General features: G+C 34.6%; 6 protein-coding genes and 1 long non-coding RNA gene across 7 annotated transcripts; 4 read left to right on the forward strand and 3 right to left on the reverse strand.

Annotated features, from left to right (window-relative positions):
* Positions 1–4,736: 4,736 nt before the first annotated feature.
* On the reverse strand, positions 4,737–25,844 carry LOC137403989 (coatomer subunit beta'-like). Its single transcript, XM_068090142.1, has 21 exons — positions 25,724–25,844; positions 25,275–25,412; positions 25,087–25,176; positions 24,751–24,877; positions 21,677–21,825; positions 20,577–20,723; positions 20,049–20,148; positions 19,389–19,531; positions 18,769–18,968; positions 18,121–18,320; positions 17,431–17,537; positions 15,469–15,612; positions 14,842–14,959; positions 12,609–12,769; positions 10,656–10,826; positions 9,920–10,057; positions 9,258–9,427; positions 6,441–6,621; positions 6,122–6,229; positions 5,649–5,855; positions 4,737–5,101 (listed from the first exon to the last, which is right to left on the reverse strand). Exons 1-21 carry the CDS (start codon positions 25,724–25,726, stop codon positions 5,066–5,068), a joined length of 2,838 nt encoding a protein of 945 aa, XP_067946243.1. The 5' UTR covers positions 25,727–25,844; the 3' UTR covers positions 4,737–5,065.
* A 71-nt stretch (positions 25,845–25,915) lies between these two features.
* On the forward strand, positions 25,916–33,659 carry LOC137404626 (signal peptidase complex subunit 1-like). Its single transcript, XM_068090853.1, has 4 exons — positions 25,916–26,033; positions 31,280–31,339; positions 31,560–31,646; positions 33,486–33,659. The coding sequence occupies exons 1-4, from the start codon at positions 25,917–25,919 to the stop codon at positions 33,600–33,602; spliced, it is 381 nt and encodes a 126-aa protein (XP_067946954.1). The 5' UTR covers position 25,916; the 3' UTR covers positions 33,603–33,659.
* Positions 33,660–34,490: 831 nt separating this feature from the next.
* On the forward strand, positions 34,491–61,015 carry LOC137405012 (uncharacterized). The gene is made up of 10 exons (XM_068091237.1): positions 34,491–34,531; positions 39,353–39,413; positions 49,278–49,415; positions 49,502–49,588; positions 50,668–50,794; positions 51,894–52,039; positions 54,065–54,211; positions 55,329–55,425; positions 57,424–57,594; positions 60,945–61,015. Exons 1-10 carry the CDS (start codon positions 34,491–34,493, stop codon positions 61,013–61,015), a joined length of 1,086 nt encoding a protein of 361 aa, XP_067947338.1.
* A 9,764-nt stretch (positions 61,016–70,779) lies between these two features.
* Positions 70,780–71,543, forward strand: LOC137403594 (uncharacterized). The gene is made up of 3 exons (XR_010979595.1): positions 70,780–70,859; positions 71,125–71,190; positions 71,484–71,543. It is a non-coding gene; the product is annotated as an uncharacterized lncRNA (long non-coding RNA).
* Positions 71,544–75,755: 4,212 nt separating this feature from the next.
* LOC137405013 (uncharacterized) lies at positions 75,756–92,973 on the reverse strand. Its single transcript, XM_068091238.1, has 9 exons — positions 92,877–92,973; positions 92,716–92,732; positions 81,757–81,894; positions 81,588–81,677; positions 80,754–80,880; positions 79,482–79,627; positions 77,568–77,714; positions 77,207–77,303; positions 75,756–75,949 (listed from the first exon to the last, which is right to left on the reverse strand). Exons 1-9 carry the CDS (start codon positions 92,971–92,973, stop codon positions 75,756–75,758), a joined length of 1,053 nt encoding a protein of 350 aa, XP_067947339.1.
* A 7,086-nt stretch (positions 92,974–100,059) lies between these two features.
* LOC137405014 (uncharacterized protein DDB_G0280315-like) lies at positions 100,060–100,698 on the forward strand. Its single transcript, XM_068091240.1, has one exon. It carries the CDS (start codon positions 100,060–100,062, stop codon positions 100,696–100,698), a length of 639 nt encoding a protein of 212 aa, XP_067947341.1.
* Positions 100,699–116,112: 15,414 nt separating this feature from the next.
* On the reverse strand, positions 116,113–118,895 carry LOC137404439 (uncharacterized). The gene is made up of 4 exons (XM_068090642.1): positions 118,700–118,895; positions 117,755–118,070; positions 117,256–117,360; positions 116,113–116,849 (listed from the first exon to the last, which is right to left on the reverse strand). Exons 1-4 carry the CDS (start codon positions 118,838–118,840, stop codon positions 116,461–116,463), a joined length of 951 nt encoding a protein of 316 aa, XP_067946743.1. The 5' UTR covers positions 118,841–118,895; the 3' UTR covers positions 116,113–116,460.
* Positions 118,896–125,421: the final 6,526 nt, after the last annotated feature.

Here is a 125,421-nt window from a genome sequence, read left to right on the forward strand (position 1 = left end):
TATGGTATGTATAATGTAATGCCAGACTGGATAATCTTTCTGGGAAAGAAACCCCAATCTTTTTGTCCCCAATCCTTATTTAACCCCAATCTGTTACAGGTTAGTAGCACTGAATCACAATATTATAAAGGGTTTAATCACTCATTACAAATGAGATCAGAGAGGAAAAATAAATATTCAAAAAAGAATGTTTCATCTGGCTTAATACTATCACCTGCTAATCTAAAGAAATGCAAACATGTTATTTAAAGTTAAAGGAAACAAGCGGAGAAGTGTTATTCTGATATCTCCTACTTTATCACGGGCGAGCACCTGAGCAGATTTTATGACCTGGTATAATGGACAGCGGTTTGTTGTTCTTTGATCTCTAATCTTTGAGCGGCTTAGAACGCCGCAAACTCACTGGTTGCTTCTAATGACAGCTTGGTTGGCTATTTATCCAGAGAGCTACGTGAAAGAATAAAGTGATCTGTTTCAAAATACTTCATAACTAATAATGGAATGTATCAATAATGTATCAATAATGTGTCAATAATGTATCAATAATGTATCAATAATGTATCTATAATGTATCAATAATGTATCTATAATGGAATTGCTCAAATTTTGGTTTGAGTATTTAGAGTTATTTATTTATTTATGTAGAATTTTGGTCTCTAAATACAGCTGAGACACACTAGATCACAACCTATCTCGTTTTATGTTTCACATGTTAGGACAGAGTCTTTACATTCTCGATATATAAATTACAACTCTGAAGCTTTTGTTCAAAACTATAAACAATTTATAAATTTGTATGACAAGCAATTATTGCTTACTGAACTGAATGAGATAGACTGATAGACCATAAAATTAAATTCATCTTATGGAGACGGCAGCCTCAGCTTCTGCATACACATAAAACTTCATCAAAACTTTTGTGGTCAGCAGCTGAACCAATCAAAGCTTCTGTAATCAGCAGCTGAATCAACCAAAGTTTGTAAATACTGGCTATTAAGGTCCGAGTCCAACGCAAAAAAATAACACCAATTCAGCTACTAATTGTTCATCGATTACAGGCTTTCATTTGCTTTGAAACATGATTAAACTGGTTGTTTAAAAGTAAATAAAGTAAATATTGAATTCGCTAATAGTGTCTTATCGAATCGAACGCGAGCTTTTGTCGCACCTGATCAAACAACAGTTCTCATGACTGAAACTATTTGGCTCTTAGTTTTTGGTCACTCGAGACTATCCTTTAAAAACGTTAGCAGGTCCTGTAACTTTCACCTTTTCCTAGCTCATTAAAGATGAGATAAGAAAGTGACCCATGCCAAGTCATCTGTCCATCAAGAGATGCAAGGTTTATCATGCTTTGGGATGTACAAACTTGAATAGGTTGAAAGGTAAGATAATGAAGTAATGAGAGGTGAGCGCCCAAACACGACCAGTGTCCGAGTAGAACGTAACAAAGATTAAAATTTGTTTGCTACAGAGATAAGACATTCTTGTGATACGTATAAACCTTAAGATAAACCCGCCAACACACTCCTGTTTGGTTTAATATGAACTTTGAGCCGATACTTAACTCCTGCATGAACTACGTTCTATTTTTCTTTCCAATCATGTCAGAGTTTTCCCTAAATTTTTATGAAGTTCCCTTTGAGAGTTGTGTCTATTGTTCCTTCTATTGTTGTGTCTATTGTTCCTTCTATTGTTGTGTCTATTGTTCCTTCTATTGTTGTGTCTATTGTTCCTTCTATTGTTGTGTTTATTGTTCCTTCTATTGTTGTGTCTATTGTTCCTTCTATTGTTGTGTCTATTGTTCCTTATACAGGAGTAAAAACTAACCACTATGTAAAAAATAAACTTACTTGTTTGAACCAAATACGCTGGCAGCATCTGCTTGAAGTGGCAGCATTCAGACAATGCGCTGCTACAGTGAATAATAATGTTGATAAAACACGGAAAATCATTTGCATTGGAAAGTTGGTAAAACTGTTGACAAAACTCCATTTTACTAACCTTAATGCTTTATTATTACAGAGTTTGCTGTGTTGATGGAAACATTCATGACTGCCACCCTACTTTAAACAACTACCACTTTAAACAAGAACTGATGGAAGCTAAGCTAGAGCATTTTACGGAACTCTTCTTACTGCTAGTTTAAGATAAACAAAAACTGTTACTTTGTTACAAAAACTTATTCTACTCTGAGGATAGTTACGGGTGTATTGTTACCGTACCCGATGATTTGGGAGCGTACTACTGAAGATTTTGAGCCGATCTTGTGCCTCTGCCCATCAGTGCAGACAATATTGTACTGCTATTACAGCTGAAAAGTCAGCAAAGTGGAATATTACTTAAATTACTGTTTTGTGTTCATCCAAATTCTTTATCCACTTTATCCAGTTCATAGGAAATCTCTCATTTTCATTTACTTCATAAATATGAAATCAGTGTATTACCATAATTAATATTTTGTAATATACACGTATACCCTTATCATATATCCAAATCCTTCATATTGACAGACATACATGTCTGTCAATATGAAGGATTGTATGAAGGATTGTATCGGTAGCACTAAAAATGTATCGCCAACAGAGTTTAAGCAAGTCATCTTTGAAAGGGCTGACCAAAGGAGAAAAATACCTGAAATTGGTTTGAACAGCAATTAAACATTTGGGAACTACTGCGGTCAACTTTTCATATTTCATCCCAAAATGCTTGAGTTTTATTTTTTAAATTATGATGTACAGTACATAACAATAGCGTTCATTTGTTTGTCCACTAGTTAATTCGCTAGTTCTTTTTTTGATTCACTCATTCGGAATAATTGAAATAAGTACATGACATCGCTATGCAGTAAAGTACAGTCTCTATGGGCGGAGCTGCCGTTGGGTATAGTACAAACGAAAGGCTCATGTGGGGCCATAGCTCCTCTAGCTCTTTTGGATTAAGATAGTAAACAGCTGATTGAGGACATTCCAGAGGAGATCTACAGTTGTTGAGCTATGATGTAATCTATAGCTGTAAAGGTACTTCTGTGTTATCGCTAGGTCATATCCTTGACCATTCTAAGCTATTGATTAACTAAATTCTAATCCTGGGCATTTCTCATTGAGGCCTCGAGTACTTCTACATTTACAGGTACTGATGCTTATTTTATATATTTTTAGATATTTGACTACTGTTATTTTTATGTAAAGTTTTAGTGTGAAAAAATTGGTATACCACCTTTTCATTTCTTTTGTCACAATCTCTTACATTTACATGTACATCACAAATGAATGCTGTAATTTCTGTTTATTATGATAGATTTTGATGACATCCATCATATGCTGTATGATTGAGATGCTCATTGTATTATTCGTAAGCTGGAGTCCTAGCTGGAAAGTTTTTTAAACTATGGAGTCAGTAAATTATAACTCCGATTACTGAGAATTACAATTTTCTTTTAGGTTCTCTAGATGATGAATGGCTGTGACTCAGGCAAAATGATAAATACTAGCTGCTGATTCTTACCTCATGATCTGGTTTAAAACCCTTTTGTTATTATCTCAATATTAGAGAGCTTACGGAAAGCTTTCTTACACAAGCTGTAAACCTTCAATGATTTGTTAGTGGACTTATGCCTTAACCTAGTAAACAGCCTAACTTTCATTCTGCTATTGGGAAGGAGGAAAGTAAGAGCTCCAGTTTTTATACAACAGACAAGGTTTGTGTAAATAATGCTATATCTGCATATTGAAAGGTAACGTGTGACCGCTGTCGTATGTTGGTTTTGATATAAGTTGATTGCTTTCTTTGTAGAATAGAAAGCAAATCTCTGGAATGGCAGATCAAATTTATATTATATGAAAGTGAAAATGTGAGGTTTATAGCACTTTGCTATATTTTGCAGAGCTGAAGTCAAGGAAAATGCTGTATTACAGAAGCATTGCTTTTTGTGAAAACCAAGAACCTTGAGCGAGAATAGTTTAAGAGATGAGAATGAGGAGCCAATCTGAGGAAAACCTTCCAAAAAAATGGAAACATTGCTCAGTTGTTGAGTTATAAATGGTGCTAGGCTACTGGGAATAGTGCATGCGATGAAAAGTGGTTTAAAAAACTGTCAAGGCAAAAAAGTAAATGAAGCTTGTGGAAACATGGTAAAAACTTTAAATAGGCTTATAGCCTTAGGTAAGAGCTTGGAAGTACAAATATGACTAGAAAGGAATAAAAAAGCACAAGAATGCCAAGCTGAGGGTCTGGGATACAGTTGGGCAGAGGTCATCCGTATCAGGTAAAGAAATATATGCAAGTGTGTGACCGGAAACTATGAAACATACAAGATGTGGTGGAAACCTGTTGACAGCAATATCAAGTGGCAAGTATTCCCTGGTATATTAACAAATTTATTCTCTGTACTGTAATTTTTTGACTTGGATCCAAAAGTAAAGAGCTGTTTAAACAGGTCTATTTTGACAGTTCTTTGTCACCATGCTGCTCCATGCAGCGTAGGCATTTTAGAATCAATAAATAAGTGAGGATCTTAGGATATCCAAGAACGCATTTTCTGGTTAATAATCGCTATCAAATCAGGAAGCGTGTGTAACAGAAATTGGAATGTTACAACAACGCATAAGCAGATTTTCTACCTATGTTTCAACAGGAGGCAAAAACCTGTTTTCGACTTACTTTGTTTATCTGGTAACAGCTCTGCAAATAATAAAGAATGGAGATCTACTCAATGACAACAAAAGACAGGAAAATTAAAATGCACATATATGCATGTATGATATATTAAATAGTAAGAGAAAATATTCAGTATACACATTTGCTGTAACAGAACAGCTTTAGCATTGTTGTAAAAGCATAAATAAACTACCAACAGAATCCGTATTCACATGAATGATGACTTGAGTGTTAGCGCTGCTGAGTATGTAAAGATGAAATGTGCTCCGCTTGAGCACATAATTCAAATACATATTGCATGAAGTCTTGTTGATAGGGAACTATCTGCTGATGTAATGAGAGAGGCACCTCGACGTGTTGCTTCTGTATGAAGACTCATTCGGATGATGCAAATAAATACACGCTGTTAATCCTCCTCCAGTAAGTCATCAAAATTCACATCCTACAAATCAGAGCAACTTTGACACGTCTGCTTGACAGATCTTCACAACAGCATGAAAGCTTCTACGGTGTACAAATAGAGATATTGAAATAGGTCAGTCAGAACTATATAGCGATTGACGAGAGTTCAGACATCAAACATGGAGAATAGTTTTTACGTTGTTGAACTTTCTTTGTAATGAGATATAGAATGTGGGAATTGCTCCATTGATATTCAACAAAAGCGTGTAACATGAAAACTAGCCAGTGGTTCGGTCTATGACAAATTTACAAAAGCAACTCTTGTGTAAGCTATTGAGCAAGCATTTCAGTCAGATGAACAACATAAGCGAAAGTTTTATATTGGACTACTGCCTGCCATCTATACACCATTTATTATGAGCTCGTGAACATACCTCTAGGGTCAAAACATGAAAATGCCAACAATAAAATACAAAATGAGAAGAGAGTTGGATCCATATAATGCACCGCTGTCGCTATACCCATATCAGCATCGCACACAGTGCTGGTCTCATATCTAGTCCACCCCATATCTAAGGCTAACCTACCGATGTGTCAATATTTTCATCGATTTTCATATTTTCTAAATCAAGTTCGAGCTCATCCTCAAGAAGCTGAGTGCTCGAGGGAGGCTTGGAAGGCTCTGGGGGTACTGGTGGTCTTGTTGGCTTGCTTACTTCTGGTAATTGTGCGGTTTCTGTGGCCGACTGAGTCTGATTATTCGGGGCAGCTGTGTTTAGCCCTGGCATATCATCCTGTCAACGATACATGGCAACGCATCAGTACTAAAATCTTAGAACTACCATCAATTATATAAACTATTACATAATATGCAAAAGAGATCTTGTCAATTCTGAGTGTTGGTTTTGAAACTATAAAACTTATGTGCAGAGGTTTCTCTGTAAAGTAAACTGTCCACCAGTACCTTGTAATCCTAACAACATTTACCCAACTTTCAAATCTAAAGGTACTACATAATTCAAACTAAAGATACTGTGAGTTTGGAGGACCAGTAACTAACCTTGGCAGCTGCAGAAAGCTGATCAGCCATAGCCTGTGAACTTGAGTCAAATCTACCGGCATCGATAGCAGCCCGCATTTCTTCCTGTACGTCGCGCTCAGGATTAGGCTATAAAATTGTACAACCAATCTAGAAGAACCAATAAGATTTTCTGAGAGCAAACTTCAATCACATATTGATTTGACATGAGACAGCAATCACAAACCTGCAGATACGTCCACTGCTAAACAGCTATCAGATTGACTAAATATTAAAAAGGTGACAATGTCTACGCTCCTGACTAGGGACTACAATGTAAGACATTTCTTATGAGACTTACAGTCAAGGTAGGATAACTCTTGGCTGGCAGTTTCCTTCGTCTCTCTTGCGTTAAATATCTTTCTGTTAACTCTGATTCTTTTAGTCCTGAGAACAGGTTGTCATACTCAGCAGGGTCAGCAAGACTCGCTGCCAACTTGGGGCGGTTCTCCACCAAACTCTCTTTCCACAGCTTTGATACTCTGTAATAGAAATGATACCGAGTTTGGTAATACCACAATATAGGTGGATATACATCGCAATTGTAGCCCTCCTAAACTTGCGACTACATGATATCATAACAGGGAACAACAATACAGCACTTTCTCTCTTTATCTAGATGAGTCACAAAACAGTTGCGCTGGATGCATGAGTCATTATCAAATGGGTGGATTTGCGTGGTGATATTTGAATATCCCATAATAAATTAATAGATAACAAACTGAAGCTTGATTCATTAGCCATTTCGACAGCCGATTTCTGTACCAGTTACCGGTTTGGTAAAAATAATTTATGAAAGCGCCCACACCAATGTTTCAATGATGGATTAATAGCCAAGCTAAAATCATTATATGTATATAGTTTTGTGCCTACATGCCTTTGTGCCTACATAGTTTTGTGAGTACATGTGGTGGAATTTTGAAATTACTGTTGAAGTACTGCAAGCAATTGAAGACTAATAGAGAATATCAAAAACTTAATTCACGTTCATCAACCTAAACAACCTCATATGCATCTATTCCAGCTCATTTTCAACAAGTTAAAATTGGAGAAAACCAGAGAAAGTTGATCAGAATAAAGCGATAACAGCAAAAACACGTCAAATGCACATTTCTATTCCATTAATTTAAACTTCATTATCCAGAGATAATTTAAAGCTTTTGATCCAGAAGGTGAACTTGGTTTATACCCCATAAAGCATCAGGTTTATACCCCATAGAGCATCAGGTTTATACCCCATAGAGCATCAGGTTTATACCCCATAGAGCATCAGGTTTATACCCCATAGAACGTCAGGTTTATACCCCATAGAGCGTCAGGTTTATACCCCATAGAGCGTCAGGTTTATACCCCATAGAGCGTCAGGTTTATACCCCATAGAGCGTCAGGTTTATACCCCATAGAGCGTCAGGTTTATACCCCATAGAGCGTCAGGTTTATACCCCATAGAGCGTCAGGTTTATACCCCATAGAGCGTCAGGTTTATACCCCATAGAGCGTCAGGTTTATACCCCATAGAGCGTCAGGTTTATACCCCATAGAGCGTCAGGTTTATACCCCATAGAGCGTCAGGTTTATACCCCATAGAGCGTCAGGTTTATACCCCATAGAGCGTCAGGTTTATACCCCATAGAGCGTCAGGTTTATACCCCATAAAGCATCAGGTTTATACCCCATAGAGCATCAGGTTTATACTCCATAGAGCATCAGGTTTATACCCCATAGAGCATCAGGTTTATACCCCATAGAGCATCAGGTTTATACCCCATAGAGCATCAGGTTTATACCCCATAGAGCGTCAGGTTTATACCCCATAGAGCATCAGGTTTATACCCCATAGAGTGTCAGGTTTATACCCCATAGAGCGTCAGATTATTTTCTTGAACAGCAAATGACTGATTCCCGTCATTAGTTCGTGACCTTGATGTGCTGGCTGATCATTTTGGCAGCAAGAGAGTTAACTGCTGTTTTCAAATCCTTGAAATGCTTATTTGAGTGTTATACTTGCTATGCCTGATAGGTATTCATATTTTAAACAGTAATGCAATGACAACTACTCCATTTATATCAACATTCGAATAGAAGTTGAAATAATTTTTTGTGACCATTTTAGTGGAGTAACACTTTTCAACTGTTTAAGGGGGCCTTTTCAGATAGCTGCTAACCAGATCTGCTTTCAAACACCTGAGAACATCTTTATACATGCTGTTAATATCTATATACATGTTGCTAACATCTATGTACTTGTTGTTAACATCTATATACATTGTGTTGTTAACATGTATATACATGTTGTTAACAACATGTATATAGATGTTGTTAACAACATGTATATACATGTCATTAACATCTATATGTGCTGCTAACATCTATATATGTGTTGTTAACATCTATATACATGTTGTTAACATGGTTCAAATGATATGCTGATAAAAATTGAATTTCTTTAGAGACGTCAGAGGGTAAACACATTAAATGTGATGGCGTGATTAAATAATTAATCCACTAAATTGCTACACAAGTTTAATGGCTAAATGGAAAAACCCTAAGATTATTTGTTATACTAGCCACATGACATGTTGTTGCAGGTGATAATACTAGCCACATGCCATGATCTTGCAGGTGATTATACTAGCCACATGCCATGTTCTTGCACTTGCAGGTAACTATACTAGCCATATGACATGGTCTTGCAGGTGAATAGACTAGCCATATGACATGGTCTTGCAGGTGAATAGACTAGCCATATGACTGGTCTTACAAGTGGTTATACAAGCCATATGCCATGGCCTTACAGGTGGTTATACAAGCCATACACCATGGTCTTACGGGTGGTTATACAAGCCATATACCAAGGTCTTACAGATGGTTATACTAGCCATATGCCACGGCCTTACAACAAGTCATGTTTCTTCCGAACACAGACAGCCACGGAGGCGCCAAAGGAGGGCAGCTCTACTGAGCACTCATAAGATTTTGTGTAATGCATGAAGATGACCACAATGCTTTTATCTAAACTATTCATAACTTTCAGCCTCGTTTCGATCAGCCTACCACAACGCTCAATTAGAAAAGAAAAATACGATATCAGCATAAAAAGGGGGGAGGTAAAGGGTACCTGGAGGTTTGACTAGGAAGGTATGTTCTAGCGAAGAACGCTGCCTCAGGTAGACGGCCTGTACTTATGAGCAACTCGAGGCATTTTTCAGTCTCTCCCAACATGAAATATGACAGGAATGATACATTGTTGTGTCCAGCGTCCTTAGACATGTCAGCCAGCTTTCCAACCTGAAAAGGAGATGATAACTCTGAGCAACAATGCAGCATTTTGATTATTACTGTGAGAACTATTTCCAAAGAGATTTGACATCGAAGAGTCCCCTTAAAAACACGTTTATATCTAGACGAAATTTCATGTAACAGCAATGCTGCTAATTCCACAATAGAAATGACGAAAGAAGTTAGTAGTGAAGTTATAAATTCTGAAACCTAAACCTAGTTTGAATGTAAACATTTAGTGTCAAATCTTTCACACAGCCTTCAATTAGCAAGAGGCTCATATTTGTACAATGCAATGAATTCTCACTAGTCATCTCCAATCCCCCCCCCCCCTCGTGCATTACAGAGGCTAGAGGTGGTACTGCCATATAAATTATCCATAATGGTAAAAGAAAAAGAAGGCCCAGCAGATAGTTTTGACATAGACAAATACATTTGCTAGTTGTAGCAGAGCGTAACAATTACTGTTTACTCAGACTAATGAAAGACAACTGTACCTACCATGTCGGTATTGCCTGAGGAAGTTGAGAGGAGGAGGAGCCCTCCAAAGTCTTTCGCTCTCTGCAGAGCTTCCTGTGCGAGCCCAAACTCCGACTTGGACAGCGCGAGGTCAGCTAGCTGCTTCCATTTGCCCTCCGTCTACATTGTAATTTACATCATAAGGCATCAATTACAACTCATTTGTCTTCTTTGTTAACAGATCAACTACTTTTTCCTACCCTATGGAGAGGTTTCACTGACGACTGTATTGTTTTGAAATTCATGTTTGCCGCTTTGGTGTAACAAATCATACAAACCTGTAAGAAAAGAACTACCTGGCTTCTTATCACATGCTAATGTTATTATTACAATAAGCAAGAAACGCATTGTTCTAAAGACATAACAAATCCACCCTGAAAGTGCACATATGGATAAACTATGCTGAACTAACAAATTATTAATCTATGTTGACTTTGAAAGCATGGTTCACAGGTTAAATTCAACTCTAAATTCAATTGCTGGATAACTTAAAATTTGCAATTTTTGTGCTATAGATAGGTTGAAATAGAATGGCTGCAGACAGTCAAACCCACTAGATCAAACATGACACCGCTTATTTGAACAGTAAGTAGAAGGCATTAAGTCCAAAAAGTTCTATTTTTTAGACTTACTTTACCACTAGCAACACACATGACTGAAATTGTACTCAGTTTAGCCTAGTGTATTCTTGATACCCTAGTAGTAGAATTTTACTCACATCCTGCTCTGAGGCTATTCCGTAGGCAATCTTCAAGTCAGCGAGTTGAAGTGCCAACTCAAACTTGTGCTCTGGATCACAGGTTACAGCGAGGGCTTGAGGCTTAAAACCCTGTTTTTCCAGAAAATGTGCAACTCTGTTTCTTTGATCTTTTGGTATAGTCGGTAGAACCTGTGGACAAGAGAGGTGGACACCTCTTATGTATACCTTATACCTAGTATGCATTTCTCAGTAATGTCTGATTTGTTCTGTGGACAAGAGAGGTGGACACCTCTTATGTATACCTTATACCTAGTATGCATTTCTCAGTAATGTCTGATTTGTTCTGTGGACAAGAGAGGTGGACACCTCTTATTTATACCTTATACCTAGTATGCATTTCTCAGTAATGTCTGATTTGTTCTGTGGACAAGAGAGGTGGACACCTCTTATTTATACCTTATACCTAGTATGCATTTCTCAGTAATGTCTGATTTGTTCTGTGGACAAGAGAGGTGGACACCTCTTATATACCTTATACCTAGTATGCATTTCTCAGTAATGTCTGATTTGTCATAATAAAATTAAGGAAAATGCTGAGATTACAGCGTATCCTTCGTAACAGCTATGATTCCTTCATGGAAATACTAGCAAGTATATTTTCAAAAACATACACGTAGGCATCTGGATTTAAGAATGATGGTTAGTGTTTGGAGGTCATTTTTGGAGGTTATTTATATTCGACCATTAAGTAATGATCAGGCAATGATTCAGCCAGTTGTAGCATCCTATTGCCTTAAAATTTCATCATATTAAACTGATATTGGTTTTGAATAGAAACTACCTACCCCGTGTACCAGTTGAAATCACAAAATATCACCAGTTCTATTTATCGAATGACCTTTAATCAAAACAGATTTTCACATAATAAAAATAGCAGGTGTGTCAATAAAGCGCAGAGAATAAGTAGCAGCACACTTATTCAGAAATACTTGAGGGGCAATCGATTGGTGCAAGTGTTAGTCTATCGAGCTGAATGTCACGAGTTGGAGCATCGTTGAAAGCTATCTTTTATCTTAACCTAAAACCCTGGTCACGAATAGATGGGTGGTCAGACATACGTCACTCTTATTACGTATAGTAAAGATAGATTCTTGCTCTACCTTATTTTAGACATAAGATATTTGCTATTATTTTTCCTTAGCAGAATAGACCTTGTTGTCTAGCAAAATGTAAATTGACATTGTAGGTGTGCACTCCCATTAACTTGTAAAATTACCGTAGACAAGGACCAGGGACCAAAATTTGTCGATACAAACCAATAATACCACAGTTACTGTAGTCATTAAACTTAAAAAGTTAAGTCTAATTATTTTCCTTTTTCAACGGTCAAAAGGGTGAGGTGAGGTTCCAAAAACGATTCCACACTACAGCGTTTTCGTGATGGCTGCGATTAACTGTTGGTTTTTGAGCTTTTAAGAGCTTGTAATCGCATTTCTACATATTTTGCACATACAACACAGCAGAGTAAGACATGGTGAATCTTTTGATACATAATAACTGTGATGTGAATTTTGTTGCAAGTCAACCTTTAATGAAAGCTGGAATTGTCAATGAACAGCCAAGCAACAGGAATGTGACTGGATCAGATGATGACGAAAGGGATCCAACCTTGTTTGATGCCGCCGTCATCAAACTATTAAATCCGACGCAAAGATGAAGAATTTGATTGATGGGTAAAAAATGATTGATTAAAAAGTGAGCACTGCTTTTGTAATATTAATAGTTACTATTAATGATTTGAATAAAGTCTAACCTCATCACCTATTTGATTTAATTTTAATGAAAATATATTTTTCTTACAATTGCTGCTCTTTATAGTCCACAAAATACAGTAATTCACTTTCAAATCATTGTTTGAACTCGAATATAGATGACAACCGGCATGTAAGTGGATAAAAACTATGTAATCACCTTGTCAGCGGTGTCAAAGTCCTTCCTCATAACTGCTGTCTGATATTCGAGCACAGAGAGTAGCAAGGAGTAGCTGACAACATTTAGTTCTTTATCACCGAGGTAGAGTCTGTTCTCTTTGGGTATATAACCCAGTACATACATTACTCTGTCCAAGTGTGCTGTAACACCCAACCAGTTCTACCGTATGAGCCTAGGTTAGCACAAAACAACTACAGATAATGGATCAACGTAAGCAGCCTTCACTACAACGCAATACCACAGACATGTGCAGTTTATTCCCTACACACAGGCTGGGAGTAGAGCCATTATTGAGAATTTTGAATTGCCATTAGATACTTTCTCTACTACCATATTGTAAGGAGACTTACAAAGTATCCCTACCTCATCCCTTTTACAGAGGTAGGGACAGAATGTGATTGCAGCTCGTATACATTATTTTAGATGGCTGCTCGTTTGAATCGTATTGGACAAACGGCAGTCTTATAAAATCATCACAGCCTAAACAGACTTCGTATTATGAGCCAATGGATAACAGATAGATTAGACTGCTATACTGTTTGAGAAAACCCATCTATTCTATGACATCTACGTTCTTCAAAACTTGACAAAGAAACTGCTTTGCCGCGTGTCTAAACAGGAATGAAGACTAATTACATTCCTTAGTTTGCTACTTTATTCATTCTTTGTTGCTATCGCTGGCACATACATATTAGACCTATTAGAGCTATCGGCCGTATTAATCGCTGGCACATGCCTATTAGAGCTCTCAATTGTATTAATAACCGTTTTAATATTATACTAGGACCAATTTATTGCTGCTTTCCATGGATGAAGTCTTTTGTAATTCTTTTCTTCACTTCAATAGAGTCTTGGTGAGATTGTACCGAATCAATCTTGAGCACTGCCTTCACTTCATTAGAGTCTTGGTGAGATTGTACCTAATCAACCTTGAACACTGCCTTCACTTCATTAAAGTCTTGGTGAGATTGTACCTAATCAACCTTGAACACTGCCTTCACTTCATTAGAGTCTTGTTGAGATTGTACCTAATCAACCTTGAGCACTGCCTTCACTTCATTAGAGTCTTGGTGAGATTGTACCTAATCATCCTTGAGCACTGCCTTCACTTCATTAGAGTCTTGGTGAGATTGTACCTAATCAACCTTGAGCACTGCCTTCACTTCATTAGAGTCTTGGTGAGATTGTACCTAATCATCCTTGAGCACTGCCTTCACTTCATTAGAGTCTTGGTGAGATTGTACCTAATCATCCTTGAGCACTGCCTTCACTTCATTAGAGTCTTGGTGAGATTGTACCTAATCAACCTTGAGCACTGCCTTCACTTCATTAGAGTCTTTGTGAGATTGTAAATAATCAACTTTGAGCACTGCCTGTTTTCTACTCCCCGTTTTCTATTGTTGACACATTTTAAGTGAGTTGACTTTTTATGTTGCTGAATGATCTTGAGCATCTCCAAAAAAAGAAAATTACCGAAACTAGACCACCTGATTTGAATTGGTCTAATAAGTGGTGACCTTGACCTATGGTGTTCCATTAGAATTTATTTGCATCTATGTGTGTGCCATCATACTAGTCAGCATATAATGGGAACACAGTTGAAAAAATGCAATGTGAATATCGACCTTCGTGACATGAATCAGAAACTACAGAAAAATTTGGCTTCAACAGATTTAATTACCTAAAAACAGTTCCAAATTACAGCAGTGGTATACACGGCCAGCGGTATACACGGCCAGCGGTATAAACGGCCAGCGGTATACACGCCCTGTATATAAATACTTCTTTACGAGAAGTCTTGTTTTCATCATTATTTGAGAGCAAATTTTAAACGAAACAAGCTTGTGCTAGAAATGAACAAAATTGATTCGAGAAGATATTTATAAGAATCGGTTATTTCAGCCCACCAGTTTTACCATCATGTCCCTCAGTTTTACCTCTAATGACAGACCCATTTGTCCATTTTTAGCTATACAAACAACGCATTTCACTGTTGCGCGTAGCTCTGCCTTTAAAATATTGAGATATTGATGCACCGAACCACTATTGTAAAGTTGGTACTCTCATCATAACAGATGATGTGCTTCCTCACCAACCGCGAGTGCTTCTTCACCAACCAAAACAAAGACAACTTAGACCTTCAGTTCAGCTGTAACCCCAGCTCGATGGATGACAGTGATATCTAGTGCATGATAAGGCACACGCTACTTACCTATTGTCACCAACTCTCCACCCACGTAATAGTTGAGTCTGTTCACAGAGTTGGTGTAAATGAAACAGTCACCAACCCAGCAGCCAGTTTTCACTATCTCCTCTACCTCTCCAACAACCTAAAACCAGCAGCTATATTCTACTCCCACTCTAGGCTCCTGATTAATGTCCACATAGAGTTCCAATACAAAAAGTAGTTAAAAAGTTTACTGATATCAGTTAGTAATACTTGAATGCTCTCCAACGCTAACAATTCAATATTAGGCCATGATTGCATATCCAGTGGCTTCAAATTTGCACATTGGAGGTGACAAACTTGTTTAATAAGAAACTTACAAGTTACATCTAGTGCTACATCTATGAAACAAGACAATGACAGACTACAGAGGCTTTAGACAAGACACTACACAGCAGAAGAGACAAGTTCTCGGAACAGGAAAATAATTTAATGCTATGAAATAATGAGCTAACACAAGACATTCGGACTGCGTACTCAGTTTGACTGAATAACTGTGGAGTCCCAGTACTGACAGGTCAGTACAAGCTCTTCACAAAGACAGTTATGTGGCCAGCAGATATGATTCCATTCTCAAAGATAATAAGGAGCAACATCATCAGCATCACTCACCTCAAACGCATCCTCGATACCATCTGGTGTGCTGAGTTCAGGATCTGCTTTGGCAGCGTCAACAGCTTGAGAGCTATAGCGTAGGATATAGAACGAATCGTCTGTAGCGATGCAAACATGCTCACCTGTCTCTGACCAAAGCACCTGGAGTGCATAACATATAAGATAGTTGTGAAGTGATGGCTTTGCATTGTCAATAAACATTTCTTGTGCCCACTAAACTATCTAATCTTTTAGTGCATGCATGTCATATATATTCCATTGATATTTTAGTATAGACATTCCCTGCCAATCTCTACAACACTGTAGAAAGGTGCCATATCAGAGCTATCTCTATAGCACTGCGAGTTCATGCCAGAATCCCTCCTTATGACACTGATTCTATCTCGACCTATGGCATACATACATGTATCATCCTCATCAGACATGAAACGTCATATAGAATATGAACTGCTAAATAGCAAAGCAACAAGAGCAACATTTACTTTAGCATGGATGTGAAGGTCTGGCTACATACACCGACAAAATGCATCCCCAAAGTGTAGTGTAGATATTTGCCGTGTTTACACACCTACGCTACTAAACGATGCACCGTGTTAGCAAATAGATTAAACAATGGAGATAGGCCTAAGCCAGGTGAAGACAATGATGTCCTCGTTGAATTTTTCAGTACCATTACAGAATTATTGTCAGAGTATTTATGTCCTAGACATGTATAATAAACCATGTGTGACAGCAATAGTGTTTTACAGTCACTTGCATTGCCATACTCTGATAAAAACACTGTAGCCTACATGCTAAAGAAGAAAATTTACAAAGTACAAATATTTCATTTGTATTTCATAGCCTAAATTAACTATAGATAAGAATGTCAACACAATTTATTAGAAAAACAAATTATCCGAAATGTTTAACAAGCGGTTCCAATTTATATTAGTGGCTTTCGAATATTGGTTTCAAGTGAGAATGTCTTAGCACAAATATAAATAGGTGTTTGTGTGAAGAGCTGTCATCATCATTCGAAAGCCACTGGTTACACTCTTAGTCGTGACTAGCATGAAGTTGGAAACAAATCAAATTGAATCGAGTTCGTAATCATAAACTATTTAAGCCAATCACGAATAATCTGTTTTATTTGTACGAATGTATATCAGGATGTTCATTTTGAAACAACGCAGCGCCAGACCTTTACTCAGCTTCATGTGAAGCACAGGTACTTGAAAGATACGACACGAGCGAGATCAAGACCACCTACTGAGAGGCCATGGGTTACGATATATTTGTAGATATTACTCATCTTCAACCAAGGAGGCGGGACTAAGTACCAAAGACATTACAAGTTATCTTCCTACAACCTCCCCATCAACTCAGCTAAATGCTAGCTATTTTAATGATACTAGGTGTCGAAGTAGTCGGCTTTAATTTAATACTTAACTGTAAATATATTTTGGTGGCACAACATAAAGCAATAAATGTATTGCGAATAATTATGTTGGAATGACAAAACTGTTATACAGGTTAATGCTTCAGTAAATCAGTCGTGAACACAAATTTGAGCATCATAAGGAGTCACAATATGGGTCTCGCAAGTCATACGACCCTCTCGGAGTCATACGACCCTCTCAAAGTCATACGACCCACTCAAAGTCATACGACCCTCTCAAAGTCATACGACCCTCTCAAAGTCATACGACCCTCTCAAAGTCATACGACCCACTCAAGGTCATACGACCAACTCAAAGCCATACGACACACTCAAGGCCATACGACACACTCAAGGCCATACGACACACTCAAGGCCATACGACACACTCAAGGTCACACAAACCACTCAAGGTCACACAAACCATTCAAGGTCATACGACCCACTCAAGGTCATACGACCAACGTTAAGTCCCTTGATCCACTCAGTCATATGACTCGCTACAAGGAGGAATGCAAATCATGGACAACACTACTTACAAGCTTTGGTGCAATTTCTATGCGCCTGACGAGATCTGTGCTCTCCCAATCATAGAAGGCCAGGCCTGAGGCAGACTTAACTCCAAGCATTGATCCTCCATAAATACCTATAGAACACGCGTCACACTGGCCTTTAAATCTATCTGACAGCTAGCTGATCTCAGCCAAATAGACCAAGCATTTACAAAACAGTTTAGAATTGTCCAGCAATGGAAACCATGTGAGTGGTTCAAATCGCAAATCAAACAATCGTCTGTTCTACTGAATCGTTAATTAACCAGTGCATACAACTATTAGATGTGGGTGTTTCTGATAGCTACTAGCTTCGCTGCTTGTGAGGTCTTCACACTGGAAAGCAATGAGAGCAGGAGGCTTGTACCAGTTCCTTTGAATTTTAACAGGCTTTGTACATGTCATGTTTATATTTTTCAACATGTCAAGCTAAAATAGGCGACTATATTTATGAAATAAACCTTCTCTACATTTGGATGGGATGAGTGCCTATAAAATGTATAAGATTGTAGGCATCCAATATAACAATACGACTCCGACGAATGGCTAAAAATACACAAACTTTACTAAAGATTTCCCCAACAATCACTCAGGCTTCATCTGACATTTGAGCCCCACAAGCAAGCATATTTAGCGGACCTAGAGACAAGGAAAGATAATTCACAAGGGTAAACTAACCCTCTGCTCCATAGTCTGGCTTGAATGACTTGATTTCTTTAAAATTTTTGAAGAGTTTTACGTTAGTAGTTCCTTCTCTGGTGGCATAAAGGGCTGAGTCGTTGCTCCAAATGAACTCGAGGGCGGATCCGAAGCTCTTGTTACGAAGAGCCATGGCTGTGTAAATGATGTACTCTCCGTCACCACACACCGTCACAAATCTGTTAGTGAGAGAGAAATAGTATATGTATAGTCATATGTATAGTATAATATTTGTATAGTCATACGCATAGTGATGTATTGTCATATGTATGGTTATATGTATAGTTACATGTATTATGGTTGTGATACAGGATGACAATAAATAAAACTTTTGTATTATTCATTTTCATCCTAATAAATATATATATATATATATATATACATCCTTTATAATAAATTGCAGCAAGACTATTTAATTTTTAATACAAACACTAATAATATTCTGAATGATGCTTTGGGTTATGTGACAAAACATAGCAGATGAGTTGTACATCCGTTAAATTACCATTACATTACAAATTGCCAGTAGTATGTCTAGAACTACAGTTTAGATGATAAAGAACATACCAGATGAAGGACACGTTATAGCGCTAGTAGTTGAGGGCTATACCATGGTGAACTACCCACCTGCCGTTAGGATTATGCGCAATGCTCTGGGGGTATATTTCACAGCTGCCCATGTCTTTAATAGCTAAGGGTAGACGTTCCCCGTCCTTGATATCGGCATCTGCCAAAGCCTTGATGTTTGCCTGTTGTATTTCGGCGTGCTTGGCCCAGATGATCTTTCCACCTGCATCCATAGAGATAGCGGGTTCCTCTCTTCCGAGCTAAACGAGTATCAACAATGAATAATAATACATTTACAAGCTTCTACAGAGGTTAAGTTAATCAGAGGTGCACAAGGCAATATACTTTACTAAATCATGTAAAACAAGTGACAATAAAAGAATTTGAAATCACTTCTAAAACATATGCAGAATGTTATCACAGATAACACAACAATGTGAGCAGGACTATTGACTTATTAATATTTTGAAGTAAAAATAATGTTAAATGGATTTTAATTACTAATAACACTTGACAAATGAATTTGCAAAAAGTGATGCAATGAACAGAACGAGACCGACAGCTTTATAGTCCCCATCATCAGACATACTGAACCAATTAAATACAAATCTATGAAAATATGGGCCTCATTTTTGATAAGAGTCGTGTGCTCCCGCTAAACACCCGCGTATCAAACTTACCGCTATGACAATGCTGCCTTCATCATAGCCAATGGCCACATTATTGCTGCCCCTCTGACATGCTATGTACCAAGCACGCTCAAGGCCATAATTTAGAGTTGACTCGAGTCTGTATGTGTTGGCGTGCCATATTCTGGTGGTTCCTAAAATGAAAGCGGAAAGCTTCCATGCTAGCCTCGGGTACGAGAAGTGCAATACAGATTGAAACTACCAACTCTTGTGCCATAAATCTGCTGAGTTGATGCAATATATCAAGGTTGCACCAATGGGGAAGAGCAAGGGCAACTGTCGAAGTCAGTGCTAGTAGCTGAGCCCACACTGGCAAAACCACTGCTATGCATATTTCTTTTCCTTTACGTGTTTTCCTACATTTGAACCTTGATATGATCGACTAGACTTGATGTTTGCTCACCATTTACTAATAATATAAAATATATTACTAAATAGTATATGGTATATACATATATATTTTTAGATTTCCGCACACATAATATCAGTGGTTGAAGTAATATAATGGTAACTGCAAACAGATACAATGAATTGTAAGCAGAATAACTTCTTAATTGATATGTACAATGTTATCCTTTCTAGCAATAGGAAGGACGGTTAATCAGATACCGAGCTCAGGTGCACGCATGTAAATATTGTACCAACACTCACCATCTTCTGCTCCGGAGAGAATGATGGGTAATTCTGGATGGAATGCAACGCATGTGACATTCTGAGCATGTCCTTCTAGAGTCTGCACACAAGTCTTGTTCTGGAGCAAACCACCCAATGTGTACAGTAGTACATAATAAACCACCCAATGTGTACAGACGTACATAACAAACCACCCAATGTGTACAGTCGTACATAACAAACCACCCAATGTGTACAGTAGTACATAACAAACCACCCAATGTGTACAGTAGTACATAACAAACCACCCAATGTGTACAGTAGTACATAACAAACCACCCAATGTGTACAGTCATACATAACAAACCAATTTAACACTATTCCTCTTAAGTTGATTACTCATCTGAACTCTATCTCTCCCCATTGACAATGTCTTTAATGAGTTGCCATCAAATGTTGATGTTTGAACTTACTGCAGGTTAGGTTTTAGATAATAACTGCTACCAAATACCAGCTGTTATATCAGTCAAACAGACACTGGCCACCGTATATAAAATTTAAACATACCTGATAATCCCATATTTTACAGGTTCTGTCATCAGCACCAGATATTAAATAGGGCTTATCTCCCCCGGAATAGTAATCAAGTGTGTTCACACCTTTCTCATGACCCTCGAGGGTAAAGTTGGCATTAGAAGAACCCAGTGACCAGACCTGCAAATGAAAAGGTTCCAATAAACTGACACACGCAAGCATGCACACACAGGGTAACAACAACAACGAAATGTGTCCAGTCACGGAGGTCCAACAGCCACTAGAAACAGTCTTGGAGCTATGATAAATACACAAGGAAACTTTAGAATGAAAATTCCACAATGCTACTGAGAAACAGCTAGCAATCTAGCAAGGTCAGAGGCCAAAGAATGGTTGCATGTGATCCACGAGAGACTCGGTCAAAACTCCCAGTGATGCTGAAACAAGGTTTTAACAGAATTGGATAAGCTCGGGCGACTGTATTGATGATGTAACAAAAGTTATGAAGAGTTAATCAACCACCTTCCTGTGACTATACAAACACATTGTTCAACAACTTATAATAGGAAATTCCATGTATCTTACTGAACTTACCATGATTTGAGTAAACTCTTTTCTGATTTACTAAAACAACGCAACATTCAGCCACTTACAAAACAACTTGTTAGAACTGACACATGTCACTACTTTATAACTTTGCAATGATTTGTAGCTGATATGAGTTTTGTATCCAAAGCTTGTATGTGATAATAATTAGTGATGTTTGCAACAATAGAATTGGAATAGTTATTTTTACCAACATACTGAAAACCAGCTCTAAAGTAAAACTTGAGAGTACAAATAAGTTGATTGAAGTTGGCTATGGCAAGCTAGGTAAACCCAACAGTCCTACTTCATCAAAACAAGGGCATGCGCTCCTTCAATAAGAGCAAACAACTATTGAGGGCTGCGAAAACCACCAACATTGAACAAATCTGGCTGTACAGTCAGACCTCCTCTGAACGAGTCAGGTAAAACTATAATTAGATAGAAATAATTTACCGTAAACTAGCCAGTAAACTCATAAAGTACTAAATCTGGAATGATTTTCCATCGAGACATCCTAGACTACAAGCTAAAGCTTTTCGACATACCTTGATTGTCTTGTCTAAAGAAGCACTGGCAAATGTGTTGTTGTCTTTTGGGTTAATTTTTATTTGCATCACATAGTGACCGTGGCCCTCAAAGACCTGTGTGCATGTCCACTTTTTCTCCCAGTCCCACAGCTTTATTGTGGAATCATCTGAAAGGCAGAACATTATATAGATATACACGCTAACAGTTCAGAATGCCTTCATAGACCACCCAGTTGGAAGGTAACATAAGCTTCTCAGGACACTTGAAACTTGAGAACAGTCCTTGCTGTGCACCGATATTCTGTTATTCTTCATATTTGGAGACTGAAGCTTTGGATCTTCTTATAAAACAGTGATAAAATTCTATGTGAGAAGAGAAGCATTGCTAGTATATTTAATGGCATACACACTGCATAGCATAAGAGAAAATGCGAACACACAGCGAAAAATCTTTTTTCTCAGTCTAAAACCAGTCTAGAAATTTAAATTAGACAACTGCATAGCAACAGACTAGACACTAACATTTGCTAGTTACGGAAATTCATTAAAAAACAGCTGCAAGTGTTAAAACATAAAAATGAAAATTTTCAACATTCATGTTTATGCTGCCAACTCGAAAATACTGAGGCTTAAAATTTGTGTTAGTGAAGATGCGAAAATTCTACTTTTACAAACCTAGGTCATGAATCGATTAATTTATGCAATTGCAAAAAAAAACATACAAAAAAACTCTTATTCGGCGGAAATCGAAAGGATAAAAGTATGCCAACATTATTGATCTATAGGTGTTCACTTTAAGCGATTATTGATCTATAGGTGTTCACGTTAAGCGATTATTGATCTATAGGTGTTCACGTTAAGCGATTTTGTGAATGATTTTCAATCCAAGATGTCAAGACGAGGAAGTGTGATAATCTTCCACACCTCACCTAATTCTTGAAACAACAACAATCCACCTTTCCACCTTTGCTGGAACCACAGCCAATTGACCTTTACAACAGATTGCTTTTTAGTGATAGTAAAAGCAAGTTTACTCAATATGGTACTTTTTATTCTTGTCTTATGCCGAGAAATTTTTGTGTGTTTGCCAGTTTACTTAGCACACATTTGAAAAAGGAACAGATACGCCGAGCAGTTGTTCATCAGTCCGATTGGAGAGTTTTATTGGGCAAAGCTGAAGGTTCAGAAATTGCTGGTATAACAAAGCCGTGTGTCATCAAAGTTGTGATTTTCTCAGAAAATTTCACTGAAAGTCGAAACTGACACGTGTAAATGCACCTAATCCGTATACTGCTCAATATTTTACTTAATCTAGAAATCTGTTTAACTAAACTATTAAAAGAAAAATATGCGAGTCCCTAAAATAATATCATTTCTGTAAAACTTATTAAATACATTTTGCTAAAATACCAAACCAAAAGTTTATAAATTTCTTTAGGCCTATTGCTCTGAGCTAAACAGAGGGAATATTTATATAGTAACGCTCAATCATGTTTATGCAAGTATTACTTTAGCCCTGCTATATTATGACTGTATTTGCAAATAATTAAACGCATGAGATGAAATTACTAATAAAATCTACCATGGCATGATTGTAATATTCTGTCTATAACTTTTCCCACGACCAAACACAAGCGAAGCGATTGTTTGAGAGCTTTATGATAAATGCATATGTGCACACAACTGACGGAAATTATTCATCAACGGCTGTCGCAAACCCTTGTACCGAAATCTCAGCAACAAATTTAACCATTTTTCAATGGCGTCATTTAAGTATAATAACGATACAAAACACATAACCCTATTTAAATGTTACTAAATCTTTGAAATTTGTAGACAATATCCTAAACCTTACCCATCTGATCAGATTATACATAAATAGACAGATTAATTTGGCCTAAAATCGCCATTGAAACTTTGACAAGCCTTTTTTAATCAAAATTTAGACTGGCCAACGAAACACCGATAAGGCCGTGTGACAGTGAGTCGAACCATATGTCGTGCGCATTTCACAAGAAAAACGTGCACATTTCATCAGTCTATGGCATTGTCCAATTGCCGAAGGTTTCTGTAACTAGCGTAGAAGTACTGAAGAGTAATCGTTTCTTTTTTGCCGATTTCAAAGTAACTGACTTTTTGGACACTTATAATGAGTACTTGGTATTCCAACTGATGTCCAAAGCAGTGAAAGTAAAGGAAATGACGATGATATTTTTCTAACGATTCTTATAAGATTATTACGATGTTTAATTATAAGAATAATTATTCGATTTTATAAGATTTAATTACAAGAATAATCATTCGAATTTACAAGATCGAAGTATATAGTGACCGATGTTGGGCAATATGTTACTGTTATTTTTTCTATATAATTTTGTAAAATAGATTATCTAAAAATCTAGATAAATATCACAACTTCTTGATATTGTTTGCTATGACGTTTTGAAATGTAAACAAAATTGTGCATTGGTTTTCTATTATTACTGTATTACTATATTAATAATATTGGTTATTCTAATAATATCAGTGCATTTTACTTCTAATATTGCATTTCTCCTATTGCAGGAGAGAGATACGAACATATAATCTTTTCCTTTCATTATTGCTATTTGTTGTACATAACAACAACCAGTACATTACAGCTACCATTGCAGCTACCATTGCAGTTATCCTATCGCACTGCAGTGCCATTTGACTGCTAATATTGCATTTCTCAACCATCAATACCCTTTCTTTTTTCCAATATCACTTTAGTCGTGGGCTGTATGACAGGGAACTTCTAGTACTTATGTAATTGATCTTCTGAATTTAGAGGATTACTAAAACTTTGAAACAATAAATTTTCAGAATGAATTATTGTTTCAGTATGTATATATTAAAATTATGTTTAATATATATTAATATGATGTTTAATAGACAATAAAAAATGACATCCTTTCAGTCACAAATAAAACAAAATCATATGGGAATTGTGAATTAACTCACACTGAATACGACAACTATCAACTAGGCATATTTATGACTAGCTATAAACTCGGCAAGAGACAATAGTTGTGCAGTGCGGAGACACAAAACATTGAATAAAAGCTTACCACTACTAGTTAATATATACGGCTGAGTTGGGTGAACGGCTATGCTCCTAAGATAGTCGCCATGGGCTTCAAATGTGTGCACCCTTTCCAATGTGTTGTAGTTGAAGACTTTAACATAGAAGTCATCCTACAGAAACACCATAAAGTCGACTTAAATACAAAAGCATAAAAATATTGAAAAGCATAAAAGGAATACTAATGATAATCAAAATCATATTTTCATCTGCACTATACAACTTGGAAAAAACCCAATTTCCATTGACAAATAGAAGTGCTACAGTAAGATATTAAGAGCCTTATTCAAACTGGATTGACTGCAACATGCATAATACTTACAGAACCAGTAATAACCCAGTTCTTCCTCGCGACAAACACAGCTGCTCTCACAGGGCTATCAGTTGCCACTTCAAAGGTTTTTATCAGCGTCTGGAAAGAACAGTAAAATACATCCAATAATCATCAAATGAAGAAAAACCGAAATTTAATGTTGTTTTTGTGATTTTTGTTAAATTGAAAGCACTAACCTGTGTTTCAATATTCCAAATGTGCACATTTCCGTTGTAAAGACTGACAAGCATCCATGGTTCTGTTGGATGCAAATCAGCACATTTTACTCGATCAGATCTTGCAGAAAGTTTCCTCCTGGCATCTAGTTTTAACGGCTAAAACAAATTGCTAGCCGTAACAAATATAACCAAATCATCGAAAAAGGGAAGGATACATGTAATAAACATGACTCTCAAATATATTAAAACTGCATTGAGTGCTGCTAAATACTATTTGCCAACATGCAAAACAAGGTACCGAAACTACTGAAAGTGTATCAGTAGAGCTGTAAGAATGGTGGTGAAAAGAGTAATCTGCCTTCATTATGGCAGCGTGACCAACGACCTTAACAAAATCGATACATACAATATAATATGAATGCAAAACATTATTCGAATTCGTAAAACCATGCATGCCTTGTAATTACCATTATAGATGCTGTTGATGTATGAGCTGACCCGCGGCACCACCTTAAAGTGTTAATATGTTCGCAAATCTCATTTAAATAATAGTTTTTCTTACACCGGTAGTGTACGTGGCCTGGGATAAGCGCGTGCGCAGTTTAATAGACCTGTACATAATACTGAGCAGCCTTTGATTACCACGCACAAATCGACAAAATGTGTATAGCTAACACTCGGACTACTTCAGTCTGCATAGTTTCCGGAATCATGGCTAGTTTGGGGTTTTTACAAAATTATTTACCAGAGCCTTTCAAATCTATTCCAACGCATATGGTATGATTCACTTTATACTATTGCAAGAATACTGCAAAATTATTTTAGTTTCGTATCTATTAGTAAACATATATTTGATTAGTCCGTTAGTAAATATGCGTTACGTGGAGAACTACGTGGAACAGAAAACGTCTTGCCATGCTACGTGGATTTTTCTGAAGCGCGTGTTCGGATTGCGATGACATGAGGCATGTTTGCCTCATGATGATGATGATTGTCGTAGGGAATGCTTGTAATGTTTGTTGTAGAGATGCGTCAAACATATGGTGCTGTCAGAAACTGCGGCTGTCTCACGTTTTAGGATACAAATAGCTGGTAGCAGTGATTTACTAGCTTAGCCTTGGTGAGAACCTTCATAGACGGTATATCATTAGGCATCAAAATGTTCAGGGGAAATATGCTCTAAGTTTTAAATGTACAGCAAATCACACCTAACTTCTGTCAATAGAATGTCTGCAACTCATTTTTTTGCAAATCACTATAATGCATCCTAGCTGCGAATGTGATTATTTAGTATAGATGTAGATGGATTGATAACTTAATTTTGTGTATGCATGGGCCTATTTGGCTGTTAACTGCGTAATTTTGTGTTAGTTTTGCAACACAATTTGAAAAAGAGCTTGAAAATAATTGGTGGTTTTGTAAAGGGCCGTTGGGATTGCCTGAAGTGCTATCAACATTTGTTGGCCAGTCTTTTTCTTGATGGCGGGTTGACAGTGTCTGACCGGACGTCGCAGTTCTTTAACATAATCTACTATTACGCACAAGTGGTCTTATCTATGGTGGTCTTTTCATTTGACGCAGCATAAATTCTGCCACAAATTTTTGTTAGGGCTCTAATTTTTTGCTTGACAGTATCTTGGTTTGGTCTGCCGTGCATGTGTATATTTGGTAGCAATCATCATTCCTTTGCAGAAAATAAGTCGAACAATTACCCCTGCTGCAATACGTCACCAAACCGTAGCGCTGATTGAGTGTTCAATAGTGGACAATATGCACTGAATTCTTTTAATCTTCGTCGGACACTATTCTCTCCCGCACGGTTATGACTTATGAACTTGCTTTCATTATTGAGCATGACCTGCTCTACCACCCATGTCACATGCTTATATGCCCTGTTCAATCGTGCCTTCTGCTTCTCATTAACTTTTGGTTTCTTTCTTGTCTTACATCCTTGTAACCCATTCTCCAGCAACCTTGTTTTGACTGGTGAAGGAGTCACACCAACATTATCGAACTCTTTAAAACTCTACAAAAGGCCTTTGAAAGAAAGTGATATCAGGGTGCAATTCTGGTGGTCAGTAATAGATTGTTGTCTTCTTTTTCCAGCTCTTTCATCCGATCCATTGGTTTTAAACCATTGTTAAACGGTCAAAATACCACATGTTTTTAAACAATCAATCGCTAACACAAGCTTTCACTGAAAAGTTGCAGTTTGATGTGAGGTTTTGCCGTATTTTGATGCATTTGACCTTGATAGTAACTTTCCGAGGCCAAAGCTGGTAAGCAGAATTAGTTCTGCTTGAATGTTCAACGAAATTGAGAACATTATGTTTTACCTTAACAAGATTTGTGATTGGACTCTAGTGAAATAGTTAGATGATATTAATTCTATCACCTCTGCTGTAGAAGGATAATTAAAGGCACTTCAAATTGTTAGAATAAAATACAATTTCTGCAGTGACTGATGCACAGCACATGGTAACGGGATGAATTAATTTGACTCTAGCAGGGTGCAAAAAAGAAAAAAGTAGAAGAAATGAATGAAGAAAAGTCTTAATTTTTGACAGCACTGTATTTTTTGTTAAAGGTTAACTTGCAACAAAATTCACATTACAGTTATTTGGTATCAAAAAATTCACCATGTCTTACTCTGTTGTAGGTGCCAAACACGTGGAAATGTGATTACAAGCTCGTAAACGTTCAAAAACGAAAAGCCGCCATAGATTGGAATCTCTTTATTTATTTGACGTATTCATTACAGTTTGGTTATCATCTTGTCACGTTATGTTCTCACGGGAATTGAAAGGCCAATAAAAAGCTCAATATAAAACTTATCGTAGCTCTAGTTTATGACAAACACTTCGGGTTTTACCAAAGACCCCGTATCAAATATAGATGCTCGCTACTTTACAGTTTTGTTTCGGCTTGGACTAATCGTCAAGTCTTAATCTGATCATGTGACCCAATACTTCGAAAATAATTTTTGCAGCACTTTTCGATTATCACAGGTAACCAACAGGCTCGTCATGATTATCAGACAATGATATGTACTCATTCGAGCTAAGGTTGAAAAGTCTAACGATTTTTTACGGTAAGTTATAAGATATCAGTACTAAAAGTGACAGCATTACAATGACGATAAAACAGATGCGTAAGAACAATAGACATGGTTTTATTGAATGCGTGAAGTATATTTGTGAAAATATTTTGACGAATGAGACTGCATGAAAGTGTAAACAGAAACCATCCTGTAACAAGTACGTCCCGTTTGAGCTGTTTTTGAAAGCGAATCCAAACTACGGCGGTCTCGTGTGGCTGCAATTAACTGTTCGTTTTTTTGGCTTTTAAGAGCTTGTAATCACATTCCCACATATTTTGCACCTACAACACAACAGAGTAAGACATGGTGAATTTTTCATATCAAATAACTGTAATGTGAATTTTATTGCAAGTCAACCTTTAAAGCACATAAATTATATAGTTTTTTTATCATATATTTCAACACATCAGAGTCTTGGCTTTCGAATGAGCCTGTATTCAATACACAAAGACTAATAGAAAAGTTCTATAAAAAACAGGGTGTCAAAAGTATGTCCTGCAATACAAAAACACTTGGTTGCGGTTCCCACAATGTAATGTCATAATTGTTGTTTAGCCTTAGTTCGTCGATCCCTTTCGATGTCATTGAGGCTGTGCTTTTCTGTGACAATCGGTGCTGTTAAACCCAGAGAACGCTAATAATAAACTAGGATTCTAGATAATCAACAATGCCCGGGGATCGTGCTAACGCCTGACCAATACAAACACATGTTCTGGGTTAATTAATTATGCTTCAATAAATATACTGTCGTTGATAAAGGTAATGAAATCACATCGATTAAACTGTGACCTGCAGTGGCGTCGCCCGAGGACTACATGTCAATCGCACTTTCGCGAGATCACACAATGCTTGAAATTAATTAGTCTTAGTCGTGCCCCTCAACATCACAATAAAAAGAGAGGGCTAGTGCATAATATCATCGGGAAAACATAGTATGGTGCTTGGAATCTGAGTTATTTATCATAGAAATAATCTGTACATGGAGAGCTAATGACGCTGATTCCTTTGTCATCTTCATTAATTCTCTGGAGTTGTCCTACTTTGCCTGCCACTAGTGTCATTATCGTAGTTGATAAATATAAGCGATAAGCAATAAAATTAACGGTGAGATCACACAACACTGAATATGAAAATTGTGATGTCACAATTTTCGAGCCTATGCTATTGAACATTTCTGCGGTAGAGCTCTGGGAAAATCCTATAAACACCAACCAATGTCTGTCTCACCATGTCAAACAATGGCTCATATGAAAGCCAAGATATTGAAAAACCTGAATAAGCTGAAACAGTACTTATGTAATTGATGTGCTTTAACAGTGCCATCAGTTATAAACTTACATGTACAGTGCACCCTTGCTGTACGATTTTAATTTGTTCCAAGGTTGGCATCGTATACCGAAAATGTCGTATAGAGGGATATAGAAACCCACAGTAATTATATAATGCAGACATCCCCTGGTAAAAATCATCACAATTTTCCATAATTACTGTACATATTGAAAGTTAGTAACAAAATAGTATGTTAGTCCTAGTAATTATAGTTACCTACAGTAACTTTATTGTATTTAGTGGTTATGATCTGCAATAAAATGTAACACTACAATGTGTATGTGCAATAGCAACAGTACGCACTTTAGGAAGTTCTTACCATCGAGACCGACGTATAACATAAAATTGAATTTAACTTAAATGAATTTAGCTTACTAACAGGGTTGGCTGATCAAAATCAAATGATTTAAATCATTGATTTGAATCATGATTTAAATCATCCTAAAAAATCATGTTTGATGATTTTTTTTATTGTTCTATGTCAAAGGCTGTGATTTAAATCATCTAAAATATCATGTTTGATTTATTTTCTTCAGAACTTTCCCATCTCAAAGGCTGACCCCAAAAAATTGGGACTTATAGAGGGTCACTGTGAATATGAACTGCACAACTTGGTCAAAATTAAAATAAAAACAACAATTGATGCAAAGTTGTTGTGTTATGTTGCTAATGTTTTCGTGTGACATACTTCAACAAAATAAAATAATCTTATGTTAGCAGTTATGAAAAAACCTGGTGATTGATGTTTTTAAAAAATTCAATTTTAATCAAAAAAGTCCAATTTTTTTAAAAGACATGGGTCAACGACCCGATCCTCGGCTCGGTAGGAGGCACGGTTGTAATTGAAAACTCGGCCGGCTGAGTAATAGCAGCCCAGGTTGACCGAAGATCGAGGTACCAATTGGGCGGAGCCAACAGAAGACATGATTTGTATATAAGGATGCGAGAAGAGACGGGAAAGGAGAGATCGCTGGCAGTCTCTTGCATGCTGCCCACTGAATTACATGTATATATATAATTCTCATTGTCTGTCCGTGATTCGGTCTGTCCAGCTATAGCTATTAAAATCTTGGAATGAAGGATCCGTGTCGCAGAAGATTTAATCTCAGAACCTCCCTTTCACCAGGCAATAAGCTAACCAATTGAGCTACGCGAAATGAATTGGATTCATTAGTTGATATGAGTGGTTATTTAGGTTAAAATACGCATAGCGACTCTGCATTACGCTACGGCGCAATGTCACTAAAGCTTGCTCTCACGACTCTTATTAGTAAGTTTAGCAATACGGATACTAGCTTGCTCAAATTAGCCATTGGCAATGTGCCAGGCTAATGGCAAGTGGCAGGCAACCACATTACCTGCCACTGTTTATTTAGCTGTTTTGTAATACCTGTGCAATGCCGGGCATTCCGCTAGTATATATATATTCTTGAAATATATAGCTATCTTATTGCCTTGCACTCGGTCGTTTTGATTTTTGTGGAACAGTAAAAGGGACCGGCAGTTTCCTTTACAGTATGCAAAACTACATCATAGGTGAAAATGGCTAGCACCCATTGATTGTTTAAGTAACCTCTGGTTCTTCATCTTGTAGGACTATTTGGGTCAACAGAAGGCTGAAAGAATTTTTCAAGTAATCATTACATTATGCGCGGTAGGTATGTTCTCTTATTAGTTTTTTATTTCCTTGTCACACTTATTACCCGTTTGTGCCCTCATCTAATGACTATTGGTTACCTATTTTTACATGTAAAATTTTACATGTACAAATAGGTACAATTTACATTTTATAATTCATTTTTCACTTCCAGTATGAAAGTATCGATGTATACAAGAAAAGCTTATCGAGCTTACATATTTAGTCCTCATTGCAGATTGTTGGCTTCATTTGGGGATATGTTGAGCAGAGGTTTTCCTACACTGTCTACATCACATTGGGTGGCTTCTTTGTCTCCTGTTTAGTGAGTGAACGCTTTATTACTATTATTGAGATCAAATCTGCATATGCTTGCCCTTGCATACATAGGCCTCTGTATGGTCACACATATCCCTTGCATACATAGGCCTCTGTATGGTCACACATATCCCTTGCATACATAGGCCTCTGTATGGTCACACATATCCCTTGCATACATAGGCCTCTGTATGGTCACACATATGCACATAAGTATTAGCTAAATCACATCATGGTATCAAATAATAATTTTGGGGAAGTAAAGAAGATGTAATTAATTCTATATTTAAAGAAAGCATTTTCTGGAACATCTTGAGGTAATTCTAACTTAAAATCATTTTTTCTTGTGAGTTTTCAATGCTCAATATTGCAGCAATCTTATGATAGCCATGTTAAGTAATAGCTCTAATGTTTGCATTATTTGATACTATGAGAGACTGATGTGCTGCATTCTCACACAGGGTTGGCATTATTCCCGGGAACAACTGTTTTTCCCAGGGCAGCGGGAAAAACTGGTATAAACCGGTAAAAACCAGGAACAACTGGTAAAAACCGGGAACAACTGGGAAATATTATAACGCCAGAATTTTTTATCCAAATATTTTGCTAAATAATGAAATTTAATAAAAATGGAAAATGGACTAAACAATTGGTTGTGTGACTCCATATTTAAATCAATCGATAGCAATGGAAATCAAAGTGTTTAAAAGTGGGAAAAATTAGAAAAAATCAACACTCAAGATACGGGCCAACGTTAAATAACGATGAGCCTTTTACAGTCCAATAATAGAACTGTTTTTAGGTGTATTGTTTAGCACTTTTTCCTTAGTGCAGACAAAGCTGCGCAACAGGCTTGGAGTGGAGAAAGCGTCCAAACTGGTAGCTTGATACCAAAACCTAAAAACAATTTCTTTTGGGTATGATTCGGCCGAATACGAGGATTAACTTTTCTTAGACAATCAATTCTCAATACTCTAATCTGTTTGTTCAGTTCACCGGTCTCGACTAATGTACTTGGCATTATCTTCATGTGTTTTTGTTTTTCAATTATTTTCTAATTGTTGTATTATGCTTACTTTCACGTTTCACACATCAATTTTGCTTTTCATTCAATATTGTTATTAAATATATATAAATAAACGAATATTATCTTGTGATCTGGTCTTTTCATTTTATGTTTAGTAAATAAACCAATTATAAAGGTTATGCACTTTTTTAGCCTGTGTCCTGTTAAAGAGCCATAAAGAGGCTCTATGACAGCTAATGGTATAAGTGTATTGTTATTCTTTGCTTAAGCATTAGTCAACTTGTCAAAAAAGAGGTTTTTTAGTTTTTCCCACTTTTTCCCACTTTTGGACAAAAATGAGTTTTTCCCGGGGCGGTATAAACCGGCAGTAATAACCGCCATGGGAAATTCTATGCCAACCCTGTTCTCACAAATGAGGTCTGACTGCTCCAATATATCTTAAAAATTCAGTTGATGCTTCACCCATTCGAATTACTTTGATAACATTACGAGTTTCTTAACATTGTAATATTTACTTTTTGTAAATTGTAAACTTATATGTAAACTATTCTCCAGCTCTTTTTGGGTTAGAATGTATACCATTTTCTGATTACAAAATAGACTGTTAACTGGTCCTTTTGGGTTATAAAATAGACGATCTATCAGTCTTTTTTTGATTAAAAAATAGACTGAAAACTATTCATTTTCAAGCTTTAAAATAGACTATTAACCAATCCTTTTGTGCTATAAAATAGATTTTCATTCTGTGTATTTTTGTGTGTATAACTGCTCCTTTCATCTGCGGTTCAGAAGAGTCAAAGGTCAGTGACATTGTTGTAGATTGTGCTGATTCCATGGCCAATGTTTAGAGTGAAGAAGGATCTTGTGTGGCAAAAGGTATTAGAGGAAAAGGAAGGAAAGGGTGACACATCTACTCAAAAAGAGAAAAAAAATTAATGTTATATTGTATTTTATATCTGCAGTGATATAATATATCTTGTTATTGTTGTCTTATTTCTGTGTTCTGTCTTCTCATTAGAGAGAAGGAAAGTCAAAATGTATGAAGATGTTCATTTTAAGTACAGAAACAGCGTAATCTATCATAATAACATACAGAGGCTCACCCTATAAATAATTATACTAAAAGCTGATTGAAATAACTCCTCTCGCAGTCTGAAATGCACCAGAAACCAAAACTCAGGACCAGAAATGTTTAAAACAGAAAATAGTTTCAGGCGTCATTTTCACATTCACTCATACAACTGTTGTCTGTGTACTTATGTCCTCAAAGGGATGGTTAATAACTTAATACACATAGTCCAAAACTACATGGGTATGCAAAATGCGTGAGAATCTGCTTTTATGCGTACGTTTGTGTGTGTATTTTGGATGTTAACAAGAAAAGCGTGTAAGAATGGTGCTAACATACTGATTAGTGTCAGAATCATTGCAAACTATTCGCATTAAGAGAAGAGTCAGTAATATACTCAGCTCTTGTACAAAGCATAAGAACTGATTGCTTGCCTGCTATTTCTTTGGCCGCTACCATAAAAGCAGCCACAAGCAATTTGGTTTATTTTTTGTAGCAAAACTATCCTGGAAGGATTGTATAAAATCTTATTTACTGACATTTTATCACAGCCACATGTTGCCTTTCGACAGCATACGAGTTGGGCCACATGCGCTTGAACTATATTGATCTCTTAAAATTGACAATGTTAAAGATGCTCAGAGCCGTCTAAACAGGGCCCCCACACAAAATACTTTCATCTGGCTTTGGTACAAGCAGATCTTCTTGCAGTCTCTCATTCAGGTTTGTTGAATGATCAGTGATATCAATAGAAGATGCTTGGTCTGTCAGGTACAGAAGTCTGTCAGGTACAAAGGTCTGTTCAGCTCATGAAGAGGCCAGTCTCCCTTTTACAGCGACTGATCAATTTCTAAAAGGATAATTAAAATTCCCCATAGCGCATGCTCACTCAAATCATGCTAGACGTTTTCTCATTTATGTTCTTTACATCAGCAGTATTGGTCGTTTTGGAACAAAAGAGTTTATTAATGAATAATACAAAACATTTTAACAGCTTCACCATAGTCTCTCACACCTACTCTCCAGTCTTTAGTGTGCACCTTCCATTGCAGGAACCTAACTGTATCTTTGTATTAAACAACACACAGACTTCACTTTCAAGCCAGTTTCCTCCTCTGACTGTAATCATTGCTTAATATTCAACACAGATCCATACTCTAACAGCTGAGATAGCAAAGTAACTTCAAGATTACACGACTTTAAGTCTTCATACTTGATGAGGGGTTTGTGAGTATTTTTAATAGAAATGAGTAATATTGACATAGGGAACAAGCAATACATTTGTTTTTTGTTGTAGCCACAAATTTTAAGATGGAACCGATTAAAATGAAACACTATATAGCTTTCATAAGACTCATTTATAGTTTATACAATTTTGAAGTTTATTTTGTTTTTATCAACACTGAAATGGTAACTGGTAGAACTAAGCTTGAAGGTATATGCCTTTTTGCCGTTTTTTAGAGTTTATAACAACATTATGACTAATAAGACTCATTTGGAGCCAGAAGTGTAGACAACTCCGATAGAAGATTTATTATAATGTAACTAATATTGAAACTGAATGAATCAGCTGTAGATCAGTGCTCACTTCACGTTTAGTCTTGCTATAGGAGCAGACAGCTCTGGTAGTGTAATGAGTATTTGGTGTTGCCAGTGGCTGTCCTGACACAAAAGGTTCTCATGGTTCAGCTGGTAATCATGCCGTTAATAATCTTTCAGCTCATCAGGTACTTAACGTGTGATTCACCCGAGGAGGTGTGATCACAGCCATTTTTAATATAGAAGTAGTTTCTCATTTGTAGCAATCTTGCTTCAGGTAGTATCTCCTTGCATCTATAGCTAAACAGTCACTTAGCTAACATTGATTCCGGAAGTGAAAGTTCTGCACCAGTCGGAAGGCCAATGTCAGAAGTCTTGTATTGTTGAAAAATTGTTTCACTGCTTGCAATGAGTTGTTCATAGATATAATAAACCCTATTATCATATCTATGAACTGTTACCTATATATATGGGTTTATTATATCTATGGAATTGTTTGCTCTATCATATGGCTGGGCATGTCTGGAAGAAAATCTTTTGTTGTCAAACTTCCATGACTTTGTAAATAAACTGAAATCTCCAGATAAAAATTTAAAAGAAAGCTAAAGCTTGTGAATATAGCTTCTTGGCTCATCAATAACCAAGTGTACCGTAGTTGATTACAAATCACTTGTATATAGGTGCTGTATGTATGATTAGCAGACGGCAGGTGATGTTCTGTTAGAGAATATATAGAAACCTGCTGACACCTTACTTTACTGAAAAGTGATTCAGGTTTTTGAACAGGTGACATCGTGTTCAAGACTTGGCTCGTTTCTCTGGTTGCTGCGGTAAGCCAGATGAATTTCACGTTTGAACAGATGCTCATTCAGGTTCACACTCAAAGAAGAACAGATGCGAATGGCTGTTCTTATGTTACCCTCTAAGCTTTTATCTGAGGAGTCATGTCAGACATCTTGGCAAACAAGCCTCTCATAAAGGTATACGAATATGTCTATGCAAAATTCATGTAAGCGTAATACAGATTTTTGAAGTTATCTTCCTTGTAGGTAAAATTCACAAAGGTATTTAGAAGTATTTGTATAAACTAGGATTTGCACTCATAAATCTAGTTGAAGATATTTAACTAAAATTTTAAAGTATGATTTTGCCCTTTTAATAAAGGTCAATAATATTGTGTTTTCAGTAAAGTTGAGTTGTGATTTTAAGAAAGCAACTAAACCTTTGAGGAAGCAACTCCAAATAATTTAAATGAAACTTTTTAGCTCCCAAAATTATATAATTACAAGACAAAACCTTTTGCAATATGCATCATGTCTCTTCAGCTCATGAAACATTGCAGCAGCACGGGTGGCTGAAACAACCTTCCTTTAACATAAAGCCTTTCCAATTTCTGGTTATTTCGGTAGATTATAACAGAGTTCAAATGTTTTTTATTCAAAACTATTTATTCAGAATTAATAACTTTTTTGATTAGAATCAATAACTATACTATTAACTATAGTAGAGTTAATAGGTCTATGGCATCAAATGATATCTGACAAATGTGCTGGTAATAACAATAAGAAATAATTGATGTGCACAATTAAAATCCCAAACACTCCATAATCGGTTGGAAATATCTGACAACTTATGGAATACAGAAACATCTAAGAAGCAAAGTAGATGTTGAACCAGATAGGAAGGTTACGATGAGTATCCTCTTTTTGTTCTGTCAGTTGATTGAACAATTATGTTACATAATGTATTTTATTTTATAAAAATAATTGTACTATTACCTCTAAGGAATCATTTAATTTCTGTTTCTTGCCCAAGTTTGCAACATTTTTCAGCAAAAGATTAAAATGAAAAGGATTAAACTCATTAGATTGAATTGAAGCTAATATTTCATCTCTACAAATATAAAGAGATGAAATATTAGCTTCAATACAAGCGATTATTAAATTTACAAATATTATAGACTATATTTATAGCATCTTTGCATCTGTCTGCCGTTCATGAGATTTTATTAGCTGATAGAGTGTAAATAAATTTTGTTCAAATAATATGATTTTTTACATTTAAAAACATCATTAAAAGCTTTCCAGAAACGTATCAGCACATGAATAAATATCCTGTGTAGTACTCAAATGAGTTTAGAGACATGAGTACAAGATAACTTTCACTAAAATTACAGTCATATAACTTATGTTCTGACTAGGGTAGAAATTAAGGTGCCACTAGGATGAACACAGTTCCAATGATTCCTTGTAAAGAACTGGATCCACTTCTGTGTTATTCAAGCGTTATGTCATGTTTCACTTCCAAATATTCTCTAATTAGCCATACTATTTAGAAAATATTAAAATTGTTTAAGGTGTTTCTCCAATCATTTCAGCTATTTATAGCGTGTGAGTATTAGCAGGCTTTATCTGTTAGTAGGGACAATTGTTGGAAAGCCTTAGGATTATAGACTCTTTACTAATGCAATTGAGCGAAGTTATATGAAACCAGTGCTATAGAGATTGTTGGACAATTTAGGCTGTCTTACCTCGAAAGTTTTCAAACGCTTGTATAACAAACTTTGTAAGTTATTTTAGTTCATTCTTTTGTTATATTTGTGAACGGTAAGTTTTATTTAGATGAAGAAGATGTAATGAAGAACTTATTAACTTACCCTCATGCTGACTACAAAAAGAGTCCAGATTTGTGGCAGCATTACAAGTTATATCATGTTTGTCATTGATATATACTTTATACAGCTTTGTATTACATTTAATATTGTTAATTATTCTTTTTGTTGTATTGAATAGTCTAATCCAGGGGTTTCCAACCAGGGTGGAATTTCCCCTAAGGGCCATTTTGAATATGTAAGGGGAAAACAGAGAGGTGTCTGATTTGTTAAATTTTTAATTTATGTCCTGCAGTGCCGTGTGGGTTTGGATTCCATCATTTAACATTTTGGTTTATATATAACACTAGTTGCTAATAATGAGCTACTAGTCAGAACCCAGATATATGTGAACACATCCATCTACATGTAGATTTTGATTGGATAGTAAGTAAACCTAGTCATAAACCAATTCACCGCCATGCTGAAAGTCTTGTATTATTGTGTGTTGTATGCGCGCTGTACAATAATTAATAATATGTTGTTATATGTTTAGATATGTACAATAAAATGAGATTATAGTTTGTATCAGCTGTTTTTGGTCATGTGAGTTAAAAGCGTGTAGGGAATCAAAATTATAAAAAGGCATAAAGGGGGAACTGAATGAAAAGGTTGGGAACCCTTGGTCTAATCGAAATAATTATTTAAACATCTTTAAATAATTATTTGAATTAGACCATCTTAAACAAGTGGTGCAACTTTTATTATCAGGTTTAGGAAATGTTCAAATTTCAAATACTGCTTTTCATCGAAGTTATCCTCTCGATAATGCCTATGTAAATTATGTATTTACATTTAGTATGTTTGTTCACTTGACTTCACAGTCGTTGATAGACAGTAGACTACATAGATATAATAAACCTTGTTATATCTATTATTATATCAATAGTAGACTAGCTGCTAAAGATCACATGTGTTTTTAAAATGGTAATTTTTATGGAGTGTACCATTAGAACGTCGGTTGTATCAGTTTGAATTTTCAATATAAGGAATTGAAAAACACAAAATTGTACATGATGAACCAATTTTTTTACAGATTTTTCATGTTTGTTCACATGACTCTTTAGTAATTGACCAAAAATAGACCAGCTGGTAAATCTAAAATGTTGTTTGGAATGTTGTGACACTTTAAAACGGGCTGATACAACCTTAAGGTAAAACTTGTATGTTTGACACTCATCTCTTTATAACTTTACAAGGAAGTGCACTTTAGGAACAACACATTTTGCAATACTTTGTCCTTGACACTTACACATGCTTGTTTTGAAATTGAGAAATTTTTTTAATTTTAGGTACAGCCATTTAGTTTAGTCTAAGTAGGCATTAGTTTATAAATGGTAACTATGGAACACAAAGGAATTATAACCTACTAGTGAATATACTCTATTGCGAGTTTATTTTTATAGCTGTGCTTAATGTTTCTTGCAGGTGCCTGAGCAAAGCCAGACAGTCAATCGGCATGGCAGCATCTGCTCGAACCGGCTGCACTGTAAGAATCACATAGCATTAGTATCATTTATACGACTCCTCCTACCTCCCATTCCCACCACCATAACACTGTGATTAGGAAACACAAATGGGCATCATTTAGCAGCAAAAAACTTTGAGCACAATCATAAAGAGTCAAGAGGAGACAAACTCAATAAACAGAATTTTCTGCGATATTAACTTGCTGCATAACTTTGATAGTTCTGCATAGTTCATAACCTTTGGCAATGATTTGCTGACGAAAAGAATACGGCAGAAACTAAATGTTTAAAAGAAGGTTCCGATATTTCAATTATACCTGTGTTATCTAATAGCATTACTACTTGATAATATTCAGTTATACCTGTGTTATCTAATAGCATTACTACTTGATAATATTCAGTGATACCTGTCTTATTTAATAGCATTACTACTTGATAATATTCAGTTATACCTGTGTTATCTAATAGCATTACTACTTGATAATATTCAGTTATACCTGTGTTATCTAATAGCATTACTACTTGATAATATTCAGTTATACCTGTGTTATCTAATAGCATTACCACTTGATAATATTCAGTTATACCTGTGTTATCTAATAGCATTACTACTTGATAATATTCAGTGATACCTGTGTTATCTAATAGCATTACTACTTGATAATATTCAGTGATACCTGTGTTATCTAATAGCATTACTACTTGATAATATTCAGTTATACCTGTGTTATCTAATAGCATTACTACTTGATAGTATTCAGTTATACCTGTGTTATCTAATAGCATTACTACTTGATAGTATTCAGTTATACCTGTGTTATCTAATAGCATTACTACTTGATAATATTCAGTTATACCTGTGTTATCTAATAGCATTACTACTTGATAGTATTCAGTTATACCTGTGTTATCTAATAGCATTGCTACTTGATAATATTCAGTGATACCTGCGTTATCTAATAGCATTACTACTTGATAATATTCAGTTATACCTGTGTTATCTAATAGCATTACTACTTGATAATATTGAGTTATACCTGTGTTATCTAATAGCATTACTACTTGATAATATTGAGTTATACCTGTGTTATCTAAAGCATTACTACTTGATAATATTGAGTGATACCTGTGTTATCTAAAGCATTAATACTTGATAATATTCAGTGACACCTGTGTTATCTAATAGCATTGCTACTTGATAATATTCAGTGATACCTGTGTTATCTAATAGCATTACTACTTGATAATATTCAGTTATACCTGTGTTATCTAATAGCATTACTACTTGATAGTATTCAGTTATACCTGTGTTATCTAAAGCATTACTACTTGATAATATTCAGTGATACCTGTGTTATCTAATAGCATTGCTACTTGATAATATTCAGTGATACCTGTGTTATCTAATAGCATTACTACTTGATAATATTCAGTTATACCTGTGTTATCTAATAGCATTACTACTTGATAATATTTAATTATACCTGTGTTATCTAATAGCATTACTACTTGATAGTATTCAGTTATACCTGTGTTATCTAAAGCATTACTACTTGATAATATTCAGTGATACCTGTGTTATCTAATAGCATTGCTACTTGATAATATTCAGTGATACCTGTGTTATCTAATAGCATTACTACCCGATAATATTCAGTTATACCTGTGTTATCTAATAGCATTACTACTTGATAATATTCAGTTATACCTGTGTTATCTAATAGCATTACTACTTGATAATATTCAGTTATACCTGTGTTATCTAAAGCATTACTACTTGATAATATTCAGTGATACCTGTGTTATCTAATAGCATTACTACTTGATAATATTGAGTTATACCTGTGTTATCTAAAGCATTAATACTTGATAATATTCAGTGACACCCGTGTTATCTAAAGCATTACTACTTGATAATATTGAGTGATACCTGTGTTATCTAAAGCATTAATACTTGATAATATTCAGTGACACCTGTGTTATCTAATAGCATTAATACTTGATAATATTCAGTGATACCTGTGTTATCTAATAGCATTACTACTTGATAATATTCAGTGACACCTGTGTTATCTAATAGCATTAATACTTGATAATATTCAGTTATACCTGTGTTATCTAATAGCATTACTACTTGTTAATATTCAGTTATACCTGTGTTATCTAATAGCATTACTACTTGATAATATTCAGTGACACCTGTGTTATCTAATAGCATTAATACTTGATAATATTCAGTTATACCTGTGTTATCTAATAGCATTACTACTTGATAATATTCAGTTATACCTGTGTTATCTAATAGCATTACTACTTGATAATATTCAGTTATACCTGTGTTATCTAAAGCATTACTACTTGATAATATTCAGTGACACCTGTGTTATCTAATAGCATTGCTGCTTGATAATATTCAGTGATACCTGTGTTATCTAATAGCATTACTACTTGATAATATTCAGTTATACCTGTGTTATCTAAAGCATTACTACTTGATAATATTCAGTGACACCTGTGTTATCTAATAGCATTACTACTTGATAATATTGAGTTATACCTGTGTTATCTAATAGCATTACTACTTGATAATATTGAGTTATACCTGTGTTATCTAAAGCATTACTACTTGATAATATTCAGTGACACCTGTGTTATCTAATAGCATTGCTACTTGATAGTATTCAGTTATACCTGTGTTATCTAATAGCATTGCTACTTGATAATATTCAGTGATACCTGTGTTATCTAATAGCATTACTACTTGATAATATTGAGTTATACCTGTGTTATCTAATAGCATTACTACTTGATAATATTGAGTTATACCTGTGTTATCTAAAGCATTACTACTTGATAATATTGAGTGATACCTGTGTTATCTAAAGCATTAATACTTGATAATATTCAGTGACACCTGTGTTATCTAATAGCATTGCTACTTGATAATATTCAGTGATACCTGTGTTATCTAATAGCATTACTACTTGATAATATTCAGTTATACCTGTGTTATCTAATAGCATTACTACTTGATAGTATTCAGTTATACCTGTGTTATCTAATAGCATTACTACTTGATAATATTCAGTTATACCTGTGTTATCTAATAGCATTACTACTTGATAATATTCAGTTATACCTGTGTTATCTAATAGCATTACTACTTGATAGTATTCAGTTATACCTGTGTTATCTAAAGCATTACTACTTGATAATATTCAGTTATACCTGTGTTATCTAATAGCATTACTACTTGATAATATTCAGTTATACCTGTGTTATCTAATAGCATTACTACTTGATAATATTCAGTTATACCTGTGTTATCTAATAGCATTACTACTTGATAATATTCAGTTATACCTGTGTTATCTAATAGCATTACTACTTGATAGTATTCAGTTATACCTGTGTTATCTAATAGCATTACTACTTGATAATATTCAGTTATACCTGTGTTATCTAATAGCATTACTACTTGATAATATTCAGTTATACCTGTGTTATCTAATAGCATTACTACTTGATAGTATTCAGTTATACCTGTGTTATCTAAAGCATTACTACTTGATAATATTCAGTGATACCTGTGTTATCTAATAGCATTACTACTTGATAATATTGAGTTATACCTGTGTTATCTAAAGCATTACTACTTGATAATATTGAGTGATACCTGTGTTATCTAAAGCATTAATACTTGATAATATTCAGTGACACCTGTGTTATCTAATAGCATTACTACTTGATAATATTCAGTGATACCTGTGTTATCTAATAGCATTACTACTTGATAATATTCAGTTATACCTGTGTTATCTAAAGCATTACTACTTGATAATATTCAGTGACACCTGTGTTATCTAATAGCATTGCTACTTGATAATATTCAGTGATACCTGTGTTATCTAAAGCATTACTACTTGATAATATTCAGTTATACCTGTGTTATATAATAGCATTACTACTTGATAATATTCAGTTATACCTGTGTTATCTAATAGCATTACTACTTGATAATATTCAGTTATACCTGTGTTATCTAAAGCATTACTACTTGATAATATTCAGTGACACCTGTGTTATCTAATAGCATTACTACTTGATAATATTGAGTTATACCTGTGTTATCTAATAGCATTACTACTTGATAATATTGAGTTATACCTGTGTTATCTAAAGCATTACTACTTGATAATATTCAGTGACACCTGTGTTATCTAATAGCATTGCTACTTGATAGTATTCAGTTATACCTGTGTTATCTAATAGCATTGCTACTTGATAATATTCAGTTATACCTGTGTTATCTAATAGCATTACTACTTGATAATATTGAGTTATACCTGTGTTATCTAAAGCATTACTACTTGATAATATTCAGTGACACCTGTGTTATCTAATAGCATTACTACTTGATAATATTGAGTTATACCTGTGTTATCTAATAGCATTACTACTTGATAATATTGAGTTATACCTGTGTTATCTAAAGCATTACTACTTGATAATATTCAGTGACACCTGTGTTATCTAATAGCATTGCTACTTGATAGTATTCAGTTATACCTGTGTTATCTAATAGCATTACTACTTGATAATATTGAGTGATACCTGTGTTATCTAAAGCATTAATACTTGATAATATTCAGTGATACCTGTGTTATCTAATAGCATTACTACTTGATAATATTCAGTTATACCTGTGTTATCTAATAGCATTACTACTTGATAATATTCAGTTATACCTGTGTTATCTAAAGCATTACTACTTGATAATATTGAGTGATACCTGTGTTATCTAAAGCATTAATACTTGATAATATTCAGTTATACCTGTGTTATCTAATAGCATTACTACTTGATGATATTCAGTTATACCTGTGTTATCTAATAGCATTACTACTTGATAATATTCAGTGATACCTGCGTTATCTAATAGCATTACTACTTGATAGTATTCAGTGACACCTGTGTTATCTAATAGCATTACTACTTGATAATATTGAGTTATACCTGTGTTATCTAAAGCATTAATACTTGATAATATTCAGTTATACCTGTGTTATCTAATAGCATTACTACTTGATAGTATTCAGTTATACCTGTGTTATCTAATAGCATTACCACTTGATAATATTGAGTTATACCTGTGTTATCTAATAGCATTACTACTTGATAATATTCAGTGATACCTGTGTTATCTAATAGCATTACTACTTGATAATATTCAGTTATACCTGTGTTATCTAATAGCATTACTACTTGATAATATTCAGTTATACCTGTGTTATCTAATAGCATTACTACTTGATAATATTCAGTGATACCTGCGTTATCTAATAGCATTACTACTTGATAGTATTCAGTTATACCTGTGTTATCTAATAGCATTACTACTTGATAATATTGAGTGATACCTGTGTTATCTAATAGCATTACTACTTGATAGTATTCAGTTATACCTGTGTTATCTAATAGCATTACTACTTGATAGTATTCAGTTATACCTGTGTTATCTAATAGCATTACTACTTGATAATATTCAGTGATACCTGCGTTATCTAATAGCATTACTACTTGATAGTATTCAGTTATACCTGTGTTATCTAATAGCATTACTACTTGATAGTATTCAGTTATACCTGTGTTATCTAATAGCATTACTACTTGATAATATTCAGTGATACCTGTGTTATCTAATAGCATTACTACTTGATAATATTCAGTTATACCTGTGTTATCTAATAGCATTGCTACTTGATAATATTCAGTGATACCTGTGTTATCTAAAGCATTACTACTTGATAATATTCAGTTATACCTGTGTTATCTAATAGCATTACTACTTGATAATATTCAGTGATACCTGCGTTATCTAATAGCATTACTACTTGATAGTATTCAGTTATACCTGTGTTATCTAATAGCATTACTACTTGATAGTATTCAGTTATACCTGTGTTATCTAATAGCATTACTACTTGATAATATTCAGTGATACCTGCGTTATCTAATAGCATTACTACTTGATAGTATTCAGTTATACCTGTGTTATCTAATAGCATTACTACTTGATAGTATTCAGTTATACCTGTGTTATCTAATAGCATTACTACTTGATAATATTCAGTGATACCTGTGTTATCTAATAGCATTACTACTTGATAATATTCAGTTATACCTGTGTTATCTAAAGCATTACTACTTGATAATATTCAGTGACACCTGTGTTATCTAATAGCATTGCTACTTGATAATATTCAGTGATACCTGTGTTATCTAAAGCATTACTACTTGATAATATTCAGTTATACCTGTGTTATATAATAGCATTACTACTTGATAATATTCAGTTATACCTGTGTTATCTAATAGCATTACTACTTGATAATATTCAGTTATACCTGTGTTATCTAAAGCATTACTACTTGATAATATTCAGTGACACCTGTGTTATCTAATAGCATTACTACTTGATAATATTGAGTTATACCTGTGTTATCTAATAGCATTACTACTTGATAATATTGAGTTATACCTGTGTTATCTAAAGCATTACTACTTGATAATATTCAGTGACACCTGTGTTATCTAATAGCATTGCTACTTGATAGTATTCAGTTATACCTGTGTTATCTAATAGCATTGCTACTTGATAATATTCAGTTATACCTGTGTTATCTAATAGCATTACTACTTGATAATATTGAGTTATACCTGTGTTATCTAAAGCATTACTACTTGATAATATTCAGTGACACCTGTGTTATCTAATAGCATTACTACTTGATAATATTGAGTTATACCTGTGTTATCTAATAGCATTACTACTTGATAATATTGAGTTATACCTGTGTTATCTAAAGCATTACTACTTGATAATATTCAGTGACACCTGTGTTATCTAATAGCATTGCTACTTGATAGTATTCAGTTATACCTGTGTTATCTAATAGCATTACTACTTGATAATATTGAGTGATACCTGTGTTATCTAAAGCATTAATACTTGATAATATTCAGTGATACCTGTGTTATCTAATAGCATTACTACTTGATAATATTCAGTTATACCTGTGTTATCTAATAGCATTACTACTTGATAATATTCAGTTATACCTGTGTTATCTAAAGCATTACTACTTGATAATATTGAGTGATACCTGTGTTATCTAAAGCATTAATACTTGATAATATTCAGTTATACCTGTGTTATCTAATAGCATTACTACTTGATGATATTCAGTTATACCTGTGTTATCTAATAGCATTACTACTTGATAATATTCAGTGATACCTGCGTTATCTAATAGCATTACTACTTGATAGTATTCAGTGACACCTGTGTTATCTAATAGCATTACTACTTGATAATATTGAGTTATACCTGTGTTATCTAAAGCATTAATACTTGATAATATTCAGTTATACCTGTGTTATCTAATAGCATTACTACTTGATAGTATTCAGTTATACCTGTGTTATCTAATAGCATTACCACTTGATAATATTGAGTTATACCTGTGTTATCTAATAGCATTACTACTTGATAATATTCAGTGATACCTGTGTTATCTAATAGCATTACTACTTGATAATATTCAGTTATACCTGTGTTATCTAATAGCATTACTACTTGATAATATTCAGTTATACCTGTGTTATCTAATAGCATTACTACTTGATAATATTCAGTGATACCTGCGTTATCTAATAGCATTACTACTTGATAGTATTCAGTTATACCTGTGTTATCTAATAGCATTACTACTTGATAATATTGATTGATACCTGTGTTATCTAATAGCATTACTACTTGATAGTATTCAGTTATACCTGTGTTATCTAATAGCATTACTACTTGATAGTATTCAGTTATACCTGTGTTATCTAATAGCATTACTACTTGATAATATTCAGTGATACCTGCGTTATCTAATAGCATTACTACTTGATAGTATTCAGTTATACCTGTGTTATCTAATAGCATTACTACTTGATAGTATTCAGTTATACCTGTGTTATCTAATAGCATTACTACTTGATAATATTCAGTGATACCTGTGTTATCTAATAGCATTACTACTTGATAATATTCAGTTATACCTGTGTTATCTAATAGCATTGCTACTTGATAATATTCAGTGATACCTGTGTTATCTAAAGCATTACTACTTGATAATATTCAGTTATACCTGTGTTATCTAATAGCATTACTACTTGATAATATTCAGTGATACCTGCGTTATCTAATAGCATTACTACTTGATAGTATTCAGTTATACCTGTGTTATCTAATAGCATTACTACTTGATAGTATTCAGTTATACCTGTGTTATCTAATAGCATTACTACTTGATAATATTCAGTGATACCTGCGTTATCTAATAGCATTACTACTTGATAGTATTCAGTTATACCTGTGTTATCTAATAGCATTACTACTTGATAGTATTCAGTTATACCTGTGTTATCTAATAGCATTACTACTTGATAATATTCAGTGATACCTGTGTTATCTAATAGCATTACTACTTGATAATATTCAGTTATACCTGTGTTATCTAATAGCATTGCTACTTGATAATATTCAGTGATACCTGTGTTATCTAAAGCATTACTACTTGATAATATTCAGTTATACCTGTGTTATCTAATAGCATTACCACTTGATAATATTCAGTTATACCTGTGTTATCTAATAGCATTGCTACTTGATAATATTCAGTTATACCTGTGTTATCTAAAGCATTAATACTTGATAATTTTGAGTTATACCTGTGTTATCTAATGGCATTTTTACTTGACAATTTTTACGCCGCAAGGAGTTGATTCAAAGGTGAAGACCTGAAAGCTCAAAATTCAATTTTTGCTGTACTACACGATTTACCATAATTACACTAGTAATGGCTGTTTTAACATACAACTAGGCATATCAGACCTACTCAGTATATCTCAAGGTCAGTCTATTCACAAATCACTACACCATTACTAGATCTGCATAACCTTATGAATTACTAGTGAGATTCCTGCAATTATAATACGCTTCAAGCTCAGTTGAAAATAACCAAATTCAGCACTTTGTTTGCTGAAAACAAAACTATCAAAGCACTAGCAGAAAACCAGAAAATTAATCTCAAACTAGTAAGTCAGCTTCACTTCCAGTGCTGACAGCACACACAACACAGTACAGCATACAATATGTCAACACAAGCTGAGTCTTGTCTTGACATGTTTGAACTTGATAGCAAGTTCACATTCTAAGGATTGTATTCAAATGTAACTTATATTAATAAATCAGCATCCGTAGACCTAGCTGATGTGCTAAAAGCAGCAAATGGAAGGTGACTAAGAGGTTCTGTTGATAGTCTGAACATGTAAATTTACCTGCTGACTACATAGAAATGTAAAACAAGTTAAACTTAACCTGAAAGATCTCTCACCAAGTAGTTGTATTATGAAACAAATTCCCTGCCATCAAAAGTTTTTGACTAGTTAATACTAAGATTCAGTAAAAGCACTCACTAATGTAGCCTACTAACTATACAGTATTAAGAAGCATTTGATGCGCTTTCCAACATTTGCTATTGCATTAGAAGGTACAGGCTATAAGATTCAATAGAACTCCTACTATTCATAAAAAGGTCGCAAAACTCTGTCTAAACTTAACCTAGCAGTAAAATAAACCACAATAGAGTACAGATAGGTTGAATATATGATTAATTTTGAGGATTATGATGTTAACTTCAAGCAAATTTAGTGAAAAAATTAGCAAAATTGTCGCAGTAAAATAATTTTCAAAGGTTATATCATCAGTAAGTTTCAGTACGTACCTAATTACTTACTGTAAGATGTACTTCACTAAAGCCATTTTGTTTTAGTTGTTTAAAGTAGAAGTTAGAAGATTCTTTTATCGACGTTCATATATAGTTGCTTGTGCTGATCTGCACCCCACAAAACCCTTGCTGTTGACTAGCCACGCTGACGGGGTTGTTCGAATCTGGGACATCAAAACCCAGGTTAGTAAATTGGTTGCTAACTTGCACCAATAGAAAACTTTAAATGTAACTCAGTATTTTGTTCTGCTGTACTCTTTCAACTGCAGGAATTGGTGAAAGCGGTCAGAGCAGGAGATATGGCGGTGAGAGCAGCATTTTTTGTAGCAAGGACTGACTGGGTAGTGACAGGTGATGTAAGTATGGGTTATACTGTCTAGAGCTTTATTAATCATACGTGTGTATCTCATGAGTGAGATGACTCTAAACTATATTTCATAAACATCTGTAGGAGTTTACAAAATTCAAGCCAGCCATAAAATGATCTAATTAATTTTCAATTGTAGTATAGCAAATATAATTAGGCAGTTTTAAATCAATTTCAAAAAACTAAAGCCTGAAGTATGGTAAATATTCCTAAAATATACATTCAAAGCAACTTATTACAAAATGTTTTTGCTAAAGAAGAAAGAGATAATTTTACACCTCTGTGTTTGTAAGGATATGTTTGTAATATGTTTTGGCTAAAGGTATAACCAAATTAATTTGTAACAACAACATCTAAGAGAGCGAGGGACAAAGTGCACATTCTCATTGCAATACTTGGGGTACATGTGAAGGGGGAGGGTAATGGGGAGAAGAATTCAATCTAATCACAATATAATGGGTACATGTATCTAATTGGTGAAAAAGCAAGAAGCAAGGAGAGGGAAAGGGAGCGAGAAAAGGAGGAGAGAGAAAAGGAGAAAGAGAGAGAGGGAGGGAAAGAGGGAGGGGGAGAGAGAGAAAGGTAAAGAGGGGAGGGAGAAAGGGGGAAGGGGAGAGGGAAAAGGAGGAGGGAAAAGGAGGAGGGAGAAGGGGGAGGGAGAAGGGGGAGGGAGAAGGGGGAGGGAGAAGGGGGAGGGAGATGGGGGAGGGAGATGGGGGAGGGAGAAGGGGGAGAGCGAAGGAAGAGGGAGAAGGGCATCAAGAGACATAAAGCACTCAATCCTACATACTCGTTGCTAATCTCATCAGAATGGAACAACATTGAAGAAGGTTTCATTTAATCAGGTTTAGAACTAGCTCAAGAGCTTCAAATAACTGAAAAAAAACAGTTGTTTTTGATATAGTAAAACCTTCTAGAATCATCTTAATTCTTTTCAAAATCAGTTGATTGTACAATAGTAATAATATTAATGATAACAGATATGGACACAGTCTAAGTATACTCATGTCTCCCTTAGTGATAATGTCCTAGTTATATCACTATTCTTCATACCAATACTACTTGAAGAATAATGGAATTCTCCGAACCCGAGAATACAGCACTCTGAAGAAAATACAGGAATTTTCAGCTCACCGAAACCCTGTGGCAAGCATAGCAGTTCACCCTAGACACCCCTATTTGTTAACTGCTGGTGGTAAGCTATGTTCATGCTTGTCATATTGTATTCTTATAAGATACTCCAATCTCTTATCTAGAATATAACTGTATTATCATTAAGTGTTTTGGTTGCTAGGCAACCAACATAAACAACTAACTGTTATATCCTTTGTGTATCGCTTGTCATGGACACATATTAAATAATACAAGTATATTTGACCATTTTAAGCCACGGTTTACAGAAGCCATCAAAGTGTGTTAACATAACAAGACTGCAGCCACTCTTTCTATAAATATTCATCTAGTTTACAGCTTTGAAGTTACATTCAGCTTTTGTTTCATCTTTTTATAAGCTGAAGTAAAGAAGGAATTTTTACATAGCAATCCTATGGCTGCTGTTGTTACATAGCAATCCTATGGCTGCTGTTTTTACATAGCAGTCCAATGGCTGTTGTTTTTACATAGGTATCCTATGGCTGTTGTTTTTACATAGCAATCCTATGGCTGCTGTTTTTACATAGCAATCCTATGGCTGCTGTTTTTACATAGCAGTCCAATGGCTGTTGTTTTTACATAGCAATCCTATGGCTGCTGTTTTTACATAGCAATCCTATGGCTGCTGTTTTTACATAGCAGTCCAATGGCTGTTGTTTTTACATAGCAATCCTATGGCTGCTGTTTTTACATAGCAGTCCTATGGCTGCTGTTTTTACATAGCAATCCTATGGCTGCTGTTTTTACATAGCAATGCTATGGCTGTTGTTTTTACATAGCAATCTTATGGCTGCTGTTTTCACATAGCAGTCCTATGGCTGTTGTTTTTACATAGCAATCCTATGGCTGTTGTTCTTACATAGCAATCCTATGGCTGTTGTTTTTACATAGCAATCCTATGGCTGTTGTTTTTACATAGCAGTCCTATGGCTGCTGTTTTTACATAGGAATCCTATGGCTGCTGTTTTTACATAGCAATCCTATGGCTGCTGTTTCTAAATAACAATCCTATGGCTGTTGTTTTTCAAAGACCTTTTGACAAAATGCACGTCTATATTCCATGTCAATATTTAGTCCCAACAAATCTAATTGCTGTAGTAATATGAATTTCATTTCATATGACTTGAATCCTTGGCTTGCAGGTAAGGAGATCAAACTGTGGAACTGGGAGCTAGGATGGGAATGTACTCAGGTGTTTAAAGAACACAGTGGTGATATTGAAAAGATAAGAATGAATCCTCCAGACAGAAGCACCTTTGCTAGTGCCTCGCGAGACAAGAAAATCAAGGTTTGTCAATTTCTTTCTTCTGTCACATGGAGCTGTTTTCCTTTATATTTAAGGATTTGGAGAACTTTAAAAACAAGATTCCATTAAGCTACTTAAAAACTGAGTTACATGTCTTTGTAACCAATAGCAACAATGAATGGTGAAAACAACTAACAAAACTAACCAATAAGGGAGAGCAGAATTTGAGAAATGAAAACTCGGAGCCAATCACACGAAGATAGAAATAGATACTGTAGAACAAACAATTTGAACTTCATCGCAGACACGCCACTAAAACAAATTTAAATATGTGACAGGACTCGGCAAGTGTGAAAACAATCATTTCTTAGGTGGGTTGCCATGTCTGAAGAACAAGATGCAAGTTGAACAGAAATCTAGTTTCAATAACATCTGATCAGTATACCAAACTATATATTTCACTGGTTGTTGGTTTGAAAGACTGTAATATATCCATTTGCTTGAGTGAATAACTTTAGGTGTGTCCTAGTTGCTGACATAAAACATCTGCTTATATTTGCATGCAATAAACCAAATTCATATCATCATAGTATAGTAAAACATGATTACATCTGAATGTTAACTGAACTAAAAGCAACCATTAGTCTTCCATGGCAAATTCATCCAACACCTTGAATATACAATCTTCCTTTTGTATAAGGCTACTGTACACTCACTCATGTCATATACACAGTCCAATGTTCAGTGTAATCTTTATCAGTTAATAAAGAAGCTTAATTAACAGCTCTAGGGTTAAAGACTGTTGGCAGACCTTGACACATTTCATGTGTCAAGGTCAATGAGATTTCACCAAAGATCTAGTGTGACATGATTGGGTGCCGAGCGTTGTTAGTAGCTCCTTATGGTTATGTACCAACCTGGTGGCAGTCTCTCAGACAATCCTAAATGATATACAGGTATTTCATCTGCAAAGATTATAGTATTGGCCTTTCTTAGTTATACATTTAAATGCTATCTCAAGTTTCCACTCATCAATCTAGCACAGACTAGGAATCTCAAAGTAAGCATTTTGAGTCTGGTCCTGTTGTCAAATATGGGAATAAAATCGTCATGTTTTGCTAATTTATGAAAAAATTGTTATTCACTCTTTTCTTTGTAAATAGTGTTTACTAGCATAAGTCTAACAAAAACTAGACAAATATTATACACATTCACAAAGCCTCTCAGCAACCGCTGTCACCGCCAATAGACAATGAAATGGAACACATTCAAAAAAGGTTAACACAGTTAATTAAAATAATTCGTTCTATGATAATTGAGGTTCCATTAAATATATCGATGCACACAAATTCACTGACTATCTGTAGAAGTACAATGTTAATCAAATTAAAAAAGTGGTGATGCTATGTTATATCAATGTTAAGCTGTTTTATTTTATATAATGTAAGAAAGTGGCAAAATTGAAAATAACCATTTAATTACCCTATAACAAAAAGTTTAATTTAAAATAAAAAGTGTACTACTATATTATTATATAGAAAGACAATGTGATTAAAGGCACTGTTATTCAAATAAAAAGTGAAAAACTATAGCTCATCTAAGTTTTTGGAACAACCTTGCTTTTTAGATTAGTGAACTATCGTCATGTGGTGTCTGAGAATACTTTACAATTTTATTAAATTGCTGACTATACTAGCAGTTTGAGCAAGTTAATCAAGTTACGTCTACACCTGTTGCTAGTATAGAGTTCATGACTGTCATGTATTTGTAATTTACCAAATTTGATCATCATTCTTCATCAGTAAGGGTAGAGGGAGATAACTCTGACTCACTCTGCTTGCTCTCAACAAAGGTACAGTAAAATAGGAATGCTCTAGTGGACAGGACAATAAGGATCCACATTCTATCAGATGCCTTAGTTGAACAGCAGAGTTGAAACTGATGGTTAAGCTGTTTTACAAGCATGGTCTGTCTCATATAGTTAGATATTGGCACAAGTTGCCATGAATTGTTGACTATCCTATACTAGTTAGTTGTGTAGTTAAACAGATTACTATCTTTTTACAGTTATGGCTGCCAAATTCTCCCACATCTCGTTACACCTTGGAGGGCCATCAGAAGGCAGTGACTGCAATAGACTTTTACGATAAAGTTGGTAGATTTTTCTTAGTATCTGGTTCTGAAGATAAAACTTGCAAAGTTTGGGACTATGAGGTAGGCTCCCTTTACTTGTCATTCTCGCATGTATCTTGTATCGCATGTAGCAAACGAGTGATCTTCTTATTAGAATCTTAAGAACGATTTGGCCCAAAGTTATATAAAATAGACTTCGCCATACAATGTTGGTCAAATTTGATAATCAGACTTTACAGTTTTAAATATCCAAGAGCAGTTTGTGCAATCCTCAAATCATCAATCATCAAAATCGATCGCAGATGAGAGGAAAATGCCGATACTTTTTGATAGACTATACAAGAGTTTTGTGTGATTTCATATAGCTTGATTTATACTGATCTGTTTGCCGCACTGATAGTATTTGTAGATGTGTAGCTTTCAATTCTATTCCCATCTTAGCCTGAAAACTGATTTGTCTGTTGGTGATTTTATGAATAGCTTTAACCAGTGTAGTATTGTGTTTGTTTAAAGTTTTTTTTATCATGCTTTTTAGTTCTTGTACATTTACATTTCTATAAATACGTATAGTAGTTTTAGAGTTCTTTGTGAGTTATCCTCCTTTTTCTATATGTAAAATGTCTTCCCTATTCCAGAATGGGAGTAGACTTACCTTTTTAATAACTATGATTAATGTTTTCTGGCATGCTGAAATGATTTATTTTGGTGTTTGTTCTACGGAGTTATCTACTCGTTGCTAGGTATCACAAGATTTTTTTTGTTCGGTATTAAATTGCATCAGAGTTAGCGGCTAGCCAACTGATTGGTTAGTTAATACACAATTACTGAGGAGGCAACTCTATATATTCTCTACAAGGATGTCAATTAATTCTGTCTGCAGGCTAACAATTGTAGCTGATATTTTTGTCACTTGAAATTGAAAACAGATATACAATTGTTCCTTGCGAACTTGCTGTAACTGGTAGGATGAAAATCTATTCATATGACGCAGCATTTCTTTACACAATACTAATTATTAGCAGCATTTTTAAGAAAGCAGGAGACCATTCGACAGTTTTTACTCACTGCATTAAATATTTCAGCTATTAGCATGTTCTTATTTTCTGTTCTGCATCGTCTCTGTTTTTGTCTATTATAAGTGCTGACAGTAATAAAATAGAAGCAGTCGTAACACTATAGATATTAACCACTGTTCTAGACCCAGACATGTATCAAAACACTGGAACATACCCATAAGATCATGAGCGTTGCATGCCATCCGGTAGCAAACATCTTTCTCACTGGAACTGCAGATGGTGAGTACAATATGAAGATATATGACTGTTTATATTCAATTGTCTCTTCTTGTTCTAAAACAATTCCATTTTATATCTTTGTCACATTCACATCTAGACCACTTGAACACTTTAATTCAACTTTCAGTGCTATCTAAATACATGTGTGTGTTGTGCAGCATCTCATTAGTTTGTCTCAAATTTGATAAACTTTGATAAACTTCTGTCAGTAATACATATGTCAGCAATACGTATGATAACATGAAGAGTAACACCTGTTAGTCGCTGCCTACACTGGGTGCAACATGCTAGTTTGTCTTGCTGCCAGCACTGTAAGGACAATGATCCTATGCCAATATTTTAATCTAAAATGCATAGTTTTTTTCTTAAAGCACATAAATTTTTTATTATATATTTCAATACATCAGAGTCTTGGCTTTCGAATGAGCCTATATTCAATACACAAAGAATAATAGAACTATGAAAAACGGAGTGTCAAAAGTACGTCCTGAAAAAACACTTGGTTCAGGTACTCAAAATGTGGAGTCATAGTTCTCATTTAGACTTAGGTTGTCGATCCCTTTCGTTGCCATTGAGGCTGCGTTTTTCTGTGACATTCGGTGCTGTTAAACCCGGAGAGTGCTAATAATAAACTAAAATTCTAGATAATCAACAATGCCCATTGTTTATTGTTTGTATTGGCCATGCTAACGCCCGACCAATACAAACGCATGTTCTGGGCTAATTAATTATGCTTCAATAAATGTACTGTCGTTGATAAAGGTAATGAAATCACATCAATTAAATTATGACCTGCGGTTGCGTGGCCCTTGGACTAAATGTCAATCGCACTTTTGCGAGATCACGCAATGCTTGAAATTAATTAGTCTCAGTCGTCACCCTTAACATCGCATTAAAAATAAAAAGCTAGTGCATAATATCATCGGGAAAATATAGTATGGTTCTTAGAGTCTGAGGTACTTATCATAGAAATAATATGTACATGGAGAACTAATGACACTGATTCCTTTGTCATCTTCATTCGTTCTCTGGAGTTGTCCTATCTTCGCCTGCCACTAGCGTCATTATCGTCACTTTCGTAGTTGATAAATAAGCGGTAAGAGCACACAACAACGAATATGAGAATTGTGATGTCACAATTTTTGAGACTATGCTAATAAACTTTTTCACGGTAGAGCTCTAGGGAAATACTATAAACGCCAACCAATGTCTGTCTCACCATGGCAAACAATAGCTCATTCGAAAACCAAGACTCTGATGTATTGAAATATACAATAAAAAAATTATGTAATTTCTGTGCTTTAACCTTGAATATGAAATCTATTATTATTTTACACTTTCATGATATATTTGTTTATATTTATTGTTTTGTTTGTTTAGCTAGTGACAAGACAAGTTCTTGTTTTTTCATTTGCAACAAGAATATGGCCAGTGGTATACAATGTGAGCCCTTTACTATCTAGTAACATAATATATAATTTAGTATTATTTGCAACAAGAATATGGCCAGTGGTATACAATGTGAGCCCTTTACTATCTAGTAACATAATATATAATTTAGTATTATTTGCAACAAGAATATGGCCAGTGGTATACAATGTGAGCCCTTTACTATCTAGTAACATAATATATAATTTAGTATCATTTGCAACAAGAATATAGCCAGTGGTATACAATGTGAGCTCTTTACTATCTAGTAACATAATATATAATTTAGTATCATTTGCAACAAGAATATGGCCAGTGGTATACAATGTGAGCCCTTTACTATCTAGTAACATAATATATAATTTAGTATTATTCTATTTCACTCATAAACCTACTCTACAGTAACTGTTGTCTGTCATAAACCTATCTCCAAGGATCTCTAAATGAAGCCATAAAACTGCATGTGAAATACGTCAGTCTAACGACAGCTCTAGGTATTACGATTATTAACATGTGTACTTGAGGAGCTCTGGTTGACTGCATCTCTGACACCAATAGGTTGTATTGCAGGCACCATCAACATGTGGGAGACTGAAAGACTTACCTTTACGTCAGACCTGAATGACCATTTAGGTAAACCATGGTATATTGCCTGTCTGAAGGACAGTGACTACGTAGCTGTCGGCTATGATGATGGCAGCATGATTATGGCAGTAAAATTGAAACTTAATTTAGGCGTTGGTGATAGTATTTTACATATGTAGTAGTTTGAAGTTTTAGTTCCAATGCTTCTTGTTAGTCTTTGAAATATCAATGATCAATGCATACCGCATGCTGTTGATCAGGTTATAGTTTACAGGTATAGTTTTAATAAATTGGGTTGGTACTTCTTCAATACCATCAATAAAATATTTCAACAAAACAAATTATGATTACAAAGTTTTTAGCCTATGAAGTTTGAAAATACAGGTGAAGAATTATGTTTACTGTGTGTTATGTTGGCACGACAACAGAAACGGTTTGCAACCTAGATGCCTTTGCATCACTATTTGTCTGCTAAAGAGAGAGCAGACAACTTTTTCTAATGTGAAATCTTATTATTGCTATCCGCTAACTTTACTAGTAAGAAGTACTTGTCCAAACTAGAAATTTTGAAGCTTGAAGCTAAGGCTTGAACTTCAGGCAAATAAGCACTATAGTTTAATATTAACTCTTTAACTTGTGGAGTTCAACGCTACTTCTTCAAGTAAAACATTGTTATATTAAAAACTCATTCATATCTGTCTCTGCAAGCTAATATTTGCTACTAATAAACCTAGCAACTGCCATGATAGTTCTAATCAATCTTACACGAAACTGATTTGTAGGTCTATTCATTGTAAAAAGGAGATATCGGAATGTCTTTGTCTAATACTTTGTCTGACCGAACGGAGATAGAATGTAAAGGCTATTCCAGCTCAAGATAATAAAATTGTCCACGTGACAAAATTTAGCCTTTACTGATCTGGCAGACAAGCGTTAGAAAAAACTGAAAATAGGATTGTAACTGCACACTTGAAAATAAAAAATTTAAAAATTTTTTAAAAATTATAAATTAAAAAAATAGGTAATGGCAGCAAAAAATTAATTTTTAAAAAATTTCGAAAAATAATAAATGCAAAAGATAATATTAATTAATAATGGAAAGTGCACATTTAGCGTGTGCAATCGCAAAAAGGGTACGGAGTACACATATAATAAGAGCTATAGAATCGTAAGAGCCTTCGTAAGCTTGCGGTTAGAGAATTAGTTTACAAATATTCGGTTGCAATCTTCATGAGTTCGAAACCAGCATGGTATGGATATTCCATTCCTAGATTTTAACAGCTATAGCAGGGCACACCGAAGTTTAGAATCACGGAAGAACAGACACACAAACGTTGAATATTATATATATAAATTAGGATTATTATTTGATAGCATCTTTGTTATTATATAAACTCAGCTATTGATGGATCGACTCTCATAACTCATCTTCTATTGGTTGAAAATTAGCCAATAGAAACAGCTTTCGGAAGAAGTGTCAGTCTTATGGAACAGCAAACCAATTAGTGATTTAATCATGTAAAATTTATGTTGCATTCTTGTATCTTGTCGAACAATTCAATAAAATTTATTATTATGAAAGTAAACAACACATTAAAGATTTGGTTAAAAACCTTATTTTATCTTTATGAGTATTTTATAAAAAGCGCCTAAGATGAAAGGATTTCTTACCTTTACTAACTTCAAAAACTGTTATTAAAACTCCTTTTACCCTAACTGTCAACCATATGACAGCTCTTTAAACACATCTGCGTTGTAACGGCAGCACTCTGATCAAATCTGAGATTCAGAAAGACAACCGCTAGCGACATGCTATTAGCTTATGGTAAAACTGATGACTTTTTGGATGATATAAATTGCTGATGGACATGCACAGATGTTAAACTAAACGGTAAAGCTGATTCATTGCATCACATCCTCTAGCATTTATGCTCTAGCCTACTTCAGTTGTTTGTAAGTTTGGAGAATGTTTACTATCTATCCATGTTCACTGCAACTACAACTCTCACTAGACCTTTTATTATCCAGGATTAAGCAACTAGAGAAAGAAGGTAAAAAGTAATATTAACATGATTTGAACACCATAAACCTGAACAATGTGAAGGGTGCTGTGTACATGTGTACCAATTTACAATGTTTATTCTGGCTTTTTTGTCACTTATTAGAAATTACTATGAATGTGCAGATGAATGTTTGCCCAAATTTGGCAAAAAAGATTTATATGTTGTGGTGATAAGAAGTTATGGTACGACTTGAACATTCTTGAATGAACTTTCCAAAGTTTCTTATGAAAGCATGTGAACCTGTCTGTGATTGTCATCTATAGTTGACAGCTTTAACGTTTACTGAAAAAATCAACTGATTTAGTGAAAACGCAGTCTATCTTAAAATTCCTGTGCATCTGTGGTGTTAAAATAGGCCATGAAAATATAAAATCGATGATCAAAACTATCCACGACATAATTGATTAACACAATGGACAAAAAGACCTTACTATACATCAAAGACCAACAGAGATTCGTGAATAGGTTCATATTTTTCTCAAAACAAACCACCAGCTAAAAATGAATATTTATTAGGTAGCTAGGTAGGCTATGGTGGCTGGGACTACACATGAGTGTTGGTGGTGTACAGATGAGCTGGTCACGTACAAGTGAGAGGTGAACTGGTCGTGTACAGGTGAAAGGTAAACTGGTCGCGTACAGGGGAGAGGTGAACTGGTTGCGTACAGGTGAAAGCTAAACTGGTCACGTACAGGGGAGAGGTAAACTGGTCACACACAGGTAAGAGGTAAACTGGTCATGTACAGGTGTGAGGTGGACTGATCGCATACAGGTAAGAGGTGAACTGGTCTTGTACAAGTGCAAGGTGGGCTGATCGTGTACAGGTGAGAGCTGAACTGGTCGTGTACAGATGAGAGATAAACTGGTCACAAAACAAAACACTAGCATGCCTTGGCACACAAATGGAAAATCACTGAAGGTGACAACATTTAATACAAGTCTTCAGACCGTGTATATATAGTTCTAACAAGTTTTTGTTATTTTACTTTTATGTAAAATATCAAATGTTTAGAGCTTTAGCATTGAACATTTCACTAAACTTCCCTATTAGTTTGTTTAGTACATTAAACATGTTAGTCACCACTTAAAGCAGTAATATTATAAACATGTCGACACAAGCCTACTGATAGTCTAACTTCTGGTGGTTGATGGTAAAAGAACTGGTGCAGTTAGGTGAATCCACGTAAAGAAACCTGAGACTAGTATATCATACTCATTACTGATTGCTGACAGCATGTAGAGTAGTCTAATACCTACATGTGTCAGCAGAGCCATGTGGTTATTCTCTATCAAGATATCAAAGCTTTTTGTCAAGGTTGTTTTCTTTAGCGCTACATGAATGAGATGTTAAAACTGGAAGTTACTATCATTCAATGGTCATGCAAGTAAAATGTTTCAAATGAACAATAAATTTTGTAACATTGTTTCTGGTTTCCTTTGCAGATGGACAAATAAATGACACTGTGGCACCCTCATCTAAGCTAAATGAGATCGTACCAAAGTCATATGTTTGAGCAAACCTGCCTTTTAAATTTTTCCTCTTTTGGTTTAGTACAGCATAGTAAATCTACCCTGTTGCAACAAACGGAGTTGCAACATTTCAAAAACTGCTATAGAATGCAAGTGTCTTGCCACAAATCCTGTTTGTTTTGAAGTATTACCAACTTCTTTATACAAAAATGTTTGCAAAAATTAAAGAAATACTACATTTGCACGTGAAACATACTTTGAGCATGAAAATATTTGGGATTAACAACATACATTTTGAAGTTATCTTCTCCGATCAAACTTTTATTTGGTTCCGAGTTGAAACAGTCTAGCAAGCCAGAAGAACTCTAGATACTGTTGTAGACAAAGCAGACACAATCTTTTCTGATGATACATTCACCAGCATGGCTCTCACGGCAGCTTACATGGCTGATGATGACAGACTTAGAAGAGTTTACCGAATGTGCTGCTGACACATTGGTTAGACTGAACAACTCTTTATTTAATAGTTTCTACTACCCATTTTCAGCATTGGGGAACAACTCCTACAAAACAAGAAAGTGTTAATAGACAATAGAAGGAGACTTATGTAGAACTTTTTAAAATTTAATCTGACGAGATAATACATAGTCTATGCGATTACAGAGTAAAGAGAAACAGCAGGTCAAAGGTCAAATAGAGTTCTGTGAAAGAGTATCAAAGTAAATTTAGGTCAAAGTGTACTGTGGTAATGTGTCTTTTAAAATTTCGCCTCAAGTATGACCCTTTGCTTGGATTGATGAAATCTACTTACCTGAAAACACAGAGCTTTCCCCTTCATGGTTCATCACTGTCTGTGTCATAGACTATCTATTTTCAGGTAGTAATGCTTGAAGATGAAATTATAATATTGATTATCACGATAGCAATATAATAATAATGAGATAATGATGTGTTTGAAGTGTTATACAGTAAAAATTTGAAAGACAGCTTCACACACTTATCTGAATATTCTAGAATGAGTTTTGAATAATTTTTTTGAATATAAAAGTGATTAACGATGAACTGTAGCTTCTGTATTCAGGACAAAATTATATTTATCAAAACATAACAACATTTTATGACTTATTAAACAAAAGCATAACCATAAAACAAAGATAAATGAATTTTTGACAATTTTTCAAATGATAGGAAACACACACACATCTCATCAACTGAGATGCAAAGAATAAAAGTTTTATGGAAAATTTGTGCAAGTTAAATTGATAAACTTCAGAGAGACTTTACTTCAGTTTTTTAAATGCCCCTTACTTATATTTTGTAAAAAACCTATTTGGAAAAGTATACAAAGATGTGAAAGAGCAATTTTGTTGTATGGAATGAGTAGTTTCCATTTTTTTAAAATAACTGATGATATTATAGTTCAATATATTGCTATTGTCTGTCAATAGATATATTGCTTTCGTCTGTCAATAGATATATTGCTATCGTCTGTCAGTATATATATATTGCTATCGTCTGTCAACATATATATTGTTATCGTCTGTCAATATATATGTTGCTATCATCTGTCAATATATATATATATTGCTATCGTCTGTTAATAGATATATTTCTATCGTCTGTCAATAGATTTATTCTTATCATCTGTCAATAGATATATTTGTTTGCTATAAATGGGTCTAAAATTCAGTTTTCATTCTAGTGCAACTTATGTTTTGCCTATTTAATTTGCGAAACATAAAAAAGCAATACCTTTATGAGATTTTATGTTATAGCTATTTTATAGAATATATTTTACAAATATGAATACACATACAAACGCCAAAGCACAAAGGTTGGAAATAAAATAAACATGCGCAAAAATAAGAACTGCTTCAAGCACACACATCTTTACAATTACAAGCGTCGACACGAGCGTCGAAATGAGCGTCGGAACGAGCGTAGACACGAGCGTAGACACGAGCGTAGTCACGAGCGTTGACACGAGCGTTGAAACGAGCGTAGACACGAGCGTAGACACGAGCGTAGACACGAGCGTAGACACGAGCGTAGACACGAGCGTAGACACGAGCGTAGACACGAGCGTAGACACGAGCGTAGACACGAGCGTAGACACGAGCGTAGACACGAGCGTAGACACGAGCGTAGACACGAGCGTAGACACGAGCGTAGACACGAGCGTAGACACGAGCACAAATATATATATTTATTTCTCAAAGTTTGTGTTTCTGTGTGTATGTTCAGCTATAGCTATTAAAATCTTGGAATAAAAAATCTGTATCGCAGATGATTTGATCTCAGACCTTCCCCTCACTAGTACAATGCCTTACCAATTAAGCCACACAAGCTTGACGGATTCGTTGAGCGATATACATGTATGTTGTTATATCGGTGCAACTTGCGCTCTTCGTTACGACGCAACGTGGTGGCCCAATGCCATGGAGGGCAGTTGCATAATTTTACGTGCGCTCATTCATGAGAGCAAGTAGTTAGCTCTTATTCGTGAGCTTACTCAAATTATCAATTGGCAATGTGCCAGGCTTATAGCAAGTGATTTTTAATACTCCGGCAACGCCATTTAGTACGAGTACAAATACATGTACAAGTACGAGTACGGATACAAGTACAAATACAAGTACAAATACAAGCACAAGTACAAGTAACAACCAGTACGAATACAAGTATGAGCACATGTATAATTTTGAGATGCAAATACAAACACAAGGATCTGTATGTGAAACACACACATGCACAATTACAAGTACGAATACAAAATATTAAATTTCCAGCTTTAAGTACAAAAAATACAATTACAAACACAAATGAAAAAACTTGTACAACACCATTAGTAATACAAATATGATTCCTGAATTATCTGCACAGACAAATACAAGTACATATTGAAATACAAATACAGTTACAAATACAAATGCAAAAACAAAGACACATTCCAATACAAACACTCATGCAAACTCAAAATAGACGTGAGAGAAAACTTAACAGAACTTAACCATTCAGAAAATCAAGCACTTCGATACCTCAAAATCGATGTATTTTAAAGGTTTTGTGCGCTGCCCTTTACTACCCGACCAACATGAGACTCAGTGTAAGGGTATAGATATGTATTTCTGCTTTAATCATAAGTGGTTACAATGAATATCATGCGTATATAAAAATATCCTTATAATATACTGTACAAAACTACATGCATTGTGACATATTAGGCTTATCTAAAAGTACACTATTACTGCATTATATATAGCCTAGACATGCATCATGAGTCATAGTTCATGGCATCATGCACGTGTAGCTTTTCCGATGTAATAATGTCTGTTGCTGACCTAATGAGGACAAAATTAGAATGCTCTAGAAATGTTCATCAGGAAGTCATTTCATCATGATTTCATAATGCTGGCAGTAGTATAGTGAGAGCAGATCTACACACACTAGGCGGAGCTTAGGGAGCAGGAAGTGACATCACATCAGGATCTGTTTGATTGACAGTTGGGGGGCGGAGCTAGGCGGTGTTGAGTCATGGTGTGAGTCATGGCGAGCAGTGTGATTCGTGGTGCGAGTAATGGTGTGAGTTGGTTGGTGACGTCGCGGTGGTGGTGTCGGTGGCCGAGTGGTGAGTCGGGCCGCGAGACGATTCGCGGTTGTATTTGGGATTATCGGATTTCGTTGGCGTCCGGTAGAGGTCGCTCTTCCGTGCCGTTTCGGGGATTGACGGAGAGCTCGGTGGCGACGGGTTGACGGACGGTGGCGGATGGATTTCGAGATCGTCGGAGCTTGTATGTATTTTCTTTTTTCCGATCCCGAATGAGAATGATGTGTCTGCGAACGAATATTCATTTTGATTGTAAACTTCATAAATTCTGAAATTATCCATCGCCTCTAAGTCTTCATCAGGATTAAAACTTTTCAGAATTGACGGAGCATGCAATCTGAAGGAATTCAGAGAGAAATTACAACAAAGATTATAAACTCTGTATATCAAGACAGTAATGAGTTAAGGAAATGATATTATGATTAAATTTTATATAGTTTATTTGATGATATATCATAGGGATTTAAACTTACTATCAATGGATATGTTATTGAATAAAAGTTTTGTATATAAAAATGCTAAAACATAATATAAAAAAGACTATTGAATTTCATTCAATCCCAATTTTCTTCTTCTTCTTTCATTGTCGAATGAAAATGAACTGTCTACAATCAAAACATACATTATTTTTAGTGAGATATAGTAAAAGTAAGACATACAATCAGATTAGATCATTCATTCAAACTAAAAATCAAATATAATGTAATACTTACTGAAGAAGAAGAAGATCCATCCTTTTTCTGAATGGAATCTTCCTGTTGAGATACGGGAGCCTGCAATTGCAATGATTACAGTCAGGATGGTTTACTATAACCTTGCTGAGATAGTAGACTCTACATTCACAATGGACTCCAACTTAAATTGTAAATTTCAATTGCATTAGTCATCGAATCATAGAATGATATGCAAGATGTAATGCAGACAGAATAGGATATGCAATCAGCTAGAGTAGGACATACAGACAATAAGAAAAACAAATATGTTACATCACATAGTCAGACTAGGACACACAGACAGAGGAGGATATTCAGTTAAAATAATCTGTTTTAATCTGAGTAGGGATATAACATACACTTTGCTAAGATATTGGAGTTTGCAATTGCAATGAATACAATCAGCCTAGAACAGAACTACTCAGAAGAGAAGATTCATTGTATCATTCCTACATAACATCTAGATTGAATTTGTAGTACTTACTGTAAACCGTAATCTTTCGTTGAGATCTTGATAGAACTTTTCACGTAAGAGAAATCGACAAGCTTTTCGCTTCCGATCGCTTATTTCCATTCCATGAGAGCAGTAACCCCATCGCTTCACACATTTATCTACACATTGTAATCGTTCTTGAAATTTCCTTTTTCTGTTGTCTCTGGTACTCATTGTGAAGTTATGAACTGAATTGAAAAGGCATATTCGCTCGAAGGTTTTATAACAAGTAGAAGTGTTGTCGCGGTTCAATAATTTTGTGATCTAATGATATATATAAACAGTTTTCGCGAAATTCAATTTCGCGAAATTCACTTTCGCGAAATTCAATTTCGCGAAAATTGACTATATAATATATATAATGTGTAATTTTGCGAAATTCACTTTCGCGAAATTCAATTTCGCGAAAGTTGACTATATAATATATAATGTGTAATTTCGCGAAATTCACTTTCGCGAAATTCAATTTCGCGAAAGTAGACTATATAATATATATGTGTAATTTCGCGAAATTGAATTTCGCGAAATTCAATTTCGCGAAAGTTGACTATATAATATATATCATGTGTAATTTCGCGAAATTCAATTTTGCGAAAGTTGACTATATAATATATATAATGTGTAATTTCGCGAAAGTTGACTATATAATATATATAATGTGTAATTTCGCGAAATTGAATTTCGCGAAATTCACTTTCGCGAAAGTTGACTATATAATATATATAATGTGTAATTTCGCGAAATTCAATTTCGCGAAATTCACTTTCGCGAAATTCAATTTCGCGAAAATCTGTTTACTATTTTCGCTTCATTAATTCCTTTGGACACACCCATCATTCTTCAATTCACTATATAAGCGTTGCATAATCTGATGGAATATTCTGCCTCATTAACCATCTCTTGATGCCTACTTATATTTGAGAATTTGGGTCGATCGAGTGTTGATACCATAAGGCTTGTATGCTTCAGCTAGAATTCTGTTAGCCGGCTACTCGCGATTAAGTTCGTTGAGTGTCGCTGTTTTCAGGGGCTGTTGTGTGGACAAGCGCCTTGGCATTCGACCTGATTGTTTTCCTAGGTTTACCTATGGAATTCTCCTGTTTGGTTTGGCTTAACCATTCCATAACAGTTTCTCGACCAGTAAATAGATGAAGATGATGAACTAGTAAAGGGGCATACATGGATTAATATGTGGATTATTTTGAGGATAGCTCCAACTCAGTGTGAGTATATCAATATATAAAACTTATATCAAAAAGTAAATAATATTCGGTTGTATTTGTTACCAACTTTATTTCGATATAAAGTATATATGTATATTCAATTGTAAAATATAGAAAAAAAAATTTATGTCAGATCTTCTAGTAATTTAACAATTTGGGAAGTTCCTTGAATATGTACATTGTCAACACCTTCATTTTCTTCGTTATTAAGACTTTTACTAATTTTTTTTCATTCCAATCATATCTATCTAGTATAGTTTTTCGAACTACATGATCTCGTGTATCTGTTTCAGAAATTTTTAGCATAACTGTTAGAAAATCTTCTATTGAACATCCTCTGCTCCAAAATATTGCAAAGAGAAGACAGTAATCTCCACATGTTGTCGAAAGAGTTGTTTCCAATAAAACAACCTTTTTGCCAATCAGGTGTAACCAATAAAAAATAAAAAAAAAATTTTTTTTTTGTTTTTTTTGTTGAAAATTTCCATCAATTCGCGGTAATATAAATACAGACAATCAGACGGTGTATCGACTCATCAATAGGGTTTCACTTTTTCTTTTAATTACAAATCCCACACATCAGCTAGGCCAATCAAATTTTGTTTCCAATGAAACAACCTTGTTGCCAATGACGTGCAACTAAATTTTTGGTTCAACAATTCCATTTCTAATTATTTTTTTCAAAAACGGTAAAACCAGACCGTTATCGTCGTGACAATAAGAAACACACCGAGTTTGTTCAACGCAAAGAAAAGCGTCAGGAATTTTGTGAGAGTAAGAGTTGCTAAACAATTTTACACTTATCTTGTGGAGAATTTTGTTCTGAATAAGATACATTTAAAAGTAAAACGATATATGTTTTCATTTTTTGAGATATTGCTTAAATACTAACGGTATATCGGATTTTTTAGAAAATCCGTTTGAATTAACTTGGGCAGAATAATCGTTTGGTCAACAATTAACGTGGTAGCGAAAGAGTTAATATACAAGTGAGCAGTGATTATAAATGTATATATAATAATAAAATGTGAGTAAGATAAAAGCTACTGAAGATACAATAAACAAAGCTAGGATTGTGCTAGTCCATGTTGATATACAAGGGAGCAGTGATTATAAATATATATAATAAATCGTGAGTAAGATAAAAGCTACTGAAGATACAATAATCAAAGCAGGATTGTACTAGTCTATGTTGATGTACAAGTGGGCAATGATTATAAATGTATATATAATAATAAAATGTGAGTAAGATAAAAGCTACTGAAGATACAATAAACAAAGCTAGGACTGTGCTAGTCCATGTTAATATACAAGTGAGCAGTGATTATAAATATATATATATAATAATAAAATGAGAGTAAGTAATGTGAGTATATATAATAATACATTTTATTATTATATATATTTATAATCACTGCTCACTTGTATATTAACATGGACTAGCACAGTCCTAGCTTTGTTTATTGTATCTTCAGTAGCTTTTATCTTACTCACATTTTATTATTATATATACATTTATAATCATTGCTCACTTGTACACCAACATAGACTAGTACAATCCTAGTTTTTTTTTGTTTATTGTATCTTCAGTAGCTTTTATCTTACTCACATTTTATTATTATATATATTTATAATCACTGCTCCCTTGTATATCATCATGGACTAGTACAATCCTAGCTTTGTTTGTATCTTCAGTAGATTTTATCTTACTCACATTTTATTATTATATATACATTTATAATCACTGCTCACTTGTATATTAACATGGCCTAGCACAATCCTAACTTTGTTTATTGTATCTTCAGTAGCTTTTATCTTACTCACATTTTATTATATATACATTTATAATCATTGCTCACTTGTACATCAACAGGGTCTAGCACAATCCTAGCTTTGTTTATTGTATCTTCAGTATCTTTTATCTTACTCACGTTTTATTATTATATATTCATTTATATTCGCTGCTCACTTGTATATTAACATAGACTAGCTCAATCCTAGCTCTGTTTATTGTATCTTCAGTAACTTTTATCTTACTCACATTTTATTATTATATATACATTTATAATCACTGCTCACTTGTATATTAACATGGACTAGCACAATCCTAGCTTTGTTTATTCTATCTTGAGTAGCTTTTATCTTACTCACATTTTATTATTATATATACATTTATAATCATTGCTCACTTGTATATTAACATGGCCTAGCACAATCCTAGTTTTGCTTATTGTATCTTTAGTAGTTTTTATCTTACTCACGTTTTATTATTATATATACATTTATAATCATTGCTCACTTGTATATCAACATGGCCTAGCACAATCCTAGTTTTGCTTATTGTATCTTTAGTAGTTTTTATCTTACTCACGTTTTATTATTATATATTCATTTATATTCGCTGCTCACTTGTATATTAACATAGACTAGCTCAATCCTAGCTCTGTTTATTGTATCTTCAGTAACTTTTATCTTACTCACATTTTATTATTATATATATATTTATAATCACTGCTCACTTGTATATTAACATGGACTAGCACAACCCTAGCTTTTATCTTACTCACATTTTATTAGTATATATACATTTATAATCATTGCTCACTTGTATATCAACATGGCCTAGCACAATCCTAGTTTTGCTTATTGTATCTTTAGTAGTTTTTATCTTACTCACATTTTAATATTATATATACATTTATAATCACTGCTCACTTGTATATTAACACGGCCTAGCACAATCCTAGCTTTGTTTATTGTATCTTCAGTAGCTTTTATCTTACTCACATTTTATTATTATATATACATTTATAAATCACGGCTCACTTGTACATCAACGCGAAAGTGAATTTCGCGAAATTGGATTTCGCGAAATTTCACATCATATATATTATATAGTCAACTTTCGCGAAATTGAATTTCGCGAAAGTGAATTTCGCGAAATTGGATTTCGCGAAATTTCACATCATATATATTATATAGTCAACTTTCGCGAAATTCAATTTCGCGAAAAGTGAATTTCGCGAAATTGGATTTCGCGAAATTTCACATATATATTATATAGTCAACTTTCGCGAAATTGAATTTCGCGAAAGTGAATTTCGCGAAATTGGATTTCGCGAAATTTCACATCATATATATTATATAGTCAACTTTCGCGAAATTGAATTTCGCGAAAAGTGAATTTCGCGAAATTGGATTTCGCGAAATTTCACATCATATATTATATAGTCAACTTTCGCGAAATTGAATTTCGCGAAAGTGACTTTCGCGAAATTGGATTTCGCGAAATTTCACATCATATATATTATATAGTCAACTTTCGCGAAATTGAATTTCGCGAAATCTGTTTAGCTGATTTTACAATTTCGTGATCATAAATTACACAAGTTTAATCAACCATAATATTGATTCTGCTTACTATATAAGCAACGAGAAAGAATAAGTTTTTCATCTCATTTTATTTATAATAGTTTACAATGTGTGCTCGAGACAAAAACGTGGATAGACTCCTAACTCAGACAAAATGCATCGACACGTGTGTTGAGATATGGGGCTACTGCCTTTGGGGTAGAGAGGTAGATCCTGAAAAACAGAAGGCTTTTCGATTCAAGATCAAGCTTCAAAAGAAAGTAAGTACTACATTATAATATTTTACTAAATTATATTTTTGATTAAAGGAAACTTGAGAATATAAACTACATATTAAATATATTTCGAATTATAGGGTTTGCTTAAATGAAACAATTAAATTATACAAAGTAATTTTGGAAATTATTGTAGAAATCATTGGTCATGCAGCAGCAAAGAGAGGAGTTCTTTCGTAACTTCGATGTTACATTGACTTTAAAAGTAAGTATTACATTATATTTATTTCGTCTAATATCGTTGTATAATGATAAAACATGTAACTAAAGATCAAATACATTCAACAAAATTCACTCCAATTGGTATGTAGGAATGTTAAAATGAGTAACAGTCTGTGAAAACAGTAATTAATATTTGTATAACTCCACTTTAAAACAAAAAGGAGTTGGAATTGAAATTCAAAGTAAGACCTGACTGTGTTTTAATTTGTCTGCATGTTCTACTCTGACTATAATCAATGCAATTGTAGGATCCTGGGCATCACCGAACTAAATATAGTCCTTTTCGGAGAAGGCTTTATGAATTTGAATCTTCAGTAAGTAGTACATTATATTTATTTCTTTATTTTAACTGAATATCCTCCTCTGCCTGTGTGTCCTAGTCTGACTATGTGATGTAACATATTTGTTTTTCTTATTGTCTGTATGTCCTACTCTAGCTGATTGCATATCCTATTCTGTCTGCATTACATCTTGCATATCATTCTATGATTCGATGACTAATGCAATTGAAATTTACAATTTAAGTTGGAGTCCATTGTGAATGTAGAGTCTACTATCTCAGCAAGGTTATAGTAATCCATCCTGACTGTAATCATTGCAATTGCAGGCTCCCGTATCTCAACAGGAAGATTCCATTCAGAAAAAGGATGGATCTTCTTCTTCTTCAGTAAGTATTACATTATATTTGATTTTTAGTTTGAATGAATGATCTAATCTGATTGTATGTCTTACTTTTACTATATCTCACTAAAAATAATGTATGTTTTGATTGTAGACAGTTCATTTTCATTCGACAATGAAAGAAGAAGAAGAAAATTGGGATTGAATGAAATTCAATAGTCTTTTTTATATTATGTTTTAGCATTTTTATATACAAAACTTTTATTCAATAACATATCCATTGATAGTAAGTTTAAATCCCTATGATATATCATCAAATAAACTATATAAAATTTAATCATAATATCATTTCCTTAACTCATTACTGTCTTGATATACAGAGTTTATAATCTTTGTTTAATTTCTCTCTGAATTCCTTCAGATTGCATGCTCCGTCAATTCTGAAAAGTTTTAATCCTGATGAAGACTTAGAGTTCATGTAAATCTCACTTCGATCCAATATCATGAGAGATGGTGTCAACCATTGAAATGATGAGGGAATGTTATACTTTTGAGGATCGATGATCGAACATAATACCACACGCTCTCCCTTACGTTCAACGAAGAATTGCAACGCAATCTCACAATTGTCATTTTCTTCAGACTTATTTGCTTGTATTACTTCTAACGAAGCTGGAATATCCAAAACTTTTAGATCAATCCATTTCCATGGTTCTTGCATTTCCTCGGTTTTAAAAACTGTTGCAATAGGTGACGTAATTTTCTCATCTCCTTCCATATAATTTTCCTTGGATTCGAATAACCGCTTTACTACCGAACTTTTTCTTGATGATCTTCGTAATGACGTAGTTCTGTTCAATCTAGACTTGGTTGGTCTTCTATACTCTCTTTGTTTCATATTCAATTGGGAAGTTCTTTCAGAAATAATGTCGATATTCATACTATTGGAGGTTGACTCCTCAGAAGCTCCAGTAACAATCAACACTAACTAATAATACTTCATCAATTTATACATTATCTTTAAAAAAGTAGTGGAACCATAACAGCGATGGATAATTTCAGAATTTATGAAGTTTACAATCAAAATGAATATTCGTTCGCAGACACATCATTCTCATTCGGGATCGGAAAAAAGAAAATACATACAAGCTCCGACGATCTCGAAATCCATCCGCCACCGTCCGTCAACCCGTCGCCACCGAGCTCTCCGTCAATCCCCGAAACGGCACGGAAGAGCGACCTCTACCGGACGCCAACGAAATCCGATAATCCCAAATACAACCGCGAATCGTCTCGCGGCCCGACTCACCACTCGGCCACCGACACCACCACCGCGACGTCACCAACCAACTCACACCATTACTCGCACCACGAATCACACAGCTCGCCATGACTCACACCATGACTCAACACCGCCTAGCTCCGCTCCCCAACTGTCAATCAAACAGATCCTGATGTGATGTCACTTCCTGCTCCCTAAGCTCCGCCTAGTGTGTGTAGATCTGCTCTCACTATACTACTGCTGGCTTATATAAGATGCTGTCTCTTAGTTGAACATGTCATTTGCAATTAAGCCAAATAATGCAGTGGGAGTAGCAATGACATCTTTAACAAAACGAACCATTTCCAGAGTTACAATGGGAACTTCACAAAGTAAACGAAATAGAAACGAATCTACAAGATAATTCCAAGATGACTGGGCCCTGGAATATGCATTTATCTTTAGGCATGGCAAACCACAATGTTTATTGTACTAGGAAACGGTTTCCGCTAACAAGAAGACGAACATCAAATGCCATCATGAGACGAAACACAGAAAGTTTACTACTACATTTCTACTGAGATTTGTAGCTAGACATCAAAAGTTAGATAAACTTCAAAAATCACTAAATTTTTTAGAACATATGCTAGCTTCTTTCATAGCTGCTGATAAACGTGCTACAGAAGCTTCTCTACGAGTGTCAAAGATTCCAGCAAAAGCAATGCTTCCCTATTCTCATGCTGAGATTGTAAATAATGCATGGTTGAGGCTATGGAACTACTTTTTCCAGATAAGCATGATGTGATTGGTAAAGTCAAGGCAATACCACTTTCTAAGAAAACTGCTACTGGTAGAATTAAAAGCATTTATGATTATCTCAGTATGACTTTGCTAAACCATTTAGACCTGGCAGATTACTTTCCAATCGCTATTGATGAATCTACTGATATAATGGGTTTAGTTCAATTAGCAGTTTCTGTAAGGTATGTAAGCTACTGTGTGTACACTAACAACTGGCAATGTCATTTTACCATGCATTTGCAAGCTGAAATCATACAAGTGCATTTTTAAAGACAGTAAAGAGAGAACTTAACTCCAAGTAGAAAAAGATGCACCTATTTTGTGATATTTGTTTCCAAAATACTAACCCACACATTTATACTACATGCTTCTTTATAAAGCATCAGCATGTTTCTTTATAAAGCATAGTATAATTCTTTAGTCCTATACCCTGTGTTACATATTCTTTGATGGTAAAGAAAGGAAGGAGGGACTTCTTAATTTGGTTGAATTAGAAGGAGAAACCAATGGCCAGGCTATCTATGATGCCCTCGTTAAAGGACTTGATAATATGAAGATAAATCTCCACAAATGCATATCTGTAACAATAGATGGCGCTCCAACCATGGTTGGAAGAGAGCAAGGTGTCATAGCTAGATTGAAGAAGGATATGTCATTAATGCTAGCATTCCAATGCATCATCCACCAAACTGTTTTATGCGGAAAACTAAATGATCACTTTCAACAACTAATGTGTAAGGCTATGAAGATGATCAATTTCCTCAGAAATCGATCAGCTCTCAGACACAGAAACTTAAGAAAGTTTCTCAAAGAAAGCGATGCCATTAGTGAAGATTTGCTAACATAAAATAACATTAGATGGCTAAGTAAGGAAAATGTTCTGTCAAGGTTGTGGAGTATTTGTCAGGAGCTAACCTCATTTTTAAATACATGCACAAGCCTGATTGCAAAACAGTTTCAAGAGATGATGAACTCTTCTAAAGATATGAGTGACCTCGCCTTCTTTGTTGACATCTGTGGCCATTTGAATGATCTGAACCTCAAGCTTCAAGGAAAGAACAAAACTATCATTGATACACTACCAGCTGTTTAAGCCGTCTCCCATAAGTTGGAATTGTTTCTAGTGTATGTGTAAGATGATATGCTTCACTTTCCTACTCTAAAAGCATTTTTAGATGAGGATGAACAAATGGCCTCTTGTACAGCTGATTACACTCACTTTATAGAAAAGCTTCAACAAAAGTTTAACAATCGGTTTAGTCAGTTTCACTCTTTGAAACACATCATAAAACTCATAAAAGCACCTCAAATGGCAAAGCCTAATGGAGAGTGGGTTACTCAGTTGCCATTAAAGTGTGTTAATGCCTCATCTCTGCAACTGGAGTTGCGTAACCTCAAAGGTACAGATATAAATGAAATTGAGGAGGGCTTCTACTTGAAAGCTTCAACAAAGGCTGAATATCCACAGCTTGCTCAACTAAAAAGATAGTGGTACACTGTGTTTGCTGCTACATATACATGCATATGTGAATCAGCATTTTCATACATAAATAATATCCAGAGCAAGTTGAGATCCACTTTGACTCAAGATCACTTGTGTCAGCTCCTAAGAATAGCATGCTGCAGTAGAGAGCCAGATTACCAAAAGATAATGAGCAGCCATAAACAATTCTATAAATCTCACTAAACTTCAAGTTATACAAAGCTCTTTAGGCTCACTTCAACATTATTCAATGCTATAGTAAAAGTATTCTAATAAATAAATTTAATTACAATACAACTACCAAGCTTGTATTATCAGTATGAAATGTTATACTGTAATACACATGTTATGCGGCTCTCAAAAATCTTGCAACTTTGAAATTTGACTGTTTGAGAAAAAACTTTGCCCACCCCTGGTCTATGATACAGGCGCAGACTGCTCTGCTTCTCTATGACAAATGTTCAAGCTTATATAGCGGGTAGCCCCCCTCCCCCCCTCCCCTCTCATTACACTCAATTGGACTGGACTTGATTCGGCTTGGTTCGGCCCATACATACAATCCAACACAGTATTTTATTGATAGTATTGTAAAAGTACCAAATCAGCGTATTTACTAAAATTACACCGGTAAACTATAACCTGATCAACTGCATGCAGTATGCATTAATATTTCATTGACCAACAAGAAGCATTCAAACCAAAACTTCAAACCACTACATATATAAAATACTATCACCAGTGCCTAAATTAATTGTTGCTTTTACTGTCATAACCATGATGCCTTGGTCGTAGCAAACGGCTACGTAGTCACTGTCCTTCAGACAGGCAATATACCATGGTTTACCTAAATGGTCATCCAGATCTAACATAAGGGTAAATCTTTCAGTCTCCCACATGTTGATGGTGCCTGCAATACAAGCTATTGGTGTCAGAGATGCAGTCAACAAGAGCTCCTCAGGTACACATGTTAATAATCTAATACCTAGAGCTGTCGTTCGACTGACATATTTCACATGCAGTTTTAGGGCTTCATTTAGAGATCCTTGGAGATAGGTTTATGACAGACAACAGTTACTGTAGAGTAGGTTTATGAGTGAAATAGAATAATACTAAATTATATATTATGTTACTTAATAGTAAAGGGCTCACATTGTATACCACTGGCCATATTCTTGTTGCAAATGATACTAAATTATATATTATGTTACTAGATAGTAAAGGGCTCACATTGTATACCACTGGCCATATTCTTGTTGCAAATGATACTAAATTATATATTATGTTACTAGATAGTAAAAGGCTTACATTGTATACCACTGGCCATATTCTTGTTGCAAATGATACTAAATTATATATTATGTTACTAGATAGTAAAGGGGCTCACATTGTATACCACTGACCATATTCTTGTTGCAAATGAAGAAACAATAACTAATCATGTCACAAGCTAAACAAACAGAACAATAAATATAAACAAATATATCACGAAAGTGTAAAATAATAGATTTCATATTCAAAGATAAGAAAAAACTATGCATTTCAGATTAAAATATAAACACAGGACCGATGTCCTTACAGCGCTAGCAGCATGGCAAACAGCAATAATACTAGATCTAGACTAGGCGGCAACCACTATATGGTACTTCGTTAGTAAGTATTATCATATGTACTGCTGTAAGTAAATATCTTACCATACTTATCCTTTCTACTGTTGAGAAACTGAAGTGGTGTGTGACACCACTTCAGTTTCTCAACAGTTCTAGTTACGTACTTTATATTGAGGTCACTTCAATGATTACACACATATTTAGAAAAAGTCTGATTAACTTGTATTACTTAGATATCCAACACTTAGTAAAGCTTATGTAGCCAATCTAACATAATAGGTGCAAATTTCCACTACTATGTAATAACTAAATATGCTAGTTTTTTTAACTTTTTATATGTTAAAAGATCAACAGAGATGTATATGACCGGACTACTTTGTGTGATGAAACCGCGAAAGCTGCACAATACATAATTGTACGTATTGTTAGGTGGCCTTCAAAGTTGAATTTAAGCGTTTGCGTGGTCTAGATGTGAATGTGACAAAGATATAAAATGGAATTGTTTTAAAATAGGAGACAATTGAATATAAACAGTTATACCTTCATATTGTACTCACCATTTGCAGCTCCAGTGAGAAAGATGTTCGCTACCGGATGGCATGCAACGCTCAAGATCTTATGGGTATGTTCCAGTGTTTTGATACATGTCTGGTTCTAGAATAGCGGTTAATATCTATAGTGTGACGACTGTTTTTATTTTATTACTGTCAGCACTTATAATAGACAAAAACAGAGACGATGCAGAACAGAAAATAAGAACATGCGAATAGCTGAAATATTTAATACAGTGAGTAAAAACTGTCGACCGGTCTCTTGCTTTCTTAAAAATGCTGCTAATAATTAACATCGTGTAAGGAAGTTCTGCTTCATATGTTTGCTGAAAGATACTTGTAAGAATGACAAGTAAAGGGAGCTTACCTCATAGTCCCAAACTTTGCAAGTTTTATCTTCCGAACCAGATACTAAGAAAAATCTACCAACTCTATCGTAAAAGTCTATCGCAGTCACTGCCTTCTGATGGCCCTCCAAGGTGAAACAGGATGTGGGAGAATCTAGCAGCCATAACTGTAAAAGGCTAGTAATCTGTTTAACTGCACAACTAACTAGTATAGGATAGTCAACAGTTCATGGCAGCTCGTGCCAATATCTAACTATATGAGACGGACTATATTTGTAAAGCTGTTTAACCATCAGTTTCAACCCTGTTGTTCAACTAAGGCGTATGATAGAGTGTGGATCCATAATGTTTTTTTCACTAGAGCTTTCCTATTTACTTTTGCTAAGAGCAAACCTTGTGAGTCAAAGTTAACTAATGTTCCCACTACTGATGAAGAACAATGACCAAATTTGGTAAATTACAAATATATGAGTCATGAACTCTATACTAGCAACATCTGTAGACACAGTTTCATTAACCTGCTCAAACTGCCAGTAGAGTCAGCTATTTCATAAAATTGTAAAGTGTCCTCAGAGACCACATGACGATAGTTCACTAATCTAAAAAGCAAGGTTGTTCCAAAAACTTTGGTCAGCTATGCTTTTTATTTATTTTAATAACAGCGCATTTTAATCACATTATCTTTCTATATACTAATATAATAGAACACTTTTTAATTTAAATTAAACTCCTTGTTATAGGATAATTAAAAGGTTATTTTCAATTTTGCCGCTTTCTTACATTATACTTGTATAACATAATACAGCTTAACATTGATATAATGTAACATTATTTTTAATTTGATTAAAATTAGACTACTACAGATAACTAGTGAATTTGTGTATCGGAATACTTAATGGAACCTCAATTATTATAAAGTGAACTAACTTAATTAATTTTTTTCTTAGGTTAGCAAAACATGACCATTTTATTCCCATATTTGACAACAGGATCAGACTCAAAATGCTTACTTGGAGATTCCTAGTCTGTGCTAGGTTGATGTGTGGAAACTTGAGATAACATTTAAACATATAACTTAGAAAGGTCAATGCATGTACTATAATCTTTGCAGATGACATACTTGTACATCATTTAGGATTGGCTGAGAGACTGTCACCAGGTTGGTACATAACCGTAAGGAGCTACTAACAGCGCTCGGCACCCAATCATGTCACACTAGATCTTTGGTAAAATCTCATTGACCTCACACATGAAACACGTCAAGGTCAATGACCTCACACATGAAACGTGTCAATGTCAGTGACCTCACACATGAAATGTGTTAAAGTCAGTGACCTTGACACATCTTATGTGTCAAGGTCTGTCAACAGTCTTTAACCCTAGAGCTGTTAATTAAGCTTCTTTGTTAACTGATAAAGATTACACTAAACATTGGACTGTATATGACATGAGTGAGTGTACAATAGCATGATACAAAAGGAAGATTGTATATTCAAGGTGTTGGATGAATTTGCCATGAAAGACTAATAGTTGCTTTAAGTCAAGTTAACATTCAGATGAATCATGTTGTGCTATACTATGATGATATGAATTTGATTTATTGCATGCAAATATAAGCAGATGTTTTATATCAGCAACTAGGCCACACCTAAAGTTATTCACTCAAGCAAATGGATATATTACAGTCTTTCAAACAAACAACTAGTGAAATATATAGTTTGGTATACTGATAAAATATAATCGAAACTGCTCTCACTTATTGGTCAGTTTTGTTAGTTTTTTACTATTCACTGTTGCTATTGGTTACATAGACATGTAGGCCTCCTACCTTAGGTTTTAAGCAACCTGGTGGAAAATTGTAGTTAACATTCTATAAATCATTAAATATAAAGGAAAACAGCTGCACATAACAGAAGCTTAGAACATCGACAAACCTTAATTTTCTTGTCTCGCGAGGCACTAGCAAAAGTTTTTCTGTCTGCAGGATTTATTCTTATCTTTTCAACATAACAACTGTGTTCTTTAAACACCTGAGTACATGCCCATTCTAGCTCCCAGTTCCACAGTTTGATCTCCTCATCTGCAAGCCACGGATTGAAGTCATATGAAATGAAATTCATTTTAGTACGGTATTTAGATTTGTTGTGACTAAATGTAGAAATGGAATATAGAGCTGTATTAATGAACATAATATACATCAGTTCATTTTGGCAAAAGATCTTTGAAAAACGACAGCCATAGGACTGCTATGTAAAAACAGCAGCCATAGGATTGCTATTTAGAAACAGCAGCCATAGGACTGCTATGTAAAAACAGCAGCCATAGGATTGCTATGTAAAAACAGCAGCCATAGGATTGCTATGTAAAAACAGCAGCCATAGGATTGCTATGTAAAAACAGCAGCCATAGGACTGCTATGTAAAAACAGCAGCCATAGGATTGCTATGTAAAAACAGCAGCCATAGGACTGCTTTGTAAAAACAGCAGCCATAGGATTGCTATGTAAAAACAGCAGCCATAGGATTGCTATGTAAAAACAGCAGCCATAGGACTGCTATGTAAAAACAACAGCCATAGGATACCTATGTAAAAACAGCAGCCATAGGATTGCTATGTAAAAACAGCAGCCATAGGATTGCTATGTAAAAACAACAGCCATTGGACTGCTATGTAAAAACAGCAGCCATAGGATTGCTATGTAAAAACAGCAGCCATAGGATTGCTATGTAAAAACAACAGCCATAGGATACCTATGTAAAAACAGCAGCCATAGGACTGCTATGTAAAAACAGCAGCCATAGGACTGCTATGTAACAACAGCAGCCATAGGATTGCTATGTAACAACAGCAGCCATAGGATTGCTATGTAAAAATTCCTTCTTTACTTCAGCTTATAAAAAGATGAAACAAAAGCTGAATGTAACTTCAAAGCTGTAAACTAGATGAATATTCATAGAAAGAGTTTCTGTAGTCTTGCTACGTTAACACACTTTGATGGCTTCTGTAAACCGTGGCTTAAAATGGTCAAATATACTTGTATTATTCAATATGTGTCCATGACAAGAAATACACAAAGGATATAACAGTTAGTAGTTTATGTTGGTTGCCTAGCAACCAAAACTCTTAATGATAATACAGTTATATTCTAGATAAGAGATTAAGGTATCTTATAAGAGTACAATATGACAAGCATGAACATAGCTTACCACCAGCAGTTAACAAATAAGGATGTGTTGGGTGAACTGCTATGCTTGTCACAGGGTTCGCGTGAGCAGCGATTTCTTTTAATTTTCCCAAAGTGCTGTGTTCTCGGATACAGAGATAGCCAAGATCCTTTAAGAATTATTGGTATGGAGAATAGTCAGGTAAGACACATTTGCTATTGAAAACAGGAATATACTGGGACTGTTGCCATAGCTGATACCATTGGTCTCCCCATTCGGTCTCACCATTTGGCCTCAAAAATCAGTTGATTACTATTATTACTATCGTACAATCAACAGATTCTGAAAAGAAATAAAATGATTCTAGAAGGTTGTAGTATATCAAAAACAACTTCTCTGCACTTTTCACTAGCGGTTTCAAGATCCTAAGCTGGTACTAAAACCTGCTAATGATAGAGCTTTCTGCTCTGATAAGATTAGTAATTGAGTCTGTAGGACTGAGCACTTTATGGCTCTGTTTTCCTCTTTCTTGTTCTCTTGCCCTCCCTCTCCCTCCTTCTCTCTCCCCTCCTCTCCGATAGGAAAAATTATCCCCATCTTCTTCTCTAGCAGAAATATTTTGTAACCAACTGCTTGGAATAGAAACCAACTGCTTGGAATTTTTAGCATAATGCAGACATTGACCTCTTCAGATATATTTGAAACTGACCAATTATATTTATTAGTCTACAGATGAATTTTAATTAAATACTTTTATGAACTACTTGAATTCTGTAAACTCCTACAAATTTTTATGCAATATAGCTTGGAGTCGTCCCACTTATGAGATACACAAGTACAATCAATGAAGCCCTAGACAACATAAACCATACTTACATCGCCTATCGCTATCCAGTCCTTCCTCGTTACAAAAAATGCTGCCCTCAGTGGTACACTCACTTCTGTATGAACTTCTTTCATCAAATCCTGCAATTTGAACAAAACACATTATGTGAATTACATTTAAAGTTATCTGTTGATACAAGTTGGCAACCATCTTATTAACCTGCGTTTTGATGTCCCAGATGCGAACAACACCATCAGCTTGACTAGTCAGCAGCAAGGGCTTTGTGGGGTGCAGATCAGCACAAGCAACTACGTAAGATCGCCGGTAAAAGAATCTTCTAGGATCTACACTCAACACCTAAAACAAAATGGAAGTAATGAAATACATACAGACTTACTGATGATATCATGTTCATGATTTTTATTGTAACAGTTTAGCTTGTTTTTCAAGGAAATTTTATTGAAGTTCGTGTCATGATTTTCAAAACTAATCATCTTTGTGATTTGTTTTACATACGTGCTTTTTAGCTTCAGCTTTTTAGCAAAGTTTAGACAGTGTTGTGACTTTTGTAAGAATGGTAAAAGTTCCATTGAAGCTCATAGCCTGTACCCGTACCTTCTAATGCAATAGTAAACATTGGAAAGTGCATCAGAGGCTTCCTTAAAACTGTATAGTTTGTAGGCTACATATGTGAGCAAATATACGGAATCTTAGTGTTCTCTATTTAAGAACTTTTGAAGCTGGGAATTTATTTCATAATACAAATACTTGGTGAAAAATCATTGAAGTTGAGTTTAACTTGTTTTACATTGCTAAACAGTCAGCAGGTAAATTTACAAGTTCAGACTCTCAACAGAACTTTTAAGTCAGCCTTCATTTGCTGCTTTTAGCACATCAGTTAAGTGTACGAATGCTGATTTATTAATATAAGTTTTATTTGAATAGAGTCCATAGAATGTGAACTTTTTAGCAAGTTCAAACATGTCAACACAGTCCCCAGAATGGCAATTATTTATTAAATTCAAACATTTGACCACAATCTTCAAACTGACATTTTTATCAAATCTACACATGCCTATACACCCAGATTGAAAACTTTCCATCAGATCTAAATGTTTGAATTCTTTTCTAATAGCAGAATTCTATTTTTAAATGTATATGTGTATATCAGCTTTAACATACACATATGCTGTCGATGCTGGCAATACACAAAAAAATTAATTAGTAATTAATTATTAAGTAGTCAGTATTTAAAAATAATATTACGAAAATATATATATACTTGAAAATATTATCAAGTGGTAATGCTATTAGATAACACAGGTATAACTGAATATTATCGGGTAGTAATGCTATTAGATAACACAGGTATAACTGAATATCATCAAGTAGTAATGCTATTAGATAAAACAGGTATAACTGAATATTATCAAGTAGTAATGCTATTAAATAAGACAGGTATAACTGAATATTATCAAGTAGTAATGCTATTAGATAACACAGGTATCACTGAATATTATCAAGTAGTAATGCTATTAGATAACACAGGTATAACTGAATATTATCAAGTAGTAATGCTATTAAATAAGACAGGTATAACTGAATACTATCAAGTAGTAATGCTATTAGATAACACAGGTATAACTGAATATTATCAAGTAGTAATGCTATTAGATAACACAGGTATAACTGAATACTATCAAGTAGTAATGCTATTAGATAACACAGGTATAACTGAATACTATCAAGTAGTAATGCTATTAGATAACACAGGTATAACTGAATATTATCAAGTAGTAATGCTATTAAATAAAACAGGTATAATTAAATATTATCAAGTGGTAATGCTATTAGATAACACAGGTATAACTGAATATTATCAAGTAGTAGTGCTATTAGATAACACAGGTATAACTGAATACTATCAAGTAGTAATGCTATTAGATAAAACAGGTATAATTAAATATTATCAAGTAGTAATGCTATTAGATAAAACAGGTATAATTGAAATATCCAAACTTGCTTTTGAATAGTTAGTTTCTGTCCTATTCTTTTGTCAGCAAAACATTGCCAAAGGTCATGAACTATGCTGAGTCTTTATATATAAGCAACAAGTTAGTGTAGCTGAACATTTTGTTGATTGTGTTTGTCTCCTCTTGCTGCTTTCTAATTTACCTCAAAGCTTTTTGCTGCTATGAGATACCATTTGTGTTTCTTAATAACAGTGTCATTACATAACAGTGTAGGAACTGCAGGTAGGATGAGTGTTATGAAATGCAAGTGGTTCTTACGTCATAGCCAGTTGAAGCAGATGTTGCCATATTACTTGACCATCTAAGTTTGCCCAGACACCTGCAAGAAACAATAAAAAAGGCAAAAGAAAATTCTCAATAGAATATATTCAATAGCAGGCTACACTATATGTCAATCGTGAGTCACAGTATTATTTGGTTAAACTAATACAAACTTACACCAAGCTAAATAGTTGGACCTGAAATGAAAAATATTTTTTGAAGAATTAACAAACTGATGTCATCACATCAAGAACTTCAAAACAAACATGTGTGAATGTCAAGGACAAAGTATTACAAAATGTGTTGTTCCTAAAGTGCAGTTCCTTGTAGAGTCATAAAGAGTTAAGTGTCACAAATACAGGTTTTACCTTAGGCGTGTATCAGCCTGTTTTAAAGTGTCACACCATTCTAAAAGACAATGATTTATCAGCTAGTCTATTTTTGGTTGATTATGAAAGAGTCATGTGAACAAACACGCAAAATCTGTAAAAAATTGGTCTAGGATAGAAAACTTTGTTTTTTATTCTGATTGTTCATATAAAAATGTCAAACCAATGCAATGTTGTTATGATACCCTCCGTAACAATTAGCATTTTATAAACCAGTGTGATATTTAACACCTGGTGTACTGCCTATCAATGACCATAAAGTCAAGTGAATAACATTAATTTAAATAGGCAACATTTACTATAGATTACTCAGCTCCTTTGCTATATGCAAGTTCTGGATCGCAAAATGTCATTCAGAATTTACGGTGGAGTTTCAGTAGATATAAGCAATATCGGGAGGATAACTTCTGTAAAAAGCAGTATTTGAAAATTGAACATTTCCTAAAGCTGATGATAAAACTTAGACCACTGCCTTAATGTGTTTAAATATTTATCTTTATCAGACAATTCAGTACAACAAATAGAATAGTCAACATTAGTAAATGTAATACAAAGGTTTATTAGGTATATATCAATAATAAACATGATATAACTAGTAAGGTTTACTTACTATCCAATCAAAATTTACATGTAGATGGATGTGTTCACATATATCTGGGTTCTGACTAGCAGCTCATTATTAGCAACTAGTATTATAGATAAAACCAAAATGTTAAATGATGATAACCAAACTCACACGGCACTGCAGGACATAAATTAAAAATTTAACAAATCAGACACCTCTCTGTTTTCCCCTTACATATTCAAAATTACTCTTAGGAGGAATTCCACCCTGGTTGGGAACCCCTGAATTAGACTATTCAATACAACAAAAAGAATAATTAACAATATTAAATGTAATACAAAGCTGTATAAAGTATATATCAATGACAAACATGATATAACTAGTAATGCTGCCACAAATCTGGACTCTTTTTGTAGTCAGCATGAGGGTAAGTTAATAAGTTCCTCATTACATCTTCTTCATCTAAATAAAACTTACTGTTCACAAATATAACAAGTGGATGAACTAAAATAACTTACAAAGTAGGTTATACAAGCGTTTGAAGACTTTTGAGGTAAGATTGTAAGATTGAGGCTTAAATTGTCCAACAATCTCTATAGCACTGGTTTCATAACTTCGCTCAATTGCATTAGTATGGAAAGTCTATAATTCTGAAGCTTTACAACAATTGTCTCGGCTCACAGATAAAGCCTGCTAATCCTCACATGCTATAAATAGCTAAAATTATTGGAGAAACACCTTAAAAATTTTTTTCACATTCTCTAGATAGTATGGCTAATTAGAGAATATGTGGGAGTAAAACACAACATAACACCCAAATAAGACAGAAGTAGAACCAATTCTTTCCAATGAATCGTTGGAACTGTGTTCATCCTAGTGACACCTTGATTTCTACCCTAGTCAGAACATAAGTTATATGACTGTAACTTTAGTGAAAGTTATCTTGTACTCATATCTCTAAACTCATTTAAGTACTACACAGAATATTTATTCATGCACTGGTACGTTCCTGGAATCTTTTAATGATGTTTTTAAATGTAAACAAGCATTATACTATTTAACAAAATTTATTTACACTCTATCAGCTAATAAAATCTCATGAGCTGCAGATAGATACAGACTTGCTATAAATATAGCCTATAAAGTTCGTAAATTTAAAAATCAAACTCTCTTTATATTTGTAGAGATGAATCATTAGCTTCAATTCAATCTGACGAGTTCAATTTTCTCTTTTTAATCTTTTGCTAAGAAATTGCGCAAACTTGGGCAAGAAATAGAATTTAAACGATTCTTTTAGAAGTTAGTGGTACAGTTATTTCTATAAAATACAATACATTATGCAACATAATTGTTCAATCAACTGATGGAATGAAAAGAAGACATTTATTGTAACCTTCCTATCTTGTTCAACATCTGCTTTGCTTCTTAGATGTTTCTGTATTCAATAAGTTGTCAGATATTTCCAAACGATTATTGAGTGATTTGGGATTTTATTTGGGCACATAAATTATTTTTTTATTACCACCAGCATATTTGTCAGATATCGTTTGACACAAACTTATTTGATTAAAATTAAACCAGTTTGTATCTGATTGCAAATAAAAAAGTGATTTGAACTCTGTTATAATCTAACAAAAAGTAATAACTAGAAATTGGATTTAAGCTTTATGTTAAAGGGAGGGTGTCTCAGCCACCCGAGCTGCTGCAATGTTTCATGAGCTGAAAAGACTTATGATGCATGTTGCAAAAAGTTGTGCCATGTAAATACAATAATATTGTATATAATTTTGGGTGCTAAAAAGTTTCATTTAAATTATTTGGAGTTGCCTTCTCAAAGCTTTAAGTGCTTTATTAAAACACAACTCTCGGTGTCACCACTCCATTTATTATGACTAAAGTTATTGAGATCAACTTAACTCAACAATCTTTAGAAAGGGCAGCAACTTATCAACTGCTGTTGAAGATAGAATTGATGTTTCTCAGACTTTTTATCTGGTTACCATTCTTCATAAAAGTTTGTAATAATCTGAGTTTTCTTTTTTGTAAGTAACAAAGTAGTAATAAGGTATTTAGTTTTATATATTTTCTTTCTAAACTATTGTTACCTTAAAATAAATACTGTTTTTTTTTACATACTTGTAGGTTAAAAAGGAACTTGAATATTGCCAGAGTATACTCAAAACTTTGTTTATACTATTATAATTGTAGACTGACAGAAATATAAGCAAGACTTCGATGAGCACTTGGATAGCTTTTTGTGTGACATAGACTTAAAGTTATATTGGTGCTCAGTTATAAAACCCTGTTGTATGTCTATTTTCAATAAAAAAAAGCTGAGTAGTTGTTTTATTCAGTTTTCTGTTTGTTCTTCATAATCTATATATATATAGTTATCTCTCAAACTATATATACATGTATATATATATATATATATATATAGTTGCCTCGCAAAGTTTGTCTCTCTGTCTGTTCGCTTACAAAGAGTAAGCTAAAACTAAATTGTTTTTTGAGAGTCTATCAATTTATTTAAACATATTTTGTGCACCTTATATACTGTAACCTATAAATAAAAATATAACAAAACTGAAAGTTTTCAAACTTTCAAATGTAACAAAGCTGAATTACCATAATGCATTTGGTTAGGTGGTGGACTACGGAATGGAAAATATCAAGTTCTACTTAAAAGTGGGCTACAGGATTGCATAAGGCCAACAATGGTAGATAATTCTTTTGTTATGTATATTATATGACTGTCTCTGATGAGCATATCACTGATTACCACACCCATCAAAAAAGGTTCATGCTGATTCTTCAGAAGCTGTCAATTAAGATTCTGTTACACGAGTTGGCATTTTGTTTGATTTGCTCTGTTTATCAACAAGAGATAACCGCTAAGTCTATGCTCTTCTAATGCACAATGTTGCTGTTGAAAAACACACCATCATCAACATATCCCGAGCTTTTAGATTCGAGAAATAAAAGTATATTCCCACGACCAAACACGAGCGAAGCGATTGTTTGGGAGCTTTATTATAAATGCATATGCGCACACAACTCTCAGAAAAATTATCCGTCAACAGCTGTTACCAAACTCTTGTACCGAAATCCAATCAAGAAATTTAACTATTTTTGTGTAGAGTCGTTTAAGTACAATAATGATACAAAACACATACAAACCTATTTAAATATGTTACCAAGTTTTTGAAAGGTTGACGCAATATCCTAAAACTAACCCATCTGATCGGATTATACATAAATAGACAGATTAATTTGGCCTAAAATTGCCATTAAAACTTGACGAGCCTTTTTAAATCAAAATTAAGACCGGCCAACGAAACGCCGATAAAGCTGTGCAACAGATTGTAGAACCATTGAGTCATGCGCATTTTACGAGAAAAACGTGCACATTTCACCAGTCTATGGGATTGTCCAATTGCCGAAGGTTTCTGTAATTAACGTAGATGTACCGAAAAGTAATCGCTTCTTTTTGCCGATTCTACCGGACTCTGACATTTTGGACACTTATAATGAGTACTTTGGTATTCCAACTGATGTCTAAAGCAGTGAAAGTAAAGGAAATGGCGATGATATTTTTCTAACAATTCTTATAAACTTATTACAATATTTAATTGTAAGAATAATTATTTGATTTTATACGATTATTATAAGATTTAGTTATAAGAATAATCATTCGAATTTACAAGATTGAAGTATATAGCGACTGATGGTGTGCAATATGTTACTGTTATTATTTTTCTAAAGATTTTGTTGATGATACTGTGGCTGTGCCCAATATCGTGGTACTGCCAAGCCATTTTTAATATCTGCAAAATTAAGTAATAGGCCTACATTTTCCTATAGATATACATCTATTTCTATGACAACCAGCTAAAATCTGTTTAGATTTTTAAATTCAGCATAATTTTTTAGAAATAAATACAGAAATCTAGATAAATATCACAACTTCTTGATATTGGTTGCTATGACCAATGATATACAGCCCCCCAGCCTATGTATATTACACAGCAGCTTGCCATTTTACTTCTAATATTGCATTTCTCCTATTGCAAGGAAGAGATATAAACATATAATCTTTTCCTTTCATTATTGCTGTTTGTTGTACATAATAACACCCAGTACATTACAGCTACCATTGCAGCTATCATTACAGTTCTCCTATTGCACTGCAGTGCCATTTGACTGCTAATATTGAACTTCTCAACTGGTAGTACCCTTTCCTTTTCCATTATCACTTTGGTCGTGGGTTGTATGACAGGGGAATTTCTAGTTATAAAATAATTCGGGAAATAATATTAAGTTTTGAGGGGAGCTTATGTGTTAATGGATGACATCAATAACTTGTCCTAATTTTATTTTACTACTCGCCTCATGCCTTGTAAAAATAAATTGATGGTGTCATGTTAAATACTAAGCTTTTGAAGTCAATTTGCAAGGAAAAATGGTAAATAAAACCAAAAACCTTACTAAAATCCAAAAATATAAGAGCTACTGGCTCATTTTTTAACTTGAAACGTTGACATTCTGAAACGCTTTAATAAATGAAGTCAGTGCATCATAAACTTCTGGTGAAAGTCAGTTTGACAATTATAAACTAAAATACTTGATGACTAGCATTTGTGTAAGTACACGACTGTTACAAAATAGTTAAAACTGAGAAAGGCCATTGTATTGAATGATAATCTTCTGAGTAATTCAATCAAAGGTTTAGCAATGAGGAGAATTCCTCCAGTCAACAGTCTCACTCGAATGAGCAGTTTCCTATATTAGTAAATATGTATGTATACTAGTAACCATAATTTTGATCAACCCAGACCTGCAATGCCACATAACTGTGAAATATGTGTTGACCAGAAATTTACTTCAATCACAATAATGTATGATTTGCCCAATATGTAGTATAACTTATAATTTCAAGCCAAATGTTATTCAGATGTGTTGAGGTGATTTATTTTAGTCGAACAAGACGCTAGGACCAGAGTGAAAACAAAAGCCTGAAATCATGAAAGAGTTAAAGATTGTGATACAAAGTAAAGTGCAACAAGTAACTACAAATAAAAGACTTGAAAAAGATGTAAAGAAGCAATAGCCAATGGTAGTGAAAGGGTTAAACACAATAAAGCAATTTATCGGTAAACTGTTCGCTCAGCTAATTTATATAGCATATTCTAATATCAACGAAATGCGTTGCACTCAGGTTCTGCATTGACAGCTATCAGTGTGCTGCCTTCATCATAACCAATAAGGAAGTTGTTGCTGTTAGTTAAATATGCAATACACCCTATTCTACCTAGGCCATACGTAAGAGTTCTCTCACAGTTGAACGTACTAACATGCCAAATCTTTACAGTACCTGTAATATAAAATATAAGAATAAACAAAATCACCGAATTTGACATAAAAAATGAACGCTGACTTTTTAAGTGTGTCAAGTTTGTAATATACTATCTAAGAATGGAACTTACTAACAACACATGGTTATTGTTTGGCGAGTTATCAAAAGCCGGAAACAGGCTATTATATATTAACGAAATCAAAATCAAATAATTAATAATATGTTAATCATCGAGTTCAACTCAACTAGTGATACTAATGAGTATATTACTAGTGAGAGTTCACCTCAACTAGTGATGTTAATGAGTATACTACTAGTCAGAGTTCACCTCAACTAGAGATGTTAATGAGTATATTACTAGTCAGAGTTCACCTCAACTAGAAATGTTAATGAGTACATTACTAGTCAGAGTTCATCTCAACTTGAGATGTTAATGAATATATTACTAGTTAGAGTTCACCTCAACTAGTGATGTTAATGAGTATATTACTAGTTAGAGTTCACCTCAACTAGAAATGTTAATGAGTATATTACTAGTTAGAGTTCTCCTCAAAGCTGAACTTTTTATCTTTTAGTCTTTTTGTTGCGGTAGAGCAAATTCTGCTTAACAGTGACTTAGCTTCAGCATATGGTGACTACTCACCACTAATGTCTTATATTCAGTGTTGGTAAATATACTATTCAACTCTGAGTTAAAATTCTGTTGCATTATCTATCCTCATGTTTGTATCAATGGTTGAGCTACGTGTTATGGTTACATCTTTACATATGGCTACCGAGATGAATACACAACTTTTTTCGAACTTTAAAAGTTACCTTCGATTGCTACTACCACTGAATATTTTAACTTATCATTGCCAAGATGTCTTAATAATGTAATAGGAGAAATTCAGTTGCATCCCATGTTTTGTTCTTTTAAAGCTAAATGCTTTAAAAGTAGCCTAAAGTTAGTAGTTTGATGTTGGAAAGCTCTAATGTCCTTACTTAACCTTTACATGTGCTAAATGACCAAACATGTAAATGAAAACAGTTCTAACCAAAGTTCTCTCCAGCTAAAAACTGTGAGGTTATTAAAACTTGTGAGGTTGTTAAGTTAACTGACTGATGATTTCAAACTAGATTTTAACAAATCTACCATTTGTTTTAGCCAGTATTAAAAATTGCTACCATTTATTTTATTTGTTTTAATTTATTTAAGAATATATAAAACAATCCAAGTGCTGGTAAAGCATGTAGTGTTCAACAGGTAACTTCTCGAGATTCTACAGCACTGCTTAATAAAGATAACGCAACTCTTAAAATGTGTTGTAAGATGAACCTATTCAGTTTTTGCTGCTTGAAACTAGTTTAAAATAGAATTTTGGAATATTGCGGTTCAAACTAGGAACCTATGTGTTATGTTGGTTTCATAGGTATGTAGTTTAATACGAGTTGTAGCTACAAAGTGTTTGCCTGGCCAGGCCTAAAAGATATGTTATCTACTTGATTTCTCTACTTGTAAGAACGATCCTTGCGCCCCGTTCTCATGCGCATTTGTGATAGTATATTTATAGTCTTTAATAAAAGATAATTAGTAACTGGCACAACAAGATATGCATGTTAAATTTTTTAAAAATAACTAGTAAAGCAGCATATGTATATATATAAATCTCAAAGCTTGTGTGTATGTGTGTCATTCGGTATGTTTAGCTATAGCTATTAAAATATCGAAATGCTAAATCCATATCACAGAAGATCTGATCTCAGAACTTCCCATTCCCGAAACAATGCACTAAATCATTGAGCTACACGAGTTTCATTGGGTCATATGAGTCGGTAAGTGGGTGAAAATACACATAGCGCTATGGGTTATGCAAGTCATTAAAGCTTGCTCTCACTGCTCTTATTAGTAAGTTACTAGCTTACTCAAATTAGCCATTGGGATTGTGCCAGGCTAATGGCAAGTGTCAGAAAACTACATTACCTGTCAGTCTTTATAAGCTGATTTTTAATACCTGTGCAATGCCGGGCATTTTGCTAGTTCTAGTAATATACCAGATTTTCAGGTCAAGTGAGGCAAAGTTATGATATATCCAAAAATGCCTACATATAGTGCTAAACCTAGTTTTAGTCACCCAATTTTTCACGTCGAGCATAATCATAGCAAGATAGCTCTTTTGGTAGCTGTCATTATAAAGCACTTAAAAGTTGACTTGCAACACAATTCACATTACCGTTATTTGATATGAAAAGATTCACCATGTCTTACTCTGTTGTGTTGTAGGTGCAGAATATGTGGAAAGGTGATTACAAGCTCTTAAAAGCTCAAAAACAAAAAGCCGCCGTAGAGTGGAATCTCTTTATTTCGATGACGTTGCCACAAAATTTGGTTATCGTCTTGTCACGTATGTTCTCGTACGGCGATTTTCTGTTCGTTTTTGAGCTTTTAAGAGCTTGTAATCACATTTCCACATATTTGGCACTTACAACGCAACAGAATAAGACATGGTGAATCTTTTGATACCAAATAACTATAATGTGAATTTTGTTGCAAGTCAACCTTTAAGGTACATATCATGTGTAAGTGTCACCACTCACCATTCTAAACTGGGCAGCTACAAAAAAACCAAATAGGCTATATCAAATAACAGTGGCCAAAATTATGCAAAGATACCAACTTAACAGCATTGTATTCTAAAACCAATGTTCAGTTGAAAATAATATGACACTCGTGTCCTTTCTTTTACTCAAGCACTCACCGTCTTCAGATCCAGAGAAAACTACAGGTAGCGTCGGATGGAATGCAACAGAGGTGACATTCTTAATGTGGCCCTCTAGTGTCCATATGCATGTCATGCTCTAAAATAGTTAGTAACAGTTACGGTTGAGGTTGTTGCTAGAATTAACTGACGCAATATTCGAATAAAGTAAGCATAAGAACAAATGTACTTAGATTTCATTCACAATAGATATCTACTGTTAAAAAGCAAAAGAGATTAATGTTATCAATGTAACACAAATCTCAATAGAGTAAAAGTTGTTTTTTCCTGACACCAATTAGTAGCATAAAACATCAGGTTATTGCCAATGAGGTATCTAGTAATGTAGACTACCTTTGAGTTATGAATAAAAAATTTGTTTTACACATTCTCAGTTTTGAGAGCTCTGAACCGGTGAACCGCTGAACCGCTGAACTGCCGAGCATTACAAGCTGTCTGCTAAAACATGCTGGCTAGTATTTGGATTCGTAATTAAAGTTTGAAATGGTCACCATATATTTTTAACAAAACTATACAGATTTGATTATTTTGTTCTGTAATGTAAACATGGCTGAACAATCGAGTTACGAAAAGCTGAAATTGAAAATAATGTAATTATTTTGCTCTGAGCAGTTACAAAATTTTTTTAAGTTTAACGCTTGCCTAATTCTCTAATTATTTTGGCTATACCATGCAGTGTACAGTATAATGTACACAATAAACTATACTATACACTATACAGTGTATAGTATAGTGTATAGTATACACGATACCATTCACTGTATTGTACAGTGTATAATATACACTAAACTATACGTTATACTATACACTTTATAGTATATTGTATAGTATACCCTATACTATACACTATACTGTACAATAGTAGTGCATAGCAAGCATGAATAGTTGTAATCCTTCACAAATCAGTTAGTAAGCTTGTAGGGAGTGTCAGAATAGATACCTAACCTACTGTATATAATTAATCTATATAGTTAACCTATATAGTTAACCTATATACGGGGTGTAGTTAACCTATATACAGGGTGTAGTTAACCTATATAGTTAACCTATATAGCTAACCTATATAGTTAACCTATATAGTTAACTTATATAGTTAACCTATATAGTTAACCTATATCGTTGACCTATATAGTTGACCTATATAGTAGACTAAACCTACCGTGTAATCCCATATTTTACAGGTTCTATCATCAGAAGCAGATATTATGTAGTCTCTGTCACCTCGAGCGTAATAGTCAATTGCAATCATGCCCTTCCGGTGACCTTCTAGTGTAAATGAGGGTGTAGAAGATTCCAAAGTCAATACCTACAAAACTGTAAATTGCTGACAGCTGGTTTATCTAGAAGCACTAATGATCGTGTTTGTTGAAAATTAAAAAATCAGTACAAAGCTAATCTGTCCAGGTATTTGCTTCATATTTTGAAACCGTTGTTTGTTGGAGCGAATATTCTCATAGGCATGCATTGTATTCGATTTTGTTTGTTCCGGTGCTCATGAATAACAATGAGCGATGAATATTCCAGATGCTTTTATGTTGCATTCAACCAAATGTCATTCATAAAACTATGTAAACAAACATAATTGATAAACCTAAATTATATACAAAAATCAAATTACTAAAATAATAATAATTCGAATAATGAAAGTTATAGACTAATTAACTTTTAATTGAGTTCTAGTTTATATGTAACTCCAAATGTTTTTATATGTTCCACTTTTAACTCCAAATGTTTTTATATGTTCCACTTGTAACTCTAAATGTTTTTATATGTTCCACTTTTAACTCCAAATGTTTTTATATGTTCCACTTGTAACTCCAAATGCTTTTATATGTTCCACTTGTAACTCTATATGTTTTTATATATGTTCCACTTGTCACTCAAATGTTTTATATGTTCTATTTGTTATTATATAAAACTATATATATAAATTTTAGTGTTTGTGTGTCTGTGATTCCGCGAATCGGTATGTCCAGCTATAGCTGTTAAAATCTTAAAATGAGATATTCGCATCATACTGGATTGCATCTCGAAACTCCTCACTCCCCAGGCAAATACCTAACCAATTAAGCTATACGAGATGCATTGAATTCTTAGGCGATATGAGCCACCATGTCAGTTAAAATAAGCCTAGTATTCTGTGTTATTCAACCTGACTAAAACTTGCTCTCACGGCTCTTATTAGTAAGTTTAACTATACAGATAGTAGCATACTCAAATTGGCGGTCAAATAAAGGTTTTACAGTAATCTTGTTTCTCAGCAAAAAGAATAGCGTGAAAGCTGGCACACAAAAAGCCTGTCAACAAACCTTGACTGTTCTATCAAGAGAGGCGCTGGCAAAGGTGTTCGTATCTCGTGGGTTAAACTTTACATTCATTATAAAGTGATTGTGGTGTTTGAACACCTGACAACATTTCCAGTCACAACAGTTCCAGAGTTTTATTGTTTGGTCATCTGTAAAGTTATAAAGCAGAGCTTTTGCTTATCGTCTGCTCATATCATTCAGATTTCCTGTAATAATGCAATTGGTAAATTTTAAAAATTAGTTTTAAACAAAGAATTTTTGCTATTATAAACAAGCGGTATCTGTGCCACTCTTTAATATGTCAAAAAATAACTGGAAAACACGGCATTCAGAATCGGAATCTTTTTAATAGTAAAAATAGAATGATAATAAATGTAAAGAGTTCTTAAGTTTCTTGGTATCTGATATGGTATGAAATGGTATGATATGGTATGATATGATATGGTATGATATGGTATGATATTGTATGATATGGTATAATATGGTATGATATTGTATGATATGGTATGATATGGTATGATATGGTATGATATGGTATGATATTGTATGATATTGTATGATATTGTATGATATGGCATGATATGGTATGATATGGTATGATATTGTATGATATGACATGATATGGTATGATATGGTATGATATGGTATGATATGGTATGATATGGTATGATACCAATGTTTGATCAAACTATGTATTGCTGAAGCCAGTAATAAGTGTCATGTGTCATGAAGTACAGAAGTCATGAAGTACAGTGTCATGAAGCCCAGAGAATAAAAACTGGCACATCTATTTTGAGGCATTGGAAGGTGGCTGATTAGCTCAAATAGTTAGAGTATCACTCTAATACGCTGAATGCGATGCGCTTGATCCTCGTATTGGCCGGCAATCGAGTCATCCCATTAATTTGTTGTACAATACTTTTTGATTACGTGAAAGTTGGTCTACAGTATTTAAGTAACTGCTATTGTAACAAAACAATAAAAGCCTTTGACATCTATACTACACTTTATCATTTCTGACAAATTAACTTTGATTCAAAAGTTACCTTTTATTAATGATGGATCTGTGCTGATTTCAGATAAATAAATAACAACAGGAAAATCTAATCTGTCCAATGACAGGCCACTCCTTTTGAAGAATATAATACTGGTACATGCATACATGTACACACGTATGCATATATACAGGTATACAGGTATACATTTATACAGGTATACATATATACAGGTATACATGTATACATATATATACATATATATATATATATATATATACATGTATATATATATATACATGTATATATATGTCATACCTGTATATAGGTATACAGGTATGACTGTATACCTGTATACAGGTATACATGCATAAATGTATACATATGTACATGTATACATGCATATATGTATACATTTATACATGTATACACGTATACAGGTATACAAATATACATATATACAGTATATGTATAAATGTATACGTGTATATATACACGTATACAGGTATACATATATACATGTACATATGTATACATTTATGCATGTATACCTGTATATATATATATATATATGTATTATATATATACTATATACAGATCCATCTATTATATATATATGTATTATATATATATATATATGAAGTTTATTAAAAACTACAGGTTAAAATCATTACTACTATTAGTTTCATGCAATTGTATTGCAATCTTCAGGTAGAATTCTACCTGAAGATTGCAACACGATTGCATGAAACTAATAGTAGTAATGATTTTAACCTGTAGTTTTTAATAAACTTCATACACAGCTCTAATTGACTCGATTATTGAGCACTTTACTTTACAGTGTAAACCACATATACTATATATATATATATATGTATGTATACATTTATACATGTATACGTGTATACGTGTATACATGTATACAGGTTTACAGGTATACATATATACAGTTATACATGTATACCTGTATACAGGTGTACATGCATAAATGTATACATGTATACATGCATAAATGTATACATGTATACATTTATGCATGTATACATGTATACATGTATATCAGATGCACATATATCTCTATATCAGATACATCTACATGTATACATGTATACATGTATATCAGATGCACATATATCTCTATATCAGATACATCCACATGTATACATGTTTATAAGATGTACATATATCTCTATATCAGAGACATCTACATTTATACATGTATATCAAATGCACATATATCTCTATATCAGAGACATCTACATGTATACATGTATATCAGATGCACATATATCTCTATATCAGATACATCTACATGTATATCAGATGTACATATATCTCTATATCAGATACATCTACATGTATATACATACTGAACACGAACAAAACTTACCATTGTCAGTCAATATATATGGCTTTGAAGGATGAACGGCTATACTTCGCAAGTAGTCCTTGTGAGCTTGGAAGTTGTGTACTCTTGTTAAGGGGTTGTAAACAAAAATGTGAAGCCAACCTTCATCCTATAAATAAAATGCCACTATTATGTCACCAACAACGAGTTTTCACAAGATTGGTTAAAACTGTGAGTTTTCAAACAACAGTAATAAAAATTACAGTGATGTTGCTTCAAAGAGCAAACACCTGCTTTTGATCAGTTTGCTAGCAAAGAAATAACTCAAGAAAGTTTTCTATAAAATCTGTAATAATTACATTTGTATTTGTTGTGCTCAGGAGACCTTTAAAGCCAATTTACATTCAAACATTGCTGGCTATGTACCTGTGACTACCCTCTATCAATATTTATTATAACTTCATGTATTGAATAATTAATATAATATATATTAAATAATAAATTTATAGAATCAATCAAAAAAGACCTGTTAGAGTATTTCAAATACAACTAAACCTAGAAGACTGTATGTTTTTAAAATAGTTAAGAGAAGTGACTAAATAATATTATAACTTCACTGATAATAAATTTTGCTTATTGCTCATGGCCTGCTTCCTCTTTGCAGGTTCTTTGTTTCTTTCTACTCTATTAATAATCATAGTACCTTTTAGTGCAGGGGGCTTGGACTGGTAATAATTGATTATTGTTGATTGTTATAGTTATTATTGGTAGTTATTGATACTTTTGATTATTGTTGGTTATCATTGCTCTTTGCAAAGTTGTTATTGATTATTGTTGGTTTTATTGGTCTTTATTGATTAGTGTTTTCTGATATAAATTTCTCTATTTCCAAACCTCAATTTTTAACATATTACGTATTTCTTTTTTTAACACTATAGAAGCGAAAGACTAATAATACATTCTATAAAGTTATCTGCTTTCATAAATAACTCATTCCTTTTTTATAGATGCTCTTTAGATAGAAAACTTAACATAAACTTGAAATAGTATATTTTAATTTATTCACAATAAACTACATTTAGTACTTAGTACTTATTTGGCCACCAGTGGCCATCTAGATCATCTGTGTAGAACAAGAACTGAACATCTCATTGCACCAGTTTACACACAACGCTGAAGTCACTCTGAACTAGTTTATAAATGACTACCAGGCTATCATCATTAAGTTATGTGTAAACCTTTAGAATCTACATATCAAAGAGGTGATGTGTGAATATCTAAGTTAAGGCCTGGCTACACAGCAATGAATTGAGTCGCAGCCATCGCCTACGCATTGCGAACGCGTTGGCACCACATAGACAGCCTGTTACCAATGCTTGATCAAACTATGTATTACTTACAGTGCCTGCCACCACCCATTTCTCTCTAGCAACAAAAACCACTGCTCTCACAGTCGTGTATGTTTCTACTTCAAGTTTTTCTGTAAATGTCTACAAATAGGAAAAGACTCCAATACAACACTTGTAAAGTTCTATTTGGCGCTGAAAGCTAAAAGCATGGCTATACAACAGTGACTACCCAGTGAACGATGCTAAGCTTATGACACTGTACGGGTTTGTTAGAAGAAGCAACGACCTAGATAGAAGGGTGAAGGCTTGCAACCAAACAACTTCAGTCATGCTCAAAACTCACTTTTGATTGGGCAATTAATATTTAATGAACACAATATTTACGTTATTAATTCACAAGTGGTCTATTTACCTGGGATTTAGAATGTAACATAAGCAGGAAATAGGTGGAAGGGGTGTTAACATTTTAATTTAGTTCTGACCCATGTATAGTGGTGTCAAAATAAACTGGATTTTTTTGTTGAAAAACTAAAATTCTCATTTACAACTTGGCTACCCATTGTAAATTTAGTCAATAACAATAAATTATATATTAAATTAATCCTCATTTTGTCCTGATTTCAAATATTTAAATCAAACAGCTATAAAATTATGTTTTTGAATTATTACAAAAGCTAACTTCTTAACATTTCATTTTTGAATGGTTGAAGATTACAATTTTACAATCTGTACAGATATCACACCGCAAAAATCTTAATTATCTTAACTTAAATTACATACGTGAAAAACATGTACAGTGAAATGTTTAGAATTTAGCCTGTATAATCATTGAAACATAATTTTACTGCTGTTTAGTTTACATATTAGAAATAAGAAAGAATGAGGAATAATTTAATATGTAATTTATGGCTATTGGCTAAATTTACATTGGGTAACCAAAATATAAATGAAAATTTTAGTTTCTCAAAAAAGAAATCAAATTAATTTTGTACATCACTATACATGGGTCGGAAATGTAGTTGCTTTTACAGACTTCTGGTGCTTCAGATGAGGTATGAGACCTACAAAAGAGTCAATTAAGTCGGTGATGGTTGTGGCTTCGTCCTTCTTATACTAACCAAAGTTTCAATGTTCCACATATGCACAAATCCATCAATCAGGCCGATGACCATCAAGGGTTCAGTAGGGTGCAGGTTGGCACATTTGACTCTGCCAGACTTTGCAAAAAGCTTTCCTGCTACTTGCATCTTGAAAGACTACAATGAAGACTACAATGTAGACTACAACAAAGACTTCAATGAAGACTACAATGAAGACTACAACGAAGACTACAATGAAGACTACAATGTAGACTACAATGAAGACTGCAACGAAGACTACAACAAAGACTACAACGAAGACTACAATGAAGACTACAATGAAGACTACAACGAAGATTACAACGAAGACTATAATGAAGATTACAATGAAGACTACAATGAAAACTACAATAAAGACTGCAACGAAGACTACAACGAAGACTACAACGAAGACTACAACGAAGACTACAATGAAGACTATAACAAAGACTGCAACAAAGACTACAACGAAGACTACAATGAAGACTACAATGAAGACTACAACGAAGATTACAACGAAGACTATAATGAAGATTACAATGAAGACTACAATGAAAACTACAATAAAGACTACAACGAAGACTACAATGAAGACTACAACGAAGACTACAACGAAGACTACAGTGAAGACTACAATAAAGACTACAATAAAGACTACCACTGCATGTATAAGACTAGCAATTAGCTTAAACTTATAAAAGTGCACTTGTGAAATATATTCATTTTTTCACATTGAAATGTATTCAAAATTACCTAAAGCTGTGTTTTAAGAAAGCAGAGTGGCTGTACTTTTTATGATTAGATGTGGTCAAAAGCTTAGGTTTTAAGTTTATCTCCAGTCGGTAGTCTTTGAGACATTCAAGTTCATTCTTGAAAAGGTCAGGAAATTCTTCACATAGTTGTTTGCAATCTTTCTGTAATGATGTGTCTGGCTGGTCTGTGGTGATTGTAAAATTGTGTTTTCTCTTATTTTATCATCAATGGAGATTTATAAATGCTTGATAGCTGTTCTTCCTAGTAGATTGAGGTCTTGGACAATGCTTACTACAAACTGTAGAGTTTCTGTTCCTGTAGAAGTAGTTTGGTTTCAATGTTACATTGTCTTGCGGTCTTTATCATGAGTCCTGAAGATGATTTGTAGTCTGCCTGTGTAAATTGACGGTCAGATTTTCCTAGCTGTTCTCAAATCTGTTGAGTTATGATGTTGTTACAGGCTCCTGTGTCAAGTTTCATGGTGAAAGTTTGTTCTTGTAGTTTTATTTCCTCATGTAATTTAGGTACGGAATTAGTGGAAGTTTTTGTCATGTGTAGAGTTACAATTCTTTTTACTGGTTTTGAAGTTGTCTTCTTCTTAATACATGCATGCTCAGTATGTCCAATTTGTAACAAAAATTGCAAGTTGCAGATTTGAACAGGCAGTTATCTGGCAGGTGTCCAACTTTATCACATTTGTAGCATGGCTTCTTCTGTAATGGTCTAGTTGCTTTCTGTCTGTTGTGCTGTTGTGTTGATGGTGCATAGATTTTTTTCTGGGTGAAAAATTTGTTCAGTCTCGGCTGCTTTTCATAAACAGTTTCCTTGGCAACTCTGGCTGCTTCTTCTGTCTCCTGAGCTAATTGAATGGTTTTATTGAAAGTTAGTTCCCTGTATTTGACTTTAAAAAGTGATTTTAGTACTGCCTCATTGTAGACAGAACAAATGAATCTTGTTCTCAACGCTTCATCTAATGGATCTATGATGTCTGAGAAAGCACAAGTTGTAGCATCTTGGCGTATTCTTGCTGCAAGTTCTGAAATTGTCTCTTCTGGTTTGCGCTGCATATCACTCCAATATCGGTAGCGTTCTCTTACAATAAATCGTGCCGGGTCAAAGGGTTCTTTCGAAAAATTAACTATTTCATCTATGCTTAAATCATTGATAGCTTTAGATGTACCTAGCTGTGCTGCCATGTTGCTTAGTTGTTTATATAGTGCTGAGTGTTGATTAGTTAGAAAAACTCGTGCTGCCTTCTCAGGTGGAACTGAATTAGCTTCTATGAAGGTGTTGAATCTGTCCATGTAGTCTGTTAGTAACTTTGTTGTTGGATCAAATTCATGAAATTTCGTTACAGATGCTGTCGATGTTTTCTTTCCCTTAGCTTTCTACAGAACTAGTTCTATTAATTTTTTATTTTCGTTCAGCTGTTTATGTCCAGCTTTCTCTTGTTCTTATCTAGCTTGCTCTTGTTCTTGTGTAACTTGTTGTTGTTCTTGCCTAGCTTGTTGAGCTTCTTCTCGCTGCAACTGAATCAGCCTAATAAGGTTGTCAATTGCGTCTGCCATTGTCGGATGATATAGTGTAAACAAGTACTCTTGTTGTATCTGTAGGTTTTAGTCCTTGTCGTCAATAAATTTCTATTATTTTTCTCAATAACTTAAAAAAGTTTATAATGTGGTTATTTCAAAGGTTTGAAATACTGAGTTCTTCCAGTGTTTTCATAGCAATAGTAGTTTGTTTGTAAATTGAAATTAGACTGAGCAGTACAGAATATGATTTCATTTATATAGCAATTTGTTAGCTTTATAGCTAGAACAAGCATAAGTATCAAAAAGCTTTAATGAACGATAAAAATATAGCCTTTAGCTTTTCAATAATAGAATAATAGATTTCTTTGCTTTCAAGTATTTCAACATGGCTGAAGGGGATGACGAACGAGGCAAAGGCTTTGGTACCTGCCAATATTTAGTGCAGTAAAGAATGATGCTGAGAGGAGGGTTATTCTGTCTATCCTTAAATGTAGTAAGAGTAAATGTGAGTGAGATATACATGCATCCTATCACAACGTGCGGTAATGAGACAGAATTGGTACTTGTTTCCACATTTAGATGTTAGTAAGACAAATCTGGAGATGTTCCTGCATTACAGATTACATAGTCAACATCCAAGAGTTGTAACAGTCATATCCTTAGGCACACATTTTTTATACATAACTATGGATTCTGTTATACATGAACTACTTTAGAGTTGCCTAACTTATACTATAACTGAGGAGACTGTCTTTGAAAACTCTCTGGCAATCAAGGGCTTTTTGTATGGCTAGCACTGCACTATTAAAAACCACAACTACTATCTCTATCAAAATAAATCATGCAGTGAAAAAGATAGGCTGCATGTGACAGCCTTTGGCTGCCTCTGGCACCACAAAAAAGCCATGTTCTGCATGAAGTAGATATCAGAAGCAACTCTCATATGCTATGCTCCGTAATGACATTCAATAGTAAAAATATTTTTATAGTTTTTGTATAGTTCGTAAATTGAGAGAAGCTGCTAAAGTAATGTTTAAGGATGTATGCTGCGGCGTGAAGAGGGGAGGAGGGGTTATTGTAAACTACTTAAGTTATAATTCCTTACCCGGTGTGGTGTAAGCACATTGGTTGCTGACAGAGTGTGGTGTAAGCACATTTGTTGCTGACAGAGTGTGGTGTAAGCGCATTGGTTGCTGACAGAGTGTGGTGTAAGCACATTGGTTGCTGACAGAGTGTGGTGTAAGCACATTTGTTGCTGACAGAGTGTGGTGTAAGCGCATTGGTTGCTGACAGAGTGTGGTGTAAGCGCATTGGTTGCTGACAGAGTGTGGTGTAAGCACATTGGATGCTGACAGAGTGTGGTGTAAGCACATTGGTTTCTTACACAGCATGGTGTAAGCACATTGGTTCCTTACACAGCGTGGTGTAAGCATATTGGTTCCTTACACAGCGTGGTGTAAGCATATTGGCTGCTGACACAGTGTGGTGTAAGCACATTGGTTGCTGACAGGGTTTGGTGTAAGCACATTGGTTGCTGACAGAATGTGGTCTAAGCATATTGGTTGCTGACAGAGTTTGTTTGAAAATTTGTTAAAAACAGGCTATTTTAGTGGAGCAAAAGACACGTGAAAAGTTAAATAAAATAAAGCTTCTTAGCTAAGAGTATTTGTCATTTCGTAATAAAATAGAGATGCTGGAAGGTGGAAGGATTAATAGGCCTACAAATATTCTATACCCAAAGTATTTGTACTTATTGTTCCTAACATATAACAAACATTCTTTTTTATTCGGTAACAACAACATACTACATCCAACCATCATTTGTTTCAGTTTATGAACTTTCTGTTACTACGATCTACAAATCGCTATTTCGACTTCTTCACAATACTATTAGATTACCAACTTTAAAAAAATGTTTGTTCAACTTACTCATAACTCCTTACTTCTGTCTTTTTCATTTTAGCTTTTGACAGGTAAAGAAAAAAAATCATTTTCATTGATGGTTTACTAATGCCAATAAAAAGGTTAACATACAAAGTGTAGACAATCCTGAAAAACAAACATATTACTAAAATAGTGCTGTTTTTTATGTACACATACAACGTGTAGTAATTTCCCTTAGTCAAGGATGTACGAAGGAGGAGCCTTGTTGATCAATAAAATGCTTCTCCTCCTCAAGTCTATGCTCATGCTCACTACAGCGCATCACAAAGGCAAACTACTGCATTTAAATATATGAGTATAAAGGTCTCACACTGTTAGCATCTGTGGCACATGCCATGTTTTGCTGTTGCCTCTTCAAACTCTTCACTGCAGATCAAGGTATACTTACACTATGAGAATCCAGTATGTTTTCATATTAGTAACTAGCCAAAATTACTCTGATGAAGTCAAATGAATCCACCTGTCAATCATTAATCATTTTTGTGGCCGATTTGTTCGCTTTCCTCTCTTTTGAATGTTGAGTCAAAGAAGCGCATCGTTCCAAAATTAAACACTTATTAGCTATTTTAAAATCTTTTGATTCTATTGTGTGATGCATATAAATAAACTAAGATCATTTGTAACCATTTAATTCTGATGAGCAGTTTTACATGATTACCATAAATAAAAGGCTTGCCAATTATTAAACTGAGATCTGCTGAAAATTAATAAAGCTTCTTTTTTATGATAAGTGGAGTTGAAGACATCAATGATAGTGACATAACATCACCTTAACACTAGCTAATAGTAGCATAGCTTGCAAACTTGTATAACTTGGATAACCGGAGACCTATAGGTTGAAACGCAAATTTTTATTTGCAATAATTGGGGTCACAAACTTAAAAAACTGAATAATCTTTTCATTTGATGGTGACAATAAAAAACAATAGCATTTAGATCAAAGATTTTGATTAATAAAATTAGATGAGAAGTATGCACCAAGTTGTCTTCCCTTGCTAGTTGATAGTTGTCTTCCCTTGCTAGTTGATAGTTGCTCTGTTTTATGAATCAGTAGTCACCAGATATTATTGACCGACTTTAAAAGCAAGACTCTAGCCACACAACTAATTATTAAATGCTTGTTACACTAATTGAAACAGAATCAATGTAACATATAACGTTAATAGAGCATCCGAGAGAAAACATTGTATTGTTTGTAGATATCTGTTCAATATATTCCGAGAAATCGTGAGACCCAGAAGTTTAATTATAATAATTATAATATTATTATTTAATAATATTAATTTAATGAATATTAATTAATAATGTTTAGTAATTAATAATATTTTTAATGCTGACAACCATATTTGATGGCAGTGAAAACAGTAAAAGGAAGACTTCTAACAAAAAGTACCTATTGGCAAGTACCTAATAACACCTGATAACATTTTTAAACATATTCTAACACTTTCCAACAGCTGGCAATACTTGTCAATATCTGCAAATACCGATCAATATCAGTCAAGAACTTTCAAGATCTGTTAATGCCTGCCAATACATGTCAATATCTATCAATACCTGTCAACCCGTGTCAACACCTGCCGATCCCTGTCAATACCTGTCAACACATGTCAACACTTGTCAGCATCTGTCAAAACTTGTAAACATTGTTACCTTGTTCAACACTTAGCAAAGAGTGCAACTAGCATGTAAGCCTAAAATGTTAACCTATACTGTGAATATATCATCTTGTTATAACAGGAGCATTACGAAATCAAAAAACTGCTTTAATGTATATCCTAATATAAATATATTTAATTCAAAGCATCATACTCTCATAAAGCATCATAAAGCACTCATAAGCACTCATAAAGCATCATTCCCTTACTAATTTTATATTGTTTTTTTGTTTCTTAAAACTCATTTCATAGAGTTCTATAGCATAAAATTATTATTCATTAAAAGTTTTCTCTATTTCCTCAGTAAGTTGAGTCTAAATGAACAGCCTTTAAAGCAGACTGTATTACCTTACTTTGTTATAGCAGAGTAAATAGACAACCAGGTGACTAGTAGGCCTACATACAGGATATGTAATACACTGGTTTCCACACATGTAAATGTCTATGAGAATATATTGTGAGGTCTGTTTGGACTCGGTACTAAACCTTAAAGGGATGCTGCTGAGAATAAATCACAGAGCTATTAAACTAAAAAGAGACACATGGGAAAACAACGATACTGTATAAATAATGTTTTGAATGAACTGAGAGCTTTTTTGTAGCACTACGTACTCTCTTTGTGTAATGCACTGTGGTTTGTCTTCTCTTTACTGGTTTTTCTTGTCATACCTTATGAATTGTATCCACTTAAATTGTTTCTTTATATTTAGCCCTTGCAGTCTTGAGTGCCATCAGGGATTATCAGGTGTGCCAACAAATCATAGAGAGTAACCATTTGCAAATGGTAGCAAGGAGCGAGGTTACGCCAAATGGTGTGGGCTCAAATCCCATCTAAGGCTATCTCTTTGCCCAACCTTCAATTGTGGCTTTTCACAGATGAATGGACACGACCTTATAATAGTAAAGAATATGTGGGTTGTCTTCTCTTTTACACCTTTCACAACCATCGAGTAGAAGACTGCTTGAATAGCAATTATCAATGATCTGATACTTTATTAGTCGTCTTCCCTTGGCGGGCAACTTTGTGAAGTACCTTGATGGTTACCTTGTGATTGGTTTTCATGTAAACTTAACTTTTATGTTGCTTCTATTGAATTGTGAACTTACCGCGTCAGGTTCAGAATAAGAAGTCGCCGGGTACCGTCTAGCAGTATACAGTCCGTTAGTCTTCGGAATTCTTGCAGAGCGTCGTTGACATTTACGGCTGGCATAAAACCGGTCTTGGCCTTGACATAACCTAAACTGTAATCTTGATTTTTAGTCAAATCATTCTTATAGAGTCATCTAACAGCTTCGTTTTGAGAAAATTTTCCCAAAATGAGACTACACATCGAACACAATAAATGCTAAAACAGCTTGGCATTTTCCTGTGAGAACAAAAACTACTAAATGTAGTACTAGTTGTTCTCAATGCTATATAATAAGCCAATTACATCCAATAATAAATGTAGCAAATGCACTTTCATTAGTAAAACCTTTAGTCAGGCTTTCAATGGAAGTTTTAAATGTGAAAAATTAATTCATAATGAGTTTTGTTGAAATACCTTGGTGAGATGCCTTATAGAAGGGTACCTTCACAAAGCAGATTGCCTTTATCACTTTGTTGCAGGCTTATAAGGAGTAAACATCTTATTAAGCTGTGACCTAGCTACTGAGCTAACAAATATTAAAAATCTGTGACCTAGTTGATGAGCTAACATATATTAAAAAGCTGAGACCTAGTTACTGAGCTAACATATATTAAAAATTTGTGACCTAGTTACTGAGCTAACATACATGTATATTAAAAAACTGTGACCTAGTTACTGAGCTAACATATATTAAAAAACTGTGACCTAGTTACTGAGCTAACATATATTAAAAAGCTGTGACCTAGTTGATGAGCTAACATATATTAAAAAGCTGTGACCTAGTTACTGAGCTAACATATATTAAAAAGCTGTGACCTAGTTACTGAGCTAACATATATTAAAAAGCTGTGACCTAGTTACTGAGCTAACATATATTAAAAAGCTGTGACCTAGTTACTGAGCTCACAAATATTAAAAAGCTGTGACCTAGTTACTGAGCTAACATATATTAAAAAGCTGTTAGCTAGTTAACGAGCTAACTTATATTAAAAAGCTGTGACCTAGTTGATGAGCTAACATATATTAAAAAGCTGTGACCTAGTTACTGAGCTAACATATATTAAAAATCTGTGACCTAGTTGATGAGCTAACATATATTAAAAAGCTGAGACCTAGTTACTGAGCTAACATATATTAAAAATTTGTGACCTAGTTACTGAGCTAACATATATTAAAAAGCTGAGACCTAGTTACTGAGCTAACATATATTAAAAAGCTGTGACCTAGTTACTGAGCTAACATATATTAAAAAGCTGTGACCTAGTTACTGAGCTAACATATATTAAAAAGCTGTGACCTAGTTACTAAGCTAACATATATTAAAAAGCTGTGACCTAGTTACTGAGCTAACATATTTTAAAAAGCTGTGACCTAGTTACTGAGCAAACATATATTAAAAAGCTGTGACCTAGTTACTGAGCTAACATATACTAAAAAGCTGTGACCTAGTTACTGAGCTAACATATATTAAAAAGCTGTTAGCTAGTTAACGAGCTAACTTATATTAAAAAGCTGTGACCTAGTTACTGAGCTAACATATATTAAAAATTTGTCACCTAGTTACTGAGCTAACATATATTAAAAATCTGTGACCTAGTTACTGAGCTAACATATATTAAAAAACTGTGACCTAGTTACTAAGCTAACATATATTAAAAAGCTGTGACCTAGTTGATGAGCTAACATATATTAAAAAGCTGTGACCTAGTTACTGAGCTAACATATATTAAAAAGCTGTGACCTAGTTACTGAGCTAACATATTTTAAAAAGCTGTGACCTAGTTACTGAGCTAACATATATTAAAAAGCTGTGACCTACTTAATGAGCTAACATATGTAAATAATTGGTTTGGATCTTATGAGAGTTTACCTTATGCTATTTATAACAGACAGGTCGAGGTAAGGCTTTCAGTTCTTCTTTTCATTTGACTTCTCTCACTCCTTCACAAAAAGAAGCATCACAACAGCATTTTAATAACAGATAAGACTGACTTGTCAAACACACTGCGTTTGCCAAAACATCTTTGTTATTAAAATGAAGATTTGTTTGGTTGTACCAGAAGCATTGCGCAGCACCTAACCAGAAGCAAGGTATCAACTCCAAATATTTATTCACAGATAAGGTGCTAAAAGCAATATTTGATCTAGGTACTTGCAACACACCCGATGACTAACAATGTAATTAACACCGTACTAGATGGAATGCAGATAGAGCAAACATTTTAGAATCCGTGTTATAATACCAAAGTTTGCTTTGCTGTTTATTAAGAAATAGCAATATATTATGTGTGATCAGCTGCGTAATGCTGCCAATCTAGCTGCCTAACCTAATTCTCACCAATAAGCTTGCACTGTGATTATGTTTTGACAAGGGTAGAGGGAGGAACCATTTTCTTACGTTGCTTTTCTTGTGATACTGTGTTGCGTTTAAAAGGTTGCTACAGAGTTTGTTAATTTCTTTTGAAGTTTTTTTTCTCAAAAAAACATGTGAATAAACATGTGCAGAATGGTTTATGCAAAATACAAAAATTACTTGTCATACTAAACAGGTGATTTTAGTTTTATAACTGGTGTGGCTATTTCATGTCACCCATGAGGTCACAACTCCAAGAGAAAGCTATTAGCTTGAAAGCTGATTTTCACTTTTATTGCTAGGCAAAATTGCAAAATAGTTGTTTGGAAATTTTCCATAAATGTTGGCATCCTTCCTTCTTATGTACATAAGATGGATGACTAGATGACCAGATACTCAGAAGTAATGTTATCAGAGCTCAGACTGTACATTCATAATTGTATTTCATCATTAGCTGAGCATTCAGTTGGTCGCCAATGGTAGAATGGCAGCACATAAAAGGCAGCTACAGCATCCAGCAAATGGGATTGATTTTCACAGAGAGCAATCAGTCTCAGTTTCACCTTTAGAAAACCTTAGTTATGATTGGTGTAGAACATGTGATAAAAATCCCTGCACATCTTATATTAAAACATTACAGTTTTAACTTATACTAAATGCGACTTTACATACTTTGCTGCCAGTTTTGAAGTAAAATTTGTTATGTTACCATGTTAACAAATTGCCATTCAGTAACGCTAAGTAAAGATTCATCATATAAAAAAACTCTCACTTCCGCTATCATGATCTTTACTATAATTACAGTTCTGCCTGTCTGTCCATCTGTCTGCCTGTCTGTCCATCTGTCTGTCTGTCCGTCTGTCTAAAGATGTGCTCAGAGGTTAAGGCAAGATATCACTTTCAATAGGATTTTGACTCACAATTTTTAGTTGATAGACCAACATTCTCTCACTTGCACCAATTGGCTACCCTGATGTTTGTTGGAATAATTGTGAAGCTAGTTATTACACATGACGATCTCTCACGGTGCATCAGACAGTCAGTCCTAGTAACTATAGTTGAGTGATGGAATTCTACACAATATAAGCATTGTTTATAGACAGTTCTAAGTTAACTCACCAACTATCAGCATCATTCACTGTTGCATATATCCAGCAGCACGAGGGCCTTTAAATAAACTTGCTGGGAAGTGTCAAACTTTGTGATTGGTTGCTTCTTTTAGTCTTAGAACCAATATTAGATATGACTACTTTTGTCTGTTGAGCTGCTATTCTATGGCCAACTGTGTATAATAAACTAGTTAAGGAAGATAAAACACAAATCTATGAAAAATAAATATTAGTTTGATGGAATATATTAGGGTATCACAAATATTTTTCTATAATTTTGAACATAAAATAACTATAAAAATTTAGGCAGCTTTGGAAACTGATAAATCTTTTTCAAATTGATCAAGAATTTAAATAAGAAAATTGGTGAATCAATAAGTTATTTGCAGTAATTGATACCTCAACATACATGAATCCCTCAACATACATGAATCCCTCAACATACATGAATCCCTCAACATACATGAATCCCTCAACATACATGAATCCCTCAACATACATGAATCCCTCAACATACATGAATCCCTCCACATACATGAATCCCTCAACATACATGAATCCCTCCACATACATGAATCCCTCAACATACATGAATCCCTCAACATACATGAATCCCTCAACATACATGAATCCCTCAACATACATGAATCCCTCCACATACATGAATCCCTCAACATACATGAATCCCTCAACATACATGAATCCCTCAACATACATGAATCCCTCAACATACATGAATCCCTCAACATACATGAATCCCTCAACATACATGAATCCCTCCACATACATGAATCCCTCAACATACATGAATCCCTCCACATACATGAATCCCTCAACATACATGAATCCCTCAACATACATGAATCCCTCAACATACATGAATCCCTCAACATACATGAATCCCTCCACATACATGAATCCCTCAACATACATGAATCCCTCAACATACATGAATCCCTCAACATACATGAATCCCTCAACATACATGAATCCCTCAACATACATGAATCCCTCAACATACATGAATCCCTCAACATACATGAATCCCTCAACATACATGAATCCCTCAACATACATGAATCCCTCAACATACATGAATCCCTCCACATACATGAATCCCTCCACATACATGAATCCCTCAACATACATGAATCCCTAGGTTTTGAAAAGCTGGATCATGTGAAACATAGTTTCAAAAAATAATTGTATAGCTTTGATTTCCCTATTGGACAAAAATCTATTTTGTAATTAAACTTATTCACAAGCAAAGCAATGAAGGGAACAGAAAAATAAAACTTATGCATGATGCAATCAGCTGCCAATCAGCTTGAAGGTTGCCACAGACCTCAGCCTAATCAGAGATAATCGGATTTCACTCGGTCAAATCGTATCACCAACCGATTCATTTCTAAAAATAGACATCTTCGAAGTGGGCAAAATAATTTGTCCCACCTGCTTGTTCACGCGACATTTTTTTACCTATTAATTATTGCTGCCGCACAGTCATTCCCCTAAAAGGTACACTGCCAACTGGTCCCCTTTATTGATGTACTAAAGAGTCCTGACTCCGAGCATAACAGCTCGATACTTCTTTAATTCACTACATTCTATTATGAATTGTCTGTTGGAAACCATGTTTGCTTACTATTGACTACGCTCACGCTGTTGCATGCACGCCCTGCTGCTGAGAAGACAAACAAAACCTTTTAATTAATTCTATGACCTGGTATTGTGCGTGTGTCTGCAGGTCAGACTACACAGGAAGTAGAGAGTGTCTAGCAGCGTGTCTTTAGCTTCCTGCAAGGTTGTGGCGGAGAGACAATGACAAGTTATTTTACTATCATCTACAACCAACAGTTTCTTAATTTGGTATTACAACTTGAAGATTTGAAGCTAAACCTATGCAATAACTGACACATTTTAACAAATATTAGGGAAAACCGGATAAGCACATTATACAGTCAAACATGGATAACTCGAACTTCAAGGGACCGAGCAAAAGTGTTCGAATTATCAGAGCATTCAAGTTATCAGAGCACTGTCACAAGTCCATATATTTACTTATTTATTAGTAGATACATGTACATATACAAACTATAATATAAATCAAAAGCACAAATGGCTTGTTTCAAATCAAATGCTTCTAATGTAAAGTTTAAAACGTTTTCATGAAAAAGTATAGAGATTTTTCTATCACTTGAGATTGGTTTGTTGTTTGAGGTGATGTTATTGCCAGGACGTTTATCAGATTGACATTGGCAAAACTTGATCGTTGTTGAAATGCTCAAAAGAAAAGACATTTTTTTCTTTTGGAGTTTTACCCACGATCAATTTTGCCGTTTTTTCTTGAAGTTTATGCAGATTACCTTACTTTACCTGGGATTCGTTAAGAGCAACACTCCGAGGCAGTTCAATTAGAAGTTTTACGAGGTTTTACGGTACATTCTATATCACTCACGCTTTTTTAATAGATACTTATTGAATGTACACACGTATTCTGTGTTTAGGTCAAACGATGAATAGTTTTTTGTAGCTCAGACAACGTATACGTTTAATTACAACATTTTTTAAGACGTTTTAAACATTCAACATTCCGACGTTGATTCAACACGGAATCAACGTCGGAAAACTATTCATCACGGGCTAGCCGAGTCACGCACTCAAGGATTTTCGCCACGCACATACAAAACAACATGCGATTTTTGTTTTGTATGTGCGTGGCGAAAATTCTTGCGCGCGTGACCCGGCTAGCCCGTGCTATTCATCGTATCGCAGTATAAATCAAATTTCACCAAACTTTTAGAAAAGTCGTTGACAAAAATATTTTGCCGATGGTGGTAATAACGACGCTTATGAATTACGAAAAGATGAAGTTTACCTCTATGGCTTTGAATAAAGTGATTTTCTAAAGCGAAAACAACCGTTTCGGTAGCTGTTGGGCAAAAAAACAGTTCGAATTAACAGTGTTGAGTTCGAGTTATCTATAGCAATTTATCATTACGTGGGAACGGACCAAAGGAAATGTTCGAATTAACCATGTGTTCGAGCTATCCGTGGACGAGTTATCCATGTTTGACTGTAGTTATCTTTGTACTAGCTGTGAACCCAGTGTTGCCAAGGAGTTCTTTCATTTCCAAGCAGATAGCCTCAGGTGGTTGTTTAAATAGATGGTTCTCGGGAATGAGATGGAAATTTGAAACCAAATATTTTTGTCAACTTAGCAAAAGGCGGTGAGCGTAATGGGCAAAGTTTGGACAAGCTCGGACTAGTTTTATATTGATCAAGTTGGGGCAAAATTAGCCAAAAATGTGAAAACACAGTGTTTACGATTAGACAGACACAAAGACAACCACTAGTGTTACATGCTACGAATTGTTGAGCTATGAAGTTGTGGTTTTGATAGTAGGAATGAGGAGGACAAATTTACATGATACGCAGGAGTGGTTGCACAAATCCTGCGTATCATGTAAATGCGCATCCTGTGGGATTTACTAACGGAGCTACTTGGAGAAATAAACTAATTATGCCCCCAGCATAGCCTGAGCTCCTTAACACTTTCTCATTATTTATTCTATTTTGAATAAATCCTTGATGTAGAACTATGTACAGCAGTTATCGACAACTCTATCTAGGTAATGGCTTTAGTTTAGATAGAGTACAATAAACTGCAAGCACCAGCTATGAATATTTAGTTAGTAAAATCGTTTATTTTTAGCTAGTCACATGACTTCTTATCAGCGATTATAATGCATAATATTTGTTTTGCCATGCGTTTTGCTTACAGGTAACGCTTGCTGTGGAAGAACATAAGTGTTTAGGGGGAGTATTTATTGATTTTTAGCGAAAAGAAACCTGAAACTTTAAACAAGCCAGACATGTTTTCAAGCAATCAGTATGTATTTGAAAACTATTTTGGATGAATGGAAGTTAAATTTGAAGGTGCGTGCGATGTGCAGCTACCAAATTTATCTTCATTTTCTCAATATGGTGACGTCAGCAACAGTTAATAAAGACACTCGCAGGTGCGCGTAAATTTAGCCATGATTGAGTTATAAAGACAAACTATTCGCTGCTAATGTTTAAATTATAAGATTAATATATGCTACCAGATTTCTTTAGCTTATTTCCAAAAAATATGATCACCTCTTTTCTGCTAACTAAGGCTTTGGCACAGAAAAGATAACGACATGAAGCTAAAGTGTGACCTTGCTTAATGTTAATTTTACCTGTATGTTTGTTTTTTGGGCTAAAAATAGCTAATTACATATTTCTGCATGCCAAGAACTAACGTGCCATAACTAAATTCTTATTGGAAGTTTAGCTTTATGCCTCCTTGTTTAGGACGCCTGCCTCTTGAAAGGTTTGTTAAACCGGCTCATAGTTTACACATAGAACTACTCCATCAATAGAAGTATTTCTATCAATAGAAGTATTTCCACCAAGAATCAAGTGCACCACTTGTTAAGTAACAAGTTCCACCACTTGACATTTTAATCAGTTATGTCATCACTTTTACAAACAATGCACTCATTTCAGACTAACAAATAAAACACAGACGACAGCGGATATTAGAAGTCTGTCTTTTGTGAATGGCAGCCGGTCACAGTGTGCCAATCTGATCGTACACCGCGCATGTATGGCACTTCAGCCTGCTATCATTGACGTAGTATTCCCACTTGCCCTATTCAGGAAATAACAAAGCCATTTATATTAATGCGTAATGTTGTATCGCCTTACATGACCATATCGGAGATAATACAATTTCCTGAACCGATTCTTAAAAACGACCTCTCACCGTACGAGCCGATAGCTACTTGTCTGCAATTCTATGAGCAGAGAGCACTTTGATTTAACAGAATGAGCTTCTTCAGACATAACATTTCTGAAGTGAACCGTTCACCGTCTGTGTCATCAGTTCATGACAAGAGATGATTTATGTGAGAAGGTCACTTGCGCCTTTGTGCCGTCATGTCTTTCCCTAGATGTTGTCATGCACTAGAGTTAAGACTAGAGTTAACGTAAAAAAGCACATCATGATGTGGAGAATAGGTGCTGGTGGAGAAGGGGCAAACAGCTAGAGAGGTGGTGAAGAGTAGAGTAGTTTCTACAGAAATATAGATAATACCTACAGTAGTCCAGATTGTTGTTGTTTAACTGCTAAGGTTTGGTTCAGAAACATCAAAACATTGAACCAAACATAGGACGGGATGAAACATTAATTTGGTCTAAGCAGCAAACTCCGACAGAGCTTCTTATGCCATTCTGTCTGATTCATCGATTCAGCCACTAATAACACAAGATGTATTCTGAGCGAGCCTGAACATTTTCACTTTGCCACAAAAACTTGGTATTATAATATAGATCTAGCTTCATCCAATAGAGAAGTAAAAAAAGCTAAGACTACCCAATCATATTGATTCTCTTTTTTAACAATTTCCATCAAACCTAGCATTGCTCTTCACAATGAAATCTTAACATATCCACCATTTTAGACCAAACAACTCAAGTGACAACACTATGTTCTAGGGCTTCATTGGCAATCCAATTCTGTGACAACTAGACATTGCTTTTGTGCTGTTTTAGTGCGTGTTAATGTTTTAATAGGCCATTTTGATTAAATACCATAAACCTTTTATTGAGAGGCCGTAATAATAACAATGCAATATTGTAAAATACTGTGCATAAAAATTATAGCTTTAGTTAACAACTTAAATCCCCTTTCTAGATTAAGGAGAGTACAAGGTAAAAACGAGGAATGATTTGCATGCGAGTAGATAATCTAGTATGAGGTAACAGGCTACCTCTCTTTAACTGCTAAAGACTTTCTGTGTTCATTTTGACGAACAGTAGTAACTGTGTTTATCAAATATAACTATGTATATCTAATATCTTATTTGTAATATCGTTGTGTTGCCAACAAAAACATATAAGTGACGACACTGTGTTTGCCTTAAATCGTTGTCTAATGCTATTGCAGAGTCGGTTTAATTGCACTCCTCTGATGTCTTATCACTCTTCGGTTCAGGCGGATAGTTGATGGTTTTGGAGCAGTCGGAGGACAAGGTAGACTTGATGTTCTCACTCTGTATTCAGTTTCAGACGGATTTGGTGATGGCGATTTTGAAGATAATTCTAATGACGATCGATGAGATGATCCGGTCGTTGATTCGTCTTGCGACTGCGTCGTTGTTAATGTCTTTATGACAGGTTTGTCTAGACCGTAAGATAGTTTGCCTTTGATAGATAAAGAGGAGGTAGCGAGCGTAGGAAGAGGTTGCTGTTTCTTGTCGACGTAGTCTGATAATTCTTGTCGCACAAGGTCGTTCATGCATGTAGCGGATCTGCTCATTCTTCTGCCTACAGTATGTATATAAGACTGTTTTACACTTTGTGAAATAACTTGTTTTGTGATTGTTAAACACGCCAATCAATGTGTAAGATTCACCTGGTCATGCTCGGTAAATATGGCTTACTAACTCACAATCCAATCAGATCTAACCTTACATTGCAATTATTGAAATGAGTTACTATCATGACATGCAATACTCTTTGTTCAAGTGAGAAAGATTTGTTAATAATTCTAAAAATTTAATTAGAGGTGAAGCGCTTTGTTGAGCTAGAATTTTGTACACACTGTAGAGTACACTAATAAGTGATACACTTTCAAAGCAACTCAAATAGAAGCTGATTAATAGATGGCGAGGCCATTGATTGAGAACTTAGGTTAAAGTGAACAGAGTGTCTCCGTCTTTTAGGCTCTTACCTCTTTTTAGCACGCAGGCTGGAATCATGTCATCTTCAATATTGTCTTCGTAGTCATAGTTGCTTGTTAGACCAGGCAGTGATTTCTTTGTCATCAAAGCCGCCACTGTAAAATAATTCAGTCTCGTTCAACTCCATTAATTACATATTTGACAAATATTGAAATTTTTTAAAGTTCAAAAATTTCAAATTTAAAAATGTAATAAATTGTATTTAAAGTATTGGAAACAAAGTGTAAAAAAGTGTTAAAGGAGAGAGAAAAAGCAAAAAGAAGAGAAAGGTTTTCCTTTTTATAGTAAAGAAAACAATATTATCTTAATATCATTCCTCAGTTCTTGTCATTGCTAAAAATGAACAGGGAACATTTAACATGATTTGCATTATGTTAAATGTTCTCCGTCTGTCAAACATCTACTGATGAAATGGCTCACACTTGAACTATTGCGGTGATTTCGCAAGACAGATCGATCCCGACAGAAGGGCTGATTATACAGACTTACCGAGTTCTTTATCCATCGTTATGTCTAACGCAAGAGGCTCTCTCAATGCGGATCGGACTCTACACTCTCTCATATCCTTGATATATTCCGCTTTAGTCGGATCTGATACTGTGACAGATCGTCGTCTTCCACCTAGCTGCTCTGCTGGTTGTTCTATCTGCGATTTCCGATGAACTGTTAGCAGTATAGAACGTCTGCGTGTTTCTAGATCTTCTCTAATGTATACTCTAACCTTTGCCCTGACACACGATCGTGCTTGGATAAGCGGCAGCACTGACCTCTGTTCTTCACTGAAGAGTTTGATGTCTTTGTTTAACTGCAATTCAACAATCAAGGTAACCCGATTCGCTCGTGACAACAAGTAATCCGGAATACATTGTGACTTGATCAATAACTCCTCGAACGAAATGCGTCATTTATACTCCGCCTCGCTTGCGGATAATTGGATAGACCTGCTCTGATATCGCCAGGGTTCACGGCTTGCTATTCGCTGACAAGAATCAATCTATTATATATAAACTTTGTTGCGTCATGATTGGAACAAAAGCAAACACAAGAAGTTAAAAATTAGGAATGTAGTGCTTGTTAATGACATCGAGTCAAATAATTAACAGAAAAAGTTTAGTGTTTCCATTTTTACATTGAACCAGTCATGCTCTATGTTTTACCAAGTCTTTGGTAGCAGATTAATCTGAAAGAGTCGGAGATTTGAACCCTCTAAATGAAAATAAAGTAAGTTTTCATAGCAAACATATACAAAGCGCTATTTACTATTTGGCGCTGTTTTGTTGAACAAATGCTATTGATAATGCGAGAAGCACAAGTAACTTGACCTACCGGAGCAACTAACTACAATTGTTTCTTTCTCTAACGTGAATAAAAGCAAGAAAATTTATCCATTTTACTTAATTAAAACAATATTTGTTATGCTTGCCGGCAGCTCACCTTTTTTTCGGCAGCATTTTGTTCTTTAGCGAGTCGATTCAGAGTGTTGTTGTGCTGCAGCTGCGTGCGCTTTACAGAATGCGCACACCACTGGTCTGATGAGTGTAAAGTGCGCTTCTTTCCTCGAATGTAAAATATCATTATTATGAGAAAGATGTTAAAACCAAAATGATATTTACCGTCTTCTGCAGATCAAGGATCTTTTGGACTGTGCTTTTGACTCAATGAAGAGAGACCTTTTATAATCCACCTTATCTCTACTGCAAGCAAGCTGTCATAGTTCCAATATGTTGTCATACGGACATTTATGTGTCTTATAAAATGTAATTAACAGTATCAATATTTGGTTTGCTGTGTGTATAAATATTTTTTAGAAATAGGGATTCACTAATTTTCCTAAACAAGCCTGAATGTGACGTGTAAATGTATAGCATGCCACTCACTTCCTCAGGTGATGTCATCTTATAATTCTCGCTATTAGGGAGATAGAGGAGATGGGAATCCACAAACATGGGGTCTACAATATCATTAAAACATTTCACGCCGGTTTGTGCATCTGCGCAAAGCCACGGCAGCAGGTTGGAAAAAATGATTGCATCATAGAGGATTCGAACTTGCAACATTTGGCCTTGTGAACTGATACTCCAATACCTGCACCAATCAAACGCCTTTGCAAGTTTTGGCAAAACTGTGCAGCAAAATCAGTACACCTAACAATCTCTCACAGTATCCTGGACTGCCAAGGAACTAGTATTAAAAATAATAAGAATAGCAGGTATATTATCATATTAGTGTTTGTTTGTTTTTCATGAAGATTTAATCAAGACGCATTTAGATCTACTGTTCCATGTTTGAAAAGGTAATGAATGGGCAAAACCTGGTAAATAATTATAATTCAAAGGAGAAGATGTAAACTATTGGAACTGTGAATAACAGGACTCAGTCAGGGCATCTGGAAGGTCCTTAGCCATACAACTAGACAAGATAGACAGAATGGTCACCGTTGTAAAGGTTAGGCCATGCGGGTGGATACAACTTACCGATAGCTTGTTTTCCATCAGAATAACTTAGTGTAGTTACTTTTACTAGTCTTTGCAGTTACTAGCAGTCTTGTCTTTCGATTGTGACTATGAACAAAACATGCCAAAAACTGCTTTATAACCAAAAGAGCGATTACACACAGAACTTCTTTATTTTTCACGAAGGGCTGTCCACTTGTGGTCGAGCCAAAAGGACAACTTGCATCCAAGAATGTTGCAGGAAATCTTTTTGCCACACTCAGTGACCCAAACCAAGCTGACGCGACTTTCCTTCCCTCTTCCTCTTGGAACAGCACTATGTCTATAGCAGACGGCTAGTCAGCTCTAACTCGGCATTGTCTGGTACCCCCTAAGATACAAAACATAGAGTAAATTTCATTTCTAAAAGACCTCTTCCATCACTCAAATATGTTTCCAGCTAATACAGTTAGAAAGCCATGTCATTTAGGAAAGACAATGATACGCAGTCATTTTTGTAGATCTATTAATATCAATTATTTTGCAGCGGACCCTAAGTTTCATTAAGCCATGTACGGACAGCGGCAACCAAATAGCAGGAGTAAAGAAAAATGAACGATTGCTGACAAACATCTTGCTCACAAGGAACATAACAGCAAACTATTATTAATAAAATATAATTGTTTGCTGTCGTCAATAAGCCAGCTATTTTCTAATGAGACAATAGAACAGCGACATTTGCGGGAGGCAAACACAATTGCATTCCTGTCTACTCACGTAATTCACTCAATAGTGGCCTCAGGGGTTTTACGCGAAGTGCATAATGTGGCTTAAAAACAAGGCCGATTAAAACATATATAACATATAGGTATAACAAAACAAATAACTTTTGGGATGCTAACTAGCTCTTTTATAATATTTCGGTTTTATGCAAATCCCCCAAGCCCTGCTGTTTAAAGTTTGGTCATATTATTCACGTTGTCTCTAGTTGGGTCACATTACCCACGCTGCCTCTAGTTTGGTCACATTACCCACACTGCCTCTGGTTGGGTCACATTACCCATGCTGCCTCTGGTTTGATCACATTACCCATGCTGCCTCTGGTTTGATCACATTACCCACGCTGCCTCTGGTTTGATCACATTACCCACAATGCTTCTAGTTGGGTCACATTACCTACGCTGCCTCTGGTCAGGTCACATTACCCAAGCTGCCTCTGGTTGGGTCACATTACCCACGCTGCCTCTGGTTTGGTTATTCCATTACAACTTGTATCTTGGTGAATATATTCATGTGGTAGAGCAGTATAATTGAGAGTCCGTGTAAGGCTCAGGCTAAATCCGATGCCAGAGACCTTGAATGAACTCTGTGCTAGCTAATATAAAGGTCAATACTATTCACTATATGAGCATCCTTAATTCATTCATCAATAATTGCTGTTTATAGTTAAACCCTTTCACCCCACACATTAACTAAATTGATTTGCTCTACGTATAAATAGATATTCGCAACTTTCACATCAGAACATCAGAGCAAACAGAAAATCATGTCAGCGCTTGGGTAGGAAATACATGTATGCTGTCCTTGTGCTGTTTGCTAAATAAGGTGACTGATGACCCAGCAGACCAAAACAATAGCAATATAAATAAGAATAGTGTCGGAAAGTAATTATCAATACTATATATGTTGCTAATCTAATAAGCTTTTTTATAATATAGCATTTTACAAACTAACTTTTTACGGCGAAACAAAAATGTAATATTCCTCTTTAGATCATCATGTTTCTAGTAGAAAAATATATTCTCTATTATAGAGGTATCACCTTGGGAATACTTGAAGCGATGATCGCAGAGTCAATTTCAACATCTATGAAGGTTAACATTTATCGTAAAAGCCTATTTGAGTAAACGCCCCATTAGCAGCAGGAAGCCTTTCTGCGCTGATGTCAAGTTAAGCCATCAGTTCTATCAAACTTTCTGCGCAAATTATTAACATGTAAAATGATAGACGAAGGATGTGAATTCTAGAGTTAGTGTGCAGGTTTGTATGACTACAAGTGCAGACAAGAGCCGAGCAATTTGCTAAGTTATATATATGTTGGTGTTATTCCTACCAGTTCTATTAGTGCTCTACCCTATACTAGCAGTCGGGTGTGCTGTGAGAGGTTATCAGGTGTCATAACTATTTACCTTTAAACATATTTTCAATGTTAAGAGGTGGTTGATTGGCCCAATAGAGTGTCTGTCTACCGTGCTGAGAGTCACTAGTTCGAACCCTGTACCATGTAAACTTTTTCTCAACCTCCAACCATGGCTTTCTACAGACAGAGAGACAAGGCTATTATTATAATAAATATTTATATTTTATATTTTTAAGTTTGCCATGGGACATATTTCAACTAATCATAAAAACAAAACATAGAGCACAATAATAACCTTCTCTGCCCTGATAATGAATTAAATAAACTGAATGTTTATTATAAACTTTCATTTATTAATACAGCTGTTAAGGTGAACCAGAGGTTACGCTGTCTGAGCTAATAGATGCTGTCATTTGCATTGCTAGCCACTCAGTCTTCAGGGGGTGCTTCAACTGGATTATACTGGATCTCAACTCCATTCATAACATGCTTATCAAAAATACGGTATGCTCGTGGTCAGAGATGAACTACATCTGTAAAAATATTAACACAATGTTTTATCAGAGCTTCTGAGAATCCCTTTTATCAATTTCCTGTAATTTATAATGTATTAGTCGTGCTTTAGTATATAAATACTGCTTTGTAAAATAATTTTTGTGTAAATTTTTTGACAAACTCTTGTTTTATGATACTGTTGCTATTTCTCAAACAATATTTTTGCTAAATATTGACTAGTGTGCGAGCGCATCCAGTTTGTAAGCAAAATCAAAATAACTTTTTGGAAATCGTCCAAAATATAGTCTTGGCATTGCTCAAAACATAGATGATAGATATCTAGAGAGATGGAGCCTTAGAGCATGATAAACATTCTGCAATAGCTTGTAATCTCAGATCCACCACTATGGGTATATGAGGTGACAAGTCTCTTCTGCATCATCAAGGGTAAGCTATACACATACAAATGGCATATAATCTAGTTTTGTATTTAGATTATATGCTATTTGTACCGTAATTAATTTAACTAATGAAACCTACAAATCCATTGCAGAAATGAAAACTAGGTCAAGGCCTAACATGCTCATAAAACTAATATATCCCAGATGTTGAACAAATCAACTCTCGAACATTTTGGAATATCATCGACAACTTGAAGCTTTTTTGATGCGAATGCCAAACAAAAATTTGGAACTCGGACACCTCAAGATAGTTCAACGAAAGTCAGCGAATTGTCTTGATTGCAGATTGATGCTCTCTCTCACTCCTTATTTCCCTCTCTCCTTAACATCCGCACTCGACTTTTGTATGCCAACGGTTATATGAGGGTTAATCAGATATGAATAACTTTTATTAGGACAAAACACACACTATTTCTACAATTTTCTTTTTACACATGTCTGAGGTGAGGGTACTGGCTGTTACAGATGTGTCAACGCCATTCTGAGCCTCATCTTTTCTGTAACTATGGTATTTATGATAAATTCAGTGTATTTTAAAACTATCAGTTCTTTTAATACATGATTTATAGTTTAAAATTTATGTAAAGAAACTTGAAGAAGTTGTAATTAGTATTGGAAGAGATTAAAATTGTTTGTGCATTATACAATAGGAAAACTCCTGTGGGAGTTCAAACAATCCGCTTTCTATACATTCCCTAAAACGAATCACGACTGGAAACTGAAGCCGAGCAGCATTTGAACATCCCTCTACTATGCGTTTGCAGTATTGATATTCTGGAAGTAGGAGTACCTGAATTTCTCCATCCCCCTAAATGATATGAAATGTTTACTTTGTAGGAATATGACCTAAGAGCTGCGCGGATCAAAACGTGCATTTGTTTTGTATTTCACGTCGCTAGCGTTTTCTAATTAATATCAAGGAGGCAAGGAAGCAATGCATGAACATAGCAACGATGGCACCTGATGTGTCCTTACTAGGTGACGGGTAAAGCTCTCACCTGATAACAAATATTTATGAAATTGTCTAAGTGACAGTTGTTGCACGTTCTCTCCCTATAAACTGACACGTGGCACGCACATATGCATGATTATATTAGCTAGACTAAACCTTTCAACTATGAATTTTGCTGATGGCATACTCTACATGGCTGACAGCCACTTAAAGAAAATTACATAATATTACGTGGCACTGAACTTAATAACGCGTGTAAACCACGCTACAGGTTGAGTGAATATAGCGAGTATCATATCTTAGTTTTAAAAAGTTCACGAGGACTGTGTGAAGTCTGGTTCACACACTATCACCATATGGCGGGGGTTGTCCTCTCAGCAATTATTTGTCAACTATGGGCACTGCAGACCGATGACATCGCCAAGGTAACGCGTTGGGAAACATTACACCTGTCCAACTTTTTTGATATTTTGTGGAACACCCACGACAGTCTGTGCAACGAGCGATGCTTCGGCAATGGTGATTAGCTGTCGCAGATTGGCTAATCTATATAATGTATTTTCTTTTGCTACATTTGCTGTGGAACTACTGTTTTGTTGTTTCAGCGACCACATTGTGTAGTGAGAACACTGTCTGTGACAAACTATTCGCTGATATAAACAAGGATGGGTTTTTAAGTGTGAGTGATGTTATTACATAAGACAAGAAGATGTAGTTTAGGATTAACGCTGACATACCGCAATACAGTGGGAATTAGCTTTGAGCTATTTCCAACATCTTCACATAGCTCATTTAGTCTGTAACAACCAAGTCTACTGTTTATATGACTGTTTGTGTCCAAGCAGCACAAAAATCACACGATGAACACCAGTCGACACTCGGAAAACGGAATTATGAAGACTTGGTTACATATATGAACACACTTTCACAAGTTTTCTGTAAAGGTTGACTTGCAACAAAATTCACATTACAGTTATTTGATATCAAAAGATTCACCATGTCTTACTCTGTTGTGTTGTAGATGCCAAATATGTGGAAAGGTGATTACAAGCTCTTAAAAGCTCAAAAGCGAACAGTTAATCACAGCCATGCGAGACCGCTGTAGTTTAGATTCTCTTTCCAAAACGGCTCAAATGGGACGTAGTTGTTACTGGATGGTTTCTGTTTACACTTTCATGCAACCTTATTCGTCGAAATATTTTCACAAATATACTTCACGCATTCAATAAAACCATGTCTATTGTTTTTACGCGTCTGTTTTACCATCATTGTAATGCTGTCACTTTTAGCACTTATATCTTATAACTTACCGTAAAAAATCGTTAAATTTTTTAACCTTACTTCGAAGGAATATATATCATTGTCTGATAATCATGACGAGCCTGTTGGTCACCTGTGATAATCGAAAAATGCTGCAAAAATTATTTGCGAAGTATTGGGTCACGTGATCAGATTACGACTTGACGATTGAATAATGCCAAAAGAAAACTGTAAAGCAGCGAGCATCTATATTTGATACGGGGTCTTCGGTAAAACCCGAAATGTTTGTCATAAACTAGTGCAACGATAAGTTTTATATTGAGCTTTTTATTGGCCTTTCAATTTACGTGAGAACATACGTGACAAGACGATAACCAAACTGGAATGACTACGTCAGATAAATAAACAGATTCCAA

This window comes from Watersipora subatra, chromosome 9, assembly GCF_963576615.1.
Source record: "Watersipora subatra chromosome 9, tzWatSuba1.1, whole genome shotgun sequence".
In the NCBI taxonomy this organism is placed as follows: Eukaryota; Metazoa; Bryozoa; class Gymnolaemata; order Cheilostomatida; family Watersiporidae; genus Watersipora; species Watersipora subatra.

Excerpts from the sequence above, each read along its gene's own strand:
- LOC137405014 (XM_068091240.1), top strand. The coding sequence starts at position 100,060 with ATGACCATCAAGGGTTCAGTAGGGTGCAGGTTGGCACATTTGACTCTG.
- LOC137403989 (XM_068090142.1), bottom strand. Across the intron at positions 14,960-15,468 it reads GTATCGAGGATGCGTTTGAG|GTTGTTGGAGAGGTAGAGGA; the intron begins GTGAGTGATGCT and ends TGCTGGTTTTAG. Across the intron at positions 5,102-5,648 it reads ATGAAAATATTGACACATCG|GATGTGAATTTTGATGACTT; the intron begins GTAGGTTAGCCT and ends TCTGATTTGTAG.
- LOC137405012 (XM_068091237.1), top strand. The coding sequence starts at position 34,491 with ATGCTTGGTCTGTCAGGTACAGAAGTCTGTCAGGTACAAAG. Across the intron at positions 50,795-51,893 it reads CTATTTGTTAACTGCTGGTG|GTAAGGAGATCAAACTGTGG; the intron begins GTAAGCTATGTT and ends CTTGGCTTGCAG. Across the intron at positions 54,212-55,328 it reads GCAAAGTTTGGGACTATGAG|ACCCAGACATGTATCAAAAC; the intron begins GTAGGCTCCCTT and ends CCACTGTTCTAG.
- LOC137404439 (XM_068090642.1), bottom strand. The coding sequence starts at position 118,840 with ATGATATTTTACATTCGAGGAAAGAAGCGCACTTTACACTCATCAGAC. Across the intron at positions 118,071-118,699 it reads AAAATGCTGCCGAAAAAAAG|TTAAACAAAGACATCAAACT; the intron begins GTGAGCTGCCGG and ends GTTGAATTGCAG. Across the intron at positions 117,361-117,754 it reads AACGATGGATAAAGAACTCG|TGGCGGCTTTGATGACAAAG; the intron begins GTAAGTCTGTAT and ends ATTATTTTACAG.
- LOC137405013 (XM_068091238.1), bottom strand. The coding sequence starts at position 92,973 with ATGACATGCATATGGACACTAGAGGGCCACATTAAGAATGTCACCTCT. Across the intron at positions 80,881-81,587 it reads ACTGGATAGCGATAGGCGAT|GATCTTGGCTATCTCTGTAT; the intron begins GTAAGTATGGTT and ends TAATTCTTAAAG. Across the intron at positions 75,950-77,206 it reads TCTCACTGGAGCTGCAAATG|GCACCATCAACATGTGGGAG; the intron begins GTGAGTACAATA and ends CTTGTATTGCAG.
- LOC137404626 (XM_068090853.1), top strand. The coding sequence starts at position 25,917 with ATGTGTATAGCTAACACTCGGACTACTTCAGTCTGCATAGTTTCCGGA. Across the intron at positions 26,034-31,279 it reads AATCTATTCCAACGCATATG|GACTATTTGGGTCAACAGAA; the intron begins GTATGATTCACT and ends TTCATCTTGTAG. Across the intron at positions 31,647-33,485 it reads GCTTCTTTGTCTCCTGTTTA|ATTGTGCTGATTCCATGGCC; the intron begins GTGAGTGAACGC and ends ACATTGTTGTAG.